Source organism: Salmo salar, chromosome ssa17, assembly GCF_905237065.1.
Source record: "Salmo salar chromosome ssa17, Ssal_v3.1, whole genome shotgun sequence".
NCBI classification, from domain to species: Eukaryota; Metazoa; Chordata; class Actinopteri; order Salmoniformes; family Salmonidae; genus Salmo; species Salmo salar.
Genome location: NC_059458.1, coordinates 18,138,435 through 18,262,500, shown reverse-complemented (window position 1 = coordinate 18,262,500; position 124,066 = coordinate 18,138,435). Strand labels below are relative to the sequence as shown.

At 44.0% G+C, this 124,066-nt stretch overlaps 4 protein-coding genes, 2 long non-coding RNA genes and 1 pseudogene across 8 annotated transcripts; 5 read left to right on the top strand and 2 right to left on the bottom strand.

Moving 5' to 3' along the window:
* Positions 1-6,168: 6,168 nt before the first annotated feature.
* LOC106575320 (helix-loop-helix protein 2) lies at positions 6,169-8,771 on the top strand. The gene is made up of 2 exons (XM_014151786.2): positions 6,169-6,791; positions 7,556-8,771. Exon 2 carries the CDS (start codon positions 7,584-7,586, stop codon positions 7,965-7,967), a length of 384 nt encoding a protein of 127 aa, XP_014007261.1. The 5' UTR covers positions 6,169-6,791; positions 7,556-7,583; the 3' UTR covers positions 7,968-8,771.
* A 9,567-nt stretch (positions 8,772-18,338) lies between these two features.
* Positions 18,339-74,033, top strand: LOC106575319 (vang-like protein 1). Of its 2 annotated transcripts, none has more exons than XM_014151785.2 (9): positions 18,339-18,623; positions 28,464-28,738; positions 40,721-40,850; positions 54,578-55,009; positions 55,378-55,553; positions 61,795-61,928; positions 63,811-63,958; positions 70,471-70,705; positions 70,961-74,033. In XM_014151785.2, the coding sequence occupies exons 2-9, from the start codon at positions 28,668-28,670 to the stop codon at positions 71,219-71,221; spliced, it is 1,587 nt and encodes a 528-aa protein (XP_014007260.2). In that variant the 5' UTR covers positions 18,339-18,623; positions 28,464-28,667; the 3' UTR covers positions 71,222-74,033. The 2 variants fall into 2 exon arrangements, with proteins under 2 accessions (XP_014007260.2, XP_014007257.2); XM_014151782.2 differs by having other exon boundaries at positions 61,795-61,955.
* LOC106575337 (vegetative cell wall protein gp1-like) lies at positions 26,049-27,836 on the bottom strand. The gene has a single exon (XM_014151820.2). It carries the CDS (start codon positions 27,834-27,836, stop codon positions 26,049-26,051), a length of 1,788 nt encoding a protein of 595 aa, XP_014007295.2.
* A 4,854-nt stretch (positions 74,034-78,887) lies between the features above and the next one.
* LOC106575318 (calsequestrin-2) lies at positions 78,888-90,688 on the bottom strand. Of its 2 annotated transcripts, XM_014151781.2 has the most exons (12): positions 90,534-90,688; positions 88,264-88,439; positions 84,361-84,445; positions 82,564-82,664; positions 81,825-81,933; positions 81,001-81,074; positions 80,753-80,883; positions 80,366-80,411; positions 80,210-80,264; positions 79,786-79,886; positions 79,593-79,667; positions 78,888-79,416 (listed from the first exon to the last, which is right to left on the bottom strand). In XM_014151781.2, exons 2-12 carry the CDS (start codon positions 88,345-88,347, stop codon positions 79,201-79,203), a joined length of 1,077 nt encoding a protein of 358 aa, XP_014007256.2. In that variant the 5' UTR covers positions 88,348-88,439; positions 90,534-90,688; the 3' UTR covers positions 78,888-79,200. The 2 variants fall into 2 exon arrangements, with proteins under 2 accessions (XP_014007256.2, XP_014007255.2); XM_014151780.2 differs by lacking the exon at positions 90,534-90,688 and having other exon boundaries at positions 88,264-89,105.
* A 6,217-nt stretch (positions 90,689-96,905) lies between these two features.
* On the top strand, positions 96,906-101,548 carry LOC123728160 (uncharacterized). Its single transcript, XR_006759988.1, has 5 exons — positions 96,906-98,188; positions 98,504-98,562; positions 99,190-99,351; positions 99,504-99,558; positions 99,706-101,548. It is a non-coding gene; the product is annotated as an uncharacterized lncRNA (long non-coding RNA).
* Positions 101,549-102,339: 791 nt separating this feature from the next.
* On the top strand, positions 102,340-103,525 carry LOC106575316 (complex I assembly factor TIMMDC1, mitochondrial-like; annotated as a pseudogene).
* A 5,733-nt stretch (positions 103,526-109,258) lies between these two features.
* On the top strand, positions 109,259-112,663 carry LOC123723815 (uncharacterized). The gene is made up of 2 exons (XR_006759987.1): positions 109,259-112,249; positions 112,329-112,663. It is a non-coding gene; the product is annotated as an uncharacterized lncRNA (long non-coding RNA).
* The last annotated feature ends 11,403 nt before the right edge of the window (positions 112,664-124,066 follow it).

Here is a 124,066-nt window from a genome sequence, read left to right as displayed (position 1 = left end):
TATTTTCCTGGTTGTGCCAAAAGAACTGTGCACCTTGGCAGGACTCAGAGCCTAATGAACTCATCAGCCAGCTGGAGGAGCTTGGATGGGCTTGGAGGGGGAAGGTTTAGAAAGGAGCAGAGGAGGGACTTGGAAGGGGAAGGTTTAGAGAGGAGCACAGGAGGGACTTGGAAGGGGAAGGTTTAGAGAGGAGCATAGGAGGGACTTGGAAGGGGAAGGTTTAGAGAGGAGCACAGGAGGGACTTGGAAGGGGAAGGTTTAGAGAGTAGCACAGGAGGGACTTGGAAGGGGAAGGTTTAGAGAGGAGCACAGGAGGGACTTGGAAGGGGAAGGTTTAGAGAGTAGCACAGGAGGGACATGGAAGGGGAAGGTTTAGAGAGGCACACATGGGAAGGCCTGGGTGCTGTGTGCCACAACCACAAAAGATGACAGGCCAAGAACGAGGGATGGAGACGGAGGGATGGAATGGAAAAGAAGAAGGCACATTGGAGAAGGGAAAGTTGGGAAGATGGGAGGAAAGGATAGATGGAGATGGAGGGAGTACATATTTGTCTACTGCAGATGTAGAGGAGAGAGGTGGAAAAAGGAGAGAGGAATTATACAAAGAGAACCAGAGAGAGAGAGAGAGAAGAATGGAGAATGAGGAGACTAGTTAAGAGGAAGAGAGGAGAAGAAGATGTAGACATGGCTTTCTGAGAAATCTGACAAGAAGTATTGAAAATATTGAAAGTATTGAAAATTGTAAGCGGGGAACCATGCTGGGCCATTTAGTAACTAATGGTGCTTTCTCAAGTCTACTCTTATGTCATCATGCCTAGTTACCAAAGTTGAAAACAACCCATCTCTTCTCTTTAGTTTATCCAACAGGTTATATACACATATTCAACATAAAAACACTCAGTCTTTTCCTTGTCAGTCTTTAATTCTCTAATAAAACTTAAATCTCCATATTTCCCCTGTGTATGTATCTGTGCATACAATGCCTTCAGAAAGTATTCATACCCCTTGAATTATTCTACATTTTGTTGTGTTACAGCCTGAATTCAAAATGGATTCAATCTTTTTTTTCTCTCACCCATCTACACACAATACCCCATAATTACAAAGTGAAAACATGTTTTTAGAAATCTTTGCAAATATATTGATAATGAAATATCTCATTTACACAAGTATTCACACCCCTGAGTCAATACCTTGTAGAAGACCTTTGCCGGCGATTACAGCTGGGTGTCTTTCTGGGTAAGTCTCTAAGAGCTTTGTACACCTGGATGTGCAATATTTGCTCATTATAAAAAATACAACTCTGTCAATTTGATTGTTGGTCATTGATAGACAGCCATCTTCAAGTCTTGCCACAGATTGTAACTGTAACTAGGCCACTCAGGAACCTTCAATGTCATCCTGGTAGCAACTCCAGTGTAGATTTGGCCTTGTGTTTTAGGTTATTGTCCTGCTAAAAGGTGAATTCCTCTCCCAGTGTCTGTTGGAAAGCAGACTGAAAAAGGTTTTCAAGGATTTCTAGGATTTTGCCTGTGCTTACAGCTGTATTCCATTTATTTTCATTTTAAATAACGACCTAGTCCTTGCCAATGACAAGCATACCCCTTAACATGATGCAGCCACCACCATGCTTGAAAATATGAAGAGTTTTTGCAAAAAGTGAATTGCTTTGCATATTCTTTTTGCAGTATTATTTTAGTGCCTTGTTGCAAAGGATGCATGCTTTGGAATGTTTTTATTATGTACTGGTTTCCTTCTTTTCACTCTGTCATTTAGGTTAGTATTGTGGAGTAACTACAATGTTGTTGATCCATCCTTAGTTTTCCCATATCACAGCCATTAAACTCTCTAACTATTTTAAAATCACAATTGGCCTTATGGTGAAATCCCTGAGCAGTTTCCTTCCTTTCCAGCAACTGAGTTAGGAAGGACGCCTGTATCATTGTGGTGACTGGGTGTATTGATACACCATCCATAGCATAATTAACAACTTCATCATGCTCAAAGAGATATTCAGTGTCTGCTTTTTAAAAAAAAAAATTTTTTTACACGTCTACCAATCAGTGCCCTTCTTTGCGAGGCATTGAAAAACCTTCCTGGTCTTTGAGGTTGAATATGTGCTTGAAGTTCACTACTCGACTGAGGGACCTTACAGACAATGGTATGTGTGGGGTACAGAGATGAGATAGTCATTTAAAAAAATCATGTTTTAAACACTATCATTGAACATGGAATAAGTCCATGCAACTTATTATGTGATTTGTAAAGCACATTTGAACTCCTGAACTTAACTAAACTTGCCATAACAAAGGAGTTGAATACTTATGGACTCAAAACTTTTCAGCTTTTAATGTTTTATTAATTTCTAACATTTTCCACACAATAAAATACCACTTTGATATTATGGGGTATTGTGTGTGACACAAAATCTCATCCCATTTTAAATTCAGGCTGTAACAGAACAAAATGTGGAAAATGTAAAGGGGTGTGAATACTGTCTGAAGACACTGTATGTGTGTATATGTGTGTGTGTGTATCCATGAGAAGATCTTTGTGTCCATATGTGTCTCCATGCCTCTGTACAGCGCGCCGGCGTCCTGCTGGGAACACCAGATGGTGCAGAGGTCTGCCGTGGCGATGGCCACATTCTCACATGGGAGGCCTGGCTCCGTCTCCCACACCTCCTGTTCAACACAGTTTGGCCCCAGAACCCCCCCCCCTCCAACAGACCTCCCCACAGCCAGAGTCCACCCCGCCGACGCTACACAGCAACGCTAGACAGCACCAAGAGCATGACACACAGCAACACCAGGACAGCTCCTTAATGGGCTCACTGTGCCAACGGTTCCCTCCGTTCCCATCTGACGTGTGTGCTTTGGTGTTTGTGTGGGTAGATGCAAATGTAGTGCTGTTAAGTTATTCCCTGGAAATGATGGAGATTATACCTTCTCTTTTCAATCCACCTTGGAGGTTCTTGTTGGGAGCACACAAATATTTTGGGATTAGAGTATAGTTTTGCCTATTTGCATTAAAGGGAAAATCCACTCAAAAACGATATTTTGGTATTGTTTTGCATCATTGTGGTGATGTAGGCCACATCACCACAATGATGCAAAACAATACCAAAATATCGACACTTTGCTTCTTCAAAGTCCAATATCTTGAAAACTTGACTGCTGACATGCAAAACACTTAGGGACTGCATCAGCAGTGGACTAATGAAAAAAACATCAAAAGATTTGACCTTTAACATGTGACAATCAACAAAATAACTGAAAATTGAGAAAGAAAACAGCTTCTGTCTAGACAGGCCTTAAAGTTGAGTGACCCACTGGCCTGGACAGACTGGACTGAGCTGAGGGTCGGTCACAACGTCCTCTGTCTCTATCTGCAGAGAGAGTCCTCCCAAACAGCCCCCTGTGGCACCACATCTCCTGAGACAACACAACACCATAAACCTCCTGACAAAGTGACTAATCCCTCCCATTTCACCGCTCGCTCCGTCTCACTGGGCCCAGGAACATCGCCGGGAAAGGTCTGTGTGTGTGTGTGTGTGTGTGTGTGTGTGTGTGTGTGTGTGTGTGTGTGTGTGTGTGTGTGTGTGTGTGTGTGTGTGTTCCGACAGGCCTGGACAGGAGAATGGGTGTCAGAAGAGATTGAGAGATGGCTGAGAATGGGGCTTATTTAAGAGGGTACATTTCTATGGTCACAGAATGGGCCACAGCGAGTCAGCCGTGGTCCCCATATCCTCTTTTAATCACCCCGTTAGGCGCAGTCAGTCACAACACTCTCTGGTCACTGGCTCTCTTCAAGACCCCTGGTCACCTGGCCCAGTCCTGGTGGTACCACTGGAGGAGTGGTGGAGATGAGAGGAGCAGAGAAGAGGAGAGGAGGAGAGGGGAGGAGAGTAGTAGAGGGGCGGAGGAGAAGAGAAGAAAAGAGAAGATGAGGAGGACTGTGAGACAGGATCTATCATCTTCAACCAGCAACACAGAGAGAGTTTGGACAGACTGCCACTGCCTGGTAATGCCCACAGGCCCTCTTAAACAAATAACTGGAACCTTGCCTGGCCCTGCAGCTCTAGGCATGACTGTTCTGTATGATGTCCACTCACTGATAACTGTTATCTGTTGTATCAGCCCCTCCGTCCTGTATGATGTCCACTCAGTGATAACTGTTATCTGTTGTATCAGCCCCTCCGTCCTGTATGATGTCCACTCACTGATAACTGTTATCTGTTGTATCAGCCCCTCCGTCCTGTATGATGTCCACTCAGTGATAACTGTTATCTGTTGTATCAGCCCCGCCATCCTGTATGATGTCCACTCACTGATAACTGTTATCTGTTGTATCAGCCCCTCCGTCCTGTATGATGTCACTGATAACTGTTATCTGTTGTATCAGCCCCTCCGTCCTGTATGATGTCAACTCAGTGATAACTGTTATCTGTTGTATCAGCCCCTCCGTCCTGTATGATGTCCACTCAGTGATAACTGTTATCTGTTGTATCAGCCCCTCCGTCCTGTATGATGTCACTGATAACTGTTATCTGTTGTATCAGCCCCTCCGTCCTGTATGATGTCAACTCAGTGATAACTGTTATCTGTTGTATCAGCCCCTCCATCCTGTATGATGTCCACTCAGTGATAACTGTTATCTGTTGTATCAGCCCCGCCATCCTGTATGATGTCCACTCACTGATAACTGTTATCTGTTGTATCAGCCCCTCCGTCCTGTATGATGTCACTGATAACTGTTATCTGTTGTATCAGCCCCTCCGTCCTGTATGATGTCAACTCAGTGATAACTGTTATCTGTTGTATCAGCCCCTCCATCCTGTATGATGTCCACTCACTGATAACTGTTATCTGTTGTATCAGCCCCTCCGTCCTGTATGATGTCCACTCACTGATAACTGTTATCTGTTGTATCAGCCCCTCCGTCCTGTATGATGTCCACTCAGTGATAACTGTTATCTGTTGTATCAGCCCCTCCATCCTGTATGATGTCCACTCACTGATAACTGTTATCTGTTGTATCAGCCCCTCCGTCCTGTATGATGTCCACTCAGTGATAACTGTTATCTGTTGTATCAGCCCCTCCATCCTGTATGATGTCCACTCACTGATAACTGTTATCTGTTGTATCAGCCCCTCCATCCTGTATGATGTCCACTCACTGATAACTGTTATCTGTTGTATCAGCCCCTCCATCCTGTATGATGTGCATTCACTGATAACTGTTATCTGTTTTATCAGCCCCTCCATCCTTCTGATCCTATTGACACAAGAGATGATGTGGCGTTGTCTTCACTGTGACAGTGTATTGATCACTTCTATAGTGGGATTTCACTTGTGTTGATTTTGCAGGTGGTCATCCTTTTATACCATTGATTGTTTGGCAACTGTGTTTGACCATAGCTTTCTTTTCTATAATAATCATGTCAAAATACATTTAACCAAAACCCAAAAAGAACAGAAAAAGAAAAGAGAAAGAGGATACGCTGTAGATCTAGGATGTTTATATGCTGCGGTCTGATGTTGAAGGGAAACTGTAGACCGTTCCATCTGCTGACAACAGAGGGGCGATGTTAGAATCTGGATTCTATGTCTATGATTGGACTTGAGAAATCGGACTTGAGTTGTCGAAATAAAAACCGAGTTGGGAATATGGACCAAATGGCAACAAATCAGCAAAATGCTGTGTATTTATTTTACTTTATTAATTAATGTTAGACTTCCAACGTAGAACCTCTTGCTCTGAACGTCACGTTTTCTTAACCTGTTTCAACCTCAATGTATTATAATTAGCTAAGGCCTAATAGCCTTAAAATTTGTTTCAATCTCGAAGTGACACAACTGGCCTAATAAATCACCTTATATAATGTGAACCAACCTTACTGGTTGTTTCAATAAAATAGTTATTTTTCGTTGATTTGATAACATTTAACTAAAAATATGCAGATTAGTATTTTTATTGTATCGATCAGAATTTGAATTACTCTGTAAAAAAATCTAAATGTGTAAAGTCCTTATTATCCATTATCGTACTCATCTGGTTCCTCTTTGCCCGCTGACCCCAGAGGGACGACTGGAGGGGCGTGAGTAGAGAGAGGGAGGTGAGAGGGAGGGGGCGGTGTTAGACAATACCATTCCTCAAATATATTCCATCCCTCCGTTTCTCAAGTAAGCCTTTATTAGTTGGGAGGGTTTGGATCTTATCTCTCATAGAAGCCGCGTGCTGGACCCGATAACGTTCGGAAAACACAGAAGTGGAAAGGACGGGATTATCTTTCGGCTTTTCAATGCACTGACTACTGGCACACGGTGCACGAGGGCCTTTCTTATCACGGTCATCTCCATCAAGAACGGACAAATATCTGCACTTTCAGCGAGATCTTATCGACACAACAATCTATTGTTTCCCAGCTGGGTGTTCACAAGGCACAAGATTTTTGTTTATCTTCAGAAATATTTATCACATAATCGTTAACTATACTATCAACTATACTATCATCTTCCCAACGAATTGATATACCACAACTTAAAATTAGATGGTTCTGAGATAAACAACATTTTGTTTGATTCGACTGTTCAAAATCTCCAAAAGTAAACAGCAATTCATTTCTTAAGGCTTTCAACAGTAGCCTATAATTCCTGTCATGAATTGGACTAAATAAAATGGTTTGTGAAAAAAAACGAAGGGAAGCACAGAGTTAATTTGGAGTTGGAGTTTACTCCAACAGCTATCAAGAATCATCAGACAGTTGTGTCTCTCAACTGTTTGTCAAGGTAAGTGTCCAATTAACGAGTAGGCCGAAGAAAAATTACAAATAAAAAAATGCATATGAGGTATTAACCCTTTCTTTATTAGGTCTGTATTGCATATTTACAACAAAGTACACAGCTCGTATTTTTCCATTGCATTGTCGATACAACAACATTTTGTGTGGCCGAATTCAATGTCCGGCAGATGTCAACAATTTGATCCTTTTTTTCGTTGTTGTTCCATGCTGTCAAGTCATACCGCTCGAGCCAAGCAGATGTGTTCATCTCACTGTGACAGATGGACGACTTTGAATATGGAATATGTTAATTTGAATAGCATGGTTTCTCTCAATATTTACCATAATTTGCTTTAATATTCTGAAAAATGCTATGTTTGCTGCAAAACAAATCATAAGAACTGACACATAAGTGAAAAGAAAATTAGATTTAATTTTTAATGCTCTATAACCAAAATCATTGTAGAATAAATTATGCATTGGAGAAAATAAAAGTACAAAAACCTATTACAATTTACAGTAGTCCCATCACTGTCTGTTGCTTTTGCAATTTCCATTAAGACTATCACATTTCTCAGTCTTCTGCACTTGATCTCAAATTATTTATTTTCTGATTATGGTCTGCCTATCATCTACCCCTGTGACAGGTCATAACAAGACAGCCAAGCAAAAACTGCTCCCAATCATAATATTGAACACCAACGGTAACGAAAAAGTATTATTGTGTTCACAACATTATACTAAATTAATGAATAATATCTCTCTCTTCAGCTCTTTTTGGATACGAACTGAAAAACATATGAAAAGACTGAAAATGATGCTGAGTCCAGACCAAGCTGATTCCGACCTCGGATGGGGACAATCCGACGCAGAGTCGGTGCTCAACGACCTCAAGGTCGGGTGCCTGTCCGACGAACCGATGGAGGGGGAGGGGAAGACAAGGTCGCTGGCCCAACCGACCCTCAGCAGGGAGGAGAAGAGACGGAGGAGACGTGCGACTGCCAAGTACCGCTCGGCCCACGCCACGCGCGAGAGGATCCGCGTGGAAGCGTTCAATGTGGCCTTCGCTGAACTGAGAAAGTTGCTGCCAACTCTTCCCCCTGACAAGAAACTCTCCAAGATCGAGATCCTTAGACTTGCAATATGCTATATCTCCTATCTCAATCACGTTCTGGACGTCTAGTTGAAATTAGTGAGATACATTTTCAAATGGGAGAATTGGACAAGGAGAATGGAGGGACCAGAAAGAAATATGGGTGATATGTCACTTGTGAAATCGGGGATACATGAAAGTTGCCAGAAAGTACAAAAAAAAAGGGGGGAGAGAAGGAGTCTGCAGCCTACAGCCTACTTATCCATGATTTTGAAGAAAATGCCTGTTTGATATTGCGTTTGGTGAGGCTGGGTAACCCAGATGAACGAAAGAATGGATGTAAACAGAATGATATAGCTGCTTTATAGACATAGCATAGTTGATGTTTCCATAAAGGAGAACAAGTTCAAATGCATTAGTGCCACTTATGACGCATACAATTGTGACCTTTATCATTGTTATTTAAGTTTATGGAATTATTTATTTAAATGTGTTAATATTAAGGTTATCATATTTATTTATGTTTATAATAGACTGACGTCTTTTATGTAAACGTCCATTGTTTGTATCATTGTATACATGTATATTTTAGGCTGTGATGTTGAACTTCGAAAATGATGTTGTTGCTCTTCAAATGGCACTTTCTGTTTTTGTATTATACGTAGTTTCTTTAAAATTGAATTAGTACGTTAAGTGTAATATACTTTTATTCATGTCATGTCTATTGTCTATCAGGCAACGATAAGCACTTAATCATGTTGGGTTAAGTAAACTCATAAAACGTCAAACTTCGTTTAGTTCCCTTAAGTGTAAAGGGGAAGGAAGTGAATCAAAACTTAACAATACACTGAAAACGAATTAGCCTACTAAAGAAAAACATCCACACAATTTTAATTCGACTCACCGGATATATAAAGCTAAAATATAATTGAATGACATCGTTTGTGTTGATATCACTTTACAATTCAGAGGCAAACCTCTTTTGCTGTGACCAAAAATCATTTCAAAATAGTCTGATTTCTATTAAATGTTTTTATTTCCTAAAAAGCTAGAGGTGTTAATTTATATATCTGTCTCTGCTTTGTATCTCAAAAAACACAATAAGTAATTTTATAGCGAAGAAAAACACATCTTCTATCCAAAGATTTTTTGTCTCTTCAGGGTTGTGTACTTGTTGCTTTATGCAGATATTTTGTAGTAGAGTTATTGTGACAGCTGGTTTTTAATGAACGCATTTTTTATATTTTCCGGTGGTGTTTTTTGATTAAAAAAAAGGAAAGAAATACATGCTATTGAGGCTTTTCTGTTTTAATGGTAATTTTATTGAGACTAAAACAGGGAATAATTACTTGGGAATCGCCTTTCCAAAAATAGTCACACAATGTTGAAATTAGTCTGCCAGTGCTCAGGGGGTAAAATCCCTTGCATAATGACTGGAGCAATACGAATGAAATGAACAGTGCAATGGCCTTGATAAAAATGATTTCAATATTTAAACAGCAGCTGTCGTCCTGGAGGAAAAGCACGACGGTAGCCTAGCCTATTACACTTCCGAAATGGTCTTGATTGACAGGCCTCTATATCTTTCATTTCCCCCCCCAAATTAGAATGGTAGGCACATACAGTATTATTAAATGACGTCAGTGTGAGCTATAGCCTATATCCCGCTGCTTTGAAACTGTTTAGACACACACACACACACACACACACACACACACACACACACACACACACCCACGATTTAGGCGCTGGTCAAGCAAGCAAAGAGAGTATATAGCCTATATGTGATTTTCTCTCTCTCCTGTGCATGTATTCTGTGCTGCTCCTCGCTAGCTCCTGGCTGAAAGGCGCTCTCCCCAGAGAGGGGGCAGGTGTTACTCCAGACGAGCCAAGACAACCAAATTACTGACCGTCTGGCACCTCCCGTGGGAAAGAGAGAGGGAGAGGGGATGGAGGAGAGATGGAAATTTATGAGCGGGCAAGCACATCCATGTAATATTGCCAAATATGAGCAAAGATCCAAATCTTTGTATTTATTTCTGATGTATTGCCATCAATTCTGCTAAGGATTCTGGTCTAATAATGTAGGCCAAGGTTAGATCAGGCGCAACATTTGCACATGGTGTTTTTTAATAAACAAACGATTAAATGAATATACCAAAGTAAATAAATATATGTGATATGAACATTAAATATGTATGTCAACAAACCTTAGGCGATTTGCACGAGAAGAATTCGTTGAGGTACGCGGGGGGATCTCTTTGGCCAATATTATTAACCGTGACGAGGTTGAAAACGAATGGAGAACTTTGTGCAAGTCAGTGGGCATCTTACATCATTTTGATGCTATATGATTGACTTGCAATATGAAAACCTTTAAGATTAGAGATGTTTTCTGCCTTCAGAAGATTATTCATTCACAATAAACTAAAGCAGAGAAATGCCCTTATTCATTACTCCAGTTCTATTGCATTACATTGAACCACTGGACGTCCTCTTCAGCCTTGTGAGGAAAACTCCCAGACGCTTCTCAAATGCTCTGTCTAAACGCGAATACCGCTGGCACACTGTACAGTTTCAGGAAATATTTGGAACAACACTTTTATATAAGCGATAAATAATTTTCAAATACAAAATATACACTTACTGTATGCAGTTTAGGAAAGTTGCACTCGACTAGACCAACCTAGACCACACTTCATCCCCTCCAATTTTCGCTTCAAATGTCTGCAATGGAGCATAAATGGGGAGGAAGTTTCCTACCTTGGCTGGGGGCTGTGCAACTTTCTAAACTGCGTATTTGAAATATTGTTTATCCCTGATGTGAAAGTTATGTATTGCAAGCGAGGATTATTACAGTTTCTTAACGTTAAAACAGCGTCGGTATTGTAGTTAATTTATCCAGCTGTGGTCCATACATTCAAATGAGAACTCATGGGTATACTCGCCTTGGGTTTTCGAGAGTTATTGTAGGCCTAGAGGCGATTCCTCATATAAAATGCTACTTGCACAGGCTGAAAGCAGTTCATGGTGCATCCACATAGAAATTGATTTCCAGGCCTAGATCTTTGATTGGGTCATGTTCTGATTTACTGTTCACATTTATTGCATCTTTTACAGAGTTCCAATACATATGAGGTGTATTCCATAAGCATTTTCCTGTGAGATGGTAAGAACCTTATCCTTTCTCCTCTCAGTTGTGCTAACACTTCCTGGTTACCTTTGTACCATGTGACCATAACCCCAATGTGAGAATTCCCCTAGTGTACAAAACAAGTGAAAACATCCCTAGACAGACAACATATACACAACACATGAAATGAGCACATAAGAAGGCCAAAATGGCTCCTATACCACCATGGCAGACTCATCTATAACCTGCATAGGCTCATTCGTGCATGGTTGGAGGAATCTTCAAATTGGTTTAGAGCAGGTGTGTCACATGTACTGATGACCCATCGACTCTATGATCTCTCTCTCTCTATCGCAGGGCATTTATGGAACCAAGCAAAAAGTCAAAGGGAAGATCTCAATTCCATACCTCCTAACGTTCTCTCTCCTCATCTCCTTCTGGAAGACCTTCTTCTCCGATGCGTTTGAGAAGGAGACGAGGAAAGAGGAGAAAGGATGCCAGGAGTATGCAATTGAAATCTTCCAAAAGGCCCTTTACGTGGGGAACGTGACGTAAAGCACCACGCTGTATACTGGGATCGTGGACCTTCCCTATCCCAGTCTGCTGTTCTCACATGCTTCAAGAGGGTCACCATTGTTCTTGTTTCCAAGAAAGCTAAGGTAACTGAGCTAAACAACTATCGCCCCGTAGCACTCACTTCCGTCATCATGAAGTGCTTTGAGAGACTAGTCAAGGATCATATCACCTCCACCCTACCTGACACCCTAGACCCACTCCAATTTGTTTACCGCCCCAATAGGTCCACAGACAACGCAATTGCAATCACACTGCCCTAAACCATCTGGACAAGAGGAATACCTATGTAAGAATGCTGTTCATCAATTACAGCTCAGCATTTAACATCATAGTACCCTCCAAACTCGTCATTAAGCTCGAGACCCTGGGTCTCGACCCCGCCCTGTGCAACTGGGTCCTGAACTTTCTGACGGGCCGCCCCCAGGTGGTGAAGGAAGGAAACAACATCTCCACCCCGCTGATCCTCAACACTGGGGCCCCACAAGGGTGCGTTCTCAGCCCTCTCCTGTACTCCCTGTTCACCCATGATTGCGTGGCCAGGCACGCCTCCAACTCAATCATCAAGTTTGCAGACGACACTACAGTGGTAGGCTTGATTACCAACAACGACGAGACGGCTTACAGGGAGGAGGTGAGGGCCCTTGGAGTGTGGTGTCAGGAAAATAACCTCACACTCAACGTCAACAAAACAAAGTAGATGATCGTGGACTTCAGGAAACAGCAGAGGGAGCACCCCCCTATCCACATCGACGGGACAGTAGTGGAGAAGGTGGAAAGTTTTAAGTTCCTCGGCGTACACATCACGGACAAACTGAAATGGTCCACCCACACAGACAGCGTGGTGAAGAAGGCGCAACAACGCCTCTTCAACCTCAGGAGGCTGAAGAAATTTGGCTTGTCACCAAAAACACTCACAAACTTTTACAGATGCACAATTGAGAGCATCCTGTCAGGCTGTATCACCGCCTGGTACGGCAACTGCTCCGCCCACAACCGTAAGGCTCTCCAGAGGGTAGTAAGGGCTGCACAACGCATCACCGGGTGCAAACTACCTGCCCTCCAGGACACCTACACCACCCGATGTCACAGGAAGGCCAAAAAGATCATCAAGGACAGCAACCACCCGAGCCACTGCCTGTTCACCCCGATATCATCCAGAAGGCGAGGTCAGTACAGATGCATCAAAGCTGGAACCGAGAGACTGAAAAACAACTTCTATCTCACGGCCATCAGACTGTTAAACAGCCATCACTAACATTGAGTGGCTGCTGCCAACATACTGACTCAAATCTCTAACCACTTTAATAATTAAAAATTGGATGTGTATAAGGTAGTTGTTGTGAAATTGTTAGATTACTTGTTAGATATTACGGCACGGTCGGAAGTAGAAGCACAAGCATTTTGCTACACTCGCATTAACATCTGCTAACCATGTGTATGTGACCAATACAATTTTATTTTATTTGAGACACAGAAATAAAACAGCTTGCTTGGTCCCTTCCCGTCATGGCCCACATCCTCCTCTTTGATTGGGTCATATTCTGATTTATTGTTCACATTTATTGCATCTTTTACAGAGTTCCTCCTCCTCACTATCCTCAGGTGGCTGCTGTAATAAGGAAGGGGGACCTTGCTTCGAATCTCTTTATCTGAGAAGTGAGGGAAATGTTTTTTTGTCATGTCCAAGGTCTCTCCTAGTCTTGTTCTCAGAAAGGCTCTACACATGCAGAAAGATGACCTTCGAATACAGTATGTCTGTCTGTCAGTCAGTCAAAGATTCTTATACAAAGGACCTTTATCATTTATCTAATCGCTTTCTCCTACATTTGACCTCATATAAACCAGCCTTCCTTGGAATTACTAATTCAATTGCTGGTAGACTGTTAAACAGTTACTTGAATGAATCCCTCTTGTTGTTTCTTTAGCAACGTTAACATTCTCAAAATGGGATGTAATTCAACATACTATGTTCAATTTGGCATGGCCCTGTACAATGGAGAGTATTTCATACTATACATGTTTTTGCCTGCCATAGTCTCCCAACAGAGATATTTCACATGGTGAATATATTCTCTTCTCCCCAGATAGTAAACCAACCAGCATCATTCTGGCCAACCTTAGCCTCAGACTTCTGTTCAAGCTTATTAAGTAGACAGTCCATCTGTACTTGCCATAAACTGTAAGACCATTTGTGTTCCATTCCCCATCCCAAAAGGTTCTCTTGTACCGCCATCGGCCCCCTTCAATTTATTCTTTACAAACTCATGAGAGGGGAGAAACCAACAGACAGACAACCATGGCTCAAACTGCTGTGGGCAGTGAACAGACTGCGAGTGTGACCGGTGCATATGTGTTTGTATGTGAGAAAGAGCCATATTGCTTCCCCCTTTTCACCGTGGATTATGTAATGGCGGAGGCCTACAAGTGACCATATGTCAGGAAGTGTGCAGACGGCCTGGGATGACTATGACCATTATCAACATTCGGCCTTCCTCTCCCGTTCATCATTCAGGTAGACTCCTTTAAAGCCTGGAGTGGGACGACACACACATTCTTTCATTCTAAGGGGCTTGATAGCTTTGTGTGAATTTGCTAGGGACAAAAAAATATGACAACAAACAGCCATATGTTCCCTGTGTGAGGAATAGAGGAACAGCATTTGAGGGTTTTGTACCGGTCCGTTTTTTTTATCCTTTACCTTTTTTCTCTCCAGTCTGGATATTATAACAATTATCAATGTTCAAGGCACCCCCCCCCATCCTCTCCTCCACTCCTGCTTCCTCCTCTCCTCTTCTCGTCCACCCCATCGGAGGTGTGTGTTGTGAAGTGTGTGTGGGTCCTTGAAGCAGCGAGCAGCACACAGCAGGACAAAGGCAGGTCCATGTGTTGAAATGCGACCCACGGGATGGGACGCATTATCCCTGCGCACTTCACCAGCAGGGTCCCAGGGCTCGAGCTGGCTCGTGGCCCTTTGTCTCCAAACAGATGGAAACGGGCAGAGAGGCGAAGAGGAGAGGAGGAGGAGAGACATGGGAAGAGATGAATGGAAACGGGGAAGGGGGGGGGAGCGAGTCAGTCTGTTCTCATTAACTCTGGGTATTGAAGGCGTCGCGGCCCTCACAATGCGTCAGCAGCCCTGGATGGTCCCGCTCTCATTCAGACTCACGCTCCTACCATCTGTACACTGGACATGTCATAAGGTGTGTGTGCAATGCATTCATTATACAAAACTACACGTCCCAATCTGGCACGTTAATATGCCATATTCATGAGCTTTAATTTGTTTACGATTTGTTTTCCAATCATTGTGTCTTTGACGTTTCCAGCTTTAAAAGGATAAACAATACTTTGATTATTTCTGACCACAAATAATGCTTTTTCAGTCCTGGTGGTGCATTTGAGGCCTTCGAAATAGAAACGTTCAATATAAAATGACATGGAGGATAGAAAAACTGAAAAAACTCATAGATGTATCTCAATAGATTTTTTTGCTTTTTCCCGCACACATGCTCAGACCAATAAAAGAGGAGCACAACCATTTGTCACATTTTGATGGTTCAGCAGGCAAACTATATTCAAAACAAGCAATACAAATAATGTGTCACACACTGAATGAAATTGCAGTGAGAATCTCTCATTTAGGTAAAAAATGATTTGGAGAATCCAAGTCAGCCCAAATAACATCCTTGTTGATGTGTGTTCATGTGTGTGTGTGTGTGTTTGCGTGTGCTTGTGTGTGTGTGTGTGGTCTCATAAGCTGCATCTCTTTTCACTTCGTCTTCATTTTACATGCCTTCATTTCTCTTTTTTCTTTTTACCAAAATCCCTAAACTCATAAACTGTGTGTCTTCGGGGAGGGATCCATCCATCTTCCGAACACTAAATGTAATGATCTCATGGGCCCACCTTGCATGCTCAATAGAGACCATCTGCACGCGACGCTTACCTTCATGAATAAAAGTAAAATCTGATGGTGGGTGCTGTGACTCCCCACACGCGTGCCTAGTTAAATGTCTCGCACATCCATAGAACTGTCTAATCAGATTCGCTGCTTTCACACAAAATGATTGATTGGTGAGGGGTCTCTTTAGTCAACTTATGCTGTCCTATTTAATGAATGAATGCTGACTTGAGAAAATCAAGAAAATGTTGTTTGCAAACTTGCAATGATAATAAATTGCCAATATAGTTTGTTCTTGTTGCTGTTAGCCGGTGTTTAGAATTAGTTAAAGATGGCCGGTAGGACTTTTTTTTAATGCAAAAATATTGCAAAATATGACACAAAATGGTTCACATGTTGATTATCAAAGTATAAAACTAAAGTAAAACAAACTATTCTAAAGGTCATGCTATTTATCTATCCTTGCCAACATAAAACATTATCTCAAACCCCAATATATATTAAAAACAACAACATAAGGTGGTCTCAGCATCCCAAAGGCAATTCACAAAGGCACCTTCTTTGGAAAGGAACAGCTTGTGCAGCGCTGCACGTTATACTGTAATGAAACTGTACTACTCTTATATGGCCAGAGCGGGGCGCACTAACCTTAAAATCTGACAAAACCCAATGCTCAATTTAATGTTCTGTTATAATGAGGTATTCAGGCTATTGACCAAACATGTCATATAGTCTCAGGAATCGACCTTGACTAATATGCGGCAGGTAGCCTAGTAGTTAAGAGCTTTGGCCCAATAACTGAAAGGTTGCTGGTTTGAATCTCAGAACCAACTAGGTGAAAAATCTGTCTGTACTCTTGAGCAAGGCACTTAACCCTAATTTCTCCAGTAAGTTGCTCTGGATAAGACTGTCTGCTAAATGATGTAACTGTGTGACGAGTGAGTTTTAGAAGCATATTGGTCGTCTTATGCCTTCTTGTTTTCACCTCATGTTTCTATCAACATACAGATAAATAACCTCGATGATCCACTTTTATCAACCTCACCATTCATTGAACCTTAGAATAACATTATGTACTTGCTAGTAACGGATAGTTATTTGGCCAGTTAACCTCCTTTCCCCAGCCTCTGTGTTTGCCTGGCCCTCAGTGGGGAGGGACAGAAAGGAAGGATCAGGGGGTCATGTCCCGGTCATGACCTTTATTCTCTGCTGAGGGGAGGAGGTATTTTTTTGAGGTGGGGGCCTGAAGAGGCCACAATACACATGTCATCACATGATGTCATCTCCTTGCTCAGCAGCTTTGTTGCGTTAGATTTGATTTATATTTGTATTATAAATGGATAATACACTAAACACTTTTGGAACAGTTCCTAGTATTTCCTGTTCCACGCATCTGGTTGGCGGAGAGGTGAAATAGTTGAGAATCGATTGGTCTTCAGAGCAGACTCCTTGCCAATGAGGCGCTCTGAGGGTATTTTGCAGACTGACACATCATTGACATCATCTGACCTTGACTAGCATAGAGGCTCTGGAGGTCTGAGGGAAGAAAAAAACCCACATTATTTACATTCCCCTTTAAGAGCCAGCTCTAAGGCTTCACTGAGCTCATTGTTGTCTTTCACTGACTGGAACCAAGCACCCTACTATTTCTCTCTAAGGTCCGATGGACTGCACTGATAAAACATGATGCTAATCACTCACCTGCTTTGTTCATGTTGCAATGAGATAAACCATGATGGTACTCAAGCAAGAGGATGTCACTTTATATTACAGGATACATTTCATTATTATAGGAATCGATATAATGGGATAAGCCTCGTGAATGCACCGCCCACAACCACAGGGATCTCCAGAGGGTGGTGAGGTCTGCACAACGCATCACCGGGGACAAACTACCTGCCCTCCAGGACACCTACAGCACTCTATGTCACAGGAAGGCCAAAAAAGATAATCTAGGACAACAACCACCCGAGCCACTGCCTGTTCACCCCCGCTATCATCCAGAAGGTGAGGTCACTACAGGTGCATCAAAGCTGGGACTGAGAGACTGAAAAACAGCTTCTATCTCAAGGCCATCAGACTGTTAAACAGCCATCACTAGCACAGAGAGGCTGCTGCCTACATACAGACTTGAAATCATTGGCCACTTTAAGAAATGGTACACTAATCACTTTAATAATGCCACTTAAATAATGTTTACATATCTTTCGTTACTCATCTCATATGTATATACTGTATTCTATACTATTTATTGCATCTTAGCCTCTGTCATTGCTCATCCATATAATTAGATTTAAATATTGTTATTCCATTCCTTTACTTAGAGTAGTGCGTATTAGCTATCTGTTGTGGAATTGTTTGATATTACTTGTTAGATATTGCTGCACTGTCGGGACTAGATGCACAAGCATTTCGCTACACTCGCAATAACTGCCAACCATGTGTATGTGACCAATACAATTTGGTTTGAATGTTCATATTCGGACTAATAAATTACAGTTAGGCTACGCTAAATGCGTACATGACTTATAAGAATGCAATGCATGGAATGTGCACTTCACTGAAAACATCCAGCGGAGACAGGAGGGTTAATGTTGTTTTACTTTGCCTGGTTTCCATGGCACCAAACCCTAAGCTATTTTCACTCTCCTGTCACTTGTCCCACTTCAGCCATTTGTGACATGTCCCCCTAACAGAGCCTAGCTGCCGGTGTTTCTGACACTCACTGGAGGTGTTATATGTTTGGTCAGCGCAAAACACAACTTTGAAATGTGGGTGTGAACTGGACTCTGAATCAGAAATGAATTACAAACACCTGTAGCCTACCTGTCAGACAAGTAAAGGAGATTTTCCCAAGTCATTTGGTCCTGCGGTTTTATCCTATTTGACTATATTTGCATTGTACAAGTCTACTGTAATCACTTGACAGTTCACACTTCACAGCCGTCACCATTCCCCCCTAGCGCACTATTCTCGCACTACACATTTCCCTTTCTCTCATCATGTAAGTGCTGCCCCCTGTACAACGGCTTGAACCCGGGCTGGTCCCTGACTGTACCGTGTGCTCGAAGGGAGAACTATTTCATTTACATTTCTGGATGAAATCTCTTCTCGGAATGGTTTACCTCCAGTGAAGGTGAGTAGCCGTGCGCGAACCAGTCGGAATTCCAACGTCTGCATCCCACGTTGAGTTGTTCGCTGTATTTTATGAGTGCGATTGAGCCCGATGTAAATTGGGAGTTTGGTTGGCTTGTTCCTGCTTCATGTAAGCTACACTACTACTTATTTTTCTTCGGTGAAAATTAGTTTTTTTTGTTTTACAGGTAGACAGGCCTACATTGTATTTCAACAGTACAACCTACGAGTAACCGTTTGTTTTTTCTAATACGCTACATGAGCTGTAGGCTGCATGTGGAGAGAAAATGTGATTTAGAATTCCCTCAACCCAAAGGACTGCAGTCAGTCAACGTAGGGTGCAAAGTTAACCCGTTAAAGTCATGTAGAGCAGGACTTCATGTTTTCTAAAGCGTTACAAATAGAATGACAATAGTCGCTTGTTGTTCCATTCGATCGCTTCAATAATAACCTAACTCTAAAGTCTCAAACAAATCTTAGGACTTAACTTTGAACCACTTTCTGCACACGGTTGACCGAATTCGTTTGTAGTTCAGTCTGGTTATCTTGTTACCATCAGCGACAGCGTTGCGTCTCCAGAAACAATGGTTCATTGATATCATTCACTCGCGTGCCGACAGTTTCGTTTCGTAAATGTTTATCCATAAACATTAGCTTGCTCTTTAGTGTTTGAATATTTTAGTTATCGAACCAACTGTCTGGGCAGGGCTCAGGAGGCCTTACAGAGACCAGGGAGTTTCCTATGGAAGTCTGCCATTTGGGTTACAGGTAGGGTCGGGCAGAGAAACAGCTGTATAGCTTCACTACAGTCTGATTATGCTGTTGTATGAAAATGACAGTCCAAATCCGAAAACTAGCACTTTGCATTAGGTAGAGTAGGGAATAAATGAGTAGGATTCACATGATTTTCCTTCACCACATGCTTGGTGTCAGCCAGGCTGTAGTATAGGTGTAACAATGTAATCTAAAGTGCTACCTGAACCTTATGGACTGTCAGTGTTTTGTATTCTGAATGTAGTCTGGACGTTTTTCTCGCCAACGAGGTAGGGTTTTGTTGGAACATTGTTCAAGACAATGTTGTTAAAACCTAATACATTTTATAATAATCCAACATTTCATTTGGGCGTTCTAAACTACGCTGAACTTGGAATATGTAACATAGTGATGCCATTGAGTGTCACCCAGACCAGAAAATCCCAAAACATACAATAGACCGGTATGGTAATTCAGCTGGACAGCCTGTGAAGGACCATAGTAGATGGTATTCCTCTGTGTTGAATAAACAAACCAACACATTTACTCAGTGTTTAAGATGACTTCATAATAATAATTTGCAGACTGTGTGAAGACGATGTAGCTAACCTACCTACATTCTCTAGCTGTTCAGATGGAATTGACTCCGATATACAGCTCTATTGAAACTCCACGGCTATGAGCATTGTACAGACCAGCAGTCTCGCTCCCCCTCCCCCAGTTGCAGTAAGGAACCAGGATGGATGGTTGGTGGTCGTGCTTAGGAAACGCTGAACAATGAAACTCCCTTTGTGTTGTTCAACATGACTGACACGTCTCTGACGAGAGAACACACTCAATAGTGAAAACGTCAATATCTCCCTGTCGAAATGTGATTGTCGGTCGTTTCCTTGTGCGATTTGAACATGGCCTCCTCCTGCAGCTCTCTCCATTCTGGTAGGCTGAATGGCTTCAGTTTGTGTGTCTCTTCACATTTGCAAAGAGAATATTTTAAAGGTGATGACATGATAACTGTCAAAAGCTCCTAGTGTGAGTGATCATCAACATGGATGGGGGAGGGATACTGCCCCTGTGAGAGCTTTAGGTGTAGTATTGTGGTCTTTGTGTCGGTGATCAAGAGAGATGTGATTGCAAACCAGGTGGGAATTGCTTGAAGGAGTAATCACAGATCAAGTGCCTCTGCTCAGCTACAGAAGTATAGAGAGACAGCTGCATCCTGGGAAAAAGTCCAAGAGGATATCTTTCGCCATAATCTTAGATAATGTGTGACATACTAAGTACATACATCAGCAAGAAGGTGGTTCTTCATCTTAATTTAATCCAGTATGTTTGGAAGCCAAAGTACTGCAACACACACAGTAACACTGCTGCAACATTACAGTAACACCTTGGATTCTAGCTCTTTCATTACGCAGTGCTTTCTCCTCTTTTTGAGCTTATTTTATATAGCGAAATCCCAGCTTAATTGTTATGCTCCTCATGCACTATGAGAGCTGTCTCTTTTGGCTCTAAGGCTGTGTTTAGACAGGCAGCCCAGAACAGATCTTTTTCAGAGCTGATCTGATTGGTCGAAAGACCAATTAGGGGGGGAAAAAGATCAGAATAGAGCAGCCTGTCTGAACTCAGCCTTAATAACCTGTGGTGTCTGCATCTCTTGTGAGTCCCAAAATGGCACCCTCTTCCCTTTTATAGTGCAGTACTTTTGACCAGGGCCCATAGGACGCTGTATTCCCTATATAGCACACTACTTTTGACCAGAGCCGTATGCGCCCTGGTCAAAGTTAGTGCACTATAAAGGGAATAGGGTTCCATTTGGGCCTCTGTTTCTCTGAATCTCTGACACTAATGAATGGCCGGTGGAGAGGGTGACATTCTGGAATGTTGATATAATTAATGGGTTCATTTGCTCCATGGACAGCATCTCGATCACCATGTGATTCCGAGGAACACATTTAGTCGCTGACTCGTGTTTCTTCCCTCGGTCGTACCCCCCCCCCGGGCATCTCAGATGAATTATGTTACCTTAATAAGTCGTCATCTCTCCCGTGTTCAGCTTGTCTTTCATTACGCTTGTGTTAGCTTGGATTTAATAGAGTCCAAGTAGATTTTACAGTGAGAAGTATGATTGGATGTGTGTGTACAGTATGTGTGCAGGTATGCGTGTGCATGCATACTCGATGAATATTGTTTCATGTGAAAAAAAACAGGGCAGGAAGTGCGTGTCTCGTCGGGAGCTGCTTGTACAAACGTCAGTGTTGTCATTTTGTCCTCCAGTGATTGGAACGCTCCTCTCTGTATCTCAGCTAAAGGTCTTAGTTCCTCACATCCGCACCACCACAACACAGCTGTTTGCCTCTGATACGTATGGCCTAGCTGGAAAACCAGGCCAGTGCAACGCCTGATCTATTCACTCTGTCAGAGGAGATGGGTTACAGACTATCTTTGGCTAATGAAGGTCAGACATATCATTGGCTGCTAATGATGATGAGCTTTTAATAGGCCCTTTGTTTATGTTGTGGTGAGGTGTGGGAGGGGCTCTGTTGGGCACATGGCACAGCTGTACTTCCTGGTCACAGGCTAGCACAGGATATGGCTTCAGTCAGGGCTCCCCTTTGTTCCTGAATACCTTCCCCAGTTGGCAGAGCCTTGTGCTTAGACTCGGTCACTAGAGAGAATTAAGCTATCCTTTTGGGAAAGTACAGTAGCCGAGTTTGTCTCTTCCCCAGTTTGGAGAGAGTTCCCATCTCCTATTAAAGGCTGTGAGTAGTGAAGGATCTGTAAATTAGGCTGTCATATACAGTGGGATTAGATTACTGTCTTTGGAGCCCGAAGCTTGGTCGTCTTCTAATTCCAACCAATCACTGTCGCTGTGGAAACCATGAATGAAGAAACAACCTTTTACGTAAAGAAGAAAAAGGCAATACAAATGTTAGTTTTTTTCACAAGGAATGAACTACAGGACCTCACCTTATTGTTCCTGTGTTGGTCTGTTGTCGTTTTGTTTGCTCTGTTATCAAGAGACTGTTACTACAAGCTGCTCTGGGGGAAGAAGGATGTGTTGGATGTGCTGTGGGGGGTCTTGAGGATCTGTCTGGGTTTGGTTAGCAGGCACTTGATGCGGCTTTGTTTATGCGCGTGCTGGTTAGATGGTTGTTTTCTTGTATCTTTGCGTTGATGGTGTGCTGCCGCATGTTTGTGATCCTGTGCGTTTCACTCATGGGTGTTTACACTCCCGCAGTTCCTCAAGCATGAATCCCACAGAGTCACACCTGTGTGTGTGTGTGTGTGTGTCTCTACCCTGCAGATCAGTCCCCATGCCTCTCTCTCCCGGCTCTATGAGGGTGTGGTCCTTCATAGTGAGAGGATGTTTATCCAGTGTAAAAAAGAAAAGAGCGACTAAATGGAGGAAGATAAACAAGGAGGCTCTCATTGGCAGGCTCTGGGCCGCTGCCAGCTTGTCCCGCCATAGACCTAATCAGAGGCAGGCAAACGCTGCTGGCTTCGGCTGCCGCGGATAACCTGATGGCTTCCCTAAGTAGTGTGTGGGGAGGGGTGGCACAGCGGCTTCAGCTTTAGTGCTGAACGGCCACTGGCACCACTCTTAAGTAAAGACCAGGGACCAGATTAGTGTTTCCCTTATAGATCTGTTGAATACAGCCTTCAAAGCTGCCTTCAGTCACCAAAATCTTCAATTGAAACCCATTTCGGCCAAATTCGTTGACATAAAGCAGCTTAGCTGGGCTGTTGGGCAGGTGGTGACTGGCAAGGTGGTTGTGGTATTCTCTCTCTGACCCCCATCCTGACAGGGACCCGACCACCATCTATTTAACCCTGTTAATCCCTGTTTCATCCCTCGTTCTTAAAAGGATTAGCACAGGAGATGGAAATACCTCTGTGATGCTCTCTGTAGAACCAGCCTTATTTACTCTGGCCTCTGTCTGGCCTCTGTCTGGCCTCTGTCTGGCCTCTGTCTGGCCTCTGTCTGGCCTCTGTCTGGCCTCTGTCTGGCCTCTGTCTGGCCTCTGTCTGCTCCTGTAGCAGTATCTGTAGTCCTCAACCAAGGCCCTCTGCCATATCCTAGCCACAGCGTCTGTAGCCCTGCCTTACCCTGGCCAGAGTGTCTGTAATCTTGCATTACCCTGGCCAGAGTGTGTGTAGTCTGTCTGTAGCCCTGCCTTACCCTGGCCAGAGTGTCTGTAATCTTGCATTACCCTGGCCAGAGTGTGTGTAGTCTGTCTGTAGCCCTGCCTTACCCTGGCCAGAGTGTCTGTAATCTTGCATTATCCTGGCCAGAGTGTGTGTGATCTTGCATGATCCTGGCCAGAGTGTGTGTAGTCTGTCTGTAGCCCTGCTTTACTCTGGCCAGAGTCTGGATTGTCCTGCCTGGTCTTTTGACCAATCACATCAGATATTTTAGTGGCTCTCTGATTGGTTAATTAGTAAAAAAAAAGATCAGAATTGTGCTACCTGTCTAAAAGCAGCCTTTCTGTCTCTCACACCAGAGCTATTTTGCTTGCCTAACTGGCACAGTGACTGGGCTGGCAGCTGGCTCTTCAGTAGAATAAAACGGCTTTAGAGAGGTTTGTTATCATGTTGTTCAGTATTCCCTCCGATGATTCAGATGTTTAAAAGCACACACAGACACACACACACTATATGGGTCATTGTTTACATTCACCCCAACGGCCACTAGTTTCTAGTATTTCTATAGTTTTACCTTCTCAGTGGCAGTTAAGATGGCACGGGGCAGTATCTTGGATGATCAGCTCTTTTCAATGAAACGACTGGAACAAATGTGGTTATGAAAGCAGCAGGATGAAAACAAGGAGTGCCCCAAGGGAGAGTTCGAGCCCCGCTCTACTTCCCATGGCTTCCGTTGTGACTGCTGCGGTAGTTAATGTGTGCACAAGTGTGCTTTGCTTGTGTAATCGGTGTGAAATGGCTAGCTAGTTAGCGGGGTGCACGCTAATAGAGTTTCAGTCGTCACTGGCACTGAGACCACGAAGTAGTTGTTTCCGCAGCTTTTGTGGAGTGATGGGTAACGATGCTTCCAGGGAGGCAGTTGTTGATGTGTGCAGAGGGTCCCTGGTTCAAGCCCAGGTAGGGACAAGGAGAGGGACGGAAGAAAAACTGTGTTTGAATGAGCACGCATACTGCTGACTCCAAACACGTCAGGACAGCAGGACGTGACTGTGGTGGAGACGGAGAGTGGTGACTGTAGTCCTCTGGTTAATTTCACAACAGATCTGGGTCAGTTAGAGTGGACTTCCTCTGCTGCAAGGGGTCATGGGAGGTGGCATGCTTTAAGTGTACGGCCCAGTGAGTGTGCTCGTTTCTGGGATATGTTTGTAAATTAAACAATGTTCAACTTAACCTCTCTCCTTCAGCTCCTTGTTTACATTGAAGAGTTCACTAGGGATTTTGGCCCAATACAAGCAGCTGTATACCACAGGAGGCTGCTGAGGGGAGGTCAGCTCATAATAATGGCTGGAATGGAGTAAATGGAATGACATCAAACACGTGGAAACCATGTGTTTTAATGTGTTTGATACCATTCCACTCATTCTGCTCCAGTCATTACCACAAGCCCGTCCTCCCCAATTAAGGTGCCACCAACCTCCTGTGCTGGATACATTATTTATCACCTGTGTTACAATACAAAATATGTTATCACTTAGTCAACGCTCCTTTCTGAAATGCTACATTTTCATTGAATTCTTCTTTAAATGTGATTGGATGGTTCTAGGTCAAAATCGAATCCTTAGCGTTAGAGAATGAATGATGTTGGTGTTGTTGAGAAATGTACTTTGCAAACTTGGGTTTATCAGTTCTTCTGCCATATTATTGCATTGTGAGTTTATGTCACGCGCTCCGTTCACCTTCCTGTCCCGTTACCTCCGGCTGTTAGAGGCTCTGTCTGGATGAGGTCCCATTTCTGATGCCACAGAGAACCAACCCCTCACCTCCCTATATGCCCTCAGCCGTGATGGTTTACCTGCTGTGTGTGTGTGTGTGTGTGTGTGTGTGTGTGTGTGTGTGTGTGTGTACGCCCGTCCCCAGCTCTCCCTGCCCCGAAGGAGTGTACGCCACAACTCACTTGTCTCTCTGTTTCCCCATGCATTGTTACTCAGCCATGTGCGTAATCGTAATCTCGTTATTTCACTATGTCTGTTTCTACTCTTTCCTTTTCACTCTGTTCACTCCCCTCTGTTCCCTCTTATCTTTAGTCATTTAACAACTGTTAAATCATATCCTCCTGTATATGTAGTCAATTCAAATCAAGGGCACCCAATAAACGCTCTTATCAGACCTGCATCTCCTAGTGGATGCTGTAAAGTCTTTAGCCAGGCCTGGGAGTAGAACTAATGGTATGGACTTTTTTTTGTTCTGCCTTTTGATATTGAAATCCACTTGATGTTTGAGTTCTGGTCCTCCTCTGCATCCACACAGGTTTTTAGCATTTTTCTGGGAGATTGATCCTCTTGGGAAAGAATGTTTCCAAGATTATAGACTTAAACACAGAATATAGGCCTGAAGCTATATTCAATATTTTACGGTATCTGTTTGTGTGGTGTTGAGTTGGTTGTCTCAATTCCCCTCTGAAAGCTTCTTGGTTTAATAATGTGATAGTGTTTGGTTGTTTCACCTGGAGCACTTTGTCTGTGTGATGATGTCACGCTAGTGGAATGGAAGAGAGGAGAAGCTTCCTCGCCTCGCTGCTGGAGCTGGTCACTGCCAGATTTCCCTCTGGGCTCTCATTGATAAGGCTGGAGTGTGGTGGTGGAGGAGGGAGGGGGGGGACCAAGATAGGCGAGGGCAGTGGGGGGACCGGGGTAGGCGAGGGCAGTGGGGGAACCGGGGTAGGCGAGGGCAGTGGGGGGACCGGGGTAGGCGAGGGCAGTGGGGGGACCGGGGTAGGCGAGGGCAGTGGGGGAACCGGGGTAGGCGAGGGCAGTGGGGGGACCGGGGTAGGCGAGGGCAGTGGGGGGACCGGGGTAGGCGAGGGCAGTGGGGGGACAGGGGTAGGCGAGGGCAGTGGGGGGACCGGGGTAGGCGTGGGGAGACCAGGGTAGGAGAGGGCAGTGGGGGTACCGGGGTAGGCGTGGGGAGACCAGGGTAGGAGAGGGCAGTGGGGGTACCGGGGTAGGCGTGGGGAGACCAGGGTAGGAGAGGGCAGTGGGGGGACCGGGGTAGGTGTGGGGAGACCAGGGTAGGAGAGGGCAGTGGGGGGACCGGGGTAGGGGTGGGGAGACCAGGGTAGGTGAGGGCAGTGGGGGGACCGGGGTAGGCGTGGGGAGACCAGGGTAGGAGAGGGCAGTGGGGGGACCGGGGTAGGCGTGGGGAGACCAGGGTAGGAGAGGGCAGTGGGGGGACCGGGGTAGGCGTGGGGAGACCGGGGTAGGAGAGGGCAGTGGGGGGCCCGGGGTAGGCGTGGGGAGACCGGGGTAGGAGAGGGCAGTGGGGGGACCGGGGTAGGCGTGGGGAGAACAGGGTAGGCGAGGGCAGTGGGGGGACAGGGGTAGGCGAGGGCAGTGGGGGGACCGGGGTAGGCGTGGGGAGACCAGGTTAGGAGAGGGCAGTGGGGGGACCGGGGTAGGCGTGGGGAGACCGGGGTAGGCGTGGGGATGCCGGGGTAGGCGAGGGCAGTGGGGAGACCGGGGTAGTCGAGGGCAGTGGGGAGACCGGGGTAGTCGAGGGCAGTGGGGAGACCGGGGTAGGTGAGGGGAGACCAGGGTAGGAGAGGGCAGTGGGGGGACCGGGGTAGGAAAGGGCAGTGGGGAGACCGGGGTAGGTGCGGGGAGACCGGGGTAGAGGAGGGCAGTGGGGGACCGGGGTAGGCCAGGGCAGTGGGGAGACCGGGGTAGGTGAGGGGAGACCGGGGTAGGTGAGGGGAGACCGGGGTAGGCGAGGGGAGACCGGGGTAGGTAGGGGAGACCGGGGTAGGTGAGGGGAGACCGGGGTAGGTGAGGGGAGACCGGGGTAGGCGAGGGGAGACCGGGGTAGGCGAGGGGAGACCAGGGTAGGAGAGGGCAGTGGGGAGACCGGGGTAGGAGAGGGCAGTGGGGGGACCGGGGTAGGCGAGGGCAGTGGGGAGACCGGGGTAGTCGAGGGCAGTGGGGAGACCGGTGTAGGTGAGGGGAGACCAGGGTAGGAGAGGGCAGTGGGGGGACCGGGGTAGGAGAGGGCAGTGGGGAGACCGGGTAGGTGAGGGGAGACCGGGGTAGAGGAGGGCAGTGGGGAGACCGGGGTAGGCGGGGGCAGTGGGGAGACCGGGGTAGGTGAGGGGAGACCGGGGTAGGTGAGGGGAGACCGGGGTAGGTGAGGGGACGCCGGGGTAATTGAGGGGAGACCCGGGTTGGCGAGGGGAGACTGGGGTAGGAGAGGGCAGTGGGGAGACCGGGGTAGGCGAGGGCAGTGGGGAGACCGGGGTAGGCGAGGGCAGTGGGGTTTTGCTCTCCATCCGACTATTGTTTTGTTGAAGCTCCAAACGTAGACCTGCATCTTCTGCACAACATTCCAATTCAGTCTCTCTTCTCATAGGCCAGTCTGTCTGTGGAAAGGTCTATTCTTCAAGGGAGGGATTCATAGCTAGGTCTGCTGCTGTTCTGTTGTTTGTGGCTGTGCTTAGTGCTTAAACTCTATGTGAACTACTGTAGGTTTGAGTTGCCAAGGAGGTTAGAAGAGCCTTTCACAATTTACCTTTTATATTAGAATCAACTGAAAATAGTCTGATGGTTTCAAGGCTCTCCTGTGTCAAGCTTCAATTGGTGTGTGTGTGGGAGGAATCGCACAATCTTCATTAAAATAATGATTTCCCCAGCCTGCCTAATGGGAATTGTAGAAAATGCTCCTTCAATGAAGCGGTTGTGTTTTTCTCATATTTATCTCCTGGAATGTTCATTCCAGAGAAAAAGGCAAAGTGGAAGCTATGTGCAGAGATCCCAGCTATCCAGAGATATCTGCAACACACGTCTTTCAGTATCAACTGGGCTGTAGTAGATCACCATGTCTGTCCTCTGACCAGACCTGGTTGTCTCTCTCTGTCTCTCTGTCTCTCTGTCTTTGTCTGTCTCTGTCTTCTCCCCAGGTTGATGTTTCCTAGTCGGGAACCCCCAGGGTTGCTTTCAAGATTGACCCCCGACAGCTTGCGGCCTCTGTCAATCTCCTGAGCAAGCTCCGCCTGCCACCAGACAAGACTGCCCACAAGCTCCCGCTGCGCCTGCCTGCGGCAAAGCCCAGCAACCTCCGCGAGGCCCTTGGCCAATCGCCCGGGAGGAAGGCCTTCGTCGCCATGGACACGGAGTCCACCTACTCAGGGTACTCGTACTACTCTGGTCGCTCCCGGGGATCCCACAGACACGGGTAAGAGGAACAAGTTCTTGGCTTTCATACCCTCTCTAGTTTTTGAAGGATAGACCGTCACGGAACCTCTAATAAATTGTTCTCTCTTCCTCGCCTCTGTTTCCTCTCTTTCTCTCCCTCATTCCCCTCCCTCATTCCCCTCCCTCCATCTGTCCACCACAGGGCAGTGTGGGGTATTTTTCTGTCATTAGTGGAATAGCAGTGTCTGACAGGCTCAGGAAGGGAGAGGGAGAGCGGACAGGTGCTGAAGAGGCCTGACTGATGGCTCAGCTGATACGTGGAGGGCCACAAGCAAGGGGCTCCTGTTCCACACAGCCCCTCCTTTATCCAGCCAGCACACCCCTCTCTCTCGCCCTCTTCCTTCCGTCTCTCTCTCTCTCTGGGACCTGTTACCCAGGGGAAAGGATCCCTGTATGGCTGAATCTGGTGGGACCCCCTGAAACCTCTCGTGTGCTTAATATCGCTCTCGCTCTACCTCTCCCTCGCTCGCTATCTCTCGCTCTTTTCCTTTTTCTCTATGCTCTCTTGTCTCTCACGCGCCCACTCGGCTCCAGTCAGTCGCCGATCCCTCGCTCCCAAGCCCCAGACGTGTTGAAAAGCCAGCAGCTGCCCTCCCTCGTTAATCTCCACTTGACCTCCTCTCTCCAGTGGTGTCACCACCACTCCCATGGGATAGACGGGGACAGGCGTATCGCTGGATGGAGAGGCCTCTCCGCTCCCCTGCCCCAGCGCTCCTCTCACGTTCTCCCGGGGGGAAAATTTGACCTTGTAGTCTGAAGCTAGGCAATGAAAACTGGGGACACTGTTGAAAATGAAAGTGGGGTTGGATGTGAGGGAGGGGGCACTCAGTCCCCTCTCTTCCTGTATCTGTAACTCTGGAGAGGGTGACTGTGTCCTAAAGATCACCTTATTCCCTATATAGTGCACTGTTTCTGGCCAGGACCCACAGGGCTCTAGTCAAAAGTAGTGCACTATGTAAGGAATAGGGTGCCGTTTGGGATGCAGGAAGTGAGTGACGGCGATACAGGGCCTCCTTGCCAAACTCCTTTCCACTCGCTCCTCTCTCTCCCACTATGCTAAGGCCACTGACTGGCCTCTAATTCAATAGACAAGGGAAACGCTTGGCTTTGAAAACCCCTGTCTCATCTGATGTATAATCCTTTTACTCTGACGGGTGCCATGCAGGAAGAGGCTTTAGGTTGCCATTGTCTAATTGCATCTGTGCCAGACTTTGATGGACACACACACACACACACACACACACACACACACACACACACACACACACACACACACACACACACACACACACACACACAAGCAGACATGTAAACAGCTGTGTGCCTCTCTGAGATCCCGTGTCTGGCCTTGGTACACAACTAAAGCTAAAAAACATACTACCGGATGAACTTTGATGGTCCACAGCAGGAGGCGTATTTCCAAGATATTACCATGGCTCAAGCTGCGTGCTACTATACCGTGTTAAACATCTCTCCCACTGACTCCAGATCGCTGCCTCGTGTTGTTTCTGCAGTGTTGTCTCTAGCGCGATTTATAAACAGGGAACCCAGTCAGTCCCCATTGTAAGCCACTGTGCCTCTGTAGACAGTGGTGCTTGGTCTTTTTAAGGACATCAGAGTAGTTTGCTACCTACTGACGATTCTCCCAGACCACCAGATCACCTGCCTTTCTGCATCCGCTGTAATGGTGGTGTTGAGTTACGACAGTAACTTCTGAGGCTTCTTTCTCTTCTCCAGAGAGGGGCTCTTCTGTGGCTGTGGAGCGTGCCAATGATCATTGACTAGTGAGTCTCACATTGGTAGTCAGTCATGTGGAAAATTGGCTCTTTTTGATTGGTAGGGCTCCAATTATATGGCGGCACACTCTTTTTAACACAGGGAATTGAATTACACTCATGCCAAACTTTTAATCCCTTTGCTGCTTGGGTATTATGGTTCTCCAAACTGTTCTCCTTTCTGAGGCTGGCCACATTTTGGAGAGACGCCCTATTTCTGGAACTTTCTGATTAGAGTTGATGCTTATGGAAAAGCCAAGTGGAGTGAAAAGACCCCCTACCCACATGCTGCTTTTTAAATTTCTAACTGAAACGACATTTATTTTAGTCAGGGGGCTACAGAGGAAGTCAAGAGGGGCCCACCTTGCCTGACTAAAGCTATAGTGGAAACACTGGTACATGTCATACAGTGTGTACCCTGTCACCTGATAATGGAGCTAATCCTAGCCAACAGTCTGGCCTCACCTCGGCTCCTATCACGCACTGCTCCCCGGGCCTCTCTCTCTCTGGCTCAACGCTGTGTGGAGAAATGTCATTGAGCAATGCTGCCGCCATGGATTCTCCCAGTCAATATGAGGGATGGGCAAATGAATGTGCTATGGCCAGGCATGAAGCTGTAGAGACCTTGGCTGTGTTGACCTAGGCTTGAGTAAAGGGCCTTTGTTAGTTTAATGTTGTCTTTCTATCAGCCACACCTCTTTGCCTGTTCGCTCCCGTTCCTCGTTACAGTTATAGAGTGAGCAGAGCTTCCAGTGTCATTGAGCACAGCCACTCTCAAAGTGAAGTGAAAACGGCCTCTCTCTCTCTCTCTGTAATATGATTGTTCTGAGAGTGTGGTTATGTATTTGGCTCCTCGTCATCCTCCCGTTACCTGACACTGGCAGTAAGTACCTAGCTTCTCGGGCTCTGAGCTCTGCATTGACACTGGGCCTATTTTCCACAGGTGTGTGATTTGGCTGGCCAGCCATGTGGAAAGCTAGCAAATTCATCCAGACTCTTGGCGGAGGAGGTGTAAATTGGCCCCGTTTCCCGCAGCCCTGTGTGTCAGTGAGAGGGGGTGCACAGACAGTGTCAGACTTAGCTGCGGGTGTTGCGGTGGAAATCGCTCCCAGGTTTGGCTCTGCCCTAGCTTGCCAGGCTTCCATCCTCCATCTAAAAGCCATATCTGCTTTAGGAAGCCACGCTGGAAGTGAAATTCCTTTTAATGAAATGATACCAGAGGAGGGCTGTAGAATAGCAATGAGGCTGGCTGGCGCTGTGTGTTAATGATGCAGGAGGAGGAGGAGGAGGATGAGAGGAGGAAGAGATGCACATTGATTTGCCCACAAGCTACTTTCTGCTTTCCTGAAGTCTGTTTCTGAAAGGCAGGCTGGGATATAAAAAGGGTGCTTGAGACTCTCTCCTTCATCTTCCATCCTACATTGATTTTAAACAATCACACCAGTCATAACCAGCTGCCTCCAGATGCACCAGTGTATGAGTCATCCAATCTTTACATCGACTCCCATATAAACGGCTTAACTGATCCTACCCGGATCTAACTTAGAACCCCTATGTTTCACACGACCTGGTATTGGATAGAGGGGTATACAAGAAAGGAATATCAATGAGTAAGCCAGCTAACTTCGATAAACAACCAGAAATAACTAGTTATTTTCTTATTCATAAAGCTAGACTTATGAGTTTTTGGTTGTTGAGTTAAGCTTAAAAGGGGCATGGTCTGCTTATCTTTCTAATAATAATTTATTTCCAGAATATTTAGGCAAGTTATCAGGCTAACTCCATGATCCTGCTTTGTATTATCCCCCTCTACCCAACCCTAGCCTGTGCAGCAGTACAGTACCATATTAATGAGTACTGTAATAAGTCCCTCCCCCACGCTCCTCACCATCATCTACAGTTGAAGTAGGAAGTTTACATACACTTAGGTTGGAGTCATTAAAACTTGTTTTTCAACCACTCCACAAATTTCTTGTTAACAAACTATAGTTTTGGCAAGTCGGTTAGGACATCTACTGTGTGCATGACACAAGTCATTTTTCCAACAATTGTTTACAGACAGATTATTTCACTTATAATTCACTGTATCACAATTCCAGTGTGTCAGAAGTTTACATACACCAAGTTGACTGTGCCTTTTAAAAAGCTTGGAAAATTCCAGAAAATGATGTCATAGCTTTAGAAGCTTCTGATAGGCTAATTGACATAATTTGGTTCATCCTTGTGAGCAATCTCCAAACGCCTGAAGGTACCACGTTCATCTGTACAAACAATAGTACGCAAGTATAAACACCATGGGACCACGCAGCCATCATACCGCTCAGGAAGGAGAGGCGTTCTGTCTCTTAGAGATGAACGTACTTTGGTGCGAAAAGTGCAAATCAATCCCAGAACAAGAGCAAAGGACCTTGTGAAGATGCTGGAGGAAACGGGTACAAAAGTATCTATATCCACAGTAAAACGAGTCCTATATCGACATAACCTGAAAGGCCACTCAGCAAGGAAGAAGCCACTGCTCCAAAACCGCCATAAAAAAACAGACTACGGTTTGCAACTGCACATGGGGACAAAGATCATACTTTTTGAAGAAATGCCTTCTGGTATGATGAAACAAAAATAGTTTGGCCATAATGACCATCGTTATGTCTGGAGGAAAAAGGGGGAGGCTTGCAAGCTGAAGAACACCATCCCAACCCTGAAGCATGGGGGTGGCAGCATCATGTTGTGGGGGTGCTTTGCTGCAGGAGGGACTGGTGCACTTCACAAAATGGAAGGCATCATGAGGGAGGAAAATGATGTGGATATATTGAAGCAACCTCTCAAGACATCAGTCAGGAAGTTAAAGCTTGGTCGCAGATGGGTCTTCCAAATAGACAATGACCCCCAAGCATGCTTCCAAAGTTGTGTTAAAATGGCATAAGGACAACAAAGTCAAGGTATTGGAGTGGCCATCACAAAGCCCTGACCTCAATCCTATAGAAAGTGTGTGGGCAGAACTGAAAAAGTGTGTGTTCCGAGCAAGGAGGCCTACAAACCTGACTCAGTTACACCAGCTCTGTCAGGAGGAATGGGCCAAAATTCACCTAACTTATTGTGGGAAGCTTGTGGAAGGCTACCCGAAACGTTTGAACCATGTTAAGCAATTTAAAGACACTCAATTAGTATTTGGTAGCATTGCATGTACATTTCTGACCCACTGGGAATGTGATGAAATAAGTAATTCTCTACTATTATTCTGACACTTCACATTCTTAAAATAAAGTGGTTATCCTAATTGACCTAAAACAGGGAATTTCTACTAGGATTAAATGTCAGGAATTGTGAAAAACTGAGTTTAAATGTATTTGGCTAAGGCGTAGGTAAACTTCCGACTTCAACTGTATCTCCCAATAGGGCTTCTCCAATTACTAATCATCGTCACTGTCAGTGTGAATGATGATCATGCTCCTCGCTGGACTAATTGTAGCACTAGTAATGATATCCATCATTTATTTAAGGATTACTTCCATCTCCACTTCCTTCTAGATTCAATGTATTAGTTCTGAATGGCTCTTGGTGCCTTTCCTGTTATTTCTGGAGTACCATGCAGTGTTGAAGGAAGGTAATGTCAATTTTCTCCCAGTGAAAATGAATGGTACAAAATGCCAACCCACTATGACTGACTCTTCAGATTTCCCAGTCTAAATGAATAAATATGTTTCATAAAAATCCTACACCACTTTGTTCCAATTATCTTTGCTTTGAATGTTGAACTTTCTTTTAAGCAATTGTTAAACAATGAATTTTTGGGGTATTTACCTGAGTTTGTGGTTGGGAAGTTGGCTGTGGTCATTTTCAGTGTGAAACCGAGTCCTGTTCAAAAAGGGAAACAGCAGAATAGAGGCAGGAAACAGAGAGGTGAACACCCTTCTATCACAACACATTGGCTGCTATGGAAGTAATGGACCTCTATAGAAGCCAATCACACCACTTCCCTGATGAGCCTAATGTCAGGATATCCTGATGGGCTGTCGTATTAGCGTTGATCCTCCAACCACTTTTTTACCTATGCTGTGTGCGTAAGCGGCACTCTGAAGTGTGACTCATGTATTTAGTTGAAAATGATTGCTGTTTGAATGCTTTAGGTCAATCAATAATGGGTCTATGAGATCAATAGTGTCTGTCATTGAATATCCACATTGCACTTTTCTTAAGTTTGCATTTCATATCCTGGTGTCGAGCTCTCACATCCAAATCCATACCTATGTTCCAGTAATACCTATTGAACCATCATACTTTGTTTGTGGCATTTATCCTAATGCATAAGGAATACATATCTACAGTGCTATGCACCAAAAAGTGAATCTGATATGACAACGTGAGGTATTCTAAAGGATTTGAACATCCCTAAACAAGGCATACTGTAACACACCAGGGTCCTCTGCCTGCACTGAGACTGAGGTGGCCACGTTACTGCCTGCAGCGACAAAGATACAAGAACATCCCCTCCATTTTATAGTCTTAACTAGGGTTGTACGTTTTGGGGAATATTCAGAGGTGGGAACTTTCCGTGGGAATATATGGGAATGAATATTAATATCATTTAAATGTAGATGTTTTTTGCGTTGGATATATTTACCATATCATATGGAGACAGAAACATACACCTTTTACCTTATCATAAGTAGACATAATTGCAAATGATTAAATCCTTCCAATAGATACAAAATAAGTAATGTAGTTATGAATTGAACTTGAATTAAATGAGTTGACTCGTCACATGGGATGATTTCACTGAACAACAAAAGAAAGGGAATATTGAATGATCCCCAATGATCCATCGCATCTCCCAAAAACGTTTTCAACATACGTCTGTAAAATGATAGTTTCTAGACTAAGGCTTTGGTTGTCTTCCTCTCAGGCTTCCATGTCTTCTCCCTGGACCTCAATGTCCACCTCTTGAACATCAGACTCTGAGGCCTCATCTTCACTGTCCAACCGTGTTGAGGATGGCCATTTGGCAGGCTCAAAAAGCTTCAAATTTTCCCGGATGGCCACCAATTTTTCAACCCTTGTATTGGTCATCCTGTTGCGTGCTTTGGTGTGTGTGTTCCCAAACAAGGACCAGTTGCGCTCTGAGGCACCTGATGTTGGTGGGATTTGGAGGATGATGGAGGCAACAAGGGAAAGAGCCTCAGATCCACAAAGTCCCTTCCACCAGGTGGCTGATGAGATATGTTGGCACGACTGCCATCTCTATCCCAAAGCCCTTGCTTGGAAGTGTACTTCGCCAGACTGCCAAGAACCTTGCCCTCATCCAGGCCAAGGTGGCGAGACACGGTAGTGATGACACTACAAGCCTTGTTGATCTCTGCATCAGACAGGATGCTCTTGCCAGCATACTTGGGGTCCAAAATGTACGCTGCGATGTGTATGGGCTTCAGGCAGAAGTCTTCGCTTTTTGATGTCTTTCAGAACTGCAGTTTCCTCTGCTTGGATAAACAGTGAAGTGGGCTGGGCAGTATGGATTTCTTCTCTTACATCTGCAAGCAGAGTCTAAACATCAGACAGGATGGCATTGTCTCCCTCAATCCGTGCAATGGCTACTGCTATAGGTTTCAGGCAGCTTTTCCACTCTCTCCCAAAATACATCATCCAGGAGGTTCCTCTTGATGGGGCTGTCCATATCGGCAGACTGTGATGTGGCCATTTCTTGGAGAGACTCCTTCCCCTCCAGGAGACTGTCAAACATGATGACGACACCACCCCAACGGGTGTTGCTGGGCAGCTTCAATGTGGTGCTCTTATTCTTCTCACTTTGCTTGGTGTGGTAGGTTGCTGCTATAACTTGATGACCCTTCACATACCTAAGCATTTCCTTGGCTATCTTGTAGTGTATCCATTGTTTTCTGTGCCATGATGTCCTTGAGGAGCAGATTCAATGCATGAGCAGCACAGCCAATGTGTGTGATGTGTGGATAGGACTCCACCACTTTAGACCAAGCAACCTTCATGTTTGCAGCATTGTCTGTCACCAGTGCAAATACCTTCTGTGGTCCAAGGTAATTGATGACTGCCTTCAGCTCATCTGCAATGTAGAGACCGGTGGGTCTGTTGTCCCTTGTGTCTGTGCTCTTGTAGAATACTGGTTGAGGGGTGGAGATGTAGTTAATTATTCCTTGCCCACGAACATTCGACCACCCATCAGAGATGATTGCAATACAGTATGCTTTCTCTATGATTTGCTTGACCTTCACTTGAACTCTGTTGAACTCTGCATCCAGCAAATGAGTAGATAAAGCATGTCTGGTTGGAGGGGTGTATACTGGGTGAGGAACATTCAGAAATCTCTTCCAATACACATTGCCTGTGAGCATCAGAGGTAAACCAGTTACCGTAATTTCCGGACTATAAGCCGCAACTTTTTTCCCACGCTTTGAACCTCGCGGCTTAAACAATGACGCGGCTAATATATGGATTTTTCCCACTTTCACATTTTCCCCCCCCAAAAAACACATTCTGTGACGTGCTCAGTTTTTTGGCGGCATGAAGCTTTCATTAGACCAATGAAATTGCCGAACGGGTTAAGGTCAAACTGTTTGTTTACTGTTTAGATTAAATCGAGCGCTCTCAAACTTCCCATCATTCTGATTACGGTAGTCATTTTGTCACCCTGATTCCTGGGGGCACAACAAAGTATTTGCAGCCACTCGACATCAGTGTAAATCGTGCATTTAAGGTGGCGCTCCGTGTTCAGTGGGAGGCTTGGATGACAAGTGGGGAGAAATCCTTCACTAAAACGGGCCGCATGCGAAGAGCAACTTATGGTCAAGTCTGCCAGTGGGTCCTGACAGCGTGGAGCATTGTCAAAAAATCCACTATCATCAACGGGTTTCGAAAGGCTGGACTGCTGCGTGTTGAAGAGGGCTCAGCGGGGGATTTGCCTCCGGATGAAAGTGACGAGCGCGACAATGAAAACAATCCAATATCGGATGAAGCAATTCTGAGGCTATTCAACTCCGAGTGGTTTCAGTGGTTCAGTGGTTTCAGTGTACAGGAGGAGGAAGATGGTGACCAATGACTTTGTTGGTAGGCTACTGTTTACTGCTAATTTTTTATTTTTTGTTACAAGCCGTGTTTCGTTAAAGCCTGTGTAAAGTTAATTTGTTTCAATGTACCGGTGGGCACCAGCGGCTTATAGACATGTGCGGCTTATTTATGTTCAAAATAATATATTTTTTAAAATTCAGTGGGTGCGGCTTATATTCAGGTGTGCTTAATAGTCCGGAAATTACGGTACATACACAGCTCGAGAAAGATATTCATCAGCATTTCTCTGACTACGTTCCTCCATTGAGTAAAAAAACCTTCTGATTCCAGGAGGACCATGAGCTGTTGCTATTGATCAGGTGTCTGATTCATCATTTTCACCTTGAATAGAAGTAGAGGGACTTTTGTCAGAGGTCGCTTGCTGTGAGCGCTGAGGGAATTTTATGCATTTGGCCAGATAATTCTGCATCTTTGTTGCCTTCTTCACATATGATTTAGCACAGTAATTGCAAATGTATAATCAGCTTTTCCTTCTATATTAGCTGCAGTGAAATGTCTTCACACATCATGTAGCGCCCGTTGCATTTTCCTGTAAAGATTTGAAAAATATGAGTAAAAAAAAGCCCAAATACAATTCCATGTACAGATAAATAGTTAAGCAGTTAGATTAAACTCCTTTGTAAGATAAATGTTTTAAAATGAAACATGTATGGAAACAGGTGAATTAACACTCCTCAGTTAGCAGGCTCAAGCAAGCTAAAACCCACATGGTAGCAAAAACGAACTAGCAGAAATTGTTAACAAGTTAGAAATGATTTAAACACACTTTGCTGTAGGCTACTATTTACTAGTTAACCAAAAAAATCATGTATGTCACATAATATATTCACCCAGCATTGTAATCAAAACTTACCAGAAAGCATGTAGTCCTTGGCTCAGACAGTGTAGTAGTGTGGGCTCAATATCATCTCATTAGTGTGCAAGATCTTGAGAATCAGCTGTACATGTGATGGAAGAGTGCACTGTACATGTGATGGAAGAATGCACTGTACATGCAGAGGGTTGCAATTCCATTGAATTGGGGATAGTTTCACCATAATATGCCACAAGACCTAGAATTGCCATGTGTGTATCCCACAAAAAAGGTTCACTGTTATAAGCTAACTTTTTTTGATGAATTTAAGCAAAATTCCCCAAATTCCCGGGCTTAAATTCCCATGGAACATTTCCGAAGATATTACGGAAATTTACCGGAAAGTTACCGACCCTAGTCTTCACAAAAGACTCCTAACACGGAGATAAGCTCAGAGGACAAGAAATTAACATTTTGGGTCAAGAGAAAAATGGCAGCAATATCTTGAACTGTACTTGGTCATAACTAGAGGTTTGTGTGTGTTTTAAATCATGGTTTTCCCAGAAGGTGTTTGTAGATGTCATTAAGTTGCACTCCGGTTAGAATTCAGCCCTTGTTGTCTAGCATTTACAATTCCTGGAGGTTTTAATAAAGTCGTGTAACACATTCTGTAACTTGTTTGTTTCCCCCGTAATCCCTCTTCGATAAATTCGATCAGACCGAGCCTGTCCTGCTATCTCCACACTAGCCTGTTTCTCTCTCTCTCTCTCTCTCTCTCTCTCTCTCTCTCTCTCTCCTCATCTCTCTTCTATTCTCACTCTGCCCCTCTGTAACAGACCAGAAGGTGCAGTATCTAGCTACTGTACAATACAGTACCATGGCTATCCCTCTAACAGACCAGACCATGAGTATCTAGCTACAGTACCATGGCTGAGGGCAATTGGAAATAGAATGGGATTGACTAGAGATCAGATTAGTGGAGGCTGGGAGGACGATCAGTGTCCGGGGTAGTAGAGCCATGACGGTGCTGCAGTGGGCACAGACCATGTGTAGTACTGTATGTGGATGGATGGAGAAACCCTGTCTGTCACTCACTCCCACACAGGATTTGAGATCAGGGATCTGGGGAGCGGGGAGGTGAAGAGGGTCAGCGCTGGGGTCGGTACGCTAATGGGCCTCGCGGGGGAGATTTAACATGGGAGGTGAAGTAGTGGAGAGTTCACAACGGTTTGGTTGGTAGTTGGGTCATGAGGGAGGCAAGGAATGTAATATGCTTTGCCACCTTTAGACGCATCAGCAGGTTCCTGGTTCCCCAGGCCTTAACTCCCCTTGCCCCCTAGTCCCGCTACCAAATCCCCTAGTCTTCTTGTCCCCCAGTCCTCTACTCTCCTGGTCCCCAATCCCCTAGTCTTCTGCTCCCCTAGTCTCCCACTGCTGGCTTGCCTCTGAAGCTAAGCAGGGTTGGTCCTGGTCGATCCCTGGATGGGAGACTAGATGCAGCTGGAAGTGGTGTTGGAGGCTCTCTTTTCTCTTGTCAAAAAATGTATAATCCCAATACCCCAGGGCAGTGATTGTGGACATTGCCCTGTGTAGGGTGCCGTCTTTCAGATGGGACGTTAAACGGGTGTCTTGACTCTGTGGTCACTAAGGATCCCATGGCACTTATTGTAAGAGTAGTGCTGTTAACCCTGGTGTCCTGGCTAAATTCCCAATCTGGCCCTCATTCCATCATGACCATCTAATCATCCCCAGCTTCCTATTTGCTCATTCATTCCCCCCCCCCTCTCCCATGTAACTATTCCCTAGGTCATTGCTGTAAATGAGAATGTGTTCTCAGTCAATTTACCTGGTAAAATAATGGTTAAGTTATATTAATGGTCCTCTATTCCCCTGGTCCCCTAGTCCTCTATTCCCCTGGTCCCCTAGTCCTCTTTTCTGACTCAAACAGCGTCTGCCTGTTCTAGCATTTTCGTGTGTGTCTGAGTTTTCAGCTAAGCCCCTGCAGACGTTCACTGTGAGAAAAGACTAATTAAAGAAATTCAAAGTAAAGGCCAGCAGGATTAAGGTTGTAGGGGATGATGGCTCCTATAACCCTGTTGTTGCTGACGCTATGGAGGAAAGAGGGAGAGAATGGGAACCAGAGAGAGAGAAATAACACAAGGTTTTGCTGGAAATCCAGTGTGTGGCAGTCCATTCCTATCGCCACGCCGACATGCTCTCTTCCTATCCTCTCCTCCGGTCTGCTGGTTGTCATGGTAACCCCGTACCCGTCGACTCACCTGGTGTACCTGTCGTTGTTTCTCAGGGAGCGCAGCCGCGACCACCACAAGTCACGCAGCAAGGATGGCAGCCGCTCTGAGAAGTCTGTCACCATCAACGCACCGCCGGCAGAACCGCTGCTGGGAGACTCGTCTGTACTGGGGGAGGAGGTCCAGGTAGGCCAATCTCTCCACAAGAAACCACACTGCTGGAAACCCTCCAAATATGAACTTGACCTTTTTCTCACATGACAACTCCTTAACTTTTACATTTCTGTATTTCGATGTTGTTTTTTTACCCTGATTTGTATTTATTGTGCAAAGCCTCATTATGATGGTAATTTAATCCTAAAGGCACGGGCACATACAGTATGCATCGGTGGACAGCTCAGCTCACGTGGCTATTTATCAGTGCTTGAAGTTGGATTTATGGTAAACAACTTCTTTGTATTACAAATGTATAAATCCACTCATGGGAGCCAGTCAATCTATCTACTGTCCGGATAAGCCCTGTGCCATTCTGGTTGAGCTGAGGACTTCACAGGCCTGATTGAGGCTTTCAGATTACACACAGTGTGTTTATGTCCCTTTGTGTTGTACAGCTAGCTGGTCAATGTGCACATAGTCTGTGGTGTTAAACACTGGGCACTCTGGCTTTAAGGGTTTCAGGCTTTGGCTGATAAAGTCCTGCTGAAAGTGGGCTTTGAGTGCTAGGTCTGCCTGGCCCTTGAAGAGATGGAGGGAGGGATATAAAAATAGATGTTAACAGCAAGACAAAGAGTTGGACAGATCCAGATGTTATGGCTTATACACAGACTGGAGGACAAGAGATTTTGCCGTTCACGAGCAAATTCTATGTTCACTACAGTAGAGTATAGCCCAGAGCAACACTACCACTCCCACCATTACACTAACCCTTACTGACCCACTTGACAAACTCCCTTACTCGGATGAACAACACTTGCGCCACGACACAGGGTGTGTATTTAGTACTGTTCATGTATGTACGCACGTGTGTGTGTGATATATTAAGCGCCTCAACAGGATTTGCTAGTGAACAGCAGTACTCACTCAGTATATGTGTTCATGTTGTGACCCAGCCTGCCTGCGGTAATGCTGACGGGCGTACTATAGGCATCAGTCAGAATAATACAGGCTCGCTGGGAATCTCCTCAGAGAGAGATGGAGTGGAGTTGCTGTGTTACCAGCCATGCCCTGCCGGTCTCACAGTCCCATAGTACAGGGCTGCGCTCATTACCACTCACTAAGTTGGCTAAGGCGGCGTGTGTGTGACGTCTGTGCGGGGGGGGGGGTCAAGAAGCAGTCGCCAATGCAACTCGGTTACGGCCAAGACTAGCTAATTTGTAGCAGCCTCCCATATCTATCTTGACTGGAGTAGCCTAGAGAAGCTAGCTAAGCTAGCCAAATATATAGCTAGCTAGGCTAATTGAGGCCACATGCTACACTTTCTCCCCAACCCCATTCAGATAAAACAACAGGCTACCTGTTGGTAGTTCGTTGTAGCCTGCTACTTCTCATTTTGCTATCTTTTAATTGTGTTATTTTATTCAATCTTGCATTGCATTAGTGAAAGGCATAAACAACAAGCTACATATGCGAAGTCTACCGGATGTGTGGGTCGCGCCATAAAAACTACATTGAAATGATTAAATTAATAATTTGAAATGTCATGGTATATCCTTGTATGTAACAATGTCACATCACATGGATATTTTAATTTTATTTAGAGCTTTTTCAGTGTTAAAATAGGCCTATAATATTTTTTTGCTTGCTAAAATGAATACTCATACAAGTATTTGCTGTTCGGATATTCGAATATTCAAATAACCGTGCACATCTCTAGTACAGACATTCACATGTGGCCGGCTGCACGACTTTTTAACAATGCATTGGACTGTACTTTTGAATTTGGAGGTTTTATTTTCTGGAAATATGTATCCAGACATACTTGCATGCTTTTCACCTTGTGTAATTGGTTAGTGTGTGTGTGTGTGTGTGTGTGTGTGTGTGTGTGTCTGGGGGTTGGCTGTAGCGCTGTGTGTGTGTGAGTATCTTCTGTGTTTTGACACTGTGTGTGTGTGTGGTGTCTTTGACACGGTGTGTGAGCCCAGATGCAGTGGTTGTGTTTGTCAGGAGGGTGCCAGCCCTCAGCAAGCTGTGACTTCTTAGTGTAGCTGTGTCCCTCTGTTACTCTGCTATAACCAGCCTTCCAGAAACAACTGTGTGTTTGACTGTGTGTGTGTTTGACTGTGTGTGTGTTTGACTGTGTGTGTGTGTGTGTGTGTGTGTGTGTGTTTTCGGGTTGTTTGCTGTTGAGCTTGTCAGGAAAACTTGTTGTGTGACACTGAGTGAATACTTTATACTGTATGTTTGTCATTGTGTGTTTGGGTACAGTATTTGAATTGGCAAATCAGGGCGTTGGTCTCAATATGCTCCATTTTCTTATTTGCCTTGACAGTTTTATGAGCTTGCAGCTCTAGGTGATTCTGCAGTGATGTTTGAACAGAGCTGTTTGCCACAATATTGAACGGCTGCCATTGAGGGAACCAGTCCAAAGCTCCAGGCTATGCTAGTGCGCTGACTCTCAACCCTCTCCAGTCGAGGGAACAGAAGCGCTCCCTAATCGCCTCGACTACTCGCATACACTTATGATACATTATATCAGTGTTGTAACGGTAGACCATAGATGTGGAATGGGGACTTCTGAAGTACTCGTCTCGGGTATTAGAGTTGTGCATCTGAGGAATGCACTCTAGGTCCTCACTGCTCCACCATTATGTGAAGTGGCACCCAGGAGAAACATGAAAGCCAGGAAGCATTCTTTGAGAATGAACAGCCCTCCACCTCCCACCTCTCCTGCTGACAGACAGAGGGCTGTTTGAAAAGAGAAAGTGGATCTAACCTTATTTATAGTTCACGGGATGTCAATGAAATCAGAATCCTTAGAACCCAACAATTAGACATGGTACTTGTGTTTGTGTGTGCGCCTCTGTTTGTGTTTGTTGTGTGTGTGTGTGTGTGTGTGTGTGTGTGTGTGTGTGACTCATTCCAGGCCTCCACCTCAAAGCTTGTTTGTGTCATGTAGGCTAATTCTGTTTTGTAAAGGCACATTACACAATGTGCTGCACATGTACTCCCCAGTGCACGTGTTCACGTCTGTGTGATGATTGTGTACTACCTAACCTCGGCATTGAAGTGAATGAGAATCCGGCTTAAAGTGGCAAAAAAAAATCACGTTTTCGGCTGCCAATCGGTCGTTGTAATTTACTGCAGGCAGAATCCAAAGCGGGCAGACGCAGGGTCCCTCAGAATGGAGGCAGTGCCAACGAGACATCAAACTTAACTCTGTCAGCCTCTGATCCCCCCAACCCCATAACATGCACCTCTCCACTGTACCTCCCCACCCCTGTCTACCCCCCCTCTCCCTCCAGTTTAATTCTGCCCAATTAAAGCAGCACCTGTCCTCTGAGATTGTTAGGTAAAGAGGTAACAACAGGGCTACAGTGCATTTCTAAGCAGAGTGCAGGTAGTTCTGTGTTGGGGAAGTACGAGGTACAGTAGTAGCGATGCAGCGCGGGGGTTGTTCTCATGTCTTATTCCCCCCCATGGTTCCATGGTGAGTTGAGCCTCTCTGAGTTCTAGGCCGTCTATGCAGGAGACAAGTGGTTGAAGACGTCTAGGGTTGCAAAGGGTCGGAAACTTTCCGGTAAGTTTCCGGAAATTTTCCATGGGAAGTTAAGCCCGGGAATTCATATTTTTTGTTGTTGCTTATAACAGTAAACCTTTTTTTTGTGGGATACACATACAGCAATCCTAGGTCTTGTAGCATATTTTGGTTAAACTATCCCCAATTCAATGGAATTGCAACCCTCTGCATACAGCTGATTCTCAAGATCTTGCACACTAATGAGGTGATATTGAGCCCACACTACTACACTGTCTGAGCCAAGGACTACATGCTTTCTGGTTTTGATTCGAATACTGGGTGCGGTGAATATATATATATATATATATATATATATATATATATATATATATATATCTCATGCATTATTTTCATGCATTATTTTTTGTTTGCCTACAGCAAAGTGTGTTTAAATCATTTCTAACTTGTTAACAATTTCTGCTAGTTAGTTTTTGGGTTTTAGCTTGCTTGAGCCTGCTGAGTGTTAATTCACCTGTTTCCATACATGTTTCATTTTAAAACATTTATCTTACAAAGGAGGAGTTTAATCTAACTGCTTAACTATTTATCTGTACATGGAATTGCATTTTTTTTTTTTACTCATTTATTTTCTAATCTTTACAGGAAAATGCCACGGGCACTATCTGATGTGTGGAGACATTTCACTGCAGCTAATGTAGAAGGAAAAGCTGTGTACATTTGCAAATACTGTGCCAAATCATATGTGAAGAATGCAACAAATATGCAGAATTATCTGGCCAAGTGCATAAAGTTCCCTCGGCGCTCACAACAAGCGACCTCTGACAAAAGTCCCTCTACTTCCATTCGAGGTGAAAATGATGAATCAGACACCTTATCGATAGCAACAGCTCATGGTCTTCCTATAATCAATGTTTTTTTTACTCAATGGAGGAACGTAGTCAGAGAAATACTGATGAATGTCTTGCTCGAGCTGTGTATGCAACTGGTTCACCTCTGATGCTCACAGGCAATGTGTATTGGAAGAGATTTCTGAATATTCTTCACCCAGTATACACCCCTCCAACCAGACATGCTTTATCTACTCATTTGCTGGATGCAGAGTTCAAGTGAAGGTCAAGCAAATCATAGAGAAAGCATACTGTATTGCAATCATCTCTGATGGGTGGTCGAATGTTCGTGGGCAAGGAATAATTAATTACATCTCCACCCCTCAACCAGTATTCTACAAGAGCACAGACACAAGGGCCAACAGACCCACCGGTCTCTACATTGCAGATGAGCTGAAGGCAGTCATCAATGACCTTGGACCACAGAAGGTATTTGCACTGGTGACAGACAATGCTGCAAACATGAAGGCTGCTTGGTCTAAAGTGGTGGAGTCCTACCCTCACATCACACCCATTGGCTGTGCTGCTCAAGTAAAACTAAATGCATGCTCTTCAACCGATCGCTGCCTGCACCTGCCTGCCTGTCCTGCATCACTACTCTGGACGGTTCTGACTTAGAATATGTGGACAACTACAAATACCTAGGTGTCTGGTTAGACTGTAAACTCTCCTTCCAGACTCACATCAAACATCTCCAATCCTTAACTCATGTTTGCAGCATCAAGAATTGGCTTCCTATTTCGCAACAAAGCATCCTTCACTCGTGCTGCCAAATATACCCTAGTAAAACTGACCATCCTACTGATCCTCGACTTCGGCGATGTCATTTACAAAATAGCCTCCAATACCCTACTCAACAAACTGGATGCAGTCTATCACAGTGCCATCCGTTTTGTCACCAAAGCCCCATATACTACCCACCACTGCGACCTGTACGCTTTCGTTGGCTGGCCTTCGCTTCATAATCGTCGCCAAACCCACTGGCTCCAGGTCATCTACAAGACCCTGCTAGGTAAAGTCCCCCCTTATCTCCGCTCACTGGTCACCATAGCAGCACCCACCTGTAGCACGCGCTCCAGCAGGTATATCTCTCTGGTCACCCCCAAAGCCAATTCCTCCTTTGGCCGTCTTTCTTTCCAGTTCTCTGCTGCCAATGACTGGAACGAACTACAAAAATCTCTGAAACTGGAAACACATCTCCCTCACTAGCTTTAAGCACCAGCTGTCAGAGCAGCTCACAGATCACTGCACCTGTACATAGCCCATCTATAATTTAGCCCAAACAACTACCTCTTCCCCTACTGTATTTATTTATTTTATTTATTTTATTTTGCTCCTTTGCACCCCATTATCTCTATTTCTACTTTGCACTTTCTTCTACAAATCTACCATTCCAGTGTTTTACTTGTTATATTGTATGGACTTGTTTGCCTTTACCTCCCTTATCTCACCTCTTTTGCTCACATCGTACATAGACTTATTTTTCTACTGTATTATTGACTGTATATTTGTTTTACTCCATGTCTAACTCTGTATTGTTGTATGTTGTCGAACTGCTTTGCTTTATCTTGGCCAGGTCGCAATTGTAAATGAGAACTTGTTCTCAACTTGCCTACCTGGTTAAATAAAGGTGAAATAAATTAATAAATAAAAATGCATTGTATCTGCTCCTCAAGGACATCATGGCACTGAAAACAATGGATACACTACAAGAGAACCAAGGAAATGCTTAGGTATGTGAAGGGTCATCAAGATATAGCAGCAATCTACCTCACCAAGAATAGTGAGAAGAATAAGAGCACCACATTGAAGCTGCCCAGCAACACCCGTTGGGGTGGTGTTGTCATCATGTTTGACAGTCTCCTAGAGGGGAAGGAGTCTCTCCAAGAAATGCCATATCACAGTCTGATGATTTGGACAGCCCCATCAAGAGGATCCTCCTGGATGATGTATTTTGGGAGAGAGTGGTAAGCATCCTGAAACTCCTGAAACCTATAGTGGTAGCCATTGCACGGATTGAGGGAGACGATGCCATCCTGTCTGATGTTCAGACTCTACTTGCGGATGTAAGAGAAGAAATCCATACTGACCTGCCTACTTCACTGTTGCTCCAATCAGAGGAAACTGCAGTTCTGAAAGACATCAAAAAGCAAGAAGACTTCTGCCTAAAGCCCATACACGCCGCAGCGTACATGTTGGACCCCAAGTATTCTGGCAAGAGCATCCTGTCTGGTGCAGAGATCAACGAGGCCTATGGTGTCATCACTACAGTGACTCACCACCTTGGCCTGGATGAGAGCAAGGTTTCTTGGCAGTCTGGCGAAGTACACTTCCAAGCAAGGGCTTTGGGATGGAGATGCAATATGGCAGTCGTGCCAACAAAATTAATCACTCAAATGTATTTATAAAGCCCTTTTTACATCAGCCGATGTCACAAAGTGCTGTACAGAAACCCAGCCTAAAACCCCAAACAGCAAGCAATGCAGATGTAGAAGCACGGTGGCTAGGAAAAACTCTCTAGAAAGGCCGGAACCTAGGAAGAACCTAGAGAAGAACCAGGCTCTGGGGGGTGGCCAGTCCTCTTCTGGCTGTGCCGGGTGGAGATTATAACAGAACATGGCCAAGATGTTCAAACGTTCATAGGTGACCAGCATGGTCAGATAATAATAATCACTGTGGTTGTAGAGGGTGCAACAGGTCAGCACCTCAGGAGTAAATGTCAGTTGACTTTTCATAGCCGATCATTCAGAGTGAGAGACAGCGGGTGCGGTAGAGAGAGAGTCCAAAACAGCAGGTCCGGGACAAGGTAGCACGTCCAATGAACAGGTCAGGGTTCCATAGCAGCAGGCAGAACAGTTGAAAGTGGAGCAGCAGCAGCATGACCAGGTGGACTGGGGATAGCATGGAGTCAGCAGGCCAGGTAGTCCTGAGGCACGGTCCTAGGGCTCAGGTCCTCAGTGAGAGAGAGAATTAGAGGGAGCGTACTTACATTTTCACAGGACATCGGATAAGACAGGAGAAATACTCCAGATATATCTCATCAGCCACCTGGTGGAAGGGTCTTTGTGGATCAGAGGCTCTTTCCCCTGTTGCCTCCATCATCCTCCAAATCCCACCAACATCAGCTGCCTCAGAGCGCAACTGGTCCTTGTTTGGGAACACACACACCAAAGCACGCAACAGGTTGACCAATACAAGGGTTGAAAAATTGGTGGCCATCCGGACAAATTTGAAGCTTTTTGAGCCTGACAAATTGCCATCCTCAGCACGGTTGGACAGTGAAGATGAGGCCTCAGAGTCTGATGTTCAAGAGGTGGACATTGAGGTCCAGGGAGAAGACATGGAAGCCTGAGAGGAAGACAACCAAAGCTTTAGTTTCCAGACTATCATTTTACAGACATATGTTGAAAACATTTTTTGGGAGATGCGATGGATCATTGGGGATCATTCAATATTCCCTTTTGTTGTTCAGTGAAATCATCCCATGTGACGAGTCTAATCATTTAATTAAAGTTCAATTCGTAACAATGTTTTTACATTTTATTTCTATTGGAAGGATTTAATCATTTGCAATTATGTCTACTTATGATAAGGTAAAATGGTTCTGTTTCTGTCTCCCATATGATATAGTATTTATATCCAATGCAAAAACATCTACATTTAAATGGTATTAATATTAATTCCCATATATTTCCGTTAATTCCTGTTATTTCCCACGGGAATGTTCCACCTCTGAATATTCCCCAAAATGTGCAACCCTAATGACGTCGCTTCTTCACACAGGAAGTGAGTTAGTGTCCACTCCAGTCCTTTTGTAGATCTGCGTCTTACTTGAATCTGAAGAGTATCTATGTTTCTTTTAAGGACGTCTCCGTCTTTCAGTAGCAAGGGGTCTTTCTAACAGTGTTCTGACTGTGTGGTTGTATTGTCATCCTACATAGAGGCTGCGAAAAGCCTGCAATCCAATGTCTATGAACAGTTAATCCGTACAGAGACTGTCATCGTCACGGTGTCTTCATTTTTTGGCCGAGGGATCGGGGAAGTCGTGACACCATCACCGTAGTAGTCAGTGGCTCAGAAGGAATGGACGGAGAGTGGTTTTCACTGGAGCAGGCAAAGATGAGCAGAGAGAGAATGAGAGAAGTTGCCCCAGGGAAGTGAAGGAATAGAAAAGAGCGTTTAAAGATGGGAGGGTGGGGGGTATAATAGGGGTGGCAGGCAGGAGCCCTCTGAGCCTAATTGGTTTATTATTTTGTTTGCTGTCTCTCTCTCTGGGGGGCACAGCTGTTTGTTTAATGGATCCCCCCTCTTCATCCTCCACTGGCCCTTTCATCCCCCCACCATCTTGCTGCTCTTAGGACATCCCATGTGATTTCTCTCTCTCTGTCTGTGTGTGTGTGTGTGTTGCTTTTACATTGTGTTGCCTGTACATTAAACCCAGAGACACACAGCCCATACAGTACAGTCTCTCTCGGGGCATGATGGGGTGATGGAGATCTAGTGGTGAGGCTGTAGCGGTGGAGGCAAAGAGGTTGTCTCAGAGTGGAGAGATGCACTAGCTGGATCTCTATGGCCAAGCTTGTCCCTGTGCTGGCCGGACGACGCTGTTAAACGTTAAAGTTTGCCGTTTCGACATGAGCTCTCCGCTTTGATGGCGACTGTGGAGGTGGTGATGGTGGTGGAGACCTCCAAGGCAGAGGAAGACTCCAACTCTCCACCTGGGGACACTCCTGCTCTCAGCCCAGGGCCATGCACAGAGTCAGGCCAGGTAAGACATGGTAACCACGGACTGTGTGGTGGATGGCCGAGGGCTGTAACATTTCCTTCTATCTAAGTGGATGTTCGAGGTCTGGATCCAAGGAGTTGACATGCATGCAACTGGCAAGCCATTCATGTTCAAGTAGTGTGCGTGCATTTGTTAAATACAGTGAGAGAGAGCGTTTTTGGTGTCGCTGTTGTAGTCTGTGAGACCACTGTTTTAGAAGTGATTTAAAAATGGCTGTCTTTTTGGAGGGAGAAATCTGCTCGGTGATGACAAAGCTGGAATCTTATGGTCATTTTACATGAAGTTCAAAATGAGCTGCGTCTCACGATGTGATAGGAGGGTTAGAGGACAAGTGTTTAGTTTAAATAGAAGTCATAATTTTTCCCTGGAGAACTCCTATTTATCCCTACTGACTCTCTTTCTGGCAGTCTGAACTCCCACCTTGTCCCTGACTGTTCCACCTATTTCCTCCACGTTAGTGTAGAACATTGCTACTGCCCACCTGCCCTGTCTCTCTGTCTTGACATGTAATTGGCGGCTTTGTTTGCTTTGCGTTGCTTGTCACGGCTGTGCTTGGGGCTGGATGTTAACAGCTTCTAGGAATGCCCCCTGTACGTTGCTATAGTTACCGCTCATCTCCCAGGAGTCTGTTGAGTGCTTATGCTCCGTCTCTGAGCAAAGGGCCCCGTTTGATCTACCCCACAGACCACAGCAGCACACAGCCCTTTTTATAGACATGTGATTTAACATTGGAGACAGTAGCTTGTATTTATAGTCAAGCATTGTGTTACTGTATTTCACTTAATTTGTACATGGAGAAAGATTCCCACCGATGACACGTTAGTCACACTCACACACACACACACACTGAATGGTTGGCGACATTAATATTTCTACACTTTGGTTTGACACACATTTCCTTCCTGATTGTCTCTTCATTTTTTATAATAGAATGAAAGGAGTCCTGAGTGAAAATGTTTGGATTTTTTGCATGTGGGAAAAGGAGGTGGGGATACCTACTCAGTTGCACAACTGAAGCCATTCCACTAAAATGTCTTTCGCATTTATACCCAACCCCTCTGAATCAGAGAGGCTGCCTTAACCGACGTCCGTGTCATCGGCGCCCGGGGGCAGGTGGTGTTACGGGGTTAACTGCCTTGCTCAAGGGTAAAACGGCAGATTTATTTCACCGTGCCGGCTCGGGGATTCGAACCAGCGACCTTTCGGTTATTGGCCCAACGCTCTTAACTGCTAGGCTGCCTAGCGTGTGTATAGATTGTGTATATGTCTTATTGCTGAATGGGTTTGGACAGTTCTACCCAGTTTCTCAGAGTTTTTAGGCACCTCTCTCTCTCTCTGTCTGTTTTTGTCTCTGTCTGTCGCTCCCTCGGTCGGTTCAGATTTCACAGGAGTGCTCATTGCCATTGGGATGTCAGTGTCGCTCACACCCCTCTGTCCAGTGTACTCTCCTCTTACCTTCTCCTCTCCCCATCTCCCCTTTCTTTCTGAATGTGTATCAGCGTGTGGGAGAGAACATGTCAAATTGGATGTTTCAATGGCTATTCAGCTGACTTTTCACTGTATAACCCCTCCCCCACCACCATAGAGGTGTTGGTGAATCACCACAGGTTTCTGATTAGGGTGGATGTTGTGGATAGTCCTGACAGGTGTGGAGGTGGGGGGTGTAATACTCCACAATCCCTCTCCCTTCTCTCTCATTCACCCTCCCTCCTTCTCTCCTGTCTCCCTTCGGCTCTCCTCTCTCGCTCTTTTGTCTGCCCCCTTTCCTCCTCTCCTTCAGCTGTGTGTCTGTGATGGTGAATGTGTTGAATGGTAGTGGTGCCAGCCAGGTGCAGGCATTTCTCTCTGCTATTAGATCAGCGCCCTGATGATTCTCTAGTCCTATCAGGGGATTTGGGTCAGTGTTCTACTCAGGCAGGCACAGGGAGGCAAGGGCCCAAACTTCCCCATCCAAAACCTCCAAACTCTCAGCCCTGGTTGGTACGGGCCAACCAATGGAAACCTTAATGGGGTGTTTCTCTAGATTACTTCATCAAAATGAGATGATTGATTTAAAATGGGTTTCTCATTCTCTATTTGGAATCATTCTATTCATAAAGCCATCTCTCTCTCTCTCTCTCTCTCTCTCTCTCTCTCTCTCTTTCTCTCTCTCTCTCTCTCTCTCTCTCTCTGTGTGTTTTGAACTATCCATTGTTTCACACACTCACTATGGAGTGGCAAAGGACCTCTTCAACACCCTTTAGTGTTAATGAGGGCTATCTTATATACACACACACACTCTCGCTCTCTCGCTCTCGCATAGTTGAGAGCTGCGTCAATTCCCTTGCCTCTCCTCCTCTACCCCTTTCCCCACTCCTAACTGTGGCAGGTTTGGGTTTGTAGTTCAGGTAATAACCCTGGTGTGTTCTCTGTGGACACAGCTCTTCCTGGTCCAGTGGGGAGGTGGAGACTAGAGGATCTCAGTGCTCTGGCTAGGGGCTGTGATGGTAGCGTCAAGGTGCTGATGCTCAACACCACCTGGAAACTACACAATGGGGTCAGCTGACTCTTATATCAAAATCACAGCATGGAACTGTTGAAATGGCACTGAAATATGTTCCAGTGTTGAATGGTGCAATTCAAGCCAGCCATGTGACCTGAACATTCAATCGGATGTGGATGTTTGTTTTCCACCTAAATGAAAATGCGCAGTTACATAAGAACCACTAGTGTTTTGACCCTGTGACCTCTTTGCCCCAAAGGTCATACAGCAGCTCTACACTGTGATTTACAGCCTACCCATTGGTCCATTATAAGGATTAGTCTCTGGAGGCCAGACTGACTGGAATAATGGGTATTTACGACTGTTAGGTTGTGTTATCGGTTAGGATTGTATCAGGAATGTTATCCGTTAGGTGGGTCAGTTTTACTGTTTCAGATTAGAACCTGGACATTTGACGGCGTGTCGTCAACCCCTCCCTTGAACTGCTTGAATTGGCAGAAAGTCATGATATGAGAGGTTTTATTACTAAAAGGATGGAGTTCAGCCTGTAGGAATGGAGGAGAGACGGAGGTGTAGTTTCTATGGCGTACACATCACCAAACACACCAAGACACAACCTATTTCCCCCCCCTCAGGAGACTGAAAAGATTTGGCATGGGTCCTCAGATCCTCAAAAGGTTCTACAGCTGCACCATCGAGAGCATCCTGACGGGTTGCATCACTGCTTGGTATGGCGACTGCAAGGCACTACAGAGGGTAGTGTGTACGGCCCAGTACATCACTGGGGCCAAGCTTCATGCCATCCAGGACCTCTATACCAGGCGGTGTCAGAGGAAGGCCCTAAAAATTGTCAAAGACTACAGCCACCCTAGTCATAGACTGTTCTCTCTGCTACAGCATGGCAAGCGGTACCGGAGCGCCAAGTCTAGGTCCAAGAGGCTTCTAAACAGCTTCTATCCCCAAGCAATAAGACTCCTGAACATCTAATCAAATGGCTACTCAGACTATTTGCGTTGATCTTTGATTTTATATGCCTCACTTGGTTCTCTCTGATTTCATTCAAATTTGACCTCCCTTTGAAGTTGAACACAGTGTAATAACCATGGCGGGTTGTCTGTAAGTGGCTTGGGATAGGGACATCAAACACACTTCTAATGTATTGAACCCACAACAGCAACATTTAGCTAAATGTAGTTTCTCTGGACACTGCAATAGGAGCTGGCCTGATTACAGTGGGATATTAACTGTGGCTGCTGCATCTTTCCGACTGGGGATAGAGTGTCTCTGTAAAGCTCGGCCTTCTATTCTTCTGCCCATCCTGTGCTGTTTTAACTCCTAGGGCCATGGGACAAAGAGCCCCCCCCCCGCCACACACACACACACACACACACACACACACTGTGCATCCTGTATGAATTCCCTTTTTCTCCCCTCTGTGCTATTTTTAGCTGCCTGCCGATTTAAATTCGAGTCTGCTGAGGAAATCAAATCAGGCTCCATCTGTTGTCGTTGGGGAACTAGGGAAAGAGCAGCAAGATGGATAGATAGTCTCTGGTCTTGTCTGTCCAGTCTCCCTGTTGGTTTGTATTGGGCAGCCCTCCCTGGCAGCTCAGTTAGCAGTCTACACTGTGGGCCTGTGTTGGTACAGTGTTATAAAGGCTCTTATCTGTGTTGTTTTAGGAGCTCTCGCCAGCCACAAATGACCTTTATTATCTGTGGTTGCCAGAAAACACAGACGTCAGCGCCTCGCCTCTCGTACCCCAGGCAGTCACTCTATTCGCTGTTTTCTTTTTCCATTTCCCATCTTTCTTTCTCTCGTTCTCTCTTTGTTTGCTCGTCCTCCCCTCCCTGGTTGACTTTTGAACGGAAATGAGCACAGCTTTAAGCTGTCTATAGAAATGAGCCTAGAGTAGAAAATTCCGGCCTGACTTGCCAGATGTATAACTTTTCCTGTCTCTAATAAATTTGACTATAGTAGTAACATGCTTATATGCTACAGTATTTAACACTGACTCCTCTCTCTTTCTCCCGTTCTCCTTCCCCCTCCCTCCCTCCTCCCAGGATGACAACTGGGGCGAGACCACCACGGCCGTCACTGGGACGTCGGAACACAGCCTGTCCCAGGAGGACATTGTCCGGATCACCAAGGACCTGGAGGACAGCGTGGGCCTGGACTGCCGGCGCTACTTTACCCTGACCCTGGCTGTGGTTCTGGGCCTGCTGGTCTTCCTCACTCCCCTGGCCTTCCTGGCTCTCCCCCACCTCCTTTGGCCTGACAAGCTCCTGGTGTGCGGCACGGCCTGCGAGGGCCTCTTTATTTCCGTGGCGTTTAAGTTGTTGATACTGCTGTTGGCCGTGTGGGCGCTGTTCTTCCGGGCTCCACGCGCCGGCCTGCCCCGGGTGTTTGTGTTCAGAGCGCTGCTGGCCGTGCTGGTGCTGCTGTTTGTCGTGTCCTACTGGCTGTTCTACGGCGTGAGGATACTGGACTCCCAGGTACAGCAGGGAGAGAGAGAGACTCACACTCAGTGTTTGTAATGCGTCTAATTACTGGTCACCACATCTGCCTCTTCAAGTATTGAATTTGTATGTCATTGCTTTCATCTGTGTAAATCTCTTGTCATGAATGTGTGTGTACCACAGGAGGTTGGTGGCACCTTAATTGGGGAGGACGGGCTCGTGGTAATGATTGGAGCGGAATAAGTGGAATGTTATATAACACATGGTTTCTATGTGTTTGATGTCATTCCATTCGCTCTGTTCCAGCCATTATTATGAGCTGTCCTCCCCTCACCAGCCTCCACTGGTGTGTTCCTATGTAGTGTATTGACACTAACAGCTGCTGGGTTGTCTGTTGTTCCCAGGATGAGCACTACCAGGGCATCGTGCAGTACGCTGTATCTCTAGTAGACGCTCTGCTCTTCATCCACTACCTGGCCATCGTTCTGCTGGAGCTCAGGCAGCTGCAGCCCGCCTTCTCTGTCTGCGTCACGCGCTCCACCGACGGAGAGACACGCCACTACAACCTGGGCCAGCTCACGTGAGATGCGGAGGGAGAGGGCGGGTGAGAGGGAGGGGGAGACTGATGGGGGGAGGATGCGAGAGGAGAAAATTCCTTGAAAGACTGGACAACTCAGTAGGTAGAGCAGGCTGAGAAGGAGAGAGCAGAGAAAAGAAAGTAAGAGGTGTGTGTGTGTGTGTGTGTGTGTAATAAAAGTTATAAGCCAGAGAGAACAGCTCAGACTAGAAGAACCTGGTCTGTAATGACTGTCCTTTTGATGTGCCGTCTGAATGTACCAGGAAGAGGTTTTACCTCGTGAGTTGAGAGATATAGTCAGACTGTCAAAATCCGCTCTCTCATATCCCCTTTTGTGAGGGCCTCAAACATAACATATGTTGGTATTATGCCGGGGCCCTCTGGTTCACCTTTGTCTACCTCAGTACAGTGGCAGATGATGGACATGTAAAGTGCTTTAGCCTCTGCTTCACTAGTGTTGTTAGAGGCTGCCCTGGGGCTGTTGTCGCTCACAATGTGCCTTGCTTTTTTCCTCAGCTGGCCAAGGCAGCAGCACTCTCTCTGTTGTCTGTATGTGCTTGTAAACAAACAGCTAATTAGTGCTCCCTACAGGCCACACTGAGCATCTGGTCAGAGAAGATTCATACCATACACACACACACACACACACACACACACACACACACACACACACACACACACACACACACACACAGATTCTCAGGTTCCAGTGGAGACTGGGTGTGTCCCCATGCATGTCCTCCTCCATTCCCAGGCAACTGGTGAGGACATTCCTCTGTGTGTCTGGCAGGCAGTCTGTCTGGCAAGTGTCTGATGGGATATCAGAACAATGAACCTGGCCAGGAGGCCTGTTCTTCTGTCTGACTCTGAGCTGGCCGTTCTTTGATGCCAGTCTCAGGGCAGAAGAAGCCAGAGGAAATGCTCAAGATCCTAACACCAACATTACCAGAGATTCACCTCTGCAAGAATCCTGCTATTCTCCTCATTAATTGTCCCCCGTCTCCAGTGTGGTCTACCATAACAAGTTGCTACTTATGGTAGAGAAGAGCCACAGGCACACGAGGCACAGTCAGGCTCATATCTAGGCCAGTGTTTGGGCTGTATTTGTTTGTCTCCTCTCTCTGCTGTAGTTTAATAATTGATCAAAGTGGCGAGCACCGGAGACCCTGACTGCTCAAAGTGCTGCCTTCATCACAATGGGTGTATGTAGTGGAGTTAACTTTAGGACGTTGGTTTAGGAGTTTGTACTTGTTTTGTGCTAATGCACAATTGCGTGTGTCTGACGAAACGTCTTCATACAGTATGTATAAATGGATTATAGCTTTAAGTGGATTTAAAACTTGACAAAGTTGTTTTACAGTGTGCCTTTGTTTTGGAGATGTCAGAATGTGTCTGTCATTATACCATACCAGCCGTGTCTGTCTGTGTGCCATGCCAGCGGTGTGTCTCTGTGTGCCATGCCAGCGGTGTGTCTCTGTGTGCCATGCCAGCGGTGTGTCTCTGTCTGTCTGTCTGTGTACATTACATTTACATTGCGGTGTGTCTGTCTGTCTGTCTGTGTCTGTCGTCTGTCTGTCTGTGCCAGCCAGCCAGCCAGCCAGCCAGCCAGATGTTTATACATCCATGTATTTGACATCGTAGTTGTGGGTTTGTGAACCCACCTGCCTCCTCCATGTGTTCACATCCACTAACACTCTTCATCCTGCCATGGTCGTTTTCTCTGTATCAGTCATGTGTTCACATCCACTAACACTCTTCATCCTGCCATGGTCGTTTTCTCTGTATCAGTCATGTGTTCACATCCACTAACACTCTTCATCCTGCCATGGTCGTTTTCTCTGTATCAGTCATGTGTTCACATCCACTAACACTCTTCATCCTGCCATGGTCGTTTTCTCTGTATCAGTCATGTGTTCACATCCACTAACACTCTTCATCCTGCCATGGTCGTTTTCTCTGTATCAGTCATGTGTTCACATCCACTAACACTCTTCATCCTGCCATGGTCGTTTTCTCTGTATCAGTCATGTGTTCACATCCACTAACACTCTTCATCCTGCCATGGTCGTTTTCTCTGTATCAGTCATGTGTTCACATCCACTAACACTCTTCATCCTGCCATGGTCGTTTTCTCTGTATCAGTCATGTGTTCACATCCACTAACACTCTTCATCCTGCCATGGTCGTTTTCTCTGTATCAGTCATGTGTTCACATCCACTAACACTCTTCATCCTGCCATGGTCGTTTTCTCTGTATCAGTCATGTGTTCACATCCACTAACACTCTTCATCCTGCCATGGTCGTTTTCTCTGTATCAGTCATGTGTTCACATCCACTAACACTCTTCATCCTGCCATGGTCGTTTTCTCTGTATCAGTCATGTGTGATGTCCAGCACCACTCTGGGATGAATCCCTCTATGGGGACACACAGCTGCTGCTAGTCTACACAAAACTCCCTGCAGTGGTAAAGCTGATTTATAATATATATACAGTACCTTCAGAAAGTGTTCACACGCCTTGACTTTTTCCACCTTTTTTTTGTTACAATTGGGATTTAATTGTCTTATTTTATTTGTTTAATCTATACAAAATACATTGTGTCAAAGTGGAATTTTTTTTTTTTTTTTGAAGATGAATTAAAAATAAAACCCTATCTTGATTACATAAGTATTCACCCACCTGAGTCAATACCTTTGGCAGTGATTACAGCTGTGAGTCTTTCTGGGTAAGTCTCTAAGAGCTTTCCACACCTGGATTGTACAATATTTGCCCATTTTTATTATTTTTGAAATTCTTCAAGCTCTGTCAAGTTGGTTGATGATCATAGCTAGACGGCCATTTTCAGGTCTCGCCATAGATTTTCAAACCGATTTAAGTCAAAACTGTAACTAGGCCGCTCAGGAACATTCAATGCAACTCTAGTGTATATTTGGCCTTGAGTTTTAGGTTATTGTCCTGCTGAAAGGTGAATTTGTCTCCCAGTGTCTGTTAGAAAGCAGACTGAACCAGGTTTTCCTCTAGGATTTTGTCTGTGTTTAGCTCTATTCCGTTTCTTTTTATCCAGAAAAAGAGTCCCTAGTCCTCGCTGATGACAAGCATATCCATAACATGATGCAGCCATCACCATGCTTGAAAATATGAAGTGGTAATCAGTGAGTGATGTTTTCAGTTGGATTTGCCCCAAACAAAACGCTTTGTATTCAGGACAAAAAGTTCATTCCTTTGGCCACGTTTCTTGCGGTATTACTTTAGTGCCTTATTGGAAACCGAATGCATGTTTTGGAATATTTTTTATTCTGTACAAACTTCCTTATTTTCACTCTGTCATTTAGGTTAGTATTGTGGAGTAACTACAATGTTGTTGATCCATCCTCAGTTTTCTCCTATCACAGCCATTAAACTCTAACTGTTTTAAAATCACCATTGGTCTCATGGTGAAACCCCTGAGCAGTTTCCTTCCTCTACGGCAACTGAGTTAGGAAGGACGCCTGTATCATTGTAGTGACAGGGTGTATTGACACACCATCCAAAGCATAATTAATAACTTCACCATGCTCAAAGGGATATTTTTGTATTGTAGGGACCTTACAGGTAATTGTATGTGTGGTACAGATATGGAGTAATCCTAAAAAAAACTGTAATTTTGTAAACATTTAGAAAAACAATTCCAATTTGACATTGTGGGGTATTGTGTGTAGATCAGTCGCAATCTAAGTAGAATCCGTTTTAAATTCCGACTGACATAACAAAATGTGGAAGAAGTCAAGGCTTCTGAATACTTTGAGGGCACTGTGTGTGTGTGTGTAATATGTGTGTGTATATATGTATGTGTGTGTATGTGTGTATATGTATATATATACTGCACTGCACTGCACTGGAATGAGGGAGAGGAAATGTCCATAATGTCCTGTCACTTAGCCTGACATTTCCCCTGCGTCAGCACTGGGTGTGTAAAGTTGCATACCTCTCTCACCTCCCCCCCAATGTCACTGCTGTTAGGACGTCCCATGACTGTTTCTATCTCCGTCTCCTCTCTCTCTCTCCTACTCACTCTTACATGTGGAACGGTACACAGCAGCAAACCTTTCTCATGGTGTAGTATCAATAGGGGAATAAAGAGGAGGATGGGTTAGAAGAGAGGACTGTGTCTGTCTACAGAGGGGGACAGTAGCCTCAGTGTGCTGCCTGGCTGCCCCAGGGGGAAATGGGAAGCGCATGCTTCCAGGCCAGCACGTGGTACTTCCTGACTCTGTCTGCAACAGTTAAGTTAGCGCCCTGCTCGTTTTAACAAATGACACGAGTCCCTGGTGGAGGGAGGGGGAGCGGGAGGAGAAAGGAGGGGAGGAAGATGTAAAAGGAGAGAGCCTTTTGAATTGAATAGAATTGAAAGAGAGACAGGATTCAGTGTCAAATAGGAGGGGAGGAGAGCGGGAGAGGAGACTCCCTGACATATGGGCCGTTTTTTCTGGAGCTTGGGAACTGTAGACTAGTCAGTTGAGCCGTGAGGAATGACCCTGTGCTTCTGTAGGCCTGTGAAAAGCTGCTTGCATCTACTGCTGCTCTGTTAGTGGGCCCCACGCAGTTACAACGCAGAGGAACTGTACTCTGACTGTCTCTCAGCAGCGTACTAACAGGGCTAGATTGGATCAGTAGGCTACAATAAGCGACAGCAGAAAATCATCCCAGGCATTTCTAGATCAAAACCCCAACGGTCGACCTGTGTAAAGGCACGTAAACAAAATGGATACACACGCTTAATGAATTGGTATTGTGTAGCTGGCTAATCAGCACTGGTACATTGATCACTTTGACCACATGTCTGTGTAGACAATAACTTAGAGATGGGTTCAGGCCATACTCGGTTGCTACATAATGGATTGCTAAAGCACAAGAACAGAACACATATGTAAAGTCTCAACTGGTGAAATATTGCTGTCTTTGAGAGGCAAGACATGGCATGTTGATCCGGGACAGGACGTCCATGCTGCAGCAGCAATAGGAAGTAGTCTGTCTCTCTCTAACCTCAGCCTCTCTCTCCCAGCAGTGCTGTGAGGTTCTGTTGACAGAGCCTAGGCAGCAGGGATATGTCCCTGTGTTCGGGGGGGTGTCGGTTAATCATAACATGATGACTCAAAGTAACACAGTCACACTCTCATTCCTGGCGCTAGTGACTCCTCTCCTCACACTCCCCTCTCAATCTTTCTCTCCATCTCTCTTTCTCTCCCTTTGTCTCTCGTCTGTCTCTCGTCTGTCTCTCGTCTGTCTCTCGTCTCTCTCGTCTGTCTGTCTCTCGTCTCTCTCGTCTGTCTGTCTCTCGTCTCTCTCGTCTGTCTGTCTCTCGTCTCTCTCGTCTGTCTGTCTCTCGTCTGTCTGTCTCTCGTCTGTCTGTCTCTCTCTCGTCTGTCTGTCTCTCTCTCTCGTCTGTCTCTCTGTCGTCTGTCTGTCTCTCTGTCGTCTGTCTGTCTCTCTGTCGTCTGTCTGTCTCTCTGTCGTCTGTCTGTCTCTCTGTCGTCTGTCTGTCTCTCTGTCGTCTGTCTGTCTCTCTGTCGTCTGTCTGTCTCTCTCTCGTCTGTCTGTCTCTCTCTCGTCTGTCTGTCTCTCTCTCGTCTGTCTGTCTCTCTCTCGTCTGACTGTCTCTCTCTCGTCTGTCTCTGTCTGTCTCTGTCTGTCTCTGTCTGTGTCTGTCTCTCTGTCTGTCTGTCTCTCGTCTGTGTCTGTCTGTGTCTCTCTTTCGTCTGTGTCTTTCGTCTGTCTCTCAGTCTTTCGTCTGTCTCTCGGTCTTTCGTCTGTCTCCTCTGTCTCTCTAATCTCTCTCTCTGTCTCCTCTGTCTCTCTAATCTCTCTCTCTGTCTCCTCTGTCTCTCTAATCTCTCTCTCTGTCTCTCTAATCACTCCTATCTTCCCCCCTCAGTGTCAGACCTTGCAGCGTCTGGTTTTCCTGTTTTTATGGATTTGTAAAATCAGAGTTTATTTCTCTGAGACATGCATTATTCACTTTGTTTTGTTGTAGTTTATTTGTTAGCTTAAGTACATTTTTTTTTATCCTCTATGTCCAGGTTCCATGTAAATCTCCTTCTCCTTATTCTTCCTCTGTGTGTGTGTGTGTGTGTGTGTGTGCCTGCGTGCGTGTGTGTGTGCCTGCGTGTGTGTGTGCCTGCGTGTGTGTGTGTGCCTGCGTGTGTGCGTGTGTGTGTGCCTGCGTGTGTGTGTGTGTGCGTGTGTGTGTGTGCCTGCGTGCGCAGTATTCAGCGGGCAGCATTGGCCATCATAGAGAACTACTACAGGGACTTCTCTGTCCACAACCCGGCCCTGCTCACCGCCTCTAAGTCCCGGGCCGCCAAGCACCTGGCCAGCCTCAAGGTGTATAATGTGGATGGTGAGTCCCCGGCATCCCCCGCCACTGGTGAGTGCATGGAGACTCCTTGGGTTTATCTTTACGTTTCCTCTATATCTGTTTCTCTTATCTGTCCTTTGGGCTTGATGTTTGACTCTCTCCTCTCTTCGGTTGCTCTCTAACACCCAGAGGTCTTTAAAGCCAAACTGAAAGCTTACCTTTTGGATAGTAAGTTCAGTAGTGTCTCTCACTAAAACCCTGCATCTCTGAACACTGTCTGGACTCACTGACTAACCTGCCTCTCTCTCACTGGAGCTGCACACCAAACCAATCCCCTTGCTCTCCACTGTAATCGGCATGCCTCATTGGTTTAGAGACACAGCTGTGAAATGATTAAACTCGCTTGTGTAGGCCACACCCGAAGCATGTGACGTCACTATCGACGTTGACCTAGTGACTATTTATCGCTGCTTCTATTTACTAGCGTGTTATACGTTTTCACTTTTAGCTGAACATTTGCTTTGACTGTTTCTGATATGGAATAATAATTTGTTCAATTTGTAAAAATCAGCTCTGGGCAAGAGCGAAACCTAATAGGATATCTGGAGAGAGGGAAACCAAATAAATGCATTTGTTTGAACATGTTTAGAAGTGAAGAGGCATCAGGACTGCTTATGACTACTCATGAAGCAATCTCCTTCTACTCTGCGTTCCCCATAAGTGTACCGCCCACCCTCTCTCTCTCGCTCTGGCTCTCGCTCTCTTCCTCCCTCTATTCTTTCTCTGCCTCCCTCCTCCTCCCCCCTCCTCCCTCCAGTAGAGCTCAGAGATGAGACAGCCAGCAGATTTAAATCAATAGCTATACTGCCCACTCTGTCACTCTCCTCTCGTTCTCCTCATTGAGGAGCTGGTCTCTGGGGAGTGTCATCACAGTAACTGCAGCAGGGACAGTGATTTGGGGTAGTCTGGGAGAGAGACTATCCTCCCTCCATTATCCATGACCAAGGTCCATCACCTAACCACTAAGCATGGTAGAGGCTGTTCGAACACACACTTCAGATGAGGCAGCAGGAGACATGGCTTTGCTGAAATGAATCATGATATTCGTAGACAGTCACCCTTAATTCCCAAAGTTGAGCTTTTCTGTACTATATTTTATACTGAAATGCCCACAGGGCTCTCTCCTTTACATCAAGCAAGCGGTGTTCTTTTGATCACCAGGTAATTCTTCTTTGTGGTATTAACCCCCAACATTACTACTTCAAAAGAAAACAAATCTCCCTTTTGGGTTGGTGAGTTGACTGGTTCATGACCTGACTGGCAGTGCAAACATGGCTGCCGTTTCTCAGACTGGAGAAATGGGGCATTGATATATAATCGAATTCTCCCGTCCCGAACCCCCAGCCTACCCTACATTAATACTGCAGCAGCTCCCTCTCTTAGCCCCTATTAACATGAGCCGTCGCTCTCTTGCATATTAACGCTGTCATAATGACATGCGCCTGACATTCAACTTTTGAAGTTGGCTGGGGGAAGTTTATTAAGACGGACACTCGGCACCGCCTAAAGACACAGAGAGGCGGAGTAGCAGAGAACCCGGAATAACTGAATGTTACACAGTGGATGCGTGGGTGTGGTGGTTTGAACTTGGAAAATGCATTTTCAACTATATCAATTTTCTTTTTGATGATTACAGTGTTCCGTCCATTACGATTTTAGGTTTTACTACTATTCAAAGACGCAAAGAAGTCTTTCAGTTGTCACAGTTTTTTTTAAAGTGTCTGTATGTCTGTGTTACGCTGAGTATTGGGCATGTTTGTTAGTGTGGAGATATCTTGACACTCTGACTTTGCAAGATTCTGTATCAGTGAATATAATGAACACCTGTATTAACCTAGCATCCCTCTGTTGTCTGCCTCCCTAGGCCCTGAGAACAACGCCGCGACCGGATTGGCCCACTCCCAGTCTCGGGCTATGATTGCCGCTGCCGCCCGCCGCCGAGACGCCAGTCACAACGAGCTGTACTACGAGGAGGCGGAGCACGAGAGACGTGTCCGCAAACGCAAGGCCCGGTGAGAGACAGGTTTGGGGGGGGTTGGCTGTTTGGTAAATGAATGGAAGGACATATGGGGATTGTTTTTGTACGTATTTGTGGTAAAGGACCCGTTTGGACATACCAAACAAACAGATACTAAAGTATGTCTCATCTCTTTGGTTTGATATTAGATTACATTTACATTTGAATCACTAAGCAGACACTCTTATCCAGAGCAACTTATAATTAGTGCATTCATCTTAAGATAGCTAGGTGAGACACAGTTGTAGTTAAAGTTTTCCCTAAATAAAGCACAGTACCAGTCAAAAGTTTGGACACACCTACTCATTCAAGGGTTTTTCCTTATTTCTACTATTTTCTACATTGTAGAATAGTAGTGAAGACATCAAAACTATGAAATAACACATATGGAATCATGTAGTAATCAAAAAAGTGTTAACCTGTTATGGCTAGGGGGCAGTATTTTCACGGCTGGATAAAAAACGTACCCGATTTAATCTGATTATTACTCCTGCCCAGAAACTAGAATATGCATATAATTATTAGCTTTGGATAGAAAACACTCCAAAGTTTCTAAAACTGTTTGAATGGTGTCTGTGAGTATAACAGAACTCATTTGGCAGGCCAAAACCTGAGAAGATTCTGTACAGGAAGTACCCTGTCTGACCATTTCTTGGCCTTCTTTGTCATCTCTATCCATTACAAAGGATCTCTGCTGTTACGTGACACTTCCTACGGCTCCAATGGGCTCTCAGAGCCCGGGAAAAAGCTGAATGACGTAATTCAAAGCCCTGGCTGAAACACATTATCGCGTTTGTCAAGTGGCCGATCAGGGGACAGTGGGCTTAGGCGCGTGCACTGGCCGCCCCCGTCTTTCTGTTTTTCCCTCTATTTACCGAAACGCAGATTTCCGGTCGGAATATTATCGCTTTTTTTACGAGAAAAATGGCATAAAAATTGATTTTAAACAGCGGTTGACATGCTTCGAAGTACGGTAATGAAATATTTAGAAATCTTTTGTCACGAAATGCGCCATGCGCACGACCCTTATTTACCATTCGGATAGTGTCTGGAACGCACGAACAAAACGGCGCTATTTGGATATAACGATGGATTATTTTGGACCAAACCAACATTTGTTATTGTAGTAGCAGTCCTGGGAGTGCATTCTGACGAAGAACATCAAAGGTAATCAAACTTTTCTAATAGTAAATCTGATTTTGGTGAGTGCTAAACTTGGTCGGTGTCTAAATAGCTAGCCCTGTGATGCCGGGCTATCTACTGAGAATATTGTAAAATGTGCTTTCACCGAAAAGCTATTTTAAAATCGAACATATCGAGTGCATAGAGGAGTTCTGTATCTATAATTCTTAAAATAATTGTTATGTTTTTTGTGAACGTTTATCGTGAGTAATTTAGTAAATTCACCGGATGTTTGCGGGGGTATGCTAGTTCTGAACGTCACATGCTAATGTAAAAAAGCTGGTTTTTGATATAAATATGAACTTGATTGAACAAAACATGCATGCATTGTATAACATAATGTCCTAGGGTTGTCATCTGATGAAGATCATCAAAGGTTAGTGCTGCATTTAGCTGTGGTTTTGTTTTTTGTGACATTATATGCTAGCTTGAAAAATGGGTAGTCTGATTATTTCTGGCTGGGTACTCTGCTGACATAATCTAATGTTTTGCTTTCGCTGTAAAGCCTTTTTGAAATCGGACAGTGTGGTTAGATTAACGAGAGTCTTGTCTTTAAAATGCTGTAAAATAGTCATATGTTTGAAAAATTGAAGTTTTCGGATTTTAGAGGAATTTGTATTTCGCGCCACGCCCATCATTGGATATTGGAGCAGGTGTTCCACTAGCGGAACGTCTAGATGTAAGAGGTTAAGCAAATCAAATTATATTTTAGATTCTTCAAAGTAGCAACCTATGCCTTGATGACAGCTTTGCACACTCTTGGCATTCTCTCAACCAGCCACACCTGGAATGCTTTTTGAACAGTCTTGAAGGAGTTCCCACATATGCTGAGCACTTGTTGGTTGATTTTCCTTCACTCTGCAGTCCAACTCATCCCAAACCATCTCAATTGGGTTGAGGTCGGGTGATTGTGGAGTCCAGGTCATCTAATGCAGCACTCCATCCCTCTCCTTCTTGGTCAAATAGCCCTTACACAGCCTGGAGGTGTGTTGGGTCATTGTCCTGTTGAAAAACAAATGATAGTCCCATTAAGCGCTAACCAGATGGGATGGCATATCGCTGAAGAATGCTGTGGAAGCCATGCTGGTTAACCTCTATGGGCTAGGTGGGACGCTTGCGTCCCACCTACGTAACAGCCACTGGCAGCCTGTGGCGCGATTTTCAAAACCTTAAAAATCCTATTACTTCAATTTCTCAAACATATGACTATTTTACAGCTATTTAAAGACTCTCGTTAATCTAACCACACTGTCCGATTTCAAAAAGGCTTTACAACGAAAGCAAAACATTAGATTATGTCAGCAGAGTACCAAGCCAGAAATAATCAGACACCCATTTTTCAAGCCAGCATATAATGTCACCAAAACCCAGACAGCTAAATGCAGCACTCACCTTTGATGATCTTCATCAGATGACAACCCTAGGACATTATGTTATACAATACATGCATGTTTTGTTCAATCAAGTTCATATTTATATCAAAAACCAGCTTTTTACATTAGCATGTGACGTTCAGAACTAGCATACCCCGCAACTTCCGGGAATTCGCTAACATTTTACTAAATTACTCACGATAAACGTTCACAAAAAGCATAACAATTATTTTAAGAATTATAGATACAGACCTCCTCTATGCACTCGATATGTCCGATTTTAAAATAGCTTTTTGGTGAAAGCACATTTTGCAATATTCTAAGTACATAGCCCAGGCATCACGGGCTCGCTTATTTAGACACCCGGCAAGTTTAGCACTCACCATAATCATATTTACTATTATAAAAGTTTGATTACCTTTTGTTGTCTTCGTCAGAATGCACACCCAGGACTGCTACTTCAATAACAAATGTTGGTTTGGTCCAAAATAATCCATCGTTATATCCGAATAGCGGCGTTTTGTTCGTGCGTTCCAGACACTATCCGAAATAGTAAAGAGTGTCGCGCGCATGGCGCAATTCGTGACAATAAAATTCTAAATATTCCATTACCATACTTCGAAGCATGTCAACCGCTGTTTAAAATCAATTTTTACGCCATTTTTCTCGTAGAAAAGCGATAATATTCCGACAGGGAATCTCCTTTTCGGCAAACAGAGGAAAAAATCCCAAAGGCAGGGGCGGTCGGGTCACGCGCCTAAGCCCAGTGTCCCTTGATCGGCCACTTGAGAAAGGCGATAATGTGTTTCAGCCTGGGGCTGGAATGACGACATTCTGTTTTTTCCCGGGCTCTGAGCGCCTATGGACGACGTGGGAAGTGTCACGTTAGAGCAGAGATCCTTAGTAAATGATAGAGATGGAAAAGAAGTTCAAGAAATGGTCAGACAGGCCACTTCCTGTAAAGGAATCTCTCAGGTTTTGACCTGCCATTTGAGTTCTGTTATACTCACAGACACCATTCAAACAGTTTTAGAAAATTTAGGGTGTTTTCTATCCATATGTAATAAGTATATGCATATTCTAGTTACTGGGTAGGAGTGGTAACCAGATTAAATCGGGTATGTTTTTTATCCAGCCGTGTCAATACTGCCCCCTAGCCCTAACAGGTTAAGTGTGCCTTGAATTCTAAATAAATCACAGAGAGTGTCACCAGCAAAGCACCATCACACCACCACCTCCATGCTTCACGGTGGAAACCACACATGCGGAATTCGCCTACACTGTCTCACAAAGATCAACAATTGTTTTCTTTTTTTTTATCTCAAATTTGGACTCATCAGACCAAAGGACAGATTTCCACCGGTCTAATGTCCATTGCTCATGTTTCTTGGCCCAAGCAAGTCTCCTCTTCTTATTGGTGTACTTTAGTAGTGGTCTCTTTGCAGCAATTTGACCATGAAGGCCTGATTCACGCAGTCTCCTCTGAACAGTTGATGTTGAGATGTGTCTGTTACTTGAACTCTGTGAAGCATTTATTTGGGCTGCAGGCTGGTAACTCTAAACTTATCCTTTGTAGCAGAGGTAACTCTGGGTCTTCCTTTCCTGTGGCATTCCTCATGAGAGCCAGTTTCATCATAGCGCTTGATGGTTTTTGCGACTGCACTTGAAGAAACGTCCAAAGTTCTCGACATTTTCCGGATTTACTGACCTTCATGTCTTGAAGTAATGATGGACTGTTGTTTCTCTTTGTGTATTTGAGCTGTTCTTGCGATAATATGGACTTGGTCTTTTACCAAATAGGTCTACCTTCTGTATACTACCTCTACCCTGTCACAACACAACTGATTGGATCAAACGCATTAAGAAGGAAAGAAATTACACAAATTAACTTTTAGCAAGGCACACCTGTTAATTGAAATGCTTTCCAGGTGACTACCTCATGAAGCTGGTTGTGGGAATGCCAAGAGTGTGCAAAGCTGTCATCAAGGCATAGGTTGCTACTTTGAAGAATCTCAAATATAAAATATATTTTGATTTAACACTTTTTTGGTTACTACATGATTCCATAGTTTTGATGTCTTCACTATTATTGTACAACTTAGAAAATTGTAAAAATAAAGAAAAACCCTTCAATTAGTATGTGTGTCCAAACATTTGACTGGTACTGTAGTTATCAGCTAATTCAAGGCTAGTAGGAAAAGACAAGTGCAGGTAATTGTTTTACTTCTATATACAGTGCCTTGCGAAAGTATTCGGCCCCCTTGAACTTTTCAACCTTTTGCCACATTTCAGGCTTCAAACATAAAGATATAAAACTGTAATTGTTAGTGAAGAATCAACAACAAGTGGGACACAATCATGAAGTGGAACGAAATTTATTGGATATTTCAAACTTTTTTAACAAATAAAAAACGGAAAAATTGGCCGTGCAAAATTATTCAGCCCCTTTACTTTCAGTGCAGCAAACTCTCTCCAGAAGTTCAGTGAGGATCTCTGAATGATCCAATGTTGACCTAAATGACTAATGATGATAAATAGAATCCACCTGTGTGTAATCAAGTCTCCGTATAAATGCACCTGCTCTGTGATAGTCTCAGAGGTCCGTTTAAAGCGCAGAGAGCATCATGAAGAACAAGGAACACACCAGGCAGGTCCGAGATACTGTTGTGGAGAAGTTTAAAGCCGGATTTGGATACAAAAAGATTTCCCAAGCTTTAAACATCCCAAGGAGCACTGTGCAAGCGATAATATTGAAATGGAAGGAGTATCAGACCACTGCAAATCTACGAAGACCCGGCCGTCCCTCTAAACTTTCAGCTCATACAAGGAGAAGACTGATCAGAGATGCAGCCAAGAGGCCCATGATCACTCTGGATGAACTGCAGAGATCTACAGCTGAGGTGGGAGACTCTGTCCATAGGACAACAATCAGTCGTATACTGCACAAATCTGGCCTTTATGGAAGAGTGGCAAGAAGAAAGCCATTTCTTAAAGATATCCATAAAAAGTGTCGTTTAAAGTTTGCCACTAGCCACCTGGGAGACACACCAGACATGTGGAAGAAGGTGCTCTGGTCAGATGAAACCAAAATTGAACTGTTTGGCATAAAAGCAACACAGCTCATCACCCTGAACACACCCTCCCCACTGTCAAACATGGTGGTGGCAGCATCATGGTTTGGGCCTGCTTTTCTTCAGCAGGGGCAGGGAAGATGGTTCAAATTGATGGGAAGATGGATGGAGCCAAATACAGGACCATTCTGGAAGAAAACCTGATGGAGTCTGCAAAAGACCTGAGACTGGGATGGAGATTTGTCTTCCAACAAGACAATGATCCAAAACATAAAGCAAAATCTACAATGGAATGGTTCACAAATAAACATATCCAGGTGTTAGAATGGCCAAGTCAAAGTCCAGACCTGAATCCAATCGAGAATCTGTGGAAAGAACTGAAAACTGCTGTTCACAAACGCTCTCCATCCAACCTCACTGAGCTCGAGCTGTTTTGCAAGGAGGAATGGGTAAAGATTTCAGTCTCTCGATGTGCAAAACTGATAGAGACATACCCCAAGCGACTTACAGCTGTAATCGCAGCAAAAGGTGGCGCTGCAAAGTATTAACTTAAGGGGGCTGAATAATTTTGCACGGACAATTTTTCAGTTTTTTATTTGTTAAAAAAGTTTGAAATATCCAATAAATTTCGTTCCACTTCATAATTGTGTCCCACTTGTTGTTGATTCTTCACAAAAAATTACAGTTTTATATCTTTATGTTTGAAGCCTGAAATGTGGCAAAAGGTCAAAGTTCAAGGGGGCCGAATACTTTCGCAAGGCACTGTATTTTTGTTGTTCCTCCTATTCCATGTAAAGCCTTTTTAGATGTTTCCAAAGCCACTGTAGTAGAAGTATACACTCCACCATTGTGCGCTGAACAACCACATTGTGCCCTCCTAGACTGGTGGTGGCGGTAGAGGAGGCCTTCACACACATCAAGCGCATGCAGGAGGAGGAGCAGAAGAAAGCCCCCGGGGACGTGATGGACCCCCGCGAGGCCGCCCAGGCCATCTTCCCCTCCATGGCCCGCTCCCTGCAGAAGTACCTCCGCACCACCAGGCAGCAGCACTGCCACAGCATGGAGAGCATCCAGCAGCACCTGGCCTTCTGCATCACCAACAACATGACGCCCAAGGTGACCAAGTGTTCTGATCAGTGGAGGCTGGTGGGAGGAGAAATCGGAGGACAAGCGGATTGTAATGGCTGGAATGGAATAGTTTGATTTTCATTTCATTCTATTCCATTCCAGCCATTACAATGAGCCCGTCCACCAACTTAAGGTGACATCATCCCCCACTGGTTTTGACCAACTCCTTTGAGTGGCACCTTACTTGTATAGTAGTAACAAATAATTATGTTATTGGGAAAGTGCTAACTCCTCTCCTCATAGGCCTTCCTGGAGAGTTACCTGACCCCCGGGCCCACCTTGCAGTACGGCCGCGAGCGCTGGCTGGCCCGGCAGTGGACTCTGGTCAGCGAGGCGTCGGTCACCAGCGGCCTCAAGGAGGGCACCATCTTCCTCCTCAAGTGCATAGACTTCAGCCTGGTGGTGACGGCCAAAAGGATCCCCTATATCCAGCTTTCAGAGGAGTTCATCGACCCCAAGTCGCACAAGTTCGTCCTGCGGCTACAGTCAGAGACCTCTGTGTAGAACTGGACAACTGATTTTACCACCACACACCTTTTTTTAGTTTTGTTTTTAAAATGGTTTTATTTTGGGTTTGCAGTTTTATTTTATTTTTGGAGTTTTATATTATATATGAATATATATGTTACACATGTTGGAATATATTATCCTTTTTATCTATGGTTTGCCTGGTTTATGAGTTAATATAAAACAAATGTTTAAAAAAATATACACCGGTGATGAATTTGACTTGTCTTGCATGCACACACAGAAGATTGAATTGGACTCTGTAGATGAACAATGTGTGCACACAACTGCATATGTGTCAATGTCTATGAACACAATCAGTTGTTCCACCTCTGAAAGACCGATGCAGAGCTCAAGACAAGGAATTGTTTTAATTCCATGACTCCAGACAGAAAGTGGAGACCGAAGGAGGAGGGGGACGGCCATTTTGACATCTCACCAAAGAGTCAAATGACACTACTGTTGCCATGGACATTCCTTCATTCCCCCTCAGCCAAACCACTACAGATGGTGAACTGCCACTATTTAACTTCTGGACAAAATGTATCTTTTAACACCAGCGTCTCAGGCCTGTCTGCTGTTCTGAAACTATAGCTACTTAATTTACATTTTTTACGTTACATGCACATGTTCTCTACATCTGTATATTGATTATGTATAAACACATTGTGATATAATGCTGTTTAAGTCTATGCGTACTGGGTCAATCTCCCTCCCATTTCCTTATATACTGATCTGTGGGTGTACAGAGCAAGAAATGAATATCGGTAGCATTCATTGTTCTGATTTAAACAAAACCCTTGTTTAAGCTGTTATTGGTGATGTTAAATAGAAATTCAAATTCAATGCCAATTTTACGATTACCCCCAAGGCTGAAGTCCTTGAATCTCCAGGGGATCTGCTAAAAAAAAATCTATATTTTTCGACCTCAAAGTATGTACTGTAGTACGGCTTATGCATACAGCAGCACTTTCCCAGGCGCAATGTAGCAATGCAACAGCATGTTATACTGCAGTACATCTCGTCTACAAGCCAACTCTCTCTCTGTAACAGGTTATTCTGTACTATACAGGACTATGTTCTTTTATAAGTTCTACTGTCAACACGGGCTCAGAATGGTCCATCCATATCCCAAATTAACATGTGTAACATTTTCAACATACCATTATACACTCATGGCTGGTTTGTAAAGCAGAGCTCTTCAAACGTTTAAAACCCAAAGTATTATTCCATAAGGATTCTGATTTCTGATGTAAGTCAATATTTACAGCTTCTGTAATGGATTTTGGAGATGTTCTGCTGTCTCGTTCCACTTTTACATTTTTCATAGGATGGTCCCACTTCCCAGCGTAGTCATATTTTGATAACGTGCCCATTAAGGACCCTGGATTTGCTGACACTAACAATTACCTTTTTATAAAGCGATACCTCTTCTCGGGGTTCAGGCTTTCACTTCTATCACGCTTCCTTTGCATGGTAGAGCACTCCAGGAGAGACGATGCACAGATACAACTAACATATGACACTGATTTGGACCACAGCCTCAATCTGCCGGTGTACCTTGTACGCAGAACTCTATTCTGTAGTTATTACCATTGAATGTCTAAGCGGTTAATTAAGCTAATCGCCTCTTGAGATGGTGAGTACGGTATGAGGGGGTGAAGGAGCCTCCCTTGTAACTCACCCGTCTGATTAGTCTTCTATTACAATGTCATCAAGCGATATATCATGTTGAGCCGTGAATCTGGGGACCCGATGGCTTTGAATCTGTTCCTTATTTAAAAAGGATGAACATAAAAATCCATCATGACATCAGAATCCTATATTCTCCCCTAGTGAATGTGAGTGGCAGATTGAGATCCATCCAGGATGAGTTGTTTCGGAGGTGATCAGGATCCTATCTACTTAAGATCTCATAAATCCCCATGTAGAATGGACATCTGGCTTGTAGAGGTCCTCCGGTATTACAGCTCTGCATGTCATTCATGGAATACAAAACTGTCCGTCAGCGCCCCCTGGCAGACAAACCAGAAGGTGTCAGACTTTGGTCTGGTAAGGGGTTGCTGTTGGCTGCTGACACATTTTCACACATTCAAAAACAAACGCGTGGTGCCGTGTCAGGTTATACACAAACCATTTTTAACGATCAGCATGTGGCTCATAAAAGCCACTTGGAAATGCAATTCTCTTTTCTCACTCGTCATGAAAACAAACATATTTTTATACTTATAGCACTGGGAGTCTTTTGTACCCATAATTGATGGACTTTGTCTTTACACTGTATGTATTTATGTAGCTAAGCGTGTGCATATGCCATTCCCTTATCACATGCTCAGCCTTCCCTGTATTGACCGCAGATTGACGTTTATTGGGATTAGTCTTGCCCTGGAGGCAGGACTGAGCGATTTCCGCTAGATGTGCCAGTGGCAAAGTCAAATTGTCTGTATGGCAAAAATTCATAAAAACAAAAAATGGCTTTTTGTTCTTAATTTAAGGTTAGTGTTTGCAGTGTGGTTAAGATCATGCCTTTGTGCCTGTGGCAGCTAGTGACCACTCTGTAGAGCTGCCTCCAGTACAGGAGTCATCCCAATAAATGCTAACCTGGGTATTGACCTCTGTCATGGTTTGCTGGCCTGGTCACAGATCTGTTTGTGCTGTTACTGCCAGGTTGGCTAAAGGTTAGCCAGGTTGCACCCATACTGTAGACCTCTGCTTTTTACTGACCTGACAACGCATTATAACCAATGTGTCAATTTCACTATATAACAGGCATTTGTGTAAAATAAACATTTGTATGAACATTTGTTAACTGGCTCTAAGAAGGACTGTTTTTCAAGCATTCCATTGAAAGGATATTTTTTGGGACCATACAACTATATCCTAGGCATGTCTGTGGTCCTGGGGTAGTTATATGTGACACATCAATGAGTCCCGTTGGTACTAAGAAATCTCTTGTATTGACTGTCACCCAGGCATAGAAAGTGAAATGACCATTACTTGTTGCCTCTTCTGTGATGGCTCAATAAGGAGCTGTCAGTGTGTATAATTGTCCAGACTAGAGTTCCACTACTTTATAAATGAATACAGTGCAGCCAGACTACCCACAAGTACCACAGTGTGTTAAGACCTATTAACTGTCAAACCCCATTTTTAAACATTCTGCTCTGTCATCGCCCATTAACAGTTTGATCCTGCTATATGAACCAAATGTCAGCTTTTTGGGTTATTTTGGGGCTGGCTGGTTGTTGTCATGGTGCCCATAGTAATTGGCTTGCTGTCAGGCTCTCAGTGGGGCGCCACACAGCTTTGTGGGTAAATGAATGTGTGCAGCGGCGACGCACGCGACCTCATCCCCTGAAAACTAGCTGCGGTCCCACCTGTCACTACTCATCTATCACCGGTTTAACCCTCGCTTCTCCTTCGCTCTCCGGAAGAGCCACAGAGATACATTGTCAGTGTGGAGAGGAAACGAGAAGCATTTGCATCTAAATGGAATGTTTTTTTTCTCATACTTTTCCTCATTTGGTTTTGTAATGACTTGGTGATGTGTGCTGGCCTGGCTGTGTGCAGACCGACTGAAGCAGGGAGGAGAGATCAGTGGTATTTTGTTCTCACAGCCTGCTCTGAGCCAGGCCTTTTGGGCTTTGGGCTCTGCTGAACAAGATCAGTTCTGGGTAGGGCAGATCTAAAGTACTACCCTGTGCTCACAGAGTCTGACGAAGCTCTCCTGACCAAGGAGCTTGACTCTGAAACACATCAGGAATACACACTGAAAGGTCCAATGCAGCTGTTTTTATCACAATATCAAATCATTTCTGAGTAACAATTAAGTACCTTACTCTGATTATTTTCAATTAAAATGGTCGAAAAGAAACAAACAGCAAAGGGCAATTTCTCAAGCAAGAATTTACTGTAGCTGGGACTATCTGGGAGTGGTCTGAGAGGGGAGGGGAAAACAGAACATTGGCTGTTATTGGCAGAGGTTTGAAACTCTTTCTTATTGGTCTATTAAATGAGAAGTTTGCTTTTTCACAACAAAATCAATTTTTTATGTAAATTCCATGTTATAGAAGGGTCCAGACACTTTTTTGCGATTTCACTTGTTTTTGAGAAAAGTACATCAAGAAGCGATTCACTTCCTCGTCGCAGTATGGGGGCTCTGAAAAAACACGAACAAAGGCTCCAAAAACATTCTGAACTTTAATTGCAACATTATATTCTGTTTTGTTGCGACTCGAGCTGGGTAGGGGAAACGTTGCATAAAATGCATCGCATGGAATATAACGTTATGGATAATGTTCGGAATGACAATTTAACGTGTACAATATCTAAACACCTGCATCACGATACTGAGAGCGTTTCCGTTTCTAAAATTACATATTGGTGTTTTTGGAGCATTTGTTCATGTTTTTTTTAGAGGCCCCGTACTGCACAACGATGATGAGGAAGTGAATTGTTGCTTGTGGTAAGTTTCCAAAAAAAACTTGTGAAATCACCCAAAACAATCTGAAACATTACAATTACATGCATTGAGAGTTGGTTGTAAAAAAGCCAACTTCTTTAACTATATAATTTACTGCATCCCACCAAAACAGGATGAGATTTCAGGTGGTCTTTTCAAGTAGCGTTTACACTAAAATAGCCTCATTTTCACAATTTCACTGTATTATTCCAACCTCGTGGAAATGTATAGAAAACACAGGAAATCACATTTTTGATTGCACTGGGCCTTTAAATGTGCACTAATAGTGGCAGGTGCACATACAGTGCCTTCGGAAAGTATTCAGAACCCTTGACTTTTTCCACATTTTGTTAAATTACAGCCTTATTCTAATATTGATTAAATTGTGACGAAGCCAAAATAGGTTTAGACAGTTTTTTTTGGGGGGGGGGGGGATTAACAAAAATATCACATTGACATAAGTATTCAGACCCTTTACTCAGTACTTGGTTGAAGCACCTTTGGCAGCGATTACAGCCTCGAGTCTTCTTGGGTATGACGCTACAAGCTTGGCACACCTGTATTTGGCGGGTTTCTCCCATTCTTCTCTGCAGGTCCTCTCAAGCTCTGTCAGGTTGGATGGGGAGCGTTGCTGCCCAGCTATTTTCAGGTCTCTCCAGAGATGTTCAATCGGGTTCAAGTCCGGGCTCTGGCTGGGCCACTCAAGGACATTCAGAGACTTGTCCCGAAGCCACTCCTGCATTGTCTTGGCTGAGTGCTTAGTGTCATTGTCCTGTTGAAAGGTGAACCTTTTTCCCCAAATCTGAGATCCTGAGCACCCTGGAGCAGGTTTTCATCAAGGATCTCTCTGTACTTTACTCCATTCATCTTTGCCTCGATCCTGACTAGTCTCCCAGTCCCTGCCGCTGAAAAACATCCCCACAGCATGATGCTACCACCACCATGCTTCACCGTAGGGATGGTGCCAGGTTTCCTCCAGGTGTGACGCTTGGCATTCTCTCATCTCCACAGAGGAACTCTAGAGCTCTGTCAGAGTGACCATCAGGTTCTTGGTCACCTCCCTGACCAAGGCCCTTCTCCCCTGTTTTCTCAGTTTGGCCGGGTGGCCAGCTCTAGGAAGAGTCTTTGCGGTTCCAAACATCTTCAATTTAAGAATGATGGAGGCCACTGTGTTCTTGGGGACCTTCAATGCTGTAGAAATGTTTTGCTACCCTTCCCCAGATCTGTGCCTTGACACAATCCTGTCTCGGAGCTCTACAGACAATGTTTTTCAACCTCATGGCTTGGTTTTTGCTCTGACATGCACTGTCAACTGTGGGACCTTATATAGACAGGTGTGTGCTTTTCTAAATCATGTCCAATCAATTGAATTTACCACAGGTGGACTCCAATCAAGGTGTAGAAACATCTCAAGGATGATCAATGGAAACAGGATGCACCTGTGCTCAATTTCGAGTTTCATAGCAAAGGGGCTTAATACTTATGTAAATAAGCTATTTCTGAACCTGTTTTCGCATTGTCATTATGGGGTATTGTGTGTGGATTGCTGAGGAATTGGTTTTATTTTATCCATTTTAGAATAAGGCTGTAACGTAACAAAATGTGGGAAAAGTCAAAGGCTCTGAATACTTTCCGAAGGCACTGTAACTCTCCCCCTCAATCAATCGTCTCTTTTTCTTTGATTTTGTACCTGCAATAAACCTCCCTCTAAGTCCCCCACAGAAAATGAACAAGTGTTAGGGCCACACTGTTGAGCTGATAGAGGTCATCTCCATCCTGGGCCTCATTCTCTACCTACTCTTATCCTCTTTCTTAGGGCCATGTCTAGAAAGGATTATAGCTAACCCTAAAATAAAAAAACCCAACCCTTTTCCTAACATTAACCTAATTCTCCTAACCTGCTGCGTAAGTTCTCCTAAACCAGCTCCGAAAAGTCGATTTTAACAAAAGCTGTATCCCTTCTCGACCAAACCCTTTCTTAATCCCATCTTCCATGGAGCTTGTCACTGAATAACCCAACCCCTGAACTACATGCCAGCCGCTCTTTGCATTTACTTCGGCCATTATTCATGTTAAACATCACGTTTTGTCGTGACTCGTGACACGGGTATCAATAAGCCACAACCGTAATTCACACAGTCATTCTGGTCTTAAGTGTTTTCATTTCCTGGTTCCCTTGGTGCAGGGAGAACATGCAGTCATCTGTCCTGTCTCCTGTGGATATAACCTCTTAGCTCCTCCACCACATCCCTTCAGCCATAGCATGGCATATGTATGCATTTTGCCATAATCCAAACATACCGTCTGCATACCACAGCATATGAGTAGCTGGAGGGGGGTGATTTTAACTGAATCTCTCATTATTCATTTATACCCAGTAACACCGATTCACCCAGAGTGTGTGTATGTTAAGTGTGTGTGGTTGCAGTTGTGGGGTGGGCTGCCTGTGCTTCCCACCGTGCATTAGAAGGACTAATGATGTTGCATTATTCAGAACGGTTTGAATAATTCATAGTGAAGTGTATAGCCGGAGAGTATGCTGGTCAGGACTCTGGCTGGCAGTGTGAGATCTGACCTCAGTATTTGATAATTTTTTTATTTAGCCTTTATTTAACTAGGCAAGTCAGTTAAAAACAAATTCATATTTACAATGATGGCCTACCCCAGTCAAACCTGGACAATGCTTGGCCAATTGTGTGCCGCCCTATGGGACTCCCATCATGGCCAGATGTGATGGAGCCTGGATTTAAACCAGGTACTGTAGTGATACCTCTTGCACTGAGATGCAGTGCCTTAGACCACTGCGCCACCCAGGAGCCTCTGTAATGACAGGCCTGAAGTTCCTGTCCTGCTAAGAATTTTAAATGTAACCAGTCCTTTTGGGTGTCAGGGAAAATGTAAAAACATTATTTTCTTTAGGAATGTAGTGAAGTAAAAGTTGTCAAAAATATAAATAGTCAAGTACTTAAGTCGTACTTTTAAAGTATCACACCAGTGGAGGCTGGTGGGGGGGAGTTATAGGAGGACTGGCTCATTGTAATGGCTGGAATGGAAGCAATGGAACGGAGTCAAACGTGGTTTCTATATGTTTGATACCGTTCCATTAATTCCATTCCAGCCAATACAATGAGCCAGTCCTCCTATTTACAATCCTCTGCCGTAAAGAAGCTTTAGCTTTTATTTAGAAAATGTACAAAGTGATGTACTGGTGTTGCAGTTTATTTCACAGTCTAGTTAAGTATTTACCTGCTATGGGCTAAGAAATTGCATGGTAACAATTGGTTATTTTAGTGCTTCTAGTACAAAGAACTGAACACTACAGATAACTACCTGGTATCAAGTAGTAAAGGCTATACATGTACATATTTAAATAAATCCCAAAGAAACCAAGTGTTTACTATTAGATCATTCTCATGCAACTACCATTTTACCCTACAATTTCCATGAAAATACAAGATAAAATACCAGACTGTTCAATAAAACATAACCCATGCAATCTCTGCTATACTGCAGGTTAGTCACTGTCATCATGGTCATCACAGTCTCCATGATCCTCGTGATCGTCACCATGGTGCCTATCCTCCCTGTCAACCCCGTCATAATCGTCCTTCACATCATCGTCATCCTCAGTGTTGACCTTCCCAGACAGCACGTCTTCGATCCAGTCCTCCAGCTCCTCAGCTGTGGGCAGGTCTTCATCGTTGGACATGTCCAGCCAGACACTGTCCGCCTGCCACAGTGGGGGGTCAAAGTTCAACCACTGGCCACCTCATCCAATTCAATTTTGTCTTCAGCTCAAGAGATCATACAGATTCTATTGTAACGAGATGTCCACAGGTGTTATCCTACCATTACGTTGAACCAACAGGTGGAACACAACTGAAGTTAAAGGAGTGCTCAACTTACGTCTGTCACGTTCACAACTCCAATCTGAGGCTTAAACAGGTTCACCTTGAAGGTCTTCTCCCAGTATGTGGTCAGCTGGACCGGGGAGACAGACACAAAGGCATTGGTGCAGTTTATAAAGCTGAACAAGCACACCAGATGAAATAGGTCATCATATACAGTATGATGGTGTGTGTGGGGTCAGAGGTCATACCAGTGGGAAGTCATCAGGGTCTATCCACACTATACTGAGCTCAGGGTTGTTGGTGTTGTCTCTGGCCACGTCTTTCAGGATCTCCAGGAACTCATAACCATCTGGAGAAATCACAGATGGACAGCTTAGAGATATTTGTACGCACCCATTTGTGTCCTTATCCATGTACTGTATTAAATATGGAATCCGCATTAGGGGAAACAGCGCCACTGTCCGCCCCCAGCACCTTTGTTATTGTTTTTGTTTTGTGGCCAAATGGAGGAGAGGCGTGTCGAGAAAATTGCAGTACATATTCTGCTGTTCTATCGGGGGTGTATCTGTTGTTTTCAGTAACATCTTTGTTGTTGTAACATCCCAAACGGACGTTGCAGTTTCACCATTAAGGAGTCCAACTTTACAAATGAGAAAATAAAGATCAACAAACCTGGGTCTTCCTCCTCAGCAAAGGCTACAATGTGGATCCCATCCAGGTTATCCTCCTGGGAAAGGGACATTGAATTTGTAAAGGGTACACATATAATACCACCAGTATAATTCCCTTTTCTCATGGAGAGGTACAGTAATACTGTAGGTAACTCACCCATGTCTCAAACATGTCCTCTGCACGCAACTTTCTCAGAGTCGCCCTGCGGAAGACAGACCGCAGCCACACAACATTTCAAGAATATCCAACGGTAAACCGGGTCATCCGTATGAGATCAGGAAGAATAACAGTGATGATATGAAAAATGACTGGATTCTAATGATCCATCTGCACCAACAGGAGACGTTAGACCCACAGAACTAAAGGGTGGCACACATCGCCTTGAATGTGGATCTCCTGTTCATCTACCGATCGTTCAGTGAAGTCTGACAACATTTTCACGCAATTCTAAATGTAAAATCCGTTTGCACACGGTTCACTCTCGGGAGGAAAACGCTATTGGTGTGTTCGAGCCCTGAAATGACATTTTTTTTTTCGGGTTACCTTTTGTGTTGGTGGACAAACTCCACTATCTCCATCTCTGAGAGTTGCCTGCCAGGGAGGATGGCTGGTTCCTCCATGAAGGGCTCATAGAAGTTTACCTCGTTCATCTTCAGAGAAAGGTGCTTCGCCGTCTGCGTCACAACACACATACTTAGCCATCACTGAAGTTGTGTAGAAACGGACCTAGGTGCTGTCTACACTCACACAGGTTTGACTTGGTTCAGGTTTGTGGAGTGTACTGTACTTACAGCTTTGTCGAATGTGGCGAAGAACTTGATGTAGGGCTGAAACCGCTCTGAGGCCTCCTGGAACGCCTTGTAGTCTGATAGAATGGAAGAAGAGGAAGAGAGAGAGAGAGAGAGAGAGAGAGAGAGAAAGAAAGAAAGAGATTACAGTTTGGTAGGATTGCATTCAAAACTCATCTTCCTTCAGAAAGCTATGTGATCAGGAAAACAAGGGTTGACATTCAATTTCAATTTCCCAGCGTAATCTCTCTCCCTCCTCCTCCTCCTCAGTAACAGAACCATTTTACATCCAGCTTCTGAGGCGCCAGGCTATCCTCTCAATAAGCCCGAAGGTCACGGCCGTAGGACCTACAATCTTCTCTCCGAAATAGGATTTTTCCTAATAAAAGCTGCATCACGTTTTTGTCAAATATGAGATTTTATCTTCCCTTCTCTCGTTTCTCTGTTTCTTCTTTGGAGCAGCACTGTCTATAATTGCTCTCGACCTATTAGACAGAGAACTAGAAACTATTAAAAGCCTCTCAGGAGGCAAGAAGGAGTGTCGATCAGCCCAGAACAAAGTGTCTTTTTAGCAGCTGGCTTAATGGCTATTTGCCTCTATTAGGTCCTATGTGGAGTAGTGAGCTTCTGGGGAGTATTGGGCAGGAACAGCAGGGAGACTTTAAGGGGGCTGATTTGGACAGCTGAAGTATGAAACCACACTGAGACGAGTGCACCTTAAAGCAAGGGACAATTTCTCACTCCCAACAGTTCTTCACACAATTCACTTGTTTGACTCGTGTGAACAGGGCATCTCATAATGCATGCTTTGGCATACACAGACTCACATGAGTCCTCTCCCTTGAAGTAACCAATGAGGCGTATGTCTTCCTCCATCCTCTCAAAGGCCCTCAGTTCCATAGGATTACTGATGAGCTCCACTGGGTCCTCCAACACCTAGGGGGCAGAGCAGCACAACAGCATGTCCATTCATTAACACAGTGGGAGAGAGTGGGCTGTGATGAGTGAGTTGCCTTTAATAACAGAAAAGTTGCCACTTGTACCAGGCAAAAAGCATTGCTTGTACTGTACATGAGCAACAGAAGTTTACTCCTTGCGTTTATCTTTTATTAATTCATCATGTTTGCTCTCTACTCCCTTCAAACTCTACACCACCAGCTGTATTTACCAATTACAACATCCCTTCAAACACTAACTCTGCTTATTTTCCCAGGAAAGACAAGGGGGAGAGGACTTACAGTGTTCTCCCGCTGAGCCATGCATTACCTCTCTCTCCCATGTCCCACCTCCCTCTTCCACCTCCCTCTTACCTCTCTCTCCCATGTCCCACCTCCCTCTTCCCTCTCTCTCACATGTCCCACCTCCCTCTTCCCTCTCTCTCCTACCTCCCTGTCCCACCTCCCTCTTCCCTCTCTCTTCCACCTCCCTCTTACCTCTCTTTCCCATGTCCCATGTCCCACCTCCCTCTCTCCCCTACCTCCCTCTTCCCTCTCTCTCTCTCTCTCTCTCTCCCACATCCCTCTTCCCTCTCACCTCCCTCTTCCCTCCCCTAATGATCCTACTCACATCCAACAGGAATTCCACCAGGGTGTCTGCCGAGAATTCCCCGTCAAACTCGATCACACGGTCGTCCTTGAAGATGTACAGACTGCCCTCCTCCTCCAAACCTGAGAGCCCAGAGGAAAGGAGGATTCAGAAAGCATTGGTGACTGATTGCCAACTGGAAAACAAGCCATGACAAATACCTATTTTGTAGAGGTTATGGTATTTTGATATTTTTGATGTAAAGGATTAGTTCAGAAGCCTTGTTCCATATTCATGTTTTGTGACCAGGGATTTGCCTGACCATATGACCTGACCAAGAATATAAACTCAGCAAAAAAGAAATGTCCTCTCACTGTCATCTGCGTTATTTTCAGCAAACATAACGTGTAAATATTTGTATGAACATAGGATTCAACAACTGAGACATAAACTGAACAAGTTCCACAGACATGTGACTACCAGAAATGGAATAATGTGTCTCTGGTTAAAATCAAAAGTAACAGTCAGTATCTGGTGTGGCCACCAGCTGCATTAAGTACTGCAGTGCATCTCCTCATGGACTGCACCAGATTTGCCAGTTCTTGCTGTGAGATGTTACCCCACTCTTCCACCAAGGCACCTGCAAGTTCCCAGACATTTCTGGGGGGGGAATGGCCCTAGCCCTCACCCTCCGATCCAACAGGTCCCAGACGTGCTTAATGGGATTGAGATCCGGGCTCCTCGCTGGCCATGGCAAAACACTGACATTCATGTCTTGCAGGAAATCACGCACAGAACGAGCAGTATGGCTGGTGGCATTGTCATGCTGGAGGGTCATGTCAAGATGAGCCTGCAGGAAGGGTACCACATGAGGGAGGAGGATGTCTTCCCTGTAACACACAGCGCTGAGATTGCCTGCAATGACAACAAGCTCAGTCCGATGATGCTGTGACACACCGCCCCAGACCATGACGGACCCTCCACCTCCAAATTGATCCCGCTTCAGAGTACAGGCCTCGGTGTAACTCTCATTCCTTCGACAATCAGCGCGAATCCGACCATCGCCCCTGGTGAGACAAAACCACGACTCGTCGGTGAAGAGCACTTTTTGCCAGTCCTGTCTGGTCCAGCGACGGTGGGTTTGTGCCCATAGGCGACGTTGTTGCGGTGATGTCCGGTGAGGACCTGCCTTACAACAGGCCTATAAGCCCTCAGTCCAGCCTCTTTCAGCCTATTGCGGACAGTCTGAGCACTGATGGAGGGATCGTGCGTTCCTGGTGTAACTCGGGCAGTTGTTGTTGCCATCCTGTACCTGTCCCGCAGGTGTGATGTTCGGATGTACCGATCCTGTGCAGGTGTTGTTACACGTGGTCTGCCACTGCGAGGATGATCAGCTGTCCGTCTTATCTCCCTGTAGCGCTGTCTTAGGCGTCTCACAGTACAGACATTGCAATTTATTTCCCTGGCCACATCTGCAGTCCTCATGCCTCCTTGCAGCATGCCTAAGGTACATTCGCGCAGATGAGCAGGGACCCTGGGCATCTTTCTTTTGGTGTTTTTCAGAGTCAGTAGAAAGGCCTCTTTAGTGTCCTAAGTTTTCATAACTGTGACCTTAATTGCCTACCGTCTGTAAGCTGCTAGTGTCTTAACGACCGTTCCACAGGTGCATGTTCATTAATTGTTTATGGTTCATTGAACAAGCATGGGAAACAGTGTTTAAACCCTTTACAATGAAGATCTGTGAAGTTATTTGGCTTTTTACGAATTATCTTTGAAAGACAGGGTCCTGAAAAAGGGACGTTCCTTTTTTTGCTGAGTTTATGACAAATTATGACGTACCCAGTTTCTTGGCAACTTTGGCATCCTTCTGAGAGTCGACCATCCCAAAGCCAATGTCCTTGTCCTCCAGGACCTGTGCAGTCAGCTGAGGATTTAGCAAGACACAACATTTGTCATCAGCCAACTTGGTATTTCAACAACGTAGCAACAATGTGTTGTGGGCACTTATTTCCTTATGATCCACCTCAATCATTAGACAAATTCGGCATTGCATTAGTCCACTGTGGGAAATAGAAATATATAACCTGCTTTCAAGCTCAACTTCCTCTCTCCCTGATGCTTGGAATTTGGGCTAGCAACTGCAGCCAGTGCTGTCTTTGTCTATACAGCTTTGATCGCCAAGGTTCTAGAGGAGAGCACCCTGTGGACTGACTGTGGGAGAAACTCCTTTATAAGTGTCAGCACTGTTTACTGTTCAGAGAACACTTCCTCAGAGAGGAACAAAGGCCTCCAAACTACCACTGCACTGCAGAGGGCTAAAGTGGAGTTTGACTCAGGTCCTTTTGTTGCGACTGGGGTGGGTACTTCTAACTTTTTGAAAGACAGATGTTTGCAAATAGTTAAGCTACTGTTTAGTATGCATCTATATTGTCACAAGAAGCAGTAGGGCCTCTTTCATTAATTAGTTCATGTATTCTGAGCCAAATAAGTAGTTACAGTGCATTCGGAAAGTATTCAGAACCCTTATCTTTGTCCACATTTTGTTAGGTTACAGCCTTATTCTAAAATGGATTAAATAGTTGTTTTCCCTCATCAATCTACACACAATACCCCATAATGACAAAGCAAAAACAGGATTACACATTTTTCCAAATTTATTAAACTGAAAAAGACATTTACATAAGTATTCAGACCCTTTACTCAGTACTTTGTTAAACCACTTTAGGCAGCGATTACAGCCTCGAGTCTTCTTGGGTATGACGCTACAAGCTTGGCACACCTATATTTGGGAATTTCTCACATTCTTCTCTGCAGATCCTCTCAAGCTCTGTCAGGTTGGATGAGGTGCGTCGCTGCATAGCTATTTTCAGGTCTCTCCAGAGATGTTCAATCGGGTTCAAGTCTGGGCTCTAGCTGGACCACTCAAGGACATTCAGAGACCAAGCCATTCCTGCGTTGTCTTGGCTGTGTGCTTAGGGTCGTTGTCCTGTTGGAAGGTGAACCTTCACCCCAGTCTGAGGTCCTGAGCGCTCTGGAGCAGGTTTTCATCAAGGATCTCTGTACTTTGCTCCGTTCATCTTTCCCTCGATCCTGACTAGCCTCCCAGTCCCTGCCGCTGAAAAACATCCCCACAGCATGATGCTGCCACCACCATGCTTCCCCGTAGGGATGGTGTCAGGTGTCCTCCAGGCGTGACGCTTGGCATTCAAGCCAAAGAGTTCAATCTTGGTTTCATCAGACCAGAGAATCTTGTGTCTCATGGTCTGAGAGTCCTTTAGGTGCCTTTTGGCAAACTCCAAGTGGGCTGTCATATGCCTTTTACTGAGGAGTGGCTTCCGTCTGGCCACTCTACCATATAAAGGCCTGATGGGTGGGGTGCTGCAGAGATGGTTGTCCTTCTGGAAGGCTATCCCATCTCCACAGAGGAACTCAGAGTGACCATCAGGTTCTTGGTCACCTCCCTGACCAAGGCCCTTCTCCCCCTATTGCTCTTGGTGGTTCCAAACGTTTTCCAGTTAAGAATGATGGAGGCCACTGTGTTCTTGGGGACCTTCAATGCTGCAAAAAGTTTTTGGTACCCTTCCCCAGATCTGTGCCTCGATACAATACTGTCTCAGCGCTCTACGGACAATTCCTTTGACCTCATGGCTTGGTTTTTGCTCTGACATGCACTGTCAACTGTGGGACCAACTATGGGACCTTGTGTGCCTTTCCAAATCATGTCCTATCAATTGAATTTACCAAAGATGGACTCCAATCAAGTTGTAGAAACATCTCAAGGATGATCAATGGAAACAGGATGCACCTGATTTCAAGTTCGAGTCTCATAGCAAAGGGTCTGAATACTTATGTAAATAAGGTATTTCTGTTTTTCATTTTTAATAAATGAGCAAAAATTTCTAAAAACCTGTTTTCACTTTGTCATTATGGGGTATTGTGTGTTGATTGAACATTTGTAATTGAATCCATTTTAGAATAAGACTAATGTAACGAAAAGTGGAAAAAGTCCATGGTTCTGAATAATTTCAGAATACACTGAATAAACTATAATTAGAAGCTGACCTAGAAACAGTCCTGGGACATTGGGGGAATCAACATGAGAATACACATAATCATCACGTCCTGATGGTATGATATTGCTCTGTTCTACAAGAGAAACCGGGTAATGCTCTCTCTGAAACTACCCATCAACCTTTTTCATTTTTTTTATTTCACCTTTATTTAACCAGGTAGGCCAGTTGAGAACAAGTTCTCATTTACAACTGTGACCTGGCCAAGATAAAGCAAAGCAGTGCGACACAAACAACACAGAGTTACACATGGGATAAACAAATGTACAGTCAATAACACAATAGAAAAGTCTATATACAGTGTGTGCAAATGTAGTAAGATTAGGGAGGTAAGGCAATAAATAGGCCATAGTGGCGAAATAATTACAATTTAGCAATTAAACATTGGAGTGATAGATGTGCAGAAGATGGATGTGCAAGTAGAGATACTGGGGTGCAAAGGAGCAAAAAATAAATAACAATATGGGGATGAGGTAGTTGGGTGGGCTATTTACAGATGGGCTGTTGCTTAAAGTTAGTGAGGGAGATATAAGACTCCACCTTTGACAAATTACAACAATATAACCCATAGAGTTCACTCTTTAGCCCAGGGGTGTCAAACTCATTCCACGGAGGGCCGAGTGTCTAAGGGTTTTTGTTTTTTCCTTTCAATTAAGACCTAGACAACCAGGTGAGGGGAGTTCTTTACTAATTAGTGACCTTAAATCATCAATCAAGAACAAGGGTGGAGCAAAAACCCACAGACACTCGGCCCTCCGTGGAATGAGTTTGACACGTTTATCAAGTATGGAAAAGGGAAATAAGATATTATTCTAGTTTTAGTCTGTTCTTTCTCATGACATGTAACAGATAAGCTTCTGTGTAAGTGACAGAAAGGTATCTGTGATTGAGGTGCCATTTGGCTAAACATTTGGCTTTGACTAATCTCTGACATCAAATCTTAGTTTTACAAAGATATGGTCATATAGCAGCTGTCCAGGCACAGAACTTATTTCCCTTGTCCACACAGTGTCCAGCAATCCTCATTTAAAATGTCCTGGTGGCGCATAAAGATGTCAACTCTATTTATGATGTCACCAGAGTTGAAGTGACAGACGGTTAACTTCAGCGAGAGAAGACATGTAAATCAACCAGCTTGAATGTTATGGAAAGACGATGTTGACCTTGGGAACAAACAGGTGCTTTTACAAAGACGTATCTAAGGAACTAGGATGTGTAATATATCTTCCATGTCAATTATCAAATGAAATGTATAAATTCACTGTGATTACCATTAAGCCTTAAAGCTCTACATGTCCCCATCCTCATCTGTTAAAATTACCTTATGTCTGTGCTCTACACATTTTGTCTTGGGGTCGAATAATAATCCCATAATCCTATTCACAACCTTATTGACCTTGCTTACCAGGAAACATTTACTATCCGGGATCCTTGGAACGCATCTACCCTAAACCTTTACCTTTACCATAACCCTAATTTTAACCCTTACCTTAACCATTTTAAATTTCAACTTCAATGGGGGGTAGGGACATCCCAAGTATCCCGGATAGCACTGACCCTCAGACAAGGACTGTTGGCCCCTGTTGGCTGACCTATAGCATCTGAACATCCCTGCACTACTCCCCCCCCCTCTCTCCTCCACTCTCACCTCATCTCCTCTTTCCCCTCTTACCTCCAGCACAAGCTCAGTCATCTGAAGCTGCTTCTGCCTGCCTTTGTGAGCCGGCTGCGGTTCATGGTAGAGTAGGCACAGCATGTCAAACCTCTTCAGAGCCTTCTTGTAGTTGCGTTCGTTGATGTGCAGAACGCGGTCCTTCCCGTCAAAGCTGGGGAACTCCAGTCCCTGCTCTGCAGAGCACAGGGAGGCCAGGTACAGACAGGGCAACAGGGACAGCCAGAGGAGCTGCATGCTTCTTAGAGGGAAATACCCACTAATGGACAATGAGTAGGAACTGGAAGAAGCAGGGGAAACTATACAGAACTAGAACCCTTGAGCCTTCAATGGGTAGTAGCCAGTACTAGCCATCAATTTGCACCAGTAAAAGAAACAGAAAAAGGTTTTGAAAATAACAAGCAAGAGAAGAATTGTTGTTCGCCCTAAAGTCTCCAGCTCTAGTTGTATTCTTTCACTCTCTCTCTTCCTCACTCTCTCTAGTTCTCTTTCTGCCTCTCTCTCTCTTTTTCCCTTTCGCGTTCTCTCTCTTTCCTTCTCACTCTCTCGCTCTCTCTCTCTCTTCCTCACTCGAGTTCTCTTTCTCTCTCTCTAGTTGTCTTTCTGCCTCTCTCTCTCTCTCTCTCTCTCTTTCCCTTCCTCGTTCTCGCTCTTTCCTTTGCTCTCTCTCTTTCTCTTCCTTGCCTGCCTCACACTGTTGTTGAAAAAGTAAGTCCCCAAAAGTGAATCCGGGGAGTTTGGCAGAGTGGAAAGCTCACAATAAAATAGCAAGTGACCCCCTCTCTATCGCACTTTCGGGGCCTCTTTATGAGGCCAATTGTTTCTGGGCTTAAAATAACTGTTGGGCTGCAGAAAAGAGGACATATAGATAGATAGGAGAACCCCAGGGGGTTTCCACTGTCTCTCTATCAGCGCCTGACATGATGAAACATCTCTCTAGCTGTCGGGGGAATAGCCAAGGAGTTGGGATGTGGGTCGGAGGAGAGAAGTGGATCTGGAGTGAGAGGGTTCACCATTATTTTTGGAATGAGTGTGTTTTCAGTAATGTGAAGTGCTGTTACAGCATGCATGTTATCCTAATACAGTAGAGGGTTTAAAGAATAATAGGTATAAAGCCTGATCTACAATGTAATCATTGCCCTCACACAAGCCACTGTTTGTGCTAAGGAAGCCACAGTGTGTTTAGCTAACATTCCAATCCTTGTACTCTGTGTCATATGCCAAATGGCAAGGAGTGGAATGATATCTTAACAGACTGGTACCCAGACTAACAGTGTGTTACCATGGTGCAGATGAGCGTACTGAATACAGATTTGTTCATTGTGTAATGTAGCTCCACTGCCGGGTAGAGAGGGCCAAAATAACACTTACAATGCCAATGAAGACATGAGAGAAAAGTTTACAAATGTAATATGTCTGTGTGCTATATTTGTCAGGCGGACTAACAGCATTGAACGAGGGTGTGTACATAACTATGATTGAATGCGTTTTGTGTTTGATCAAATTCAAATCTAATGAGCAGCAGATTGAGGCCTCTTTACATTGAAACAAAAAGAAGCAATGTACAGAACCAACCTGGACTCAGACCTACATGTAACATAGTAAAAGGAAATCTGTCTCCCGCCATGTAGTATGATGTTACGTTACGTTTCCTATGGTATGTATTAATTTGTGGATGTCCATCATCCATTTCGTATGATATCTTCCGAATTGCAATTTGTACAATATGTTTCGAATCCCAATTTGTTGTGGCTATCGTAAGCTAGTTGGCTAGGAATTATGGTTAGGAGTTAGGTTAAAGGGTTAAAGTTAGGGTTAGCTAACATGATAAGTAGTTGCAAAGTAGCTAACAAGTTGTAAGTATTTGCAAAGTGGCTAAAATGCTAAAGTTATCCGTGATGAGATTAGGCAAACTATTAGAATTTTAGCAACCAGGAAATGGAGGAGCGATTTCTGCATAGTGCTTCTTCAAAGATGCACTATGCAGAAATCGCTCTGCCATTTCCTGGTTGCAAAAATTTTAATAGTACGCCTAATTTCAGTTTATGTAACAAAACAAGCAGTCATTGTGTAGAGATTCATTGTACCATCTAAATCGTTGTGAAATATATTTCCAAAACCAAAAATATTGTATTTTCAGCTGTTTGAAACTGGTGTACAACACCGAAAGTAAAAGATGCAAAAACGAAACTTAAGAAGGAGAAGCCTAGAAATAACGCATAGAACAGATCTACCGCTTACTATACTTGCATTCAAGATTTATAACTCACGTTTCTATGTGAATTTTGTCAGGTCACCCCAAAGAAATACATCTTGTAGCTTTTAGTAACCTGTTTTATGTAACTATACCTAAATTACATATCATACTAATTTGGGTGTCTCGGATTTACATTTTCTTTGTTAAATCTAGTCTTTGAGACCAGGGTGACGGAACACACACAAAATGCGCAAATGGTCCCAATATTACAGGGAGATACGTCAATACCTGTAATTACGGTAAGTGTTTTCAGACCAAACTAGAGGCTAACCAAGCATCAGTCATTGCTAACTGTCTGAGCGAAGAAAATGAAGCTGGCGTGCCCCTTGATCCCTCTTCTAACTTTACAATTTTGTGTAGTTGATTTCAGCGTGGCGGGATCAGGCAACAATAAAGATATGGAATATGTACATTTTTGTAGGGCTGTGCTGGACTGAAATTGCATGACCGAATTAATCTCAGGAGTTCCAATTCATCATAGCTAGCTAGCCCGGTTAATGTTAGCTAACAAACTAAGTTAGCTAACGTAGCAAGTAGAAACAACTGGATGCATGCGAGAAAAAAAAAAAAAAATGTTCTTCATTTTTAGCAGAAGTCTCTATCAATATTGGATACAGAGTTTTCCCAAGGCACCCCTTTTTAAAGAATAGGAATTTGATTAACTGTGTGGCTCAAATTGTTAGGTTAGTTAATGTAATGCAACAGGTCTTTATTTCACCATAATTTAACCAGGTAGGGTAGTTGAGAACAAGTTTTCATTTGCAACTGCGACCTGGCCAAGATCAAGCTTGGCAATTCGACACATACAACAACACAGAGTTACACATGGGATAAACAAACATACAATCAGTAATACAGTAGAAAAAAAGAAAACAAAAAGTCTATATACAGTGAGTGAAAATTAGGTAAGGGAGTTAAGAAAATAAATAGGCCATGGTGGCGAAGAAATTACAATATAGCAATTAAACACTGGAATTGTAGATGTGCAGAAGATGAATGTGCAAGTAGAGATACTGGGGTGCAAAGGAGCAAGATAAATGAATACAGTATGGGGATGAGGTAGTTGGATGGGCTGTTTACAGATTGGCTATGTACAGGTGCAGTGATCTGTGAGCTGCTCTGACAGCTGGTGCTTAAAGCTAGTGAGGGAGATATGAGTCTCCAGCTTCAGTGATTTTTGCAGTTCGTTCCAGTCATTGGCAGCAGAGAACTGGAAGAAAAGGTGGCCAAAGGATGAATTGGCTTTGGGGGTGACCAGTGAGATATACCTGCTGGAGTGGGTGCTGCTATGGTGACCAGTGAGCTGAGATAAGGCGGGGCTTTACCTAGCAGAGACTTACAGATGACCTGGAGCCAGTGGGTTTGAGTGAAGCGAGGGCCAGCCAACGAGAGCGTACAGGTCACAGTGGTGGGTAGTATATGGGGCTTTGGTGACAAAACAGATGGCACTGTGATAGACTGCATCCAATTTGTTGAGTAGAGTGTTGGAGGCTATTTTATAAATGACATCGCCGAAGTCGAGGATCGGTAGGATGGTCAGTTTTACGAGGGTATGTTTGGCAGCATGAGTGAAGAATGCTTTGTTGCGAAATAGGAAGCCGATTCTAGATTTAATTTTGGATTGGAGAAGCTTAATGTGAGTCTGGAAGGAGAGTTTACAGTCTAACCAGACACCTAGGTATTTGTAGTTATCCACATATTCTAAGTCCGAGCCGTCCAGAGTAGTAGTGCTGGACAGGCGGGCAGGTGCGGGCAGTGATCGGTTGAAGAGCATGCATTTAGTTTTACTTGCATTTAAGAGCAGTTGGAGGCCACGGAAGGAGAGTTGTAAGGCATTGAAGCTCGTCTGGAGGTTAGTTAACACAGTGTCTAAAGAAGGGCCAGAAGTATACAGAATGGTGTCGCCTGCGTAGAGGTGGATCAGAGAATCACCAGCAGCAAGAGCGACATCATTGATGTATACAGAGAAGAGAGTCGGCCCGAGAATTGAACCCTGTGGCAGCCCCATAGACTGCCAGAGGTCCGGACAACAGGCCCTCCGATTTGACACACTAAACTCTATCAGAGAAGTAGTTGGTAAACCAGGCGAGGCAATCATTTGAGAAACCAAGGCTGTTGAGTCTGCCAATAAGAATGTGGTGATTGACAAAGTCGAAAGCCTTGGCCAGGTCGATGAATACGGCTGCACAGTAATGTCTCTTATCGATGGTGGTTATGATATCATTTAGGACCTTGAGCGTGGCTGAGGTGCACCCATGACCAGCTCAGACACCAGATTGCATAGCGGAGAAGGTATGGTGAGATTCTAAATGGTCGGTAATCTGTTTGTTAACTTGGCTTTCGAAGACCTTAGAAAGGCAGGGTAGGATAGATATAGGTCTGTAGCAGTTTGGGTCTAGAGTGTCTCCCCCTTTGAAGAGGGGGATGACCGCTGCAGCTTTCCAATCTTTGGGAATCTCAGACGATACAAAAGAGAGTTTGAACAGGCTAGTGATAGGGGTTGCAACAATTTTGGCAGATAATTTTAGAAAGAGAGGGTCCAGATTGTCTAGCCCGGCTGATTTGTAAGGGTCCAGCTTTTGCAGCACTTTCAGAAAATCGGCTATCTGGATTTGGGTGAAGGAGAAATTGGGGAGGCTTGGGCGAGTTGCTGTGGGGAGTGCAGGGCTGTTGACCGGGGTAGGGGTAGACAGGTGGAAAGCATGGTCAGCCATAGAAAAATGCTTATTGAAATTCTCAATTATAGTGGATTTATCGGGGGTGACAGTGTTTCCTTGCCTCAGTGCAGTGGGCAGCTGGGAGGAGGTGCTCTTATTCCACCCTGGACTTCACAGTGTCTCAGAACTTTTTTGTGTTTGTGCTACAGGATGCAAATTTCTGCTTGAAAAAGCTAGCCTTAGCTTTCCTAACTGCCTGTGTATATTGGTTCCTAACTGCCCTAAAAAGTTGCATATTACAGGGGCTATTCGATGCTCATGCAGAACGCCACAGGATGCTTTTGCGCTGGTCAAGGGCAGTCAGGTCTGGAGAGAACCAAGGGCTATATCTGTTCCTGGTTCTACATTTTTTGAATGGGACATGCTTATTTAAAATGGTGAGGAAGGCACTTTTAAAGAATGACCAGGCATCCTCTACTGAAGGGATGAGGTCAATATCCTTCCAGGATACCCGGGCCAGGTCGATTAGAAAGGCCTGCTCGCTGAAGTGTTTTAGGGAGCGTTTGACAGTGATGAGGGGTGGTCGTTTGACCACAGACCCATTACGGATGCAGGCAATGAGGCAGTGATCGCTGAGATCTTGGTTGAAAACAACAGAGGTCTGTTTGGAGGGCAAGTTAGTTAAGATGATATCTATGAGGGTGCCAGTGTTTACAGATTTGGGGTTGTACCTGGTGGGTTCATTGAAAGTTTGTGTGAGATTGAGGGCATCAAGCTTAGATTGTAGGATGGCCGGGGTGTTAAGCATGTCCTAGTTTAGGTCACCGAGCAGCACAAGCTCTGAAGATAGATGGGGGGGCAATCAGTTCACATATGGTGTCCAGGGCACAGCTGGGGGCAGAGGGTGGCCTATAGCAAGCGGTAACAGTGAGAGACTTGTTTCTGGAAAGGAGGATTTTTTTTAAAGTAGAAGCTCGAATTGTTTGGGCACAGACCTGGATAGTAAGACAGAACTCTGCAGGCTAACTCCGCCCCCTTTGGCAGTTCTATCTTGTCGGAAAATGTTATAGTTAGGGATGGAAACTTCAGCGTTTTTGATGCTCTTCCTGAGCCAGGATTCAGACACGGCTAGGACATCCGGGTGGGCAGAGTGTGCTTGGGCAGTGAATAAAACAAACTTAGGGAGGAGGCTTCTAATGTTAACATGCATGAAACCAAGGCTTTTACAGTTACAGAAGTCAACAAATGAGAGCGTCTGGGGAATAGGAGTGGAGCTAGGCACTGCAGGGCCTGGATTAACCTCTACATCACCAGAGGAACAGAGTAGGATAAGGGTACGGCTAAAGGAACTGGTCGCCTAGTACGTTCAGAACAGAGTGTAAAAGGAACAGATTTCTGGGCACGGTAGAATAGATTCAAGGCATAATGTACAGACAAAGGTATGGTAGGATGTGAATACAGTGGGGGTAAAGCTGTGCATAGAGTGACGATGAAAGAGATATTGTCTCTAGGAATATCATTTAAACCAGGTGATGTCACCAAATGTGTTGGAGGTGGAATAAAAGTGTTCACTAAGGCCTATTGAGCCGGGCTAGAAGCTCTACAGTGAAATAAGGCAATAAATACTAACCAAAACAGCAATGGACAAGGCATATTGACGTTCGGGAGAGGCATGCGTAGCCGAGTAATCATGGGAGTCCAGTGAGTGGCTTCAGGCAGCTAGAGTGCCGGGGCTAGCAGCTAGCAGAAGGGCCTTAGAAGGACGTTGCGACGGAAGAAAGTCTGTTGTGGCCCCCTCGTGCTGAATATGTCGGCAGACGGATCAGTAGGGCTCCATGTGGTAAACCAAGCCAATTGGAAAAATAGGTATAGTGGCCGAAGAATTTGCCCAATGGGCCTCTTAAGCTAACAGTCCGGTGTGCTCTAGACAGCTGACGTTAGCGGGCCGTGGCTAGCAGTGCCGCGGAGCCAGTTTGAGTACCCCCTCGAGCGCATTTCGTCGGTAGTCCAGTCGTGAAGGATTGGTGGGGTTCCGTTCCCCGTACCGGCAGTAGAAGGGGGTTCGGGCCAGTTGGCAAAAAGGGTATTATAGACCAGGAGAGGCTGTTGGGCTTCTTCTGCTAGCTGGGATATGGGCCTAGCATGGGCTAGCTCCAGGCTAATTGGTGCTAGCTTCGTTACTTGTAGTAACGTTACTTGTAACGTTAGTTCGGGTTATCTGATGTTTACCCTAACCTTTCCCAGCCTGGTCTCATAGACTAGTTGTAACAAAGTAAATGTAAATCTGACATACTAAATTAGCAAAATACAGTATTTTACATTTGGTATCGTTACATAAGACAGAAGGTTACTCAAGGTAAAAACAAAAGGAGGGTGGATGGTCTGGTGGGCATATAACGCAAACGTCGAGGAACCCAAAGGTTGCGTGTTCGAATCTCATCATGGACAATTTTAGCTAATTAGCAACTTTGAAACTACTTAAAATGTTAGCTAACCCTAAATCTTAACCTTAACCCAAACCGCTAGCTGAAGTTAACCACCTAGCTAATGTTAGCCACAACAAATTGGAATACGTAACATATCATATTAATTGCAATTTGTAACATATCATACGAAATGGAGTGTCTTAGATTTATGTACAGAATAATACAAAATGCTCTGAGACCAGGTTGCCTTTCCTGACCTCAGTCTCTTCTAAATACTAGTGTGCAGCTTATCCCATATTTACAACCCAAGGCAGTGTAAGTAGCCTTTGCCACAGGCTTTCAGTGTGTAAGCAATCATGCATACTGATCGGTATCTCAGTAGTCCAGGAAGTGCATGCTCTTTGCCGAACAAGCTCTGTTTTATTAGGTAATGGTGGCAGGTGGCAGATATACCTTGAAAAGATCACCAAAGCCACACAACAATACAACCCTTGCAGCCCATACAACTGCAGTTGCCATCTCAGGTAATGCATGCAGGAGAACAGATGTTGCTCCCCATGAAAACAATATTGCTATACAAAAGGGTTTCAGCTTTTTAACATAAAGCCGTTGGTTACCTTGTTAGAGCAGATCCTTCATTCTCTCTCCATTGTCCTCAATCCATCCAGTGTCTTGAATGATGACCTACGGCCAATCAGAGAGGGAGTGTCTGAGGAGCTCATGGCGGACACGCTCCGTCGTGGTGTGGGCACCCATTACCAAATCATTAATGGTAAACTGAACCGAACTGTATGTTCCCAGCCAGGTGTGGAAACAAAACATTACAATTAGTCTGTGTACACATCTGAGTTTGTCTGTGCAAGTGTTTCTCATCAAACTTAGAAATCAGACCCTGGTTTTGTATGATAAATGTGGTCCATTAATTAGTGGTCGATCATTTAGTAACATGTATTATCTTTAGGCCTATAGCAGTAGCGAGCTAGTTAATATGATACAGTCATCATGTCTCGTCTGTCTCTCTGATTGGTTTAGGTGTAGTGTCATGTCTCACCCGCCTGTCTCTCTGATTGGTTTAGGTGTAGTGTCATGTCTCAGCTGCCTGTCTCTCTGATTGGTTTAGGTGTAGTGTCATGTCTCACCCGCCTGTCTCTCTGATTGGTTTAGGTGTAGTGTCATGTCTCAGCTGCCTGTCTCTATGATTGGTTTAGGTGTAGTGTCATGTCTCACCCGCCTGTCTCTCTGATTGGTTTAGGTGTAGTGTCATGTCACACCCGCCTGTCTCTCTGATTGGTTTAGGTGTAGTGTCATGTCACACCCGCCTGTCTTTCTGGTTGGTTTAGGTGTAGTGTCATGTCTCAGCCGCCTGTCTCTCTGATTGGTTTAGGTGTAGTGTCATGTCTCACCCGCCTGTCTCTCTGATTGGTTTAGGTGTAGTGTCATGTCTCAGCCGCCTGTCTCTCTGATTGGTTTAGGTGTAGTGTCATGTCTCACCCGCCTGTCTCTCTGATTGGTTTAGGTGTAGTGTCATGTCTCACCCGCCTGTCTCTCTGATTGGTTTAGGTGTAGTGTCATGTCTCACCTGCCTGTCTCTCTGATTGGTTTAGGTGTAGTGTCATGTCTCAGCTGCCTGTCTCTCTGATTGGTTTAGGTGTAGCGTCATGTCTCACCCGCCTGTCTCTCTGATTGGTTTAGGTTTAGTGTCATGTCACACCCGCCTGTCTATCTGGTCGGTTTAGGTTTAGTGTCATGTCTCAGCTGCCTGTCTCTCTGATTGGTTTAGGTGTAGTGTCATGTCTCAGCTGCCTGTCTCTCTGATTGGTTTAGGTGTAGTGTCATGTCTCAGCTGCCTGTCTCTCTGATTGGTTTAGGTGTAGTGTCATGTCTCAGCTGCCTGTCTCTCTGATTGGTTTAGGTGTAGTGTCATGTCTCAGCCGCCTGTCTCTCTGATTGGTTTAGTTGTAGTGGGGTGGAGCACTTCATCCTGCAGGTGATTGACAAGTTGCCAGACGTGGAGATGGTGGTGAATGTGCGGGAATACCCTCAGGTACCAGGCTGGGTGCAGCCTATCCTGCCTGTCCAGTCTTTCAGTAAGGTCAGCTCTGCGACCATGCATGTCCTCATCACACACACACACAACAGTGTTGCTTGTTTATGTTATTTAGAAATATGTTTTTACTTTTGTAAATTAGATATATTTGTTGGAAGTAGTAAAAGAGTTGTTGTCCAATGTGATGGCATTTGTTAGTGTAAAATGAAAGTGTGTTGTGTGCATTTAGACTGTTGACTACAAGGACATCATGTATCCATCGTTCTATATCCCACTGGACTAGGACGATGGGACCTCATAAAGTAGGTTTGACCTACTTGTGTTACAAGGAAACATTTGTATTTTATACTACCAGATCATTTTCTCTGTTATTCACAAACACTCTGCACAGTGGCCCTGGAAGAGGAAGGAGTCCAGAGGATACTTCAGAGGCTCCAGGACTAGTCCTGAGAAGGACCCCCTGGTCCTTCTGTCCAGAGAGGCTCCAGACCTGGTGGATGCTGAGTACACCAAGAACCAGGCCTGGAAGTCTGAGAAGGTCCGTCTGGAACTACCAATGCAAATGTCTGTGTGACAGTGGCTTTTTTATTTAACAAGGCAAGTCAGTTAAGAACACATTTTTATTAACAATGACGACCTAGGAACAGTGGGTTAACTGCCTTGTTCAGGGGCAGAACAACAGTTTTTTTTTTTTTTACCTTGTCAGCTCGGAGATTCGATCTAGCAACCTTTCGGTTACTGGCCCAACGCTCTAACCACTAGGCTACCAGCCGCTTGAATGCACTGAGAGCAGTGCTATGTTTTTCAACCGCAATATCAACAACTGTTCAATATCTTCTTATTTTTTTCTTAGGACACACTAGGTAGACCACCAGCTCAGGAGATTCCCCTGGTGGAGCACTGTCAATACAAGTAAGAACAGGATATTATGGTGGAATTGCATTGCGCTTGGTTTTGTGTATACAATGTTTTACATCAAGTGCATAGATGTGGCGTCACTCTCTGACACTCACTGGCGTTTTCCAGGTCAGCCTAAAAAAATGTTTTTAGCTTCAGAGATTTTTAGATTGACTGAGAAAATACGGCCCTGGTTTTCATGACTTGAGAGGGAAACTTCCGTTACCTGTTTCAAAGGTCTGTTAATTAACCCTGGTTATTTATCTTAAACCTTCAGCTATGGTATGAAATACTACAGGTGTGCATCGTCAGCGTCAGTTACATGTCAGGCCAGGGCTCCAAATCATTAACTCACCGTTACAGACTACCAATTACCAAGGACAGGGTTAACTTTATCCTTACAGTTTTACATTACATTTTAGTCATTTAGCAGACGCTCTTATCCAGAGCGACTTACAGTAGTGAATGCATACATTTCATACATTTTTTTCCCCCCGTACTGGTCCCCCGTGGGAATTGAACCCACAACCCTGACGTTGCAAACACCATGCTCTACCAACTGAGCCACACAGGACTACCCTGGACTACCCTGTACACATTGTGATTTCCACCACAATTCCTACCTCATCATCTGACCTCTAGCCCCTCAGGTACCTGTTCAACTTCCGGGGCGTGGCGGCCAGCTTCCGCCTCAAGCACCTGTTCCTGTGTGGCTCTCTGGTTTTCCATCCTGGAGTTCTTCTATCCCCAGCTGCTGCCCCGGGTACACTACATCCCTGTCAAACAGGACCTCTCTGACCTCAGGTGACCTGTCTGGCTTGGCTGTGTGTCATAACTGTTCACCTGTTCAACTGTCAACCTGCTCCATGGGCAGTGTAGTGAAATATGTGGTTTGTCTAATATCTGAATGTTCTCTGTTATATCTATAATGATGTCCCCTTTTTCTGTCTTACCAGGGAACTGCTACAGTTTGAATGAAAACGATGAAATAGCTCAAGAGATTCCCGTTAGGTAACAAGCTGGGTTGTGAACTAGAAAGAATGGCTATAGTTAATGTAACCAGTCTGTCTGTTTTCTCACAGCTTGTACAGCAGCATGCTAAATAATCAGACTATTGATATTGTTGACTTATGTTAGTTGACCAACCTCTGCCTCCAGGGGTCAACGGTTCATCCTGGAACACCTGAGGATGGAGGACGTGTCGTGTTACTGCGAGAGACTCCTCACTGAGTTTGGTGGGCTGCTCAAGTATAAACTCCAGAGGAGGACTAACTACAATCAGGTCATCCACAAGCATGGGAGGACAGAACTGTGACCGAGCAAGAGGGGGGGAGGGGTCACTCTGTATGGACTATATGGAGATCCAGTCAATAGATAGCGGCAGATTGATATTTGTTCACACTGCTTATTAATGTCCCTAATGCTGGTCTTAGAATGAGGAATTGCTGGTCTTCACATTTAGGCTGTGGTCTCCCCATAGATTCTCCATAGGGTTAGATGTAATGGAGTACCTTTTTTAAAGTATTGTGTTATAGACGATTTAGGAGTTGGAAAAACGCTGTAAAAAGAAAGCGGCTCTTTGGGATTGAAATTACCATTGGGATTAGCACACAGAAAGAGTCGGATACTGTATATGTTGGTTCTATCGCAAAGTTTACAGTTTGTATTTAGCAGACCTGGGTTCAAATACTGTTTATGGTATTATAATTACTTTCAAATATATTTTTCTTTGAAAAGACAAGTAGTTGAATATTGGAATGTATTTGGAAATACACTTGAAAAGTATTTGAAAATACTCAAATACACTCCCATGCATTTAGCCCAGGTATTAGATTTTTGTTGTTGTTGTTGAAATTAGTATATGAAAGGGGGATACCTATTCACTTATACAACTGAAATGTGTCTTCTGCATTTAACCCAACCCCTCTGAAAATACAGTACTTTCAAATAGTAAGTACTTTCAAATAATCCCAATAGAAGTAGTTGATTCGGGCCACATTATTTGAAAATACTTATTTTCTCTGTATTTAAGTATTTAAATAACAAATGATCAAATACACATGTATTTTAACCCAGGCCTGGTATTTAGTCTTTCCATGCTCAAAATATCAGTGACTTTACGCCTCGAAAGGAACTTAGAGTAGAGGATTTAGGAAGAGCTTGATAGCGTTTGCCATCAACTGATTTCTGCTATCTCACCCCACACTGAAATTGTGTGAAAAATCAATGAAATTTGTTGTTTCTGGGAAATTACACCTAAAAGGCCATTTTCCATCTGCTTTCCCGTACTGCCCTCTAGTGGGTGACCGAAGCCCTGTATGCTGCTCAGGAGTTGATACTTACGTCTTCCATTTTATTGCCCGTGGTCCATTCAACTACAAACGCAACCAAAACACTCCTCACCTCAGAGTGTTGCCTCTGTTTAAGAAGAACAATGCACTACCATTGCCATATACTGATATGATGTAGCTTGAAACATTACATATTAAGCAGTAAATAACTACACTCAGTGCCAATAAAATGTTATTCATTAATGTAGAATGCCATGTTGTCAAACACACTGTCATTATACTACTTTACTTGGACCTGCCTTGGAGAAGATGAGTATAAGCCATAATGGCACTGAAATGTTGAATATGTTCTAGTATTCCCATTGTAGAATGTATGTGTTCTCTGATTCTACAGCTGTGGCACACACGTATGTAAGATACTTTGTGCTGTGTATTGTCTTGAGTAAGAGGTACAATGCCAAAAGACTAAGCTCAGCTTGTGGTCAAAACATATGACGTGATCTTCATGGTTAGTCAGAGTATTGTATGCACAGAGATGGTAATATCATGGGCAGGTTGATTCACCTGTGAAGTCAGTGGAATAGTTTTGGTTTGTCTGTTGGCCTTTAATTAATAGTAATTGATGCTATTTTTGGCATGAAACACAATGACAATGTTGTGATATGATGCAATAACATTTTATATCGAATGTATCATTTTCACCTCTAATAAACACCTCAAATCTCAAGTCAATTCAGAATGGTCTCCCAATAATGTGTATATTTGGTCCTCCACCTGAAGGGGGTGCTCTCCAACTAGATATCTTCAATTTACCAGCTAGCAGTTCAGCGGTGTGCCGGTGGAGAGCAGAAGCAGGTGGGAAAGACCAACTACAAGAACATTTCAGATTAAATAGGTAAAATACTCCAGTAAACAATTTAACTGTTCAAACGTAGTCTGTAATATAACTATGCTTAACTACGTCAGACAAATAATAGACCTTGCTTTATAAAGCACGGAACTGCTGAACAAGTTAGCTTACACAGCTAGCATGATGAATCCCCCTTATCTCGCTGCTTCTTCGCATGGAACAATATGCTTTGAGAACTTGGAAGTTACGGTGAAGACATGTACCGTCTTTGGTAACCGTGTCACCTCACCTGCTCCATTTGTATGCAAACGTAACATTGTATCGTTTTGTCGTTCAGTCTGCTTCGTACGATAGCTACATAAGTGGTCACCTCTACTTCGGCTTGGGTGTTGTTGACCTATATGTCATAACTTCCAACCAGTGTAGACATTATTTGTCAATGTTCCAGCAAGTGTTAAAGTTCCATAACAATAAATACCAACCCTGGAAATGTACAATGGGTATTCTATTTTAGAATATTGCACACTCTACTTCATACAGACATAATATGCATATATCAACAATGACTATGCAATGTCAGATGCGGTATTAAAACAGCTGTTGCACTGTGTATGTATTTTGTCCATTTGCTCTCTATTCATCTGCCCAAAGGACATTTATTTAGCAAAAGGATTAGCTGTAACATCCTAGCTCCTGGCCATGGGTTCTCAGATCCAGCTCCCATTGCTGGTGAAGCGTTCATGATGCATCCTCCTGAACGGCCCTGGGTGTCCCCAGCCCCATGTCAGTAGGCAGCCTCTGCACTGGACCACTGTGGGGTCTCCTCCAGCTAGCCATGCCCTCCCTGGGGCGCCTCCTCCCCAGGGTCCATGCAGCTGACAGTGAGACGCCTGCCCCGGTACAGATCGGATCCCCTCCCCTCTGCCCAGCCTCGTGGGCAAGCCAGAGTTCCCAGACACTGGATGGGACCGCATCAAGGATCTCTTCGACAGGGAGTAAGTTATGACCGTGATGCCTCTCTCCTATTGTTTGTGGCTTAGTCAAGTAAACCCATGACCATCAGGGAGCACTCCCCATTGCTTATCAGTGCAGCGGATGAGTTTTCCAGCCTGCACTTAGTTTAGAAGGTTCCAGTTAGTTTAGAAGGTTCCAGAATTCTAGTGTAGCATAAGCATCCTTGCCTTACTGGGCTTTAAAAATGGTCTAAAAATTCTCTGTTTGATTTTAAAGTTTGTTTATACACCCCTTCCCTGTGTTCCCAGTGAAATGCAGAAGTATCCAGAAGAGCTCTCCAGCGTGGTGAAGAGTACCTTAGCTGCCGCCTTGGCTGGCATGATCTACGGAGGGCTGCCTGCCCCCTGGCACGCCAGGGAGAGGTTCATCCTGCTCCACCAGGCTGAGATATACCACAGCCGGGTGGAAGCTGTGGTGAGTGTCTGCGGTTGTGAATTAACAGCAGGCCACTACATACATAAATGCAATACGATGTCAATGCTTTTGTATACGTTTTCCCAAGTGCAGCGAAAGCACATTGTGTCTGTCTAATTCGTATTTTATGTTTGTCTTGTGTTGATGGAGGCTCTGTGTTGTCGTTGTTCTCCCCCAGCGTTCTGCCCATAACGCAGCCATCCGGGGCTTTGTGAGGTACGGCTGGAGGTGGAGCTGGAGAGTGGCAGCCTTCGTCACATTATTCCAGTAAACAATGACTACATGACTATGGGACTCTTTCCTCTGTGGCCACTATATTAGTTTGTTCTCCTGTGCTGATTAACATTGGTTGATTCTCTTTCTCTTTCTCTCTGTGTGTGTGTGTGTGTGTGTGTGTGTGTGTGTGTGTGTTCTGTGAGCACAGGCCTGTCTGTGTGCAGAGACAAGTATTCCCTTAGCCACTACGCAGCAGCAGGAGATGAGTTACTTCAAATGGAGAGGATGCCTCAATGTATTATACACACCCACACTTATTCAAGTACTTTACTGTAATAATTCATAAGACACAGAGTACCAGTCAAAAGTTTGGACACACCTACTTATTCAAGGGGTTTTCTTTATTTTTACTATTTTCTACATTGTAGAATAATAGTGAAGACATCAAAACTATTAAATAACACATATAGAATCATGTAGTAAACAAAAAAGTGTTAAACAAATAAAAATATATTATATATTTGAGATTCTTCAAAGTAGCCACCCTTTGCCTTGATGAAAGCTTTGCACACTCTTGTCATTCTCTCAACCAGCTTCATGAGGAATGCTTTTCCAATAGTCTTGAAGGAGTTCCCACATATGCCAAGCACTTGTTGGCTGCTTTTCCTTCACTGCGGTCCAACTCATCCAAAACCATCTCAATTGGGTTGAGGTCGGGTGATTGTGGAGGCCAGGTCATCTGATGCAGCACTCCATCACGCTCCTTCTTGGTCAAATAGCCCTTACACAGCCTGGAGGAATGTTGAGTCATTGTACTTTTGAAAAACAAATGATAGTCCCACTAAGCACAAACCAGATGGGATGGTGTATCGCTGCAGAATGCTGTGGTAGCCATGCTTGTTAAGTGTGCCTTGAATTCTAAATAAATCACCCGACAGTGTCACCAGCAAAGCACACTATCAAACCTCCTCCATGCTTCATGGCGGGAACAACAAATGGGGCAATCATTTGTTCACCTGCTCTGCTTCTCACAAAGACATGGCGGTTGGAACCAAAAATCTCACATTTTCCACCGGTCTAATGTCCATTGCTCATGTTTCTTGGCCCAAGCAACTCTCTTCTTATTATTGTTGTCCTTTAGTAGTGGTTTCTTTGTAGAAATTCGACCATGAATGCCTGATTCACGCAGTCTCCTCTGAACAGTTGATGTTGAGATGTGTCTGTTACTTAAACTCTGTGAAGCATTTATTTGGGCTGCAATTTCTGAGGCTGGTAACTCTAATGAACTTATCCTCTGCAGCAGAGGTAACTCTGGGTCTTCCTTTCCTGTGGCGGTCCTCATGAGAGCCATTTTCATCATAGTGCTTGATGGTTTTTGCGACTGCACTTTAAGAAACTTTTGAAGTTCTTGAAATTTTCCGGATTGACTCACTTTCATGTCTTAAAGTAATGATGGACTGTTGTTTCACTTTGCTTATTTGAGCTGTTCTTGACATAATATGGACTTGGTCTTTTACCAAATAAGGCTATCTTCTGTATACAAGCCCTACCTTGTCACAACACAATTGATTGGCTCAAACGCATTAAGAAGGAAATTCCACAGATTAACTTAAGGCACACCTGTTAATTGAAATGCATTCCAGGTGACTACCTCATGAAGCTGGTTGAGAGAATGCCAAGAGTGTGCAAAGCTGTCATCAAGGCAAAGGGTGGCTACTTTGAATAATCTCAAATACAAAATATATTTTTGATTTGTTTAACACTTTTTTGGTTACTACATGATTCCATATGTGTTATTTCATAGTTTCGATGTCTTCACTATTATTCTACAATGTAAACAATAGTAAAAATATAGAAAAGCCCTTGAATGAGTAGGTGTCAACTTTTGACTGGTACTGTATATATTGCCTTCGGAAAGTATTCAGACCCCTTGACTTTTCCACATTTTGTTAGGTTACAGCCTTATTCTAAAATGTATTAAATGTTTTTTTTTTCCCTCATCAATCTGCACACAATAACCCATAATGACAAAGCAAAACCAGAAACATCACATTTACATAAGTATTCAGACATTTTACTGAGTACTTTGTTGAAGCACCTTTGGAAGCAATTACAGCCTTGAGTCTTCTTGGGTATGATGCTACAAGCTTGGCACACCTGTATTTGGGAAGTTCTGTCAGGTTGGATGGGGAACGTTGCTGCACAGCTATTTTCAGGTCTCTCCAGAGTAGAGGTCGACCGATTAATCGGAATGGCCGATTTCAAGTTTTCATAACAATCGGTAATCGGTATTTTTGAACACCGATTGTGGCCGATTTTTTTTAGAAATAATAATATTACTTTTTTTTCTTTTACACCTTTATTTAACTAGGCAAGTCCGTTAAGAACACATTCTTATTTTCAATGACAGCCTAGGATCGGTGGGTTAACTGCCTTGTTCAGGGGCAGAACGACAGATTTTTACCTTGTCAGCTCGGGGATTCGTTTTTGCAACCTTCCGGTTACTAGTCCAACGCTCTAACCACCTGCCTTACATTGCACTCCACGAGGAGCCTGCGTGGCAGGCTGACTACCTGTTACGCGAGGGCAGCAAGAATCCAAGGTAAGTTGCTAGCTAGCATTAAACTTATCTCATAAAAAACAATCAATCTTAACATAATCACTAGTTAACTACACATGGCTGATGATATTACTAGTTTATCTTTAATCGATGCGGTGCTTGTTCATTTCTCATCGAATCACAGCCTACTTCGCCAAACGGGTGATGATTTAACAAGCACATTCGCGAAAAAAAGCACTGTCGTTGCACCAATGTGTACCTAACCATAAACATCAATGCCTTTCTTTAAAATCAATACACGAATATATATTTTTAAACCTGTATATTTAGTTAATATTGCCTGCTAACATGAATTTCTTATAACTAGGGAAATTGTGTCACTTATCTTACGTTCCGTGCAAGCAGTCAGGGTATATGCAGCTTTTTGGGCCACTTGGCTCGTTGCGAACTGTGTGAAGTCCATTTATTCCTAACAAAGACTGTAATTAATTTGCCAGAATTGTACATAATTATGACATAACATTGAAGGTTGTGCAATGTAACAGGAATATTTAGATTTAGGGATGCCATCCGTTAGATAAAATACGGAACGGTTCCGTATTTCACTGAAAGAATAAACGTTTTGTTTTCGAAATGATAGTTTCTAGATTCGACCATATTAATGACCAAAGGCTCATATTACTGTGTGTTATTATGTTATAATTAAGTCTATTATTTGATAGAGCAGTCTGACTGAGTGATGGTAGGCAGCAGCATGCTCGTAAGCATTCATTTAAACAGCACTTTCGTGCGTTTGCCAGCAGCTCTTCGCTGTGCTTCAAGCATCGGCTTGAAGTCATAAACGGCTCAATCAACTCCCGAGATTAGGTTGGTGTAACCGATGTGAAATGGCTAGCTATTTAGCGGGGTGCGCGCTAATAGCGTTTCAAACGTCACTTGCTCTGAGACTTGGAGTAGTTGTTCCCCTTGCTCTGCAAGGGCCGCGGCTTTTATGGAGCGATGGGTAACGATGCTTCAAGGGTGGCTGTTGTCGATGTGTTCCTGTTTCGAGCCAAGGTAGGGGCGAAGAGAGAGACGGAAGCTATACTGTTACACTGGCAATACTAAAGTGCCTATAAGAACATCCAATAGTCAAAGGTATATGAAATACAAATGGTATAGAGAGAAATAGTCCTATAATTCCTATAATAGTCCTATAATTCCTATACAACCTAAAACTTCTTACCTGGGAATATTGAAGACTCATGTTACAAGGAACCACCAGCTTTCATATGTTCTGAGCCATGAACTTAAACGTTAGCTTTTTTATATGGCACATATTACACTTTTACTTTCTTCTCCAACACTTTGTTGTTGCATTATTTAAACAAAATTTAACATGTTTCATTATTTATTTGAGGCTAACTTGATTTTATTGATGTTTATATTAAGTTAAAATAAGTGTTCATTCAGTATTGTTGTAATTGTCATTATTACAAATAAAAAAAATCGGGCGATTAATCGGTATCTGATTTTTTTTGGTCCTCAAATAATCGGTATCGGCGTTGAAAAATCATAATCGGTCGACCTCTACTCCAGAGATGTTAGATCGGGTTCAAGTCCGGGCTCTGTCTGGGACATTGAGACTTGTCCCGAAGCCACTCCTGCATTGTCTTCAAATCAAATTTTATTCGTCACGTGCGCTGAATACAACAGGTGTAGACCTTACAGTGAAATGCTTACTTGCGAGCCCATAACCAATAATGCAGTTTAAAAAAAAATACAGTTAAGAATAATAAATAAAAGTAAGGGTAGGAGTAGGCAGTGGGGAGACCGGGGTAGGTCAGGGGAGACCACAATTATGAAGTGGAACGAAATTTATTGGATATTTCAAACTTTTTTAACAAATAAAAAACTGAAAAATTGGGCGTGCAAAATTATTTAGCCCCTTTACTTTCAGTTCAGCAAACTCTCTCCAGAAGTTCAGTGAGGATCTCTGAATGATCCAATGTTGACCTAAATGACTAATGATGATAAATAGAATCCACCTGTGTGTAATCAAGTCTCCGTATAAATGCACCTGCTCTGTGATAGTCTCAGAGGTCTGTTTAAAGCGCAGAGAGCATCATGAAGAACAAGGAACACACCAGGCAGGTCCGAGATACTGTTGTGGAGAAGTTTAAAGCTGGATTTGGATACAAAAAGATTTCCCAAGCTTTAAACATCCCAAGGAGCACTGTGCAAGCGATAATATTGAAATGGAAGGAGTATCAGACCACTGCAAATCTACGAAGACCCGGCCGTCCCTCTAAACTTTCAGCTCATACAAGGAGAAGACTGATCAGAGATGCAGCCAAGAGGCCCATGATCACTCTGGATGAACTGCAGAGATCTACAGCTGAGGTGGGAGACTCTGTCCATAGGACAACAATCAGTCGTATACTGCACAAATCTGGCCTTTATGGAAGTGTGGCAAGAAGAAAGCCATTTCTTAAAGATATCCATAAAAAGTGTCGTTTAAAGTTTGCCACTAGCCACCTGGGAGACACACCAAACATGTGGAAGAAGCTGCTCTGGTCAGATTAAACCAAAATCAAACTTTTTGGCAACAATGCAAAACGTTATGTTTGGCGTAAAAGCAACACAGCTCATCACCCTGAACACACCATCCCCACTGTCAAACATGGTGGTGGCAGCATCATGGTTTGGGCCTGCTTTTCTTCAGCAGGGGCAGGGAAGATGGTTCAAATTGATGGGAAGATGGATGGAGCCAAATACAGGACCATTCTGGAAGAAAACCTGATGGAGTCTGCAAAAGACCTGAGACTGGGACGGAGATTTGTCTTCCAACAAGACAATGATCCAAAACATAAAGCAAAATCTACAATGGAATGGTTCACAAATAAACATATCCAGGTGTTAGAATGGCCAAGTCAAAGTCCAGACCTGAATCCAATCGAGAATCTGTGGAAAGAACTGAAAACTGCTGTTCACAAACGCTCTCCATCCAACCTCACTGAGCTCGAGCTGTTTTGCAAGGAGGAATGGGCAAAAATGTCAGTCTCTCGATGTGCAAAACTGATAGACATACCCCAAGCGACTTACAGCTGTAATCGCAGCAAAAGGTGGCGCTGCAAAGTATTAACTTAAGGGGGCTGAATAATTTTGCACGCCCAATTTTTCAGTTTTTATTTGTTAAAAGAGTTTGAAATATCCAATAAATTTCGTTCCACTTCATGATTGTGTCCCACTCGTTGTTGATTCTTAACAAAAAATTACAGTTTTATATCTTTATGTTTGAAGCCTGAAATGTGGGAAAAGGTCAAAGTTCAAGGGGGCTGAATACTTTCGCAAGGCACTGTATGTAAATAAGGTATTTCTGTTTTTTAATACATTTGCACAAAAAAAGCTATTTTTGCTTTGTCATTATGGGGTATTGTGTGTAGATTGCTGAGGATATTTATTTATTTAATCCACTTTAGAATAAGGCTGTAATGTAAATGTGGGAAAAGTCAAGGGGTCTGAATACTTTCTGAAGGTACTGTATATGAGTCTTGTGATTTAGGAAAATGTCATTATGATAGTGTTTTAGTATAAATGGGTCCTAGTGAAATAATTGTTGGTGTGTGTGTGTGTGTGTGTGTGTGTGTATATATATATATATATATTAGTAGTTAATAATATCATTTATTAGATAAGAAAACGCTAATAATGAATATACTTTTCCTACAGTGCCTTCAGAAAGTATTCATACCCCTTGACTTATTCTACATGTTGTGTTACAGCCTGAATTGAAAATGGATTAAATATATTTTTTGGCACCCATCTACACACAATAAATACCCCATAATGGAAAAAGTGAAAACATGTTTTAAGATATTTCAGCAAATTTGTTGAAAATGAAAAACATCTAATTTACATAAGTATTCACACCCATTTGCTATGACACTCCAAATTGAGCTCAGATGCATACAATTTCCTTTGATCATCCTTGACATGTCACTACAACTTGATTGGAGTCCACCTGTGGCCAATTCAATTGTTTGGACGTGATTTAGAAAGAAACACACTTGTCTATATAAAGTCCCACAGTTGACAGTGCATAACAGTAAATCTTCGAGAGAGAATTGTGAGGAGGCATATATCTGGAGAAGGGTATAAAGAAAATTCGAGCGTGTTGAACATTTCCAAGAGCACAGCGGTCTCCATCATTGGGAAATCTGGGCTTTATGGGAGAGTGGCCAGACGGAAGCCACTCCTGAGAAAAAGGCACATGACAGCACGCCTGGAGTTTGCGAAAAGGCACTTGAAAGATTTGGAGCGTAAGGCAAAATATTCTGTGGTCTGATGATTTGGCCTGAATGGAAAGCACTATGTCTGGAGAAAACCAGGCACAGCTTATCACCCATCTAACACCGTCCCTACCGTGAAGCATGGTAGTGGCAGCATCATGCTATGGGGATGCTTTTCAGCGGCATGGACTGGGAGACTGGTAAGAACAGAGGGAGCAATTAATGGAGACAAATACAGGCAAATCATTAATGACAACCTGCTTCATTGCAAACAACCTTAGACTGGGGAAAAGACAGCCAAAGCAACGCTGGAATGGCTTCAGAACAAGACTGAAAGTCCTTGAGTGGCCCAGACTTGAATCCCATTGAAAATCTGTGGAAATACACCACCGCTCCCCATCTAACTTAACAGAGGTTGAAAAAATCTGCAAGGAAGAATGGGAGAAAATCCCCAAATCTAGATGTGCAAAGCTGATCCAGACATACCCAACACGACTCAAAGCTGTAATCCCCACCAAAGGTGCTTCTACAAAGTATTGACACGAGTGTGAATACTTTTCTGTATTTCATTTAAAACATTTGCTAATTTCTAAAAACATGTTTTCACTTTATCATTATGGGGCATTGTGTTCAGATGGGTGAGAATTGTTTCTTTTGAATTCAGGCTGTATCACAACAATGTGGAATAAGTCAAGGGTATGAATACTTTCTGAAGGCACTTGGTAAGTGTGATTTTGTGAGTATGACATTCCTGCCTGTGTGGGTTTGAGCAGCTGTGACAGGAGGCCTATTCAGGCTGAACCTGGGTCTCGGGGGACTGGTGGCAGGCACGGCCATAGGAGTAACCATGGGGTGAGATGATATAAGGGTTTTCAGTGGCAAAATAACGGACTGGTTTTGAACAAAGTGGTTACCTGGACTAATAGTGTTTACAGTGGAGAAGAGGTTTGAGGAGCAGTTTGAGGGAGCCAGATACTGCAGGGTAAAAAATGAACTATGAAGCCTGAAGAATGTGAGAAGAAAGTCTCTGGCTGCCAGCTGCGCCCCCTCCCTGCAACCCCTCTGCTACCCAGCTGCCCTCCCCCTAGCCATGCGCTGGGTGCCAGAGGGACTCATGTGCGTTGCAGAGGGTTGTGTTTTGGGCAGTAGAGCAGGGACGGAGGCCAAGGCAGCAGCTGCCCCTCTATTTTTACCAACCCATTGTTACGCCAGCGTTTCATCTCCATCCAGCCCCCTCTATCTCTGCTGCACTAGTCCCTTCTCTCCTCTCCTCTTCACCTGTCTTCTCCATCCTTTTCCTCTCCTGCCTCTCTTCCCCCTTTTGATTTGTATGTATATCTAATGTGTCAGTGAAGGTTTTTAGTGTAGTAATGGACTGGTTGTATGTGATCCAACATCCATGTTGCTGTGTCTCCAGAGCGAAGCAGAGCGCTGTCCATGTCTGCCTCAGTGCCCAGCCACCTGGACTGTGTGTTTGATGTGTGCAAACAGTCCCGGGAGCACCCACAGCCGCAGCCAGGTGTAACGTGGGTGTGGGGGGATGAAAGCAGGCAGCTAATCAGATAACGCATCACGCTCCAAATGTCTGCCCCTACCTCCTTCATAGTCCTGACACATGGATGAGGTGATGGGGGCGGGGCGGGTTACTAAGTGAGTGATAGCCACCACAGCTCTTCATGCTAAGCTGAGTTTAGGAGGGTTGGAATGAGAGGTGTAGTCGATAACAGGAAATGCTCAGAGAGGCAGCAACATGGCGTCCATCTCTGAAGTTGGCCAAACTCTCTGTATTGTATAACAGTCTGAGAGTAAGTGACAGCCACAGTGACAGAATTTAATGTGACGCAGAACATTGACATGTTGGAATGAAGGTGATGTCAGCTCGGCTCATGTCATCTCTTGTCAGGGTGCCGGCAGGAGCTCTGATCATCGCCATGCAGGGATTGGCTGGAGCTCTGATCATCGCCATGCAGGGATTGGCTGGAGCTCTGATCATCGCCATGCAGGGATTGGCAGGAGAAACGGTCTGGGAGAGGAGGAGGAGGAGGAGGGAGCGCAGAGATCTGTATGAACTACAACTGGCAGAATGGTATATTCCATGGGCATCAAAACAAACACACACACTTTTTTACTCCAAGTATTCACTCACTTTTTCCAACGCCCTCAAGGAGTGCCCGTTTGCAGTTGATGGATGACCTGATTGGTGATTTGAGCAGCAGTGGGCGGACCCAGGATGTAGACAAGGACCAATCATAGCCATCCTCACAGACAGACAATGGTGGGTGGGACTTTCCTCACCCCTGAGGACATACTGTTGTTTCTGTTGATGTTGACTACTCTATTCTGTTTACTTCTGTTGAATGGAAAAGGAGACCTACTTATTCACTCAACAAAATATGTATTGATGCTGTATTATGATTTATACTGTAAATGTGATTGCTTTGTCTGGAACTTTTAAATGATTTCCAACATGTTTAATATAAATGGCAATAATGACACAATATCTTCAGGTCTGAAATTCACTGCATTAGTCATGACGTGTGTGAAGTACATGAGGCTGAGAGCCAGTGGGTCTGAAGTTGTGGTCCCATTATTCAGAAGAACTTTGAGGAAAAGCACTACATTTTAGTCATTTAGCTAGACGCTCTTATCCAGAGCAACTTAGGGTTGTGTCTTGCTCAAGCTCACATCAACAGATTTTTCACTTAGTCAGCTCGGGATTCAAACCAGCAACCTTTTGGTTACTGTCCCAACGCTCTGAACCGCTAGGCTGCCTGCTGCTCAGTGTGTAGGTTAAGACACAATCACATTGCCATTATGTTCAGATAAATGATCAAGCATCCGACTGCTCGGCAATTCCACGGTAATGATGCCGAGACTCTGAGTTTTCAATTTAAAATGTATGCCAAACAAAAACCAATGATTGCAAAGTTAAACAAACCATACAACTCTATGCACAAGGACGACTTTTAAAAATTTCCATTGAACATTTTTCAAAAACATTTGAAGAACAGTGCAAATCCAAAGTTTGGTAACAGAAGAACGGTTTGTGCCGTCTTTCTGTTACCAAACTTTGCATCTGCACTGTTCAAGTAAATGCGTCTTTGTAAAAATGTTAAACATTTAGAATGTAAAAAATCGGAGTCTCAGCATTCTGTTAGCATGGAATTTACCTGCTTAATTCCATTCTATCACAGTGGGGCGTGTGTCTAGAAACATACAAATTCAATTACAGTGTGTGTGTGTGTGTGTGTGTGTGTGTGTTTCCATGTCTGTGATGATGGCCCCTAGGCTTGTCAGCAGCAACTAGGTCAACCATAGCCTCTGCCCCTGCTGTAAACAAGATGTGGCACAGTAACAGCTGGGGCTCGGAACAGGACTCAGACTGACAACATATAGCCACAGCTAACATTCTAATTCTACTTTAAAGGTTTGGTCAGTAACGATCGGTTACAGCTATGTGCTTTAGTGTGTCATTAAGTTAGGATTTTATCTTTATAAAACTAGGCAAGTCAGTTAAGAATAAATTCTTATTTTCAATGACGGCCTAGGAACAGTGAGTTAACTGCCTTGTTCAGGGGCAGAACGACAGATTTTTAACTTGTCAGGTTGGGGATTCGATCTTGCAACCTTTCGGTCACAAGTCCAACACTAACCACTACCTGCCGCCCCATCATCTGAATGAAATACATTTCATGTCCTATCAGAGGGAATCTCCTCAGATCAACAAGTGACGTAAGCGTTATTATGCAAATTAGTTTTTGTTGAAATGCAATGCAATAGTGTCTCCTTTTGTTCCAGGGAGCTATTACTAAAGAAATGCATTCCTCTTCCCCTCCCAGCTGAAAGCTAGCCTACAGTCCAATTTAAATAATTGGAATGGCATTAGGAATGTATGGAATTTATTTTCAGGGCACTGGGCAGCATGTTTTAGACAAAATGATGACAGGCTTTTAAAACATATTTTACCAAAATAATTCATGCTGCTGTACATTGCACAGATTGTATAACATCTCTACGCCTGCAGTGTGTATGTAAAGCTGTCAAAGCTAATGGGATCTCTGTATAGGGCAAGCCCATTTCACCCGCAATAACATTGGAAAGGTAGGTGTCTATAGAAAAGCAAACTCAGAGGTAACGTGAGAAAATGCAAATAAAAACCGACCAACCGACCAATTTTGTGCAGTTGAAAACCTCACCACTGTCAGTTCCTTGTCTCAACCGAGGTAAAGACAGTTTCAAGTTGGATGTTCGGCGGATATTCGCGCTTTCAAACCTCAATAGCTTTCAAACCACTGAGCCACAGACTCCAAATAAGTGTCATGATGTTGGAAAAATTGTGCACAACATTGCACAGGTCTTATTTTCACAATTTGGACATTAATTCGCTTTCCAAAGCTAATAAATGTGAAAATGTGAGCAGCATTTTGTATTCCAAGTTTAATTAGTTAGGGAGCGTAAACAAAGTACAATGTTTTTTACATTCAAATTTCAATAGCTCCTTGGTCATGTGACCTGGTGACTTCAAACAAGGTTCAGAATGTCCACTGACTACCCTTCTATATTGCACACCCTTTAGTTTGTCCATTTTCATCTCACATGGTTTTACATGAATTTTTCAAAATGTAGAATTTCAATAGCTCCTTGGTCATGTGACTTGGTGACTTCAAACAAGTTTCAGAATGTCCACTCAGTGGCCCTACACATTGCACACCCTTTAGTTTGTCCATTTTTATCTCACATGTTTTTACATGAATTTTTCAAAATGTAGAATTTCAATAGCTCCTTGGTCATGTGACCTGGTGACTTCAAACAAGGTTCAGAATGTCCACTCAGTAGGCCTACACATTGCACACCCTTTAGTTTGTCCATTTTCATCTCAAAAGATTTTAAAATCATTTTTCAAAATGTAAAATTTCAATAGCTCCTTGGCCATGTGACCTAGTGACTTCAAACAAGGTTCAAAATGTCCAATCAGTGGGCCTACATATTGCACACCCTTTAGTTTGTCCATTTTTATCTCACATGGTTTTAAATGAATTTTTCAAAAATTAGAATTTCAATAGCTCCTTGGGCATGTGACCTAGTGACTTCAAACAAGGTTCAGAATGTCCACTCAGTGGGCCTACACATTGCACACCCTTTAGCTTGTCTATTTTCATCTCACATGATTTTACATACATTTTTCTAAATGTAAAATTTCAATAGCTCCTTGGTCATGTGACCTAATGTCCGCTGACTACCCTTCTATATTGCACACTCTTGTTTGTGTACTGTAAAATTACGTGGTCTAGCTTACATTTTTCATAGTTTCAAATTTGCAATAGCTCCTTGGTCATGTCAATTACACACCTAAGAAGCATGCAGTGGAAATACACCCATATTGCATAACCTCTAGTGATGTATCTTCTATATTGTTGTACATTAATATTAGTTTGACAATTAGGGGGTTCAGTCCAGTGTTGTGTTTACCCTTTTCTTTAATATTTATCTACAATAATTGGTAGTTCTAAGTATTTATTGTCCCTGTTTTTTATTTTTCCACAGTATTTAACAGTGGTACACAATAGGAGAGAGACAGATAATATCTCCTTCCGTCGTTAATATCAACCATAAAGGAAAAGGGTAAAGTACGAGAGTCATGCTGTTAATTGTCCAAAGCAGGGATGGAGAGTGAGCTAGTGAGGTAGGCTGCAGTGGGTTTGCTGGTCAATACATATACTGAACATGTAACCACAGTAATGCTGGCCAGTAAATCAATGAATAAAAATTGAATATTGACAAATTAAGCAGAAATTGTAGACCTTTAATCTTTTCCAACATGTCAACAGACACTTAACATCAATTAAGTATGAAACATTTCACAGTGTTAACTTTCTCTTTATCCCTGGTTGATGTACATTTCAGAGCCTCTTCAGTGTGGATGGGGTATAGCAGACATTTTCAACAACAAAGACTGCACTTCCAGTTTGTGTTCTTTACTCTGTTGAACTCTTTTGTCTTCATTCTTAGGCACAGCACATGGACCCACCGTTGGCATGCAAAACATTCAATCAAAACAAAGCGTAACACGTTATAAATAATATCAAATATCAATGCAGTATGACGAATGACGAATTAGCCATCCATTGTGTTATATCATAAATTGTCTTACATGCCGTCACTGTTGTCAAAAGATTATAAACATGTTAAATAAAGTTACTAACCCAGTCAGTCTTTGGGCCACATCCAGGTTCTTTATCAGTGGCACACATGAAGCAGTTGCTGGCTTTGTTGAACTCTGAAATCATAGGCATGAACTGAACATATGGCTGTCCCCCACAACTACATAAAAATAAAGAATTTACATTTACTTTGAATTAAATGTCATTACATACCAGACATTTTTAGTATTTCCTCAGCCATTTCTTTTCGCAGTTGCTCCATGTGTTTTTGAAGGTTCCATATCAATTTGGGAGGGGATGTTGGGGAAGTTCTGTGCAACTTAAAATAGAGTTTTTGACCTAATTGTCACATAACAGCTAACTATTCATTATTGAAAATATAACTATCAAACCTGCATTACAAAGACCCCACAGCTGAAGGTGTCCTGCTGCATGGTGTGAGTTATTTCCCCTCCTTTCCACTTTATGTCCGCCCAGTCGTCTTTTCCATGGCAGGATCTTCTCATTTTGAAGTTCTCTTTTTTATGTAAAATTAATGGAATTATGATTAGTTATAGGCAAATGGATACACAAGCCACATTTGTATGCTGTTTTCCATATCACTATAATATAGTAGTCATTTATTAGTAGCGGTAATTTCCTGTATTCCCCATTCTACACACAGCCTAAATTATAGCCACTGAACCATTTACAGGACAATAATAAAAGTAGCATACAGGATCCAACACTATCACAGAGTGAATAAATGTAGAGCGTTTGTAGACTTTAAGAAAAAAATATGAAGTGACAGTTTCATCAGTACGTGCTTAAAGAAAGTCATATCATAAAGATGACAGATGACAGTGTCCACCAACTCTATGACAATAGAGAATGAATTGTAAGCACCAAAAGTGTGTTTGTCAAAATAATATCTGAAAATGTAAGTTGTTGAACATAATACTTCTATTTGCAATAGCAATTTATGATATATACAGTTGAGGAATATTCCATGTACCAACACTACATGTAGGACGGACATAAGACAATCCTAAATACAGTATTTGTATTTTTTTCATCTTTAATCAACCAGGTAAGCCAGTTGAGAACAAGTTCTCATTTACAACTGCGACCTGACCAAGATAAAGCAAAGCAGTGTGACACAAACAGCAACACAGAGTTACACATGGAATAAACAAACGTACAATCAATAACACAATACAAAAGTCTATATACAGTGTGTGCAAATGAAGTAAGATTAGGGAAGTAAGGCAATAAATAGGCCGTTGTGGCAAAATAATTACAATTTCGCAAATAAACACTGGAGTGTGATGTGCAGAAGATGAATGTGCAAGTAGAGATACTGGGGTGCAAAGGAGCAAAAATATATATATATATAAATAAAATAAATAACAATATGGGGATGAGGTAGTTGGATGGGCTATTTACAGATGGGCTACGTACAGGTGCAATGATGTGTAAGCTGCTCTGATAGCTGATGCTTAAAGATAGTGAGGGAGATATGAGTCTCCAGCTTCAGTGATTTTTGCAATTCATTCCAGTCATTGGCAGCAGAGAACTGGAAGGAAAGGCAGCCAAAGGAAGAATTGGCTTTGGGGGTGACCAGTGAAATACACCTGCTGGAGCGCGTGCTACGGGTGGGTGCTGCTATGGTGACCAGTGAGCTGAGATAAGGTGGGGCTTTACCTAGCAAAGACTTATAGATGACCTGGAGCCAGTGGGTTTGGCGACGAATATGAAGTGAGGGCCAGGCAACGAGAGTGGTGGGTAGTATATGGGGCTTTGGGGCTTTGGTGACAAAACGGATGGCACTGTGATAGACTGCATCCAATTTGCTGAGTAGAGTGTTGGAGGCTATTTTGTAAATGACATCACCGAAGTCAAGGATTGGTAGGATAGTCGGTTTTACGAGGGTATGTTTGGATGCTTTGTTGCGAAATAGGAAGCCGATTCTAGATTTAGTTTTGGATTGGAGATGCTTAATATGAGTCTGGAAGGAGAGCTTACAGTCTAACCAGACACCTAGGTATTTGTAGTTGTCCACATGTTCTAAGTCAGAACCATCCAGAGTAGTGATGCTAGGCGCGTGGGCAGAGGCGGGCAGCGATCAGTTGAAGAGCATGCATTTAGTTTTACTTGCATTTAAGAGCTGTTGGAGGCCACAGAAGGAGTTGTATGGCATTGAAGCTCGTCTGGAGGTTAGTTAACACAGTGTCCAAAGAAGGGCCAGAAGTATACAGAATGGTGTCGTCTGCGTAGAGGTGGATCAGAGAATCACCAGCAGCAAGAGCGACATCATTGATGTATACAGAGAAGAGAGTCAGCCCGAGAATTGAACCCTGTGGCACCCCCATAGAGACTGGCAGAGGTCCGGACAACAGGCCCTCCCATTTGACACACTGAACTCTAACTGAGAAGTAGTTGGTGAACCAGGCGAGGCAGTCATTTGAGAAACCAAGGCTGTTGAGTCTCCCGATAGGAATGCGGTGATTGACAGAGTTGAAAGCCTTGGCCAGGTCGATGGATATGGCTGCACAGTATTGTCTTTTGTCGATGGCGATTATGATATCGTTTACGACCTTGAGCGTGGCTGAGGTGCACCCATGACCAACTCGGAAATCAGATTGCATAGCGGAGAAGGTACGGTGAGATTCGAAATGGTCGCTGATCTGTTTGTTAACTTCCCTGGGCAAGCGTCCCACCCTAGTCAACAGCCAGTGGAATCGCGTGGCGCGAAATACAAATACCTCAAAAATGCTATAACTTCTATTTCTTAAACATATGACTATTTTACACCATTTTAAAGACAAGACTCTCGTTAATCTAACCACATTGTCCGATTTCAAAAAGGCTTTACAGCGAAAGCAAAACATTAGATTATGTCAAGAGAGTACCCCGGCCATCACGGCTAGCTATTTTGACACCCACCAAGTTTGGGGCTCACCAAACTTAGAATTACTATTAGAAAAATTGTATTACCTTTGCTGTTCTTCGTCAGAATGCACTCCCAGGACTTCTACTTCAACAACAAATGTTGTTTTGGTTCCAAATAATCCATAGTTACATTCAAATAGCTCCGTTTTGTTCGTGCGTTCAGATCACTATCCGAGGGGTGACGCGCGAGCGCATTTCGTGACTAAAAAATGCAAAATATTCCATTACCGTACTTCGTAGCATGTCAAACGCTGTTTAAAATTTTTATGCTATTTTTCTCGTAAAATAGCGATAATATTCCAACCGGGCGACGTTGTATTCATTCAAAGGCTGAAAGAAAAAAAAATAGAATTCTCATGAAGCGCATCTCCAGTGTCACTGTTCCCAGGCTGACCACTCACAAATTCTCCTGCTGTTCTTCGCCCAGAGACAGCAGACACCCCATTCCACTTTCTGGCGCCTTCTGAGAGCCAATGGAAGCCTTAGAAAATGTCACGTTACAGCAGAGATGCTGTATTTTTGATAGAGATGCAACAGAAGGACAACAAATTGTCAGACAGGGCACTTCCTGTATGGAATCTTCTCAGGTTTTGGCCTGCCATATGAGGTCTGTTATACTCACAGGCACCATTCAAACAGTTTTAGAAACTTTTGAGTGTTTTCTATCCAAATCTACTAATTATATGCATATTCTCGTTTCTGGGCAAGAGTAGTAACCAGTTTAAATCGGGTACGTTTTTTATCTGGCCGTGCAAATACTGCCTCCTAGCCCCAACACGTTAACTTGGCTTTCGAAGACCTTAGAAAGGCAGGGTAGGATAGATATAGGTCTGAAACAGTTTGGGTCTAGAGTGTCTCCCCATTTGAAGAGGGGGATGACCGCGGCAGCTTTCCAATCTTTGGGGATCTCAGACGATACGAAAGAGAGATTGAACAGGCTAGTAATAGGGGTTGCAACAATTGCAGCGGATAATTTTAGAAAGAGAGGGTCCAGATTGTCTAGCCCAGCTGATTTGTAGGTATCCAGATTTTGCAGCTCTTTCAGAACATCAGCTATCTGGATTTGGGTGAAGGAAAAATAGGGGAGGCTTGGGCAAGTTGCTGTGGGGGGTACAGGGCTGTTAGCCGGGGTAGGGGTAACCAGGTGGAAAGCATGGCCAGCCGTAGAAAAATGCTTATTAAAATTGTCGATAATCGTAGATTTATCGGTGGTGACAGTGTTTCCTATCCTCAGTGCAATGGGCAGCTGGGAGGAGGTGCTCTTATTCTCCATGAACTTTACAGTGTCCCAGAACTTTTTGGAGTTTGTGCTGCAGGATGCAAATTTCTGTTTGAAAAAGCTAGCCTTTGCTTTCCTAACTGCCTGTGTATATTGGTTCCTAATTTCCCTGAAAAGTTGCATATCGTGGGGGCTATTCGATGCTAATGCAGAACGCCACAGGATGTTTTTGTGCTGGTCAAGGGCAGTCAGGTCTGGAGTGAACCAAGGGCTATATCTGTTCCTGGTTCTAAATGTTTTGAATGGGGCATGCTTATTTAAGATGGTGAGGAAAGCACTTTTAAAGAATAACCAGGCATCCTCTATTGACGGAATGAGGTCAATATCTTTTCAGGATACCCGGGCCAGGTCGATTAGAAAGGCCTGCTCGCTGAAGTGTTTTAGGGAGTGTTTGACTGTGATGAGGGGTGGTCGTTTGACTGCGGACCCATTACGGACGCAGGCAATGAGGCAGTGATCACTGAGATCCTGGTTGAAGACAGCAGAGGTGTATTTAGAGGACAGGTTGGCCAGGATGATATCTATGAGGGTTCCCGAGTTTACGAATTTGGGGTTGTACCTGGTAGGTTCCATGATAATTTGTGTGAGATTGAGGGCATCTAGCTTAGATTGTAGGACGGCCGGGGTGTTAAGCATATCCCAGTTTAGGTCACCTAACAGTACAAACTCTGAAGATAAATGGGGGGCAATTAATTCACATATGGTGTCCAGGGCGCAGCTGGGGGTTGAGGGGGTCTGTACCAAGCGGCATCAGTGAAACACTTATTTCTGGAAAGGTGAATTTTTAAAGTAGAAGCTCAAACTGTTTTGGCACAGACCTGGATAGCATGACAGAACTCTGCAGGCTGTCTCTGCAGTAGATTGCAACTCCACCCCCTTTGGCAGTTCTGTCTTGGCGGAAAATGTATACACATACAGTACATAGAGCCATTTTTCAGCTATGATTTTACCACTCAGAATCCAGAATGGATATGATAATGTTGCCAGCACAGGACGTAATACACCCTTACAACAATCTACTTTTTGATCTTCTTGACTTATTATCTGGTATACTGCTACTATGTGTCAAGAAAAGAGACCCAATTAGGGGTTAGTGTACTCCAGTATAAAAGGGCTGGTTTAGATTACAAACTATTGCCCTGTGTCCCCGTTCATAGGGGCATGAGAGACTAGTCAGTGGTAGAATTGAGTTGGCACTTTATAGGCCAAACACCCATAGACCCACAAGGTTAAGGTTACTCATGGACAGTAATTAGTAATAAAAAAATGTTTGCATTGATGCATTGTGTCTTCTAACTGTCCAAGAATAGGATCCAAAGTATTAGGAAATATTTGTTCTCATAAATACAAAGGAGGATGTCTCTCCTCATACCTCTGGCACTTTAATCAGACTGCCAGACTGTGCACCACAGAGCCAATCAGGAGAGAATACATACAGGTCAACGCTGCCAATTGAAAGTCAAGGGGTGTGTCTGTGCCTTTTGGATTACTCTCTCTTTACAGACAACCCCTGTGGTTCAAGTCTGCTCTGCGCATGTCTGAAAGTGACAGAGCCAGCAGCCAAGAGTTTTTCACAGTATGTCATAAAAAAGTATTACACTTATGAATGTATGTAAAATGCTAATATGTATTAGATCCAGTACAATGGAATAACTAAGACCTGCATTTGAATGCAGCGTGTTCCGATTCCTCCTCCTCTTTCTGTCCAGCAGGGTCAACCAAAAACACTTGGCCTAATGGTTCATGCAGATACTGGGGAAGCAATATAGAAATGTATTGATCCCTTAAATGATTTGACTATTAAATGACCATATCACAACCGTCATACCTCTTCACAAAAATGTACCTAAATCAATTTTGGAAAGGGATTTTACTCACAAAAGACATAGGAATGTATTTTCCCAGTTAGAAATAGTAGGCCATGCATCAAATAACTATTTTCATCAGAAAAACAAACCCTCAAATGCAATATTGCGTTTTGTAAGTTGTCTGCAGGTGGCTTGTTGTGAATGCACTCATATTAAGTCATTATCAGGTTCTGTAAACTGCGTTCTAATACTCAACATAGAAGGATTTGTCTTAATGTACAGTATATGAAAGTAATGCTATGAAAAGGATTCTATCACGTTATCAAGCTCACTGTGACTGACAAATCACTGCCTATTACTGTGATTAAAAGGAGCATATGAAACATTGTTTTGCATGAGGCCTACCTGTGCGCCTTCCTTTAAGCACCTCTGTTTAAACACCTTTCCTGTCCTTGATCCATACCACATTCAGCCATTTGCGGATCTTTTCAGTGTCCATGTGAAAGATAGTTATTGCGAGGATGGAAAAAAAAATGTATAAATTTTTTTTAATAATTAACACCCACGTAAAATGAAGGCCTGCAAAGCTTACAGATTTAAGTCTAATAGCATGAGATGAAAGTACACAAACAAGAGTGTGCAATATAGAAGGGTAGTCAGCAGACATTAGCTCACATGACCAAGGAGCTATTGACATTTTACATTTTGAAAAATGCATGTAAAACCATGTAAGATGAAAATGGACAAACTAAATGGTGTGCAATATTGAAGGGTAGTCAGTGGACATTCTGAACCTTGTTTGAAGTCACTAGGTCACATGACCAAGGAGCTATTGAAATTCTACATTTTGAAAAATTATTTTAAAATCTTGTGAGATCAAAATGGACAAACTAAAGGGTGTGCAATGTGTAGGCCCACTGAGTGGACATTCTGAACCATGTTTGAAGTCATTAGGTCACATGACCAAGGAGCTATTGAAATTCTACATTTTGAAAAATAAAATCTTGTGAGATGAAAATGGACAAACTAAAGGGTGTGCAATAAAGAAGGGTAGTCAGTGGACATTCTGAATCTTGTTTGAAGTCACCAGGTCACATGACCAAGGAGCTATTAAAATTTTACATTTTGAAAAATGTATGTAAAATCATGTGAGATGAAATTGGACAAACTAAAGGGTGTGCAATGTGTGTCTATGCCATCGGGTTAGCTACAACCAGTTTTGAAAGTGTTTGGAGTAATGGTTAAAGAGCAATTTACATATTAAAATGTGATTTGCCACTATGTTGACGTCCCTAACTGCTGTTGGTGGACGTAAGGAAAACTACATTTGAATATCCGTCGAATATCCAACCTGAAACTGACTTGACCTCGGTCTCGTCTCACTGCATCAATATTGACATCGCCATGTGCCCGCTAACATAACGTTGGGTTACGGATGTAGCCTTGGTTCTCTGAGTAGAGTCTGTCGCCAAGCGATTGATGGGAACTTCTTCACACGATGTGATTGTAATGCTTAATATCAAATGTTTAAGTGATAATGCCCTAGAAGCTGGCATTATCACTTAAACATTTGATATTAAGCATTTCAATCACATCGCGTGAAGAAGTTCCCATCAATTGCTTTTAACAATGGGTTACCAACGTATTGAAATAATGATCGACATATTTTCATTAAAAGTTATTTTGATACATTTATTCGTACTATTTCATCCTTCCACAAGATA

Coding starts and splice junctions, on each gene's coding strand:
- LOC106575319 (XM_014151782.2), top strand. CDS start 28,668: ATGGACACGGAGTCCACCTACTCAGGGTACTCGTACTACTCTGGTCGC. Junction 28,739..40,720: donor CGGGGATCCCACAGACACGG/GTAAGAGGAACA, acceptor GTTGTTTCTCAG/GGAGCGCAGCCGCGACCACC. Junction 55,010..55,377: donor TGAGGATACTGGACTCCCAG/GTACAGCAGGGA, acceptor TGTTGTTCCCAG/GATGAGCACTACCAGGGCAT.
- LOC106575320 (XM_014151786.2), top strand. CDS start 7,584: ATGAAAAGACTGAAAATGATGCTGAGTCCAGACCAAGCTGATTCCGAC.
- LOC106575337 (XM_014151820.2), bottom strand. CDS start 27,836: ATGGAGAGCAAAACCCCACTGCCCTCGCCTACCCCGGTCTCCCCACTG.
- LOC106575318 (XM_014151780.2), bottom strand. CDS start 88,500: ATGCAGCTCCTCTGGCTGTCCCTGTTGCCCTGTCTGTACCTGGCCTCC. Junction 80,884..81,000: donor TCGCCACATTCGACAAAGCT/GTAAGTACAGTA, acceptor GTTGTGACGCAG/ACGGCGAAGCACCTTTCTCT. Junction 80,265..80,365: donor AGGACATGTTTGAGACATGG/GTGAGTTACCTA, acceptor TCCCTTTCCCAG/GAGGATAACCTGGATGGGAT.